The 103,277-nt window shown below is 42.0% G+C and overlaps 1 protein-coding gene across 2 annotated transcripts; it reads left to right on the top strand.

Annotated features, from left to right (window-relative positions):
* The first annotated feature begins 10,790 nt into the window (after positions 1-10,790).
* LOC139208397 (neuropilin-2-like) lies at positions 10,791-102,359 on the top strand. 2 transcript variants are annotated; one of them, XM_070838065.1, is made up of 18 exons: positions 10,791-11,240; positions 22,773-22,953; positions 35,535-35,716; positions 43,545-43,772; positions 46,357-46,512; positions 46,614-46,783; positions 50,481-50,636; positions 58,459-58,603; positions 62,575-62,750; positions 63,316-63,489; positions 64,945-65,089; positions 76,612-76,686; positions 77,933-78,097; positions 82,999-83,267; positions 83,492-83,588; positions 86,859-86,891; positions 98,577-98,639; positions 100,206-102,359. In XM_070838065.1, the coding sequence occupies exons 1-18, from the start codon at positions 11,165-11,167 to the stop codon at positions 100,517-100,519; spliced, it is 2,805 nt and encodes a 934-aa protein (XP_070694166.1). In that variant the 5' UTR covers positions 10,791-11,164; the 3' UTR covers positions 100,520-102,359. The 2 variants fall into 2 exon arrangements, with proteins under 2 accessions (XP_070694166.1, XP_070694165.1); XM_070838064.1 differs by lacking the exons at positions 98,577-98,639; positions 100,206-102,359 and adding an exon at positions 91,734-92,113.
* Positions 102,360-103,277: the final 918 nt, after the last annotated feature.

Here is a 103,277-nt window from a genome sequence, read left to right as displayed (position 1 = left end):
GTCAGGACCCACCTAGGGTCATTTCTTGCTTCTTGTGGTGGGCTCTACAAACACGTCTGTGCACACAAACCTGTGCAGTGATGTAACAGCAGCCAGCACATGGAACCGTCCTGTACCTCTTGAAATTGAAAAAAACTAAGTTTATTAAAGAAATGTAACATGCACAAAATATGAAAAATAATCACAGCAATCAGGCTGGTAGAAACAGCAGTCAACAAAAATACTGTTTATGTTGCAAAATGTGCGACGAGGGATTATATGATTGTAACTCATACCAGTTTCCAGCATAATCAAGTGCCGTGCTGTGTTTTGGCTTCTGATGAACATTATTACTATACTGTGTACCTGTAGCAACACCGCCAACACTAACACACCCTTTTCTCTTTTTTTTCTCCAACTTATTAATTACAATATTTTCAATCTCAACAGCGCCGAGCTCAATATTCCCCTTAATCTCTTTAACCTCTGTGCTTCCTCCTTGATTTTTTTGGGTGCAGATACATCAAAGCCGGGCCACTTCTTCATCCCTCTCTGCTAAACATCCATCCCCATCTCGCTCCCCCTGCCGTCACTCCTTCCCTCCAATCCTAGAAGCATGTTTGCATAAAGGTCAAAATATTTTCCATCCCCTATAGGAGACCGAAATGTCACTTTATATGAGCTTTAGAAAAGCTTGGAAATGAGCTGTGTGAACAGTGCAGGCTCAGTGGGAGTCCTCTGTGTGTGTTTTCCTTCTTCTTTTCCTCCTTCTTCGTCATGGGCTGCTATCGGTCTTAACCCAAACATCATCTTTGCAACTTATAGTTCCCAGGTAAATAGAACAAGCCCAAAACAGTCTTGAATTATGTGTGTTGCATTTCCTTATTGAAACCATACTGTGTGGTAAGCCTGACTGTGTGTGTGTGTGTGTGTGTGTGTGTGTGTGTGTGCCTGTGTGTTTGCTTATGTGTTTGTTTGTGTGTAATTGTGTATTGTTTCCCTTAATAACAAGCTAAGACAACAGCCAGATCACTTCAACGTGTTGACAGTCAACATTAGCATACAGACGCTATTGAGGAAGGGCGACGTGACCTGTTCACATAAATGAACAAATGAATGAGTATAGGAAATAAGGAAGGAGGGGAGCAAGGGAGGAAGGAAAGCGTAGAGTTAGATTGTGTATGAGAAAATAGTGAGGTGTGACAAGTAACCCTGCTTTCAATAAGAAAGAGGTGCGGGGGAGAGTTTGAAAGGGGGGTGTAGAATGTGTGAATGGAGGGGAAAAAGCGCAGTTAACACAAGTGGAAAAGGAGAGAATGAGAAAAACAGACTTTATGCACACACACACACACACACACACACTGAAGCAGTCAGTGTAATCAGCCCTCTAAGGGGTTAGAGGCCATTTTATCAGTGCTGACCCATCATCTTATCAATGATCAGATACCACCCTGTCTGCATTTGGGGGAGTATTTCTTAGAGCGTTTGTGTGTGTGTGTGTGTGATTAAGCCATTACTGATAATCTTATCGGTTCGTGTCAGCTAAGACAACAAGGGATTCCCCCTTCAAAAAACCCCACTGTTACCGTGCCTTCCACAGCCCAGGGGATCCATTCCTCAAACACAGCCAGACACATTCACATGTCTCCCAGAGGCTGTTGTTATTGATACTGTCATTAGACAGAGAAGGATGAGAAGATGCTCTCCATCCTGTCATTGAAAGTATGTGTGTGTGTGTGTGTGTGTGTGTGTGTGTGTGTGTGTGTACTACATACTAGTGCCCAGTGACCCGTATTCTTCTGTACTTCCAGTGTTACAGTTGAGTGACTTGCCTATAAACATTTCTGTCTTTTGTTTCTCTTTAACAATACCACCATACATATGACTGTACTGTCTGCAAATGCAAAGTAGCGGATCGTGAAAACTGTGTGTGTGTGTGTGTGTGTTTCCCATACACTATAAAGTACAGTTATCTCCAATTACTGGAATTCTATTGGCGGTGCCTTAAATAGGGAAGAATGGGATTACTAATGAACTGATCTGAAGTTAGAATAATAAAAGAGTGAAGAAAACAATGGAGGGAAATGAAAGGGGGAGGAGGGGTGGAAATGTGTCAAGGGAGGAGTGTAAAAGGGTTTTCTTTCTCCTCTTTCTCTCCCCCCTTTCACTTCACTGTAAGCTGTCTTGTCTTGTCAGACAGTGACTGATGGTACTAAACACAGTACCTCAGCTGTCACACCAAAACCATATAACTGTAAAATGCCAACTTAAGAGGAGCAGGGAAAACAAATCAGATTGATGCTTTGTCTCACTGCATGAGTATTTCCTGCTAGGATCATAAAAACCTTAAATAACTATAGCTGTTTGCCACTCTATGGTTGGTCACATGCCTAATCAGAATCATCACATCAGCCACTGTGTTTAAAGAGTCAAATTGTACATACTTTTTTTAGATTAGCTGACTTTCAGAGTGGTACAGACAGGCAGTAAGGGAGAAGGGCTTTAATAAGTGGAAAAAGAGATCAACAAGGTTGATGATCAAGCTGCAGAAAATAGAATTTTACATTTGGAGGTGGCATACACGTAGCATGTGAAAACCAGCAGGATCAGTCCAATCCAGTAACGAAAGGCTTCTAACTGCTGCCAACACAGCGGTGATTGGTGCCGTTCAGGAGCTGAAATTGAAAGTAACAGCAGAATGTATATGATGAAAGTAGAAAAGAAATTGAAGTGCACTTGAAGCACTGTCCATTTTCACCCCTCTGCATGCCTGGCCAGTCGCTTCTGAAAGAGGGCATTACTGACTGTTGGAGAGTTACAAAAATGGGCCCCACTTTGAAGGTGTTCATTGCTTTTAGGCAGTGTGAACAAATTGTTTATTTATTTATTTATTGTGTTTTATACTTCATCAGGTTTAAAAAAAAAAATGACCTGTCATAGTGGTCACAAATACCAAAAATGATCTCTCAAGTGTCTCTAAAAGTGCAGTGCAAAAAAAACAGTAGTGACCGTTTTGCATGAAAAACAATTAGTGTAAAAACACAAAATGATATTTTTTGCCACTAGACATACAACTAAAACCATAAAAAAATAATTTAGACTAACTGGCCAATCCTCTCATAGACACTGTTCAGCTAAATTTCTAAATTTCTAAAGCTAAATACTGAGCACCCTTTAATTTCTAAATGTGTCAAAAATACTTGTCAGGGCAAACATCAAATTCAACATTTAGTCCGAAAGATGATTAACACTTAAGTTATGAAGTTTCCATCTGAGAAACACCTTGATATCAATTTGATATCTACTCTAAAAGCACAGTAAGATTTCAGTTAATAGACTGGAGCGGTTACAAAGTCAGTTTGACATCTTTGCAGTGCCCGTCATTCCCCCACTGAGAAACACTAAGCTGCTAACTGCTAACTGCTGCGCTACCGGCTGAGTCAAACATCCAGAGAGGACATCCTTATCTTCAACCGCGCAGAGAGAAAGAGAGAGGAGACGGAGAGAGGGGAGCGAGCGGATAAATGTACAGTGAGAGAGAGAGAGAGCAGTAAATGAGAAAATCAGACGGAGGGAAGACGAGAAAATGGTGTAGGATGGACGAGGCAGGGAGAGAAGACGCGGGTAGAAAGCAGAAAACGTGTAAGAAAAGAAAAAGTAAGAGATGATTAAAGGATAGAGAGAGCAAAAGAGGAAAGCAGACAGACAATATGGAAAGCTGAGCGAGAGAGAGCTGAACAATATAGTTATTAGAGAGAGCAGACATTTTTCACAGCTCTGACAGCCCACTGTGATCCCTGGACACTGCTTGTTTGTATGTGTCTATGTATCAGTGAACGTCTGTGCTTGTGCGTGTGTGTCTGTGGCTGTGTGTATATTTGTCTCTCTATATCACCTCTGTGTCCTTGCTAATAGCTGAGTGGACTCCCTGCAGTCTCAACAGGCTGTACTGTGATTATCACCACTTAGTTGTGCACTCACACAGAAACGCACACACATGCACAGGGACAGAGCAGGATAGACACAAATGTCCACACTAACGCACACACATACACGCCAACCACAGCGGGACAACACACTTAGTTTCCTTCAGAAATGTGCACATATACTGTTAATGTGGAGAGTGCATACAGTACTCGAATATGAATAAGTGTATGTATGACCCAGTCTCCACACTCACAGATTCACAGGCTTTGCGGCGTGTTCGCGTTAAGTCTGTGAGTGCTTGGGGCTGTCCCACTGTCAAATCATCCAGCACAAGGGTTCTCTCGCAGACTTTTTTTTACGCATGCTTTCCTTAAGTCTGCATTTCTGCAGACTTTGCCTGAGGGAATCACCCACTGCTCACAGCGCTGTGATGTTAAACATGGGGTGACCGGGGAAAAGCCCACGCCGTTATTTGACAATATCTCTGTGTCCACTCTGTAATGCAAGAGCCTGGAAGACGTTCACATCAGGCAGTCAGTTCCTTAAGTGCCTTGGCCTTGAAGAAAGTAAAAAACAGAAAATAAAAAGCCCCGAATCCAAAATTGTAGGTAACATGTTGTGATGCCGTCGAGGTAACATGATATGCCACAAAGTGCTGTCCTATTCCTATTTATACCATTTGAGCCCTTGCAGCCTCTCACACTCAAGCACTTACCAGGTGACATCACTGAAGTCCGTGGGGTTTCTGGCTTTAGGCCGCAGGGGGAACTTGGTGACTCGGCCTACATCTCGTACTTGTTAGCTCCATGTGTGCATGTGTGCCTCCTCACACATTCATTTGCTGTATGTGGCTGTGTGTAAATCTTCTCGGATCTGTGTGTCTATATCCATACTGAGCTCTGTGTGTGTGTGTGTGTGTGTGTGTGTGTGTGTGTGTGTGTGTGTGTGTGTGTGTGTGTGTGTGTGTGTCCCTGTAACATGTCTCAGCTCTGCTCCAGCAGTAAATGAGTATGTCAGTGCAGCCCATGTTAACTGTTGACACACTAATTTACAGTGGCTTCCCGTAAGACCTGCTCAGTAATATGGCTTATTGATGAGGCCACAGGGAGTGGGCAGCCTATGTGTGTGTGTGTGTGTGTGTGTGTGTGTGTGTGTGTGTGTGTGCGTGTGTGTGTGTGCGTGTGTGTGTTGCGTGTGTTTGCATTACCGAGTGTTTTCAGTGGTTGTGTACCCACACTGGAGATGAAATATCTGCCGCACTGCAGATAAATATGGTCAGTCCATGGGTGATGTATGCACACATAAATATTTACTCTCTGTGTGCAAATGTGTCTGTTTGTAAGACACTTTGATAGCTGTGCAATGACGAACTGTCCATCTGGAGCACCAGGAGTTTTCCCAGTGGGCCGTTTGACAATTGGGGCCACTGCAATGCAAAATACACATATTTTTAAATAACCCCAGCCCCAGCTTAAAGGTTGGGTATCACATCTCTCAGCCTCTATATCTATCTATCTATCTATCTATCTATCTATCTATCTATCTATCGATCTATCTATCTATCTATCTATCTATCTATCTATCTATCTATCTATCTATCTATCTATCTATCTATCTATCTATCTATTTATCTATCTATCTATCTGTCTGTGTCTGTCTGTCTGTCTAACCGTCTGTCTGTCTGTCCATCCGTCCGTCTGAGATGTTGAATATTTTTGTTTTATATGTGTACAGGGGGTTTGCTGTTATGGAGAATTAGAAGAGAAGAGAACATGATCAGGGAGCTTGGAGAAATCTTGACCAGGAAATTGGATCGTGGTGAAAAATGGGACAAAATACAGCCACTGCAGTGTCCCTGGAGTCTGGAGGTGCCAACAGGTTGACACTACACATACTCTTACACAGGTAAAAGATATCTAATACGCCAAAGTTAACTTCCAACTATGCACTCAGAAATCCTCTAGCTCTCCAACATGCAGACGCATACACAAACACGTAGGCACACACATGCACATATGTGCCGAGGTGAGGAGAGGCTGACGGACGTAGCGTTGCTGGGCCCTCTGAGATCATCACATTCTCCATGTGCCATTAAGCTCAAAGATGGATTGAAGGAGGGGAGGGAAGAAGTAGTAATCAGGAGGAACGGGAGGAATCTCAGTGGGCCGTTAACATTTCAGTGATTACTTTGGGATTACTTGGTAGCACTAACATTAAAGAGACTTGTTGAAGCTAGATCTGATAAGGCTATGTATAAACATACAGTATAGACACAAGAGTAAGAGTAAGTATCCTGATACAGTTCACAGAGGGCAGCGTAATTTAGAAATGTGCTGATGTTATTGTGTCACATTACATATTCATGTTTTTGTCCCTTTACTTTTAATCGTATCTGGCTGCTGAGCCAAAGGTCCATATTATTTACATCATAAATTACAAGAGCCCTTAGAAACTGATATGGTGGTAAACAATGTGAAGGAGACCAGTGACGTTCTGCAAAAACTCTTCACATTTTAGATAGCACAGTTTTTACGTGCAATGTGAGTTCAGCATGGACTTTAGATTTAAAGTTAATATTTCAGTTACTTCAGTAGTAGCAGTAACTGGCCTATGCTGTTTTGGAATTGGGTCAAATAGAGGCTTTTATTGGTTTCTGGTGTGGCCAGGGCTGACTTGATTTTCAGGGAACTATAAAGGAGATTTGCTTTGGGGGGCCCTTTGCAAAAACACTGATATTGCTGATTTAAAAAAAGAGAAGCAAAAGAAAAACAGCTTCATGCGTGGGGGGTCTCAAGGCAGTTGGTCTGCATCGCTTAACTCCCGAAAGTGAATCCACTCTGTCCCCTAGAGGGGCATAAAGTGGCAATGTGTGGAGAGAAGAGAGGAAATGAAAGGAAGGGAAGAAAGAGAGACGAATACAATGAGAGAAGCGCAGATAAACGAGTAAGAAGAGACAAAAAAAAAAGAACATTTGGTTTAAAATAAAGTTGAGTGAACAAGAAAGCATGTGCAGTGCGGCAAAATGAGAGATACATAGCAGAGATAATGCCAAAGGGCAAAAACAAATTTAGGAAGCAATGAAATGAAAGAAATTAATGCACCAAATCGTCAGAAGGAGAGAGAGTGATAGAGGACGCAGTGTGTTTGCAAGGTGTGGACAGGGCCAGTAGTGCTTGTCGACAGGCCAGCAGACAAGTTCTTCCCCTGACGCAGAGCAAGGATCACCTTACCCTCTACTGGCTTCACAGCTCTGTTGCAACACACACACACACACACACACAATCAAAAATGTTTTATAGAGATTTATTTGCGTTTCACTTTTCTCTCCTTTAAATGACTGAAAGCAGAAAAAATTGCAGGCTTAAAGGAAACACAAAAAGCGTTAATTGCTACTATAATAGGTAAAGTGAGGTGTAATGCAAATGTGTTTGCGGGTGCAGTTATTTATTATAAATACATCTACGAGCATCTGCTGGTCCAGATAACGTCTTACATATTTGGCTGTCAAGGCTACGCTCGGGCCGTCTTTGGCCCTGCGCCCTGTCATTCATTTGAGTGAGACCAGTCCAGTGAGGGTGCCGATGCAGGGTCATCATGTGGCTAAACGCTGCAGTGGCCAAGCAAATACATGCAAGCGCATACCTGGTAGACTGGTAGCAACATGAACGTGTGTTTCTGATGTTTACCTCTACCTAATTGACAAAATATAAAACGTTTGCCACCATCGTGACTTTCAAAAGTTGTTAAATCCTTTCTCAGAGTGTTGTATACTGCTATGCAGTGTTTTGGTGGTGATAAATTCTCCAACTCGTGTGTATGTTACTCAACTTACGACTTTGTGCATGCTGTTTCATCACTTTAATGCCAAGTAAAGATATATGACTAGAGTGACATCACTTAAATATAGCTCCCCAAATCCATCTTAACATATGATGCAAGCAGTGTGAAGGTAGTTTTCAGTCGGAGGGGGGGAACACTGGGACACAAGCAGCTTATTCTATTCATTTCTCTAAAATGGATTCTCAGTGATGTCAGTGGTGACTTCTGGGAAATCCAGTATACTGCTTGGCAAGCAGAAAAGGTGTCGTCTATTAGCATATCCTAGTTGCACAACATATTGCAAGTTATACGCAAGAATGCGTGAAGGGAAAGTCCAGCAGGCTCTGATCCATGTGGTGGGCTGGTGTGGAGTCGGAGTGATTCGGAGAGGTTACTGCTTACTTTTCCTGTCCAAAGTCTCCCTACAAACTCGTGGATACTAAGGTTTAAGATACTATTTTGCACTCAGCATGCTCTGATCCAATGTGAAATCAAAACTGGATTACACTATTTTCATTATTTCACTGGACTGAATGGCTCTCTGAGGACTGAAGAACACCACTGCAGAAATGCTGCTCCTAAAATGTTGACAATTTCACGATTATAGGATTTAACCGTATCAGCAGCAATTCGGCGATGTACATCTCGGGTAGATTCCCACCAGAGCCGAAGGTCCTCCTGTTTTCTATAGGTCAAAATAAGACATTTCTACAAACTGCGGCTCAGTGGAATGTTACACTGACGTTAGCATGTGATTTCTCTGCGCTCTCATCACTAGACAGATTCCAGCTGGCCAGGGTGGGTTTAGTTTCAGTGGAAATACACAGGACGAGGGGAGCAAGAGGGGAGAGAAGGACAGGTTACAGAGGTCGTACGACTAGAGGGACCCAAGGAATGACTACTGTGACTGTTTCTCTCTCTCTCTCTTTCACACACCACACACACACACACACACACACCACACACACACACAGACCTGTCATGGAAAAAGAACTTAATACCTTCAGACCTCCAGAGATGCTAGGAAACATCTCAGTGACAGTTTGATGGTGTGTATGTGTGCCTGGGTGTGTGTCACATGTCACTGAACTGAGGCCAGTGATTCACCTGCCTACTGGCCGTTAGAGTAAAAGTAAATCCGACCAGGAAATTAGAACATAACCGATTCTCTGTCAGGACTGCAATCAGTGAAATAAGTAATCATATGTCACTGTTTAAGATCTTGTGTTCTCAGAAAAGTTTGTGTCAGAGAAGTTCAAAGGACTATAAATAACTGTCAGCATCAGCAATCGTGTGATTTTCTTCTCTGCCATAAAATAAGACGAGGTTCAAAAAGGATTTTCTTCCCACGAGATAATTCGGTGCACAACGTGATTTTTAGTGAGCGGTCAATGGTGAGTTCAGCTGTGTCATTATGGCCTGTATGTGTGTGTATGTGTTTGTGTATCTGTGTGTGTATCTGTGTGTGAATGTGTGTTAGGGTGTGTCCTGGGAAGGCAGAGCGAGAGCCAAGATTTGGTTAGTTCTTCAAACCACAGCCTTTGGTGTTCGTACAGGCCAACACCAACGACAAACACACCTCCCGCTGACATCCTCCCTGTATTATGCTGCTGATAGAGGGAGAGAGAGCCAGAGAAGATGTGTGTGTGTGTGTGTGTGTGTGTGTGTGTCAGCATCATACTGCTGTCTTCATCTTCCTCCCTTTGTTTAGATTCTGTTCACCACTGACCCATGTGCCCTTGGTAAACAGCGTTTTGCCTTGGCCTGCAGACGAGTGTGTGCGTGTCTGTGCATGGAGTTGTGTGTGTTTGAATTTTTGCATCTAAGAGCTGAAGCATCATTAGCACAGTGGCTGCTCCATACGACAAGTTCATCTTTAAAATTCTGCTGTTAATCTTTATCTTAACTCATAGTAAGATCATTTTGATCATTGGTTATTAAGTCGATCATCAGATGTCTTTCCATTCTGATTTGTTTATACGTGCACATGGTGAGTGTTTCTGCTGTAAACCAGCACCAGGTTCCTTTTAAAGCTCCCAGAACAGCTACAAAGCTCATAAAGCTGTGATGTGGGCCTCTGCTTTCCCTGTTTTCTGCCTTTCTTCTTTCCACCTCCTTTTATTCTTTTGAATAGTGGAGACGGACAGAACGGTGGAGGAAGAAAGAACAAAGATGGGGAGCAAATAAAAGTGGAAAGGAGGAATTACCTAGATAGAGAAAGGAAGGCAAGCTGAGGGAAACTGGAGAAAGAGATGGAGAAATTTGGTATAAAGGAAGATAGAGATATAGGGAGGTAAGAGAGGGTGAGGCAGGGAGAGAGAGAGGGAGAAGAGGGTGAGAGGGAGATGAAACTGCTCTTTAATCAGTGAGGGGCTCTATGGAGGCGGGCCGAGGTGCCTACTGTAATCCGATACACGGTCGCGCGCACGGCGTGCACGCACACGGAGACAGGGGACTGAGTGAGCAGTCCTGCCTGCTGCCACAAACCCGGCGGAGATCGGAGAGGAAGGAGCGCAGTGCCGGAGCCACCGGGAGAGGGAACGAGAGAGAGGGAGAGAGAGAGAGAGAGAGATAGCCACTGGGCGTCAAGGAGAGAGAGAGAGAGGGAGAGAGAGAGAGGGAGAGCAGGAGCGGGCAGTGAGGTGCGCGTTTCAGCGGAGAAACGCACAGTTTGCAGGAGGAGAGCGGAGAGGCTGCATGTTCATTCTCTCCCGATCAGTTTTACGCACGCACACCGGAGCTGCCTCCTCCAAGAGATCTTGTGTTACCTTTTGGGCAACTACGGACTGTGAATTAAGAGGAAACCCGATGGGAGAGTATTTTTTCCTTTCTTAATCACGCGTGCTTCTCACATGCAAATGCGCAATTGGGAAAGAGAACGAGAGAAAAACATTTTTGGATATTTTATCGAGACGAAGAGGAAACAGTCGTGTTACTTTTCTTAAAGATTTTTGTCGAACTTGTTGGTTGTTGGCTGGTGTTCCCGTTGGTCCCCGTTGGTGCTTTCAGCCAGTGATTTCTACTTTGTTTGACATTTATCATTTTGTGTGTCGACGAGGTTTATATTCCCACGCGCGTTGAGACTGACAGTGCTGCTGTACTGCGCGCACCGCAATGGATTTTGAGGCTTTAAAATGCGTTTAGAGTAGAAGTTTTGGCAGATTAGTGTCCCCCAAAACACAAGCACACGCTGACAAAGCGCGTAAAACGGCGTTTAACCAGCGCGATATTCTTGGAAAGACCGGTGAACGCAACCCCGGCGTTTGTGGTGCAGTTTTGGGCACCACTTGTGTTGCGCCTCAAAGACACAGAGGACAGTGGAAAAGGAGAGGACAGGGACACTTTGGACTGCAGCTTTGTCTCAGAAATACAGAATAAAACCAACCAGTGGAGGAGAAGAGGTGTTTTTTTTTTTTTACTCCACAACCGAAGGAAAAAGATGGATTTATTCATATGGCTTTGTGGATGTTTACTGGCTTTTCTCTGTCCTTCATCAGTCAAAGCAGAGGAAGGAGGTAAGTTTGACACTTTTGCTGCCCGCTCAAATCACACTGTCACACGTAGGTGTTAAATGGAAATTAAACGGATGGAATTTTTTTTTTATTTTCCTAATCCACATCACACGTCTATCAGACGCATTAGAGGTTGGGTGGGCCGCTGAGGAAAACTGGTTAAAAATAAACATTCAAGAGAAACCAAGCTAAACGCGTTTTTTTGCAACCACATTTCCTTCACTGCCTTTTCAAACAATGCTTTCAGAATTACAGAGCCGACGTACAATCACAAGTTCAGTTTTTGCACAACTACAGTAGGAGGGAGATCCCCGCTACTTTATCTCTGCACTGGCCCGCTTGGTCGGCACCAAAGGCGACAAAGTAAAGTGAATAAAGTGAGTTAACACATTGTAAAGAGTGAGAACACAAACAAAAGCAGTTATGTTTTCTTTAAAAAAAAAAAAAAAAAAAGCCTTCATTAATGTCCTGATTGGCTTTGCGTCGGGGTTACTGTTTTCTGCACGCGGAGAACTTTGGATCACGATGATTTTACAGGTGACGTTTTCATCGTCCAACTCCATATATAATAACTGGAGGATGCTGGGATGTTGACTCGGAATCGATATTGATTTTTGTCGCCTTGAAAAACATCTTAACCATATTCTGTTGAATTTAATCTGCTGCGCAATCAATAGCCGTTCTCAGGAGAGCTGTTTAATAAAGAAAAATCACTGTAACGTGCCTGCAATGTTTCTATCGGGACTAATGTGAGCGGCCAGCGGTCTGTGAGGCTGCTCACTGGAGTTTATAGCCACTTTATTGCGCTTGTTTTATCTCTGAAGGTGTCGGTGTGATGTAGTCTCACCACTTTCCCTGAGAGACCTTTACCGGCTGCATGCAACAGGGCTCCCCTGTACAGTTAGTTACAGTCGGTTGTTCGAAGAGGTGGCGGTGAACCAGACCGGGCTTCTGTGTCCGTCTACCGGAGACCTGCACCGGCGCTCCAGACGCGCGGAGGTCCCGTCCGGTCCTGCCTCCAGCGCCCGAGGCTGCGTGGGTCTGTCACGTCCCCGGTCCGTGTGCGCGACGGCGTTTGTGTCTGCGTGAACACCCATCAGCAGTTCGCCTTAGGCTGTGATGAGAGAAACGGCTAAAAATCTGTGATTTACACCCGATTAAAGGTTGCAAAAAAAAAAAAAAGGCTGGCTCGTTTTGACGTAGGGCTTTGAACGGTTTCTGCGCGCTTACAACCAATCTTTACGCACAGAGCGGACGCTTGAAAACTCTTTTTTATGACAAGTATTGTTTGTTGTTAGTTGAAAAACCCCATGTGTGATGACTCTTAAGTTTAGCCATGGATACTGAAATTCGCTGCCAAGTGGCCACAGGTGTGCGCTTATGGGTAACTTGAAGTGTCTCAGCCAGAGCTGAAACGTGACAAGTTGCTTTAAAAACCTCATGAGCTTTAAGAATTTACATTATATTTTACACCTAAGCTCCATTTCCACTAGTGTCTTGGAAAAGACTGACAGCCTAACAGACTGCTGTCCATGCCCATAAAAAAACAGATAACTTGCCAGAATCATTTTCTTAAAATCTCTTCCTGCTTTGAGATTTGTGTGTGTGTGCGTTTGCAAAAGAGTGAACTAAGAAAGTGTAGCTGTGGGGAAGTTGGGTGCATTCTAGGTTTTATTGATTTAGGGCTTATTCAGGAGGCTTTTGTAGATCTCATGACTTGGATTGAGTGGCCTGTCTGCCAAATGTTGCTTGGAGAAAAACAGTGAACAGAGAGCACAGAGGAGGCATTCTTTACATCACATTTCACCTCTGATGTGAGAATATATGTGCTAATAAACGAGCTGCAATGGCTGGAGATTTCCATGTTCAGTAAAATCTGACAAAATCAGTTCAGGTTTAGATTTGTACAAATAATTGACAACTGCTGACACTGTGTGTAGAATCCATAGTATCTCTGAGACTGTCCTATCCAGGCAAATGGCAGCTGGTCGTCTGGATAACAGCTTAAAGGGTCTATGTTTAGTTATGTTTAGGGTTTAACTTCAACACCACAGATTTATCTTCTGCATTGCTTTTTTTGACTATAATATTTCCCCAAGTACATCTAGTTTTAAAGATGACCACGATCTGTTTCCTAAAAGGCACTGACAGGCACCTATTTTGTCATGGTCACTTGTTGATATTCTGTTGGGGCGTCAGACGAACCTTGATTTTTCTGGAGACTCCCTCAAGCTCCCTTTGAGATCTCTCTAGCGCACTGAGAACCACCAGGGCACACACACATACTCAGCAGAAGGCTACGCAGGATGAAGCTTCCTCAGCAGTAAACTTTTACAGATGCCTCTGCACCGTTGTCTCCGGAGAAATGAGCAAGGACAGCATAGTGAGACTAAGAAGTGTGTATATGGAGAGAGGCAGGAAGCACACGGGGAGGAAGTAACAGAGACAGAAACGGGAGGGAAGCTGCAAAAAGAAGCGAACGAAACGGAAGAATGATTTTTAGCCTCGCTGTTTGATCCTGTTTCTTCATTCCGTTTGATCACAGCTGCGCCTGGAAGGGAGATAAACGGACATAATTGGCCACTCAAGACCAGCTGTCTGCCTCTATAGTGTCTCTGCTCAAATATGCTGGATGATGAAACAGACTCACTGTGATGCTCAGTGTGAGAAGTGAGCAAGCAGTAGGTTGACTTGCTCGCAGGTATTCACTAAGGACTGGTTCATGAGACTGGTTTTGATGGCTCCAACAAATCCAATGTGATTTTTAACAGTCTGAAATAAAGAGGAAGAAATTCCTTGCCCTGTTTTTGGAGTGAAAAAGTCAAGAACTCCACCTACACATGGAGAAATAAACCAGCGGAGGCATCGTTTTGAGGTTCACTAATTCTGCAAATGGTCGCATTTCAGTTGTGTTTGCTACAGTAAGACTTTTGCTGGTGTTGAAGTTAACGTGCAGCATGTATCCTTGATTATTAGTTCTTTTCTAGGCTCAAGCTTTAGCCACAAGTCTAACACATGGGTGCTGTGTTGGCGCACCGGGCCAGCTAGTAATAATTAAATGTTACATCGGTGTGGGTCATAATGCTTTGCAAGTTCCAAGTGGCCATCAATAAAGCAAACCATCCATTTCATTTGTTCACACAGTGGGGTTATACCCTGCTTTAGCTCCCTGCATAATGAACTGACACACCGCCACCAACGCAGTCATTCTCTGTAATTACTTTGCTTTAGGAGAGATCAGTTGTTAGCCTGAAATATCATAGATATTGTATTTTATGAATATGATTTTAACTGTAGTCATTCCTTTCACTGTAATTTTGTGTTTCCATGGATATTCACTCATTGCAGATAAAGTTTGGCAAGCCTACTTCAGAAGGGCGAGTGAGTGAGTACATGATCAATATTAGCAGCAAACTGTATTGCAGTTGGCTATAAAAAGAAGGAGCAATTAGTGCCTAAGGCAAACATATATGGATGAGTGGATTTCAGAGTATTTGCCGTATTTTCTCGTCATTTTCCGTGATTGTTTTTTTTCCCTCACACGATTTGCTCTTTATGACTGCTGTATATTGAGCATTTGGAAGTGCAGAAGAGAGAGGGGAGGGATAAACAGAGGTGGGTGTGTGTGTGTGTGTGTGTGTGTGTGTGTGTGGGGGGGGGGGGGGGGGGGGGGGTGAGAGGGGGCATTAGTGAAATAAGAGGAAAGCAGCAGAGTGTGAAGCAGTAGTTGAGTGGAGCCACCTGCAGTAAACCAACCCGGATTTATTCCTCTCCTCTGTCAAGCACAGGAGGGTTTCTGGTCAAGATAAAGCACATTATTAATCTGATTATAATACAGGAAAAAGCGTTTTCTAAATAACAATATTGAGAGGAACTGAGTTACATTATAACTGATGTTCAGCGTCTTCTTTCAGCTGAGAGACGGAGGCCATTTCTCTGAAACCATGGGACAAACTTTAGAAGTTTGGTTCACAAAGAGGTCACGAAATGTATGTAAGAATAGCAGCTAATTCAAACTAAAGCACCTCCTTTACTGTGATGGGTACATTTAAATCTTGTGTAACAACTGGGTATGCTAATCTGTGGCAGGTGACACTTTGCTGGAGACTTTCTTCAAAACTAATTTCATTTTAATTATCCTGCAGAGAAGGGTGTTTTCCACCAGGTTTCAGGATTAAGGGTTATCCTGATTCATCTTGTGATTCAAGACTGCTGTGTTTCTCTTTTCCTTTTTTTTCCTCCTTTTTGAGGCACATCTGAGTAATAAAAACAGGAATGCATTTGAATTGGCTGCACAACATTTGAATGAAAGGAATTTGGGAGTCAAAAGAGGCGACATCATTAGAATAATAGCAGTTTAACGACTGTCCACTGACATCAACAACTTAGTTTGGAGTGAGCGAATAAACATCAAGCTAATTAACCTTGGGCACAGTCTCTCTCCCTCTCTCTCTCCCTCTCTCTCTCTCTCCCTCTCATCTGTAAAAGGGAAAGGACAATTAGTGGGACCAGTAGGATGTTCTAATTACAGTTATCATGTCATTAGTAAACTGCTAGTATTCTAGTGTCTTCACTGGCCATTGGTAATGACTGGAGTAATTAGAGACAATGGCGAAATCAGTATGTGTGTGAGAGACTGTTCTTGTATTTGTACACTTGTGAAGAACAATTGTCCTCAGAGGGACAGGGGGATCATGGAAATCTTTCAAATGAGGACATTTGCCTGCCCTCACTTCTTTTATAAAGCCCTCACATGAAAAGAAAAGTGTTTGTGTGTGAGCTCAGCTTTCTGCGTCCTCGCTGGTCCCTCCAGAGCAGCGCCGTGCGAGGCCACAGGTTGTTTTCCTTTCTCTCTCTCCCTTCACGCTGAATCATCCTGTTGTTTTCCTCTCTTCACGGCACTTCACCTCTCCTTTAATAGCGCACTCTGTCTCTTTCTCCACACATCTCTGTGTCAGTGTTTTCCCTCGCTCCGATTAAGAAACCTCCTTCACCTTCTTTTTTGCTCCACTTTGCACGGTGTGAAATCTTTTTACTCTTTCATCCACCTCTTGTTTTTTCTTCACCCTTGTCTATTCTCTCTGTCAATCCATGCCAATCTATGTTTTCTCATCCTTGTTCTCTCTGCTGGGAAAAGCATAAAGCTCGACACACATCTTAAAAGCTAATGTATGGCATTAACGAGGCTGCCTTTGCTAGGAATTCACCAGTTTTAAAACATTTTAAAATCCAAAGATGCGGCCAGGATTGTGCTCGGATGTAGTAAAGAACAGTATGCAACATTATATTTATCATATGTTTATATGTTTAACATTGTGAATATCTGTGGTCTTGGCTTGTTTTACAGTATCTGAGGCATTTCTTGAGATAGGACTCCATTGAGGATATGCTCAAATCAGTTTTTTCAGGGTGCCTTGAAGCTACTGCACCAGCACCTAGGGGTTACTTCACTTATCTATATAGAGCTGATTGGCCGAGCATACACACTCTTTTGCAGCAACTGAAAACTGAACGGACAGAATTGTAAACTCCATACAAACAGGTACAGGTGGTGTCATCCGAGGCATCTTCATGTTTAGCACAGCATTTGACCCCATGTTCAAAGGTGTGATTAAAGGTAATCTCGAATAGGAATGCATAAACACAACGTCAGCTGAAGTTAATGGAACCAGATAGTAACATGGGGCCCTTCTGCTCTACAGGGCGTCGAAATCAGATAGTAATACAGGGGCCCATTAAAGGCTCATGTGATTATAGTTATAGTGAGAGATTCAGCCATGTCCAGCCATGGGAACATAAGACTATGCCAAACCAATTAACTTAACGAAAGACTCTTCGTCTTTAGTCATTATATGAACCATCTTCTGTTACGCAGTTCTTTTTGTCCCCCTCTTCTCCTCCTCACACTGTTCTCCTTCATTTATCTTTGAGTCAGTCATTGCTGCTCGCTCTCTCTGCTATTGATCTTGCAGCCCCTCAGATCAGGTGGTGTCTTTGCTCCTGAGTTGAGAAGCTTGTTCTCGTGTCAGTTCTTTTTCTGTATCACACACATCCTTCTTTTTTTTTTTTTTTTACCAGTCCTTGTCTTTCTTCTTTCTATTTTTCCCTTCACTCCTTTTACTCCGCAGATCCTTTGTAGTCCTCCACCATCCTTCTCTCTATTTTACACACATACAAACACACACTCTTTTTTTCTCTCTGTAGTTTTCCACTGTGGCTTAATGCAGGGCACCTGGAGAAAAGCACAACCCCACCTGTTTGTGGGTGTGTGTGTGTGTGTGTGTGTGTGTGTGTGTGTGTGTGTGGGTTGTGTTTTCTGTCCAGTGGGCTTTTCTGAGCTGCTGACTTTCTCTTCTCAGATGATGAGAGACAGATGTTCTGGCATTACTCTCTCTTTCTTTCTTTCATCCTGCTCTGCCTCCTTCTCCCTTTCTTTCTCTCTCTGCTCTCTTTCTGACCATTCCTGAGGGTTCCCAGGTTTCAGTGACTAAAAGCTTCTTGGTTGTGATCCAAAGAAGACATTTCAGCTTGTTATTTTCAGTGTTCCTTATATTCCCAAAGTCACACAAAAGCTTTTAACTACAAATGTATCTGTATTTCTACCGTTTAAAGGTCAGGCAGCAATGCTTGAACAAGGTCATTCTACTGAAAATACATTGTAAACTGTAACAAATGCATAGAAATCTGTGGGGAAATTGGAATTTTTCCCTCAGGCTTTGATGCAGATGGTCAGAGTACTGAGTTCTGTTATTTCAAGGACCTGTTTCCAACAAATTCACAGCAATGAGAATGTGAGACATGTCGTGCTGTTTTGCCTATTAGGGCCAGAATTGGTGGATAATAATTTGATCTGCCAAATAACCCAAAGCATTTTATTTACAATTACTAATTCTTTCATTACAAGCTCTAGCCAGTTGAAATGAATGTGGACTTTGGTCCAACACATTAGCAGAGATCTTGTAGACAAGCAAATCGATTGTGACATGCTGAAAAGTGTTTCTTTAGAGCCAAATTCGACTCTCTACTCAGAGGGAAAATGAATCTGTGAGACAGCTTAGAAACAAGGTCAGAAAATTTGCATTTGGGGCCAACAAACAAGGATCTAGTTCAACTTCAGCTAGTGTGTTTTTCTACATGTTCAGGACTTTGTGCCATAGTGTGTGTGCCCCTCTGCACGCATGTTGTTGTGAATGCATTTCTGTACAAGTTTTTTATTACATTTCTGAATGGTTGCATCTGTGTGTGTGTGTGTGTGTGTTTGTTGAGGTATCTGCATATGGGGAAAAGTTGCTGAATAGGTACAATCAGAATGCAATACTAAATGTGGCAGAGAGCCATAAATAATGCAGTGACCTGTCTTATATCCCTGCTTGACTGCTTAGCACCGTTTACTGCTGCTTATTGTGTGAGTGTGTGCGTGTGCATGTGTGTGCGTGTGCGTGTGTGTGTGTGTGTGTGTGCGCGTGTGTGGTCTTAACTCAGTGATGTCTGAGCTAGAGGGGAATAAGTGATATTCAGCAGTTTGTGTTTGTGCATTTGTTGTGAATATCTGGTCTGAACAGAAGCTCTCCCTGAAGATCGCACATGCTGATGTGGTTGAGAGCTGTCTTGTTTGAAGTCTGGGGTCAAGAGGAGGGAAGTGTTTGTGTCCTTTGTGAGGGACAGACAAACGGAGACAAAGAAAATAGTATTTCCACATGATGAGTTCGGTATGATGCTCCTCTAAAGGATGCTTATAGTGTATTACAATTTTGATCTTCTTTCTGCAGCTTTGTGCCATCATTTCATTATTTGGGGATGCAGTCCAATGGGCCAAATTATGTTTGAAGACTCAAAGCAACTGTAATGATTTTTCTTCTTCCTCCTCTCAACACCTACAGTATCAGCTTTTCTGCCTCGCATCTCTTTTGGTCCCCCCGCCCCCCCACCCCCCCGCCCTCTCCCCCAGTCTGCCACTTTACTTGTTTGATCATTTCTGACATGAATTTCAGGCTTTTCCCCAACTCAGCATCTCCTCTGTTCTGACACACACATTCACAGGCATTACACTTTCTTCCCAGCATGCAGGTCAGGGTGCTGTGGTGTGGAATACAAATTAGCGTCGCTATAGATTTACTTTTGGAAACTGTATTTATACAACTTTATGGTAAACAGAGACACAGCTGGCAGTTTGCTGTACTTGGTGAAAGAGAAATGTTTCATTACTCCAGCTTACTGGTCTATCACTGCAGGAACTCCACAGTATAAAGAGTGATGAGCTCAATATCAGCATACTCTTCAATGAGCGTGCATCTATGTGTGTGTCTTTGCACAAACCAAATACACTAAAAATATCAAATTCACTTTACACTCCATTCAAGAGGATGTGATGTCATCCATGCACTCATGATCACAATGTGTGTCACTTCCTGCTCTGTTTGGATGTGATCATCTTTGAATGACTTTGTGTGTGAGTGAGTGAGTGAGTGAGTGAGTTTGTGTGTGTGTGTGTGTGTGTGTGTGTTTGTGTGCATGTTTGGAGATTGATAGACCCTTAAAATAGAGCAGACACAATACTTCATGCACACACAGCGTCTGCCTCTCCATCACACCAGCTTTATTCATCAGACTCCTGGAGGTGCTGTAAGCCAGTGAAGAGGAGAGTAGAGCCGAGGGGTAGTTAGTATGAGTAAAAATGTAGAAAAAACAGACAAAGCAAAGTATGCTATCAACATGCCCCCAAACTTTATCAACAGAAAATACAAACTTAATCCTTCGGACATAATCTCAACAAAAAGCAGACCTAAGCGTAATAAAGGCAGGTTTTATTGAACTGGATTGAGTTTGATCGTATGGATGGATGTTGATTTTATTGTATGTACCCCCTCTACTGCATGTCCACTGGCTGATTGAGGAGATGACTGAATGAAAGATAAAGCAAAGTAAAGAGCAAATGAGTCCTCTGTGAAAAAGAATAAAACCTTTACTGTCGTTTTCAGAGTCTCATCTGGGGACTGAATCTAAAGTAAACATTTGTTCTCCTCTCATTTTGGGACCTATCCCAATAGTAACTAAGCGTGCATTATGAGTCCCAAGCAACAGGTTATTAATCAGTTTAATTTCTCCAACAACCCTCGATGTTTCCCCCTTGTATCGCCTCTGCATAACCCAGATACTTTGTTAGAGACAGTTAGCTAAGCGCTGTGCTAAAAGTAGTGTTTGGCTGATGGTGCTGTGAGATTCCAGAGTGGTTAAACACTAATCCAGGTGGTGCTGAGATGAAATGCGTCTGGCCGGGTTACATAGGCCTTGTAACTCTACTCCTGTATTACTGTATGTCACCAGGGAGATTGGAAACAGATAGGAGGAGATGGACAGGACTAGCTGGCTCACAGCATGACAGAGGAGGGAGAATTGTAGAGAGAGATACTCAGGGGTGACCACAAACTGTTTGCAGACAGTGTGAGGTAGACAGCAGGTATAGATGCCAAGTGTCACTTTGTGTACTGGATCTGACCTCTGCTTTTATCTTCTCACGCTGACCTTTGAGTGTGTGAGTGTATATGCACCTGTATATGCATTGTTCATTGTCGGCCATATTAAAAAAAAGTGAGATTAGATGCTGCATGTTTGTTTTATCTTCCTATTAAAATTTGCTGTAAAGATGGTGTCTGATAAAGTGTTTACGCCTTGTGTGCGTGTGTTAATGTTTGCATGTGTGACTCCTCTCAGAGTAGGTTTACAGTAGCCAGTCTATTTATAGCATTAAAACATGTTATATTCTGCTGAGTAGTTTGACTTGGCTATGTCGCCCCACTCAGCACAGTGGCAATAAATAAAACGTCACAGCACAGCGGGCTAGACGGTGGCACAGACCAAGAAGTTACATGACTTCTTCACACTGACTTACTCAGGTTTTTTTGTTTGTTTGTTTGTTTTTGTTTATGACAAAGGTACCTTGAGGCATTTAGGCCTGATTGAAACAAAAAATGAAGACAGTCAGAAGCTTCATTGTGAGTTTGCTTTTTTCTGCCATATACAGGAAATTATCTAAGGGTTTGCTCATTCTTCCCAGCAAGCAGCTGACATTCACAGATGCTGTTTTTATTAACCTAGTCCACCGTGGCCATCATTTTGCCCAAAATATTTGTTGAAAATTCATCTGCTTTGGTCCAAATGTACAGTGTAATCATGGTTTTGTGCAGAAATAATTCCCTGGATACAGGAACAGTTCCTTTAAAATAATAGTCTACTTAACAAACACCAAGCACTTGTTTTTAGTTTTCTGCCTTAACCAAGACTACGTTTAAGACACTTTATTGTCTAGTAATTTGTCTGCAAACACTGAAAGACTTTATGTTATTATATTGGCGGAGTGATACTGGCGATGTTTAATGAGCAACCTCATAACCTCGGTTCTTGAGTCTCTCCTGGCAGACTGTGGCTCATACTGAGCCATTGTGTTGGAAGTGTTTGGACTTAACAAAGATGGTACTCTTTATATCCACCATGATGGTTTAACATAAGTTTTGCGACAATGAGGAAGTTCAGCTCATGTAGAAAGTCTGCACAGTCCATCAAACAGGGCAGACAGCATGGGGTACAATAGATGCCATAGATGTAATACAGTAGAGTTGTGTGTGTTATGCCGCTGGGTGTCACAGATATACGTGAGTTACCCATCAGTGTCAGTGTACATCTGCAGCAGTGAACGGGTGCCATTGTTCATGACACAACGCAGACGTATAACGGCTGACAAGTGGATCCGCGCTCTGACAGTAACTGTGGCATCTGGAGGTCTCGATCACTCTGTGTGTGTGTGTGTCAGTCTTCATGGGCCAGAATGGAGTCTTTGTGTGTCATGATGCTGAGTTGACCTTTGACAGCACATCCACGTAGACGCACGCACACACACACTTCTTTGTTTCTCATATCCTGTCTCTGCAAACACAACTCTTATCTCATCAGTTTTGCCCCTTTTCCCCCTGTGTAAAATCATGCTTAATGAACAAATATGTAAAACATTTATTTGAATGCATTTGTAAAGATTATTGACGTCCTCATGGCCAGTTGTGATAAGGAAGCATCGCTGACCCTGGTGCTACTCTGGTCTAGACTTATATCCGCTGTATATATTCCAGTATACACGCTCATTTTGGAGGTTTATCAGATCTGTCGTTTTTTTTATAGTGTCTTGCAATAAAATATTCTTTGGCTTTCAGTAGTAATTTATTTCTTCACCTTTCCTCTGACAGCTGCCTCAAAAGTCTGCCCTTTTATTTCTCCTTTCTCTTGTCTCAGCATTTTTTAAATCAGATTCGGAAACACTAATCAATGACCTTCTCCCAATGTGTATTAACCTATGGAAAAAGATTAAGCATGCAATGATTTTATAAACACTTTCAGTACTTCCATACGTTACACAGGGTCATACAGATGACCAAAGCCACATAAAATATAAACATATGTCTGCATCCACTTGACTTTCTCAAACTTGTATATAAATGATTTCCCTCTCTAATACCGCCCTCTGCTTATCCCCCTCTCCTCATCCAGCGTCTGAGCCATGTGGTGGCTATTTAGATGCCAGCGATGCCGGCTACATCACCACCCCCGGCTACCCACTGGAGTACCCACCTCACCAGAACTGTCGCTGGGTCATCACAGCCCCTGAGCCTTCTCAACGCATCGTTCTCAACTTCAACCCACACTTTGAGATAGAGAAACTGGACTGCAGGTAATGGATGGATGGATGGATGGATTTCAAAGACATGGGATGGCCGTCAAACAAAGAGATTTGGAGAATTAAAGAGTTAATGAAGAGGGGTGAAGATTTTGATTGCATGTGAAGTTAGATTGCAACTAAGAACCGATGGAAAGTGTGAGGAGTGTTGACTACAGCGCGGTGGAAAAAACTTCTAAGTTCCTCTCACTGTCTCTTTGGAGTTTCTGCCTCCACCAGCCTGTCTCTGTGTGAGAGTTGTTGGGTGTATTTGGTGAACTTCAGCCCACTCTCCTCCTGTTTCTCTGGCTGTAGCTAGCCCATAAAAATCACTTTGGGACCTCCCTTGGTCCTTTGTCTCTAATTATCAAAGTCTAATTACAACACATTTACTCCTCCAAAATGCTTTTCACACTTGTGAAGAATTAACGGAGATGAGAGGATTTAGTGTCCATCATTGTTTTTGGGTGTTTGGCTTTGGTCACATGGTGAGACTGAATGAGAGGCAGGCAGTTCTGGAGCGTGAAATAAAAATACAGCACACAGAGACAAAGGCAGACAGGCATGCTGGGAAATTAGGGAAAAATGCTAGCAGGGAAGCAATATACTGGTTAAGAAGCGAACGCATATTTCATAAAGTTTAAAAAACAGTAATGAAATGGCAATTATACTGAAAAGATGCACTAAAAATAAAATAATATGATTACAAGTTGAATATCTGTATGATTAAACCAATTAAATAAGTTAAACAAAAAAAACTACTGGATGACACAAAAAAAATTAAAAAAAAGTTGGAAAGATGCTGAAACAAGAAAACTGCTAGTTATGTGAGCAGAAGACACATAAATACAAAAACATATAACTGCTTGTACTGATGTGCTTTTCTAAAATGCAGGGTCACAGATACAAACCCACTGACACAGGCAAAAGGGCAGAAAGATACAGAACACACACACACACACACGCACACACACTTACTCTTTTCCCCCCTCTCCCATTATGTCTCTGTTCCGGTGCTTTCCCACCCAGTTATTAACATTTCAGCCATATCAATTATGGATAGGTGAATTTCCCCACTCAGATGTACCAAAATCATTCAGACATTTCTTTGTTGGAATTGAAGCATCAATATTTCACCGGCGGGCTGTTTGTTGAAAGGCTGAAAGGTTGAAGGCCTGCTGTGCTCTGCTCTGTTTTGCTTTATTTTTGCACTGTGCTGTGGAAATGAAAAACATACCTCTCTGTCTGTCTCCCCATCCTCGTCATTTTTCAGTTTTACTCTGCAAGTCTTATCCCCTGATCAGCTTGATGCATCCAACGCTTTCTCTCTCTTCATGTCTACCCCACCGTTCCCCTCTTCTCCCCCTCATCTTTCTCCCACTGCCTTGCTTTCCCAGGTCTCTCTGAATTTCTTACATCCATTTAAAGTCCAGTAGTTTCCCAGGAGGAGAAACTGTGGTTGAACCGCTACAAACAACAAGCTCTGATTTATTCATCATGGTGTACCCATAAAGCATGTGTGTATTTGTGGTTGCTCTATATTTTAAGATTTTTGCTGTGCGTCTAAACAATTTCTGAGTTCCAGTTTTCCTCTGGTGATGACAAACTGTATTTTTTAGAAGTGATTGTTGAATCGTGCCAATAAGAGTGAGATATTTGCAGTGTTGGTGGTAACATCTCAAGTCTAATAGGCTGTTATTTACAGGTGTCCTACTGTGCAGAGCTATTTAAGTCTACAGGCGTCCAACGCCTGGAGCGTGTGTGCCTGTGTTTGTGTGTGTGTGCAGGGGTAGGCTGAAATTGAGCTGTTAGGTTCAGAGGGCACACAGGCCAAGGAGAAGACGCAGAGTCTGTGTGTGTGTGTGTGTGTGTGTGTGTGTGTGTGTGTCTGTCTGTCTGTCTCTGTTTCAGTCTCCATCTCCGTTTCTGGCTGTCACACTTCTTTCTTGAACTTTTACCCCTCTTCTTTCTTTTTTCTGTCTCTAATTGTTATATTTGACATTTTTCAGATTTGTCATAATATGGTCATAAGAACATTATCCATATGTTTCTTTTTTCAAGCTTGTAGATTACAGCTTTGAGAAACAGAAAACTGCTGTTCATCCTCAGTGTAAGGAGAGGGGAAAAGATACAGACACACACACACACACACACAATCATCTTATTGAGACAAAGCAGCCATCTATGTTTGTAGACAAAGACTACATTATGAACAGGCAGTACGGTTCCTCTCTGTCTATCTTTGCCATATTAAAAAAACCTCAAACCTTGTCTCTCGTAAAAAACCATTACCGACACACTCACACACACACAAACTGCACTATTATGAATCTGCACGGTCCAACAAGGCTTGTTTTATTATGTCACTACGTTGAAGCAATCTAATCTATTATGATCCTGATTGCAATTTAAGATGGTAATCTGTAATCCATAATGCATCACATTTTGTCAAGCACTCTGCTGGCTCTGCAGGCAAAATCGATGGGGAGGTGGTCAGACAGAGAGAGATGTTTTCATTAAGATTCATATACAGTGGCAATCTAAGCGCCACGAGAGGGCTGGAGGAAGGGAGACAGATGATCAGGGAGACTGAAAGATGCCTGTGCCCCTACTAAGACTAGTGCAGCCATGGCCAATCATGACTCACCACGACTTCCCTATTTTTCCATCACATGACCGGCACCGTGGTACCACGTTAATCTGTAACTGGTGACAGGTTTCACTTATCAACATCTAGTAGTGCTCGTGTTGGATCAAAACCACATGATGGACTTAATTTTTTGCATCCACCACTATCTGCGGTGACGGTTATTTGAAGATCTTAGGTGTGCAGCTGTTAAAGAGATGTCGACTTAATTGAATCTGAAAGGGTCTTCTGTTTGGCGTGACTTTTAGTTAACACTCCTTAGCAACAAGTTCAGCTCTCGGACAGATTTCCATAAATGTATTGGAAAGACAAGCTACTTAATTTCCTTGTATCTGTATTCGTGGAACAGAGGATAGCACGTCTTTCAAATGATGAATATTTATGATGCGAATTCATCTGACAGAAAGCAATATTAAATTTTCATTGTGGTAGTTAGTTAAATAGTGACGGTCAAAGAACTGCAAAAGAAAAAAAAAAAAAATCCCCTTTTCGCCGTTGGAGGCAGCGGTTGGTTGTCTACTTCACATTTTCCTCTTAGCTCACTGCACTGTCTCTGGAAGCAAGCTCTCTATTTGGAAAGAAGGTGTGCATGCGCGCGCACACACACACACACACACACACAGCTGCTTAGGGAAAAGTGCAGCGTCAGGGTCCGTTGAGGCCAGGCTCAAATCATTCTGACAGCTACCTCCTCTCTCTCTCTCCTCTCCCCTTTCCTCCTCCCTCTCTCCCTCTCCTCTCCCCTGCATTTATCTCACCCTTCCTCACCTCTCCCGCCCCCTCACCACTGCCCAATGGACCCCATCTATCATCTTTCATCTGCTCTTGCACCTTCCTCTGTCCCACCTTCTTTTCCCTTCACCTCCCCGTGTGCATCTTACTTCATCACCTCCCCTTTCCTCATGTCCGCCCCCCTCTCTCCTTCCTCCCAGTTCCTCTCCCTCTTTCTTTCCCTTCCGTCCTTCTCATCTCCTCACCATCATCCTTCTGCAGCTTGCCAATCTTTTGTAGGCCAAATCATTATTCAACGTTGCATATGAGAAAACACAGGCAGCAGGCCAAATGCCACATTCTCCTCTCCTTTTCTCTCTGCCTTTTTTCTCTTATTTTCTCATCTCCAGCTTCTTCCTTTGTCTCTCTCTTTGCATCTGTTCTTCTCTCTTTATCATTCATAGACTTTTCCTCAGCCTATATCTGTCTTCATCCTCTTTTATCCTTCCGTCTGCATCTATCCATCACTTAAATCCCCTCTCTATATGTCTGTCTCTTATTCTCATCCTCTCCTCATTCTCCAGCCTCTCCAGTCCTCCTTTACATCATATCACACCCAAGTCAGATGCTATCTGTAATATTGATATGAGAGGAACACACACACACATGCAGACAAACACATATACACACACACACACACACACACACACACACACGTACAGTATAAGGCTCACATACACTTGCATAAACAAGAAGTGCAATGATTTTTGGGCTCTTGGATAAACTTATAAACAGTGAAAGCACCACAAGCAGACAGGCACGTAGGCTGTTTCACGGTTATGTGACTTACACAATAAGTGTGGAGTAAAGCAGTGAGTTAAGAAGTGATTTATATGACAGAGAAGCTGCAGTCAACGATAATGGTTTCACTAATGATTTAGACCTTGTCTTTGTACTGTGTATCAATCAATCATTTAACTTCATGCTGGCTAAGTCCATCTTCTCTTCTCTTCTCTTCACTTCTCTTCTCTTCTCTTCTCTTCTCTTCTCACAGTAACCCATCTTTGCACAGGACTCAAGTGTAACAACTATTTTAATATGAACCTTGTAAAACATACTCTGCCTGTACAATACTTGCATAGTGATAGGACTTGTAGAATATTTGATCAAATGCACACGTACAGACATACCTGACCGGCAGGCAAAGGTCCTGGGGACAGGACCAAAAGAAAAGGAAAAGGTAGAGTGATGTGATGTGACACTGGCCTTAGGGCAGAGGGGGAAAAAAGAGAAAGTACGGGGGAGAGATGAAGAGACTCTATGACAGAGAGAGGAACAGCATTTGGAGTGACAGTGGATGTTCAGTTACCAGCTGTGGGCATTTAGCAGCTGCCTGCATGTTTGAATTAATATCACAGTGACTCTACCAGCAGGAGAGTCATGCGTCCAGACAAGCATCCTAGCACAAAGCTGAAAGAGCATGTCATTAAATAGCTACAGAGGCAGGAGCCAAGAGAACACCTTGTGATCCAGAAGTGTGGGGCAAGACAGCTTGAGTTATATTTACCTGCTCTTGATAAATTAAAATTAAAGGCAGCAATGACTCTAGATGCCTGAATGCAAACTATGCTTTTACCCGTTTTAATTGTTACCATGACCGCATTGCCTAATTTATTGCAGGGATAGGCGTGTAGCTGCTTTTAGGGAATGTAAATCAGACAGCAGCGAGCTACATGTGATCTCTTTCAACAGCAATTTCAGCCTGCTGGTCAGCAATAAGAAATGTTAGGCTTTCCTCCACTTTGGGGGTTGATAGTTTAGTCAAGCAGGCGTCTTGTTTTTTTCCCAATTCAACAGCAGAGAAATAGCAGCAGCGATGTGGAGTCTTTTGTCCAAAATCCTGAGATATGCCCCGTGCATGAGTGCATGAACTCCAGACAGCTCAAACCTGTTGTAAGTTTTAAAAAAGCACCTCCCAACGCTTACAACATGTCCAGTATAACCAAGACCTCACACCGTTTATCAAGCATAATAGACGCTCAATAGTTCACTCAGTGAGAAGTAAATGGAGATTTCTGACACTTACTGATAACTGTGGGATTCCTGGTAGAAAGTAATGTACACCCCATGGACACTACTTTTTTTGTTTCATTGGGGTTTCGTTTCAAACTGTGTGGTGGATACATTTACACAGTCACTCTGAGTTTGGACACAGTCCTGTGGATCTCAAATGTGAAGACTTGTTAATCTACAAGTTGGCGACTTTCGGAAATCCTCTCTGTCTGACACTGTTGTGGAAAATCAAAGGAATCAGCCGGACACCAACTTCAGCAGCCTCTGGGAATTTTATTAAATACAACACAGCTTCACAAGCTCTTCAATGTTCAGTTCCAATTCAATTCCAAAGTTCTGATCAACTTCAGGGGCTTTTATACTTTAATACTGCGTCACTTACTCAATGTGTGTGTATTGGTGTGTGTATGATTATTCTGGTGAGTTGTTTGTGACATCCTGCTTTTCACTTTGTGTGTGTGTAGTACTCCAGTAACTTGCGTGCATATCTCTCTGCTACTGCAGAGTGTGTGTGTGTGTTATTTACCTCACCGTGCCAGGTATTGTTATGGATGTTCTCATGAATCTCCAGGACAGGACAGTCAGACATCCTGTGCAATGTGTGTGTTCTGTTATCAAACTTTAACATATTTTTCCTCCTACAACACACACACACACACACACACACACAGGTAATAATGATAATATTAGTGGTCTGATTTACAGACACTCCCTGTGGCCCTGAAGGTATACCTGATCAATGTCTGTTACTGTTGCATGTGTGTGTGTGTGTGTATGTGTATGTGTGTACATGTGAGTGTGTGTGTATTTGAAGGACTGACCCTGATCAATGTGTGTTAAAGCCATAATGAGGAATCGATTGGTTGTCCCGGAGACTACTGCCAGACATACGCGCACACACACACACACACACACACACACACACACACACACACACACACACACACACACACACACACACACACACAGACATAAACACACATGCACACACACTGTCCATCTGTCTGCAGTAATAGGCCTATTACTTGATAACAGTGAGGTCAGTCATCCTCCTCACTCTCTATTAATTGCTTCAGTGACAGACTGACTATGGCTGCATTTTCACAGGTATATGAATTTCATCATTTATGTAGAGGGTGAATGTGTGGGTCACACACATAAACTTGAGCTCACATTAAATTAAAGCATGCAACTTTAGTGTTGCGGGGCACCCAATGTCCACAGGTTCATGCAAACAAAACACGTTACTATGATTAACTTACTCTGAGTAGCATTGGGCATGAATGAGTCCCTGCTAACCAGTTATCTAGACTGAGGCAGGAGCTATGGTGGCTGTGGACATGGACTCTTGCTTCAACAAGTTTTGTATCAGGTGCCCAGTAATGCTTCTAATTGAATCAGAATTGAATGGTCTCCTGTATTAATGAAGTAGTGGGTTTACTACTGGGTACTGGGTTTTCTTACCTTAGATGTGGAGTTTTAGTAGTCTGTGAACATTAGGAACATAGGAATGCCTTTCAGGCTCTGTGTGGTTGCATATGAATGTGTAGTGTTTGAAAGCTTTTGTCTCCTGGGATTCATGAAAATAAGAAGTAGGAGTTGGTAAGAAACATCAGTAGCAGCTTCTGAACCAGAGCATGACATACCTTGAGGGAATCACCAGTGCCGCTGTGGACAGAGTCCAGTTTTACTTCCCTATGAACCACCTTAAAATAAACCTTAGACCTTTAGTTGAATAGCGCTGAATCATTCACATGACTGAGTGATTCAACACATACACATAAACACACACATATATATATGTTGGCATAGCTGACTGTTTCAGTTCCTCTAAAAATGTTTGTATGGGGCCACAGATGATTTCACTTCTCTTTCAGAGAAATCTGCACTGTTGCCCATAAATGTTTTTTTTTTACCTCTTCTCATGAAATGATTGACAATGTGATTTATTCTTGATAAATAATGTGTATATCTTCTCAACTTTATTGATCAAACTCTTTCAAACATATCACAGTGAAACTTAAACGACAATTAACCTTTGCAAACTGTGTATTCAGGCTTTGACAAAATTGGGGGGATTGAACAATTATTCCAACTTTATGGGCAACAGTGTACTTGAAAAGATGGCAAAGTTGAAAACAATCAAATAAAATAAAAACACAACACCAAAAAAACAGAATAAAAACGTAATAATGGAAACCTCTCTATTTGTTAGAAAAAATAATACATTTTGTATAACCATTAGCCTCAAATTCCAGTGTCCTACCAAGTTTGTATTCAGTTCAGTTTGATTTAGTTTAGTTCAAATTATGGTTAGACTGTCATCATGTTTGCCGCACAAACATAGAACAAAAAAGACAACAAAGCCCATACAAGAAATTTAAATGTGGACAAATGAACAATTAATGACATATTGAAGTTTGAATGGATTTTCATCCTCTTCGTTCAACACAGTGTCACTTTAAGTCTGGCCTGCTTTCAGCTGTGTGTCCATGTGTGTCTGTGGCGCAGACGCTCCGTCTACTGCTCAGGGCACCCCTGATGTTTGAAAGAAATGTGCAGGTGTAAGAAGACAACTCCTGACCTACAGAGAGCTAGAGAGAATGTGCGAAAGGCAATTAAGACCAAGGCAGAAGGGAGGGGTAGGAGGGAGGAGGGGTGGAAGTGCATCTGTACACAAACCTTTTCCTCGGTTCACGTCAGACAGGCTTTGGAGAGCTTTCTCGCTCGTGAAACACTCCTACCCCCAAAACACACACACACACACACACTCACGCACACACACGCGCGCACACACACACACACACAAGCACACTTGACTCTCATAATGTCACATTTTAGTCAGTTTTAAGTCCACTTCAGCAGCTCCATCTGTGTTTACAATGCATCATGAATGCTGGACCTTCTTAACAGCCGTAACCTCGCTTGTTTGTTTTTCTTCATTTCCTCCATGTAAGCAAGGAAAATAAATCCTGTACGCTGCTTGTTAACAAGAGAATTTTAGGGCAAAGTAGGGGGAGAAACTAATTCAGACGTCATGTAATTCCCTATGGCAAATCTCAGAAAATCACTGATTGGCTTCAGTGAAATATATTTGGGGGAAAGACGGGAGAGAGAGGGAGAGACAGATGATAACAGTTAGAAGCTGTGCACCTCCTACACAGAGACAGATTGGAGGAAACCTCAAACCCTTCTATAGATCCATCTGAGTGCATGGCCACAGGCTCTGTGTGTGCATCACTGTGTTAATGTGTGAGACAGAAAGCTGGTGTGTTTTCTCAGGTCTCTTGCGTACGTGTGTGTGCTGACTTAGAAGTAGCTGCATATGTCTTCCTGCTTTCTTCTGAAGGCACAGAGCTGTAGGGAGGGAGGAATGGATGGAGGGGCACCTGTCTCTGTCTGTCTGAGGGGAGGAGCTGGCAGGGTGAATGCAGTGTCGTGTTCTCTCTCTGATTGCGTCCACACTGAATTTAAAATCTTTTTTTCTCTCTGTCTCGGTGCCACTATTTTGTGAGACGGTTTTGCGATCTTAAAACAGTGACATTGGAGCAGCAGTTTCTGTTTCAGGTTTTATTTGCCATGATCAAAAGTCTGTATACTCACCCAGCAGTCACAAAAGCAAAAAACTAAATTGTGAGTTTAAAATAAAGTCAAGGTGATGGAGAGCAGATCGGGACAAGATGGATATAAGCAGCTTAGATGCAACAGAATAACTGGGCTGTCTGCCCCACTCCTCACTACACGGTAGCTGTTATTGATCCTCAACAGAAATATGACTAAGAACAGGAGATTTTACCATTTTCCTATTGCTCACCTTTAAAGGTGCAGTGTGCAAGTACTATCCTCCATTTGTCACAGCACAAAATAGTCTTCCTCCTCTTTCTTCTTCTTAGTCTTCTAACTAGTGCATTCGCACCACCAAATTCAAGCTGCCACTTCAGTATAAAAACAAAAGGACCCTCTTTGTCCGTTCTAGGCTACTGTAGATGTTGGTGTGCATGATGGGAGAACATGGAGGACCCTGTCCTTATGTAGACATAAAGGGATCATTCAAATGTAACAAAAACCCAATAAGTCTCAGGTGATTATACACTTTCTAAATCCTGCACACTGTACATTTAAGAATACAACCTGAAAATGTTAGTGTATCTATCTATCTTGCTCTCATCTTTCCTATCACTGTTGTTAATGAAGTGTAGATATTCACAAATTGTAATATCCCCTCTCTCTCTCTATCTCTCTATCCTGTGTCACACCCATGTTGGCTTTTGGCCACTGTTTATGTGCTTGACAGCACATTAGTGAAGCTAGAGAGGAAAAGGGGATGGAGAGAGAAAAGGGAAAAATCAAAGAATGATAGAAAACCAGAAAACATTGAGAAGTGAAACACTGAGAAATAATTAGGGAAACAGTGAGCCAGCAAGACAGAGAAAAAGAGATCTTGTCTGGATACGAGTTGCCTCTAAACAAAGTTGTCGTTACAGACAAGAGGAGGCGGAAACTGTCACCGGGATGAGGCGTTCTCTTGGGAAAATATGACAGGGACTGTGACATATACACACATACACACACACAGTGCAGTGACAGCTTGCATCATCACTGTGGTGTTAGTTCCACGCAAAGCAGACACTAAGCATGATGGGAGAGTGGGAGGTGTCTGACCCTCGTTATGTCAGGAGCTTGCTCACCTGTTGGAAAAGTACAGAACACACGCAGACGCAAATTGCATATGCACTGCATGCACACACACACACACACACACAGTGAATGGCAAAGACAAAAACATGCTCTTTTGTGGGTCTATACACACATTACACTGTGTATGCGCAGCAAAATTCTTATCCGTATACTTCTGATTAGCTGAATCCAGTCTGATCGCCATTGGTTTCTTTATGTCCTATCATTGCAAGAGGTGTGCATGTGTACAGTATATGTGTGCTTGTGTGTATTACTGTGCTGTATTGGGGACAAAAAGTTTCCCAGTCAAACCATTGGAATTCCAAATTTCTTATGACATGCAAGTAGTGTTTATGGGTAGAGTTAGGGTAAGTCTCCATAAAATTAATGTAAGTCAATGTAATGTCCTCCGAAGTGGAAACACAGGGCTCGTTCACTGTGTGTGTGGCCACAGTGTGTGTGTTTTTAATTCCAGGTTCAGGAATGGTAGTCCATATAACTCTGAATGCATGCTAACAAATAGTGAAAAGATTAACACCCTTTTTATATTTATGTATCTTTAATGTGTTTGAACAGCAGTAATAAAGAATGATTTGTGATCCCATGGTACTTGTCCTCATGTGTTGGGTTGCTGGTAGGCCTTCTTTTGCAGACTTGTGGTATTTTTGAAAAGTCAATTAATAGAAAAGACCAGATACTTTGGGTTCTTTTGAGGTTAAGGCTCGTTTAAATGATTACTTGAGTCACTGAAATGTAGAAAGCTCAATATTAGAGCAATTAACAGCACTGTAGTCAGAACCAATCCATATGACAGATGAAGATATGCAAATAGGGTTCAGCCATGGTTTTGCTTTACTGTGCGAAAATCCCTGATTAAAGTTGAATAAAACTTGAGGTCCTCTTTCATGGCAAGTTGCTCAAAGGAATTTCTCTCCAGGAGGCTATTTTAGAGCCAGGCAGGTGCGTCTTTGGTATCCAGACACAGAGGCAACGTTCCTGCTGTGGGTCTGGAGACAGGTTCTAACATTTGTGGTCAGAAAACATGAAAGAAATGGGAATAAAAATAGATTTCAAGTCAGAACCTTCCCCTTATGGATTGAAAGAAGCCCAAGGAAACCTTTCTGCTCATGTGTAATGTTAAGCAAACATATGTGCATGTCTAATTTTTGGTAAAGTCTGATTTTCATGCGCATATATTAAGAACAAGTTGTTAATATTCCCATTAACTTGTGTCTTGTAGTCTTGTAGTCTTTGTGCATTGAGACATTATCCGTCTATTCCTTCATTTATTACCAACAGGATTAGTAATAATTCAGCCCAGTCCCCCTATAATAGTCATCAGTGTGAGATTTTTCTGATGACGTAAAAAACAGGGGAATACTGGAGCTAAATCCACTGTAAAAAACAGAAAGTGTGATTTTTTGCCTGAGGACTGAAGGGTCAGGCCTCAGGCCACGTTACAACCATTATTGAATGAGACTTCGGCAAAATGTAAACTAGAGTCATTTGTTCCACATAAATCCCTTTCAGGGAACAAAGGCTGTAGGGTTCACCTACAGTTTGAAAAGCCTGACCATAACGTACGCTCTCACACTCGATTTCGACCGTAGTATAACGTATAGCATGAGACGTGTGAGGTGCATTTTCTGGTTTTATGTACAATGCAACACTTGTGTGGTTGTCATTTCTCATGAAAGAATTACACTATATTGCTTAAAACGCTTGGAATTTATTCCGTGTTTATTAACAGTGGAAATGGTTTATATTTATCATGTCTGTTCAGATTGGTCACATGTACACAGTACACATGTAACACCTCTGTTTTCTCAAGCAATCTGAAAGGCAGCACATCATTTTACATTTACACTGCCTTTGTTTGTATTATAATAGTTATAATCCATAAAATGGTGTTCTGTAGACCATGAAGCCCGTAGCAGTTTGAGTATATAATCACTCGATTACAGTGCAGTTACAGAATTTCAAAAAGGTTTCTCTTGCTATTTTGCCTCATGCAGGTGGTTCTTTTCCTCCTCCACCGTCTGTGAACTGCCAGCGTCTTCTGCTGCATTCATTTGAATTGCAATGACAACCATGCTTCTGCTGATAGTAACTGCTTTCAGAAGTCCCTCTAGCCACCGAGAGATGCAAATAGTTTGCTCATTGCTTCAGTTTCATAGCCAAATCCATTGCAATGCCTGCCAATTGAATAAAACCAATAAAAAAAAGAGTAACAGCATCAGAGTCAAAGCAGCTTGGAAGAATTCATCAATTTCCTCTTCCTCAAATTAAAGTCTCCTCTTCCCTCCTCCACAGAACACCTCATCTGTACATTAGTTAAATGTCTGTACCTCAAGCGTTTACAGACATAAGATGCAAATCTCAGGGCTGTGTTAAAAATCAGGGTAGAAATTGAGTTGAATATAATGAATCACTGTATATATGTATATAGTAGAGGAGATATTTCATAACATTTATTTGTCTTCTGCAGGTATGACTACGTAGAGATCCATGATGGAAACTCAGAGTCGGCTGACCTACTGGGGAAGCACTGCAGCAACATCGCCCCTGCACCGATCATATCATCAGGACCCTCACTCCACATAAAGTTCGTATCGGACTACGCCCACCAGGGGGCGGGCTTCTCTCTGCGCTACGAAATCTTCAAAACCGGTAAATGGATGCTACTGTTGCTTTGTATGTTCTTGCACTTAGTCCAAAACATTATTTATGATACAAGTTGACGGACACGGTGATAGTAACAGGCATAGTTTAAAATGGGGAGATCCCATGTTCTCCAGGTTGTTCCGATATGTGACTCTGTTGTATGGCTTTGAAAAGTTTTCCTCTTTTGATGAAGTGATATTCTTCCAAAGTTCCCAAAACCCATAAGAGGGACATTATCTCTGTAAATGAACCCTCACAAAAAAGGTCAAAAAATTGACCTGGACTTCAGAAGGATTGCACCTTTACAAATAGGCTATTAGCAACTGTATTACAAGCTACTCATAGAGGACTCAACATGCTTCATTAGGTGACCAAGCCTCGTTTATCTCCCCGGTGTCATGGGAGACTGAGAGAAACAGACGAGAGACACAGCAGAGGACCCTTGAGAGCCCCTTAGACTGTCCAGGCGAAACATCGCTCCCCTTCATGGCACTTTGTGTGTGTGTGTGTGTGTCTTTGTGTATATATATATATGTGTGTGTGTGTGTGTGTGTGTGTGTGTGTGCCTGACATGGCTCCCCTTCACGCTGCCATGGGTCAGCCAAAGCGAGACCAATTGAGATCAAGGGCGAGTAAGACAGAGGGGCGCATAGTGTCAGCCCCACAGCCATCTTGTCCCGTTCCCCCTGAAAGCATTCCCCACATGCCTGCTTAATTGAGTCCTGAGCCATGTTCCCTTGAGACACCCGCACACACGCACACACACACGCACACACACACACACACAGAAGAAACCTCAACAGGCTGGTGCCAGCAAGTGAGAAACACCGACAACCACACATGTTGTGTTAGTAACCTCAGCCCTCTGTGTGTGTGTGTGTGTGTGTGTGTCTTTTGCGCTTGACACAGTCCACCTGGGCTGTGGACATTAAAACAACAAGGGTGTCAGTGTTCACACCCCAGCACCCCAGGGAGAGCACTACAGATAGAGAGAGAGAGATTTGTGAATCAATGAATTGATTTTGGATTTGTGACAATCTAAAGCCTGCAAAACATAAAACATTGAACACGATTACAGTAGTTTCATGGGAAGCATTCAGATGAAGAGCACTGTTTTCTTTTCATAGAGCTCTGTCCTCACAGTTGTCATCACAGGAAAACTACTTAGTGAGAAGTATTTCATTCTGAATGTTCAGTTCACACAATTTCAGTTCATTACATTAAAAATAAACATTTTGTTATGTTAAATGTTTTTAGGAAATAAGCAAAGCACTATTTCTCTTTTTCAGTTTTCAGCTGGTTTTGAAAAGGTTTCATAAATCAAAGGCTGTCACAGTTTTCTCTACCTAAAGGAGACCATGTGGCCCTTCAACTTCCCCAATCTAATAAATCATAAATCATTATCATACCTTTAGTGGCAGGATGACATCATTTGTGACATAGATATAATAAAAATAAAACAAAACAAAACAAACAATCAAATATGTTTTTAGGCTTTAAGGGCTTTGGCCAAGTCCTCTCTCTTCTCAGTCCTACCACCTGCTTGAATGTAAACCAATGTTGTCTCGGGGGGCCATTGGCTGAAACAAATCATTCTGTCGTTTTGTCCTGTTTGACAGTCTCTGTTTAGAGGGAATCCTACCCAGATATCTATCAGCTACATACATACAAGACCTCTGTTAAGAACAGCTGCTTCGATCGATTGACTATGTAATAGCATACACAAGACTTCCTCTAGTTTGTCTGTGTCATTTTGTGTGTGTGTGTGTGTGTGTGTGTTTGTGTGTTGGTGCATGTGTTTGTGTCCAGCCTTCTTTGGCAGTAATGATGCAGCCATTTGGAACATTCAAGCTGTTGCCATACTGCTAACAAGATCTTGTTATCCTGGAAGGTGCAGCAGACCGTCTGGTTGCGTGGGTGACTAGATGTGTGTCACAGTGTATATGTGTGTGTGTGTGTGTGTGTGTGTGTGTGTGTGTGTGTGTGTGTGTGTGTGTGTGTGTGTGTGCTTACGTGTGTGTTACACCTGCCCTAAAGCCTCACGGTGAACTGTCTCAATATGTATCTATCTGTGCTACCCCTGCACATTCTGCTCTGTTCAACCTAAAAGAAAGAAAAGTTTCTCCACTCGTTACCTTCGTGTGTTTCCACTGCCTCCACTTGATAGAAAATGTACTCTCACTGCCAGACACAGAAAGTATGTGGGGGAAAAACAATGATGGAGGCACTCACGGTGAAGAGGTGTTATGCACAGCTGTAGTTTTTGTAATATTTTCATTTGAAAACCCCTCTTTTGAATTCCATAATTACAACTATGATCTATTTAACTATTTATCTATCTGTCGGAAAATTTAGATTTTCTGCTCTTTCTTTCTGAATAGTGTTTGAATAATAGAATTGTATGATCACGTTGTAGGACTTAATCAACTCATCTCATTTGGCTTTTCGTCTCATTTTTCTCTTTAATATTTTCTCTTTTAATCTCTGTTACTGGAAGCTGTTGCAAGACGACCTTTGTTGGGCTGAGAGCATTTTCTGGGACAGGAAAAACCTTTGTATTGGGGCCTGTAAATCAAATTATTTTGTGAATCTTTTAGATGGAAAACAAGAAGTCCTTATAATTCTAAAGTTGTTCAGTCGTTCAATCTGTTTCACTGTCCTGTGTTGCCAGCGTTGATAATGCTTTTTCTTTTCTCCTCTCGATTCCTTCATTCTTTTGACTGAATATTTAGGGGTGGTCTCTGCCACAATCCCTTCCTGTTACTGGGGTCTGTGTTTAAGACTAATGAGAAGGTCTGTGTGTGTGTGTGTGTGTGTGTGTGTGTGTGTGTGTGTGTGTGTGTGTGTGTGTGTGTGTGCGTATGTGCGTGTGCGTGTCTGTGTTGGAAGAGATCGTCGCCCTTCTCTCTGGGTGTCCTAATTACTGGACCCCTCAAAGATTAACAGTCTAATCAGTCTGGAAACAGCACACATACATATACAGAAGCTCGCATCTACCATGGAAAACAAAGGCATGCATGTGTTCTGTTCATTTTACAGTCACATTTGCAGAACATGCTCTGTAGTACATGTGCACAGCTTGTAAATACAAGGACTTATAATGCAGTGATGCAAACGTACACATGAACACAGACTCATGCATGCATGCTAGTAACAGAAAATTAAGGGCTTGAACAAACACAAAAGATAATGATTGATAAATAACCATGCCACACTTGTTTTTGTTTACAACTCTGTTACTATGGATACTGTAGTAAAACTCCAGCCAATAGGAACACAGCCACCATAATGTGGCGACCAATCATAGTTCACTGTCTAGGTCGTGTGCCCCCAGCTGTTATTGTGACCCAGAACTCACCAGACACACACACACACACACACACACACACACACACAAGAATTCATTGATGCAGGCTGGACGGTTACTCATAAATGCAGGGCAGCTTGCATGTCTGCACGCAAATCTTAATTCCTTTCCATTCGCACGTTACTTATATTTGTCTCTTAGAAGGACATTTCATCGACTTACATTAAATCCCAGCAAACTCATTATAATCTTAGCCCTAATCACTACATGTGATTATTCTCAACCTAACCTTCCTCAAAAACAAATCTTAACCTTGATTTCCATGGTCTATCTTGCGGTGACCAGCTTTTGATCTAAATGAGAAGCGAGTCCCCATAGTGCCACTGTGTGAACAGATTTCTATGAGTAACACAAGTAGACACACACACACACGCACACACACATACACTCAGACGCCCACACACTCCTCAGGCAGTGTAATGTGGAAGCTATCGTGACAATCCTTCCAATAACTGCTGTTGTTTACATTCTACCAAACGCCTTTAGGCACTTCCTCTCTGCCCCTGCACATCAAGTCAGTTTATTACACTGCAGAACCAATCACATTGCTCGCTCCACCCTCCTCTGGCTTTCATTGAGGAAAGTGGATCCAGATCTGACCCAGTGAAGAGCGAAAGGTGCTCTGCGGTAGAGCTAATGTAACAAAGACAAGAGGTATGATTTCCTTCAGAATGCAAAAAGAAAAAGACCTGAAACCTAAACCTGAAATACAAATTCAATCATTTCGCTGGTCTGAATTGCCTTGCCTTTTTGAAACATCTCCACTCAAATAGTGGCTTTCCTTATTTGCTGTTTGTAGTACTGAAGACTTGTTTTTCACTCTGCCACCATTTTGAATGGGAATAATGTGACAGGTGAATGGAGACATTTTTAACATTGGTTTCTTTGTAAGTGTATACAGAAGTGTTTTGAGTTATCGGCAAACTAAAAGAGTTCCAACATGCCTCAATTTTATCAACATGTCACACTCAAAAATAAATCAAAATATTTTCCCGAATTACACCATCAAAGTAATGCTGGGTTGGCACTTGTAGCGAATTGCATTGGGATATCTAAAGGGATGATTGTCTTGCGACAGTCTGATTTCATATGGCAGCAGTAATTTCCTGAACAGGGACTTTGGAGGCAAATGGCTGCTGTGACTCAGTGACAGAGACTGAAATGTAATGTCAGAGGAGTTTCAGCCTCCAACTTAAATGACACTGAGGTAGAATCTAACCGTACATATGGGAAACCCAAGCTGTGGTTTTGTAGGAGCTGTGTGTGGGCCTGCGGTGTGTGTGTCTGTCAGTGTGTGTGTGATAAGTCTCCTCTGCATGTGTACTGTGTGTGTCTGTGTGTGTGTGTGTGTGTCTGTGTGTGTCAGGAAGGAATAATTGTGGGTTCAATCCAAGTAATAGCCCATTGGCAAGAATGTACATGTCTGAATGCCAACTTACCAATTACACACATAAACACGCACACACAGACGCACACGCACACACAGACACACACACACACACACACACACACACACACACATTAATATAGGAAATATACAGTACGTTCGCGACTTAGATGAATGAAAGTGTTTGCATGCCAGCTTGCCATACAAGCACACACACACACACACACACTGACAGACCGTGTCTTGTCTCCCAGAGATCAGTGAGCCATACGCACAAGCGCCAAATCTACCCAGCAACACACACAGACACACACACACACTTCCTATAACCTTACCCCTTAGTGAAAATGTGTTTCTTTCACACTTATCCAATTCAAACAGATGGGAAGTGAGGAGAAAAGAATAGGAAATGAGACAGTGGGAGGGGATGGAAGAGAGTGATGGAGCTGCGGAAGATGAAAAGATGCATGGGAAGCTGGTGAAGAAAGAACAGCAGGATAGAAGAGAATAAAAAAGATCAGAAGAGAAAAGGAAGGAAAAGGAAAGGAGTTAAATGGGACAAAGAGAAGTCATAGGGAACCGTTGTAGATAGATTTAGTACAGAGAGCATTAAAAGCTTTTTTTCCAAGTGTACTTGATAAAAAGAAGCAAAGACAAGGTGGAGACAGGCGTTACACTGAGATGTGAAGAGGAGACTGACTGGAGAAAGACAGGAGGAAGGAGGGTACGGATGTTTTTGAAATGTTCATGAACATGAAGTAATGAGAGGGGAATTAAATTGCTGCCGGCAACGGAACTGGTCAGGCGTTCACTCCACACACACACACACTCATACACATACAAGCTCATAGTCACGCAGACCCGTGCTATCCAGCGACTGACTCTGCAGGGGGGCCAGACGCAAGGGGAACCCCGCGAGAGACAGTGTGTGTCAGTGGTGTGTGTGTGTGTGTGTGTGTTTGCTTACAGGGGGTTTGCTTGCTGAGGTCACTGCATGAGGGAGAGGGTCACAATAACAAGCAAATTAGACTGGAAAGTGGGACAAAAAAAAAACAGACAAAAAGGGATATATCAAGAAAAACAGAAAATTCCAGAATAAATGTAAAGGAGGGTGGAGACAGAAAAAACAGCATCAGTATTCCTGGTCACACCCTCAACAGTTTCTTTACTTATGAATGTCACAGACTATAGAAATAAACATCCTGGCTGCTTCTTTACACATCCTAGTGTAACAATCTAGTTTCCATGGTGATCTCCAGTGAAACTAGCCATTTTAGTTGTGGACCAATATCATTACTGACTGCTTTGCTGTTGTGAGTGTAACTACTAAGCTGCCAATGTAGACAGCTGTATTGATTAAAATGAATGCGATTCTGTTCTGTCAGATACACAAGAATGGGGCTGAAACATGTCAGATGGAGACAGGTCATTGCAAGCAGACATAACTGTATATGGATACATGTTGAAATGCACTTTGCATGCCAGAATACACACACACACACACACACACACACACACACACACACACACACACACACACACACACTCTATGCTCTTACTCACTTTCTCTTCATTTACTCGTGCAAGCACGAAAGCACAATAGCGGACACCCAAACAGACTGAAGAGAAATGGGTTACCATAAGAGGCTTAGACAGCGTGTGTGTGTGTGTGTGTGTGTGTGTGTCTGTCTGTCTGGGTGTTTGGTCATACATGGCTGGGTGGGCTGGAATAATGGTCCAGTTGGTGTGACCACATCCACCCCATAATGTGTGTGTGTGTGTGCGTGCGTGTGAGTATTAATAGAGAGGGTATTGCAGTCATTCAGAAATGCAGAGCCCCAGATTACCAAGATCACTGTGTGCATTTGTGTGTGTGCACATATGATGATATCTAAAGCCTGTTGTAACAGCTAAACCACCCAACCATATCAACAGATACTACTGTCTATCTGTCTTTCTTATTCCAATTTGTCTGTACCTCTCACACAGCTTTTTCACTTATATATCTTACATGTTTGTCTCTGTTACCACCTCTCTCATATGTCAGTTTTATGTCACACTGGTTTTCCCTCTTCTTAACTGTCTGTCTTTATTTGTTTACCCATGTCTCACTTGAGCTCCTTGATAGCTTTAATACTCAAAGGGAAACGTCTGTTTTGGGGTAGAAGTTGCCCCTATTCCCAGGGAGCTGCATTTTAGTCACACGACCAGATGCATTTTTCTGCGATGGACACCAAAACATTGGTTTTTCTTTCACTCAGTCTTCCATAGTCTTCCATAGCTCTCTCACTTACCTACCATGCTGTATGTTTGTCTTTATAGATGGCACAGCGTATAAAACGAGCTTTATGTTTTTGAGTCCGGCACATCTTGATCTCTTCATGAAATTACATTGTCTCAGGTTAGGTGTCTACCCACATTAGTCACAAAACACACACACATAAAACTACAGTTACTTATCACGCAAACTGTGTATATTTAGCTGGATATTTTTCCTCTTCATTTTTTTCGACAATCACATTAACTGCATTCAGTTGGCTTCCTAACTCTCCTATAAAAGCAGCACGTCAGAGTATCTGCCCAGAATAATATCATTTGTTTATTTGCTTGCTTGTTTGTAGAGGGACAAGTGTGCAGCATAAACCGATACCACACACCACAACATTTATAGCCTAAGCTAATTTGCAATGCAGGTCCCAAGAATTGCCCTTAAAATACAAAAAACTCAACAACAAACACAAAACAGAGAGTGCAAAACAGAAACTTAACAATAAATCCACACATGAGAAACACAAAACTCAACAAAGGAATACAGACAGAACAATACAGGACTCAATTTTAATACAATAAGACACCAACAAACAAGAAGAACAAGAAGCAAAAGATCATTCATGACTACATGGCTGTTCCATCTATAAAAACTGTGTTTGAAGTATAATCACGGTCTATGGTGTCTTTTTCTAAATAAATTATGTGCTATTTTTGTAGCCATTTTATAGACACAGTGACACAAACTGCTAGAAGTAAATGTTTTCTATGTGATGTATGTATCTTGATGCGTCTGTGTGTCTCCTTCACAGGTTCAGACTGTTCCCGTAACTTCACCAGTCCCACAGGTCTCATCGAGTCCCCGGGCTTCCCAGACAAATACCCTCACAACCTGGAGTGTTCCTTTATCATCATTGTACCCCCCAGCATGGATGTGACCATCGCCTTCCTCACCTTTGACCTGGAGAACGACCCCCTGCCAGGCGGGGAGGGGGACTGCAAGTACGACTGGCTGGAGGTGTGGGACGGGCTCCCAGGAGGTGAGACTCAGATCAGATGTATTGCTTTTGGATCATGATGACCATCTGAAAATGACAATGATGTTGTTGGAGACAATTCTGACGATGTTGATGATGATGGATGGTACTAAACAAGAATTGAGCCATTTAATGAGTCAATACGTACTCTGCCCTGGTGTGTACTCTGCCCTGCCTACACCACTATTGACTGAGGTGGAGTAGCAACTATTTTCGCTGCTATGCGTTGGTAGATGAAAGCTAAGCTTACAGGCAGGATGTTGGCACCTATTGTGGAGAAACAACATAACTTTTCAAGGGGAAAATAAAATAGGAGTTGCTGAGGGGAGGGAAAAAAAGAGGGGAGGTGAGAGGAGGAATGGTAGAGGGCTAGGATATTTCTGGTGAAGAACTGGAAGAGTTTAGAAGAACAAATCTAAAGCACATAGACCTTGGATCTAGTTTCAAGAGATGGAGGAGGTAGAGAGAAAAAGGAGGGCAGTGGAAGGGCAGTGAAAAGTCCTCCACTGCCGGGAAGATTGGAACAAAGGAAGGAGATGGTGAGATGAATAAATCTCTGGTGGGCCCTCAAGAAGAAGACTTGGAGAAAGGAGAAACAGTGGAAAACTCATCACAGCCAGTTGGTTCTCGATGGCAAACAATAATGCCATTTATTGTTTTACAAACTGAGCAGTTTTACTGGAGACATGTTCAATTGATTAGTTCCTAAAATCTTACGAAGCACTTAGAAATCACCCAGCAGAGGATGAACAGTTTCAAAGTGAGAGCAAACAATGGTGCTTTTCTGCTTATGAATAACTTTACTGTAAATATGAATTCAGCCCGAGGAGGAATGAAGAGTCAGAGAGATGGCAAAAAGAGGGCAGTTAAGAGGATGTAAAAAAAAAGCCACCACATCTTTACTTATATGGAGAAGTAGGGGGAGGTTAAACAAAGTTGAAAGTAGAAAATGAAGATGAAGAGAAAGGCAAAAAAAAAAGACAGAGGTGGAAGAAAAAGAGAGGATGAAAGGCTCCTCTCCATCCGAGTAATGCAGAGAGACTACAAGAAGGATAGCAGGATAAAAGGAGAGGAAGGAAAGTGAAATGAAGTGGGAGGAGGTTGAAAGGGAAGGAAATATACAGCATGAGAATCAGGAGTGAAGGACTTAGTTTCACCCTTTGCAGGAGAGTCGAGTCCTAAGAAGGAAGAGAGGGCAAGAAAAAAGACAATGAGGGAAATAGGATGGCTACGTGTGTTTCTTATAAGTTTAGAAGATGTTGCAAGAAGGCAGGAGAGGAAAAATGTATTCAAAGAAAAGGGAGAAGAGGATCAGATGATCAGATGATCAGACAGCCAAAGAACTAAGTTCTAACTTAATTAGAGTGAGAGTGTGAAATCAGTTAAGCAACATAGAAAAGAAACTACAGTATGAAGTGTTTGTGGTTGCTTTATATTTATGTGTGTTTATGAATCTGCTTCTGTTTTGAGAAAGCGGCAACTCAACTGCTCGCTCTCCCAAAAGAGAGGTCCCTTATGCTCATACCACATTATGAAGCTATTAAAGGGGGCAATGACATTGGTACCACAGTGTGTCTGTGTGTCGCCACATATGTGCTTACAGGGGTCAGGCAAGGGACAAACATGCACTCTGTTAACTTTATACACTGCTAAAATTGTATTCATGATCACAGAGGGAGAAAGAGATATTAAATATTAAATAAAAAAAAAATCACATTTGTTTGACGAAAGCTGTACGCAAAGACTGGTCATTTATTTATAGAGAAAAGATCTTTGTGGATTTGAGATTATCTTCTCCTCTCTTTTCTTTTTTCTTTTTCCTCGCCACCATCAAGAAAAGAGTTATCACTGTAATTTGCTCAAGAGCCCTATTTCAAATATCCACCCATTCCAAAAGGGAAGAAAAAAATCAATAACACTGATCGATTGGAGGCTATTTTCTCGTCTTCCTCCTCCTCCTCCTCCTCCTCCTCCTCCACAAGGCTCCTCGTGTGTGTATCTGTACAGTAAGTGTGAGAGAGGAGTCAGGGAGTAGCTGGATGAATCTACTATCTGTGCTCCCCACACACACACACACACACACACACACACACCCTAGGGCTCCAAATCACACTCATCTGTTGATGTTGACGTGTACTAGTTGTGGTATCAGAGAAGAAGACAGTAGAGGAATCATTTAGATCCTTGGATTTACACACACACACACACACACACACACACACACGTAGCACAAATCATGTCAAATCCACAGACAGAGTAACTGAAGACAGGAGAGAAGTGAGGTGGACAGGAGGGTGTAGTGATGAAGCAGGGGAGAGATAATGGAAGCTATTAGATAAATGGTTTAATAATATGAACTCCTATTTAAATGTGCTTGCACAAAAATCATTTGGATGGGTAGGAGTGGTGGCATTGGTATTGGTCGTGGTATCGTAATTTTTTCACAACAGTACCCACAGTTAGAGCATTGTGTCACAGGTCAAACAAGTAATGTTTGAGCTGTTGGCATGGTTAACCCTGTACTACAGACTGACGGCTAACCCTGTACTACAGATTGACGGATAACCCTGAACTCCCTCTTCTCTAGTGGGCCCTCTGATTGGTCGATACTGTGGGACCAGGGTGCCTCCTGAGATCCAATCATCTACTGGGATTCTCTCTCTGTCCTTCCACACTGACATGGCTGTGGCCAAAGATGGCTTCTCCGCTCGATACAACATGACACACAAGGAAGTCAGTGAGAGTAAGTTTAAGCCAATTCTTTGTTATTCTATTATAACAAACTGTAAAATAGCTGCAGAACTGGTCAAAATCTTTTCCCTTTCTCCTCTCATCCTTTTGTAGCCTTCCACTGCAGTAATGCGTTTGGTTTGGAGTCAGGGAAGATCACAGATGACCAGATCACTGCCTCGTCAAGTTTCTACGATGAACACTGGCTGCCTCGCCAGGCCCGACTCAATTACAATGACAACGCATGGACGCCCAACGAAGACAGCAACAGGGAGTACATACAGGTACGAGTGTGTCCTCAGCTGGAGTGTAGAAACTTGGAGCTGTGGTGCAAACAACGTAGGATTCAAGGGTTCATCAAACTTTCTTTTGCCACATCACAGCTTTATATACTCATTAATTAATGACACTTACAACTGCTCAAATGTTCTATGGCCACACAAGTAGTGGGACCGGTACACTGAAGGATGAACAGACGTACATGTAAGTCATTTAGCATGAGCTGAACTCCTGAACACCTACTGCTCAAAAGTTGAGGTTCACCAACCACATCACTCAGAAATTACATTTACATGCAAATATGTTGTGAAGGAAACGCAATGCTGACCAGATTTCATTTTCAAGTGCAACATCGAAATCTTATTTTTATTAAAGTTTTGAGTTTTTTCTCACAAATCCGAGATCCTAATCCTGAAATACAGAATCTTATTCATGTTTACTCTGCCTGAACTAAAAACAGATTGCATTCTTATTTTAATGGCATCTTTTTTCTTTGTGTTGACATGTCACACATAATAACTCCACCACAGCTATATTTGTATCAGTGTATGTGTGTGTGTGTGGGAGAGAGAGAGTATGTGAGAGAGAGAGAGCGAGTGGGAGGTGTAGTGATATCAAGGTTTAGCAGCTAGATGCCAGGGTAAGGCATTGTTTCCTGTGCTCTGTCACTGTGACAACTTTGTGCCATCCCTGTGCCTGAGCCTGAGTTATGAGGCTGTCTGGGTGAGAGGGGAAAGGAGGGAGTGTGAGGTTCACTTACCCCTCAGACAGAAGTGAACTCAAACAAAGCTAGCAAAGCACCCATCGGTGAGAAGCCTTTTGTGAACAACAGATTATCTTGTTGGGTGTCACCTGTCTGCAGCCTTGCAAAGAATGCCCACAGGTAGATAGCAGATAGAGCTGCTTGATTCTCAGTTTTCCTGGCTAAGATCTCGCCGTCACACCACAAAAAACGTAACATTTAGTCTCGCTTTGCGCAGAAAGCACATTACACACTCTTCAAAGCCTGTGATTAGATAGCCCAAGATGTGCTGAAAAGGTTTGTTCCGTTATCAGTCGAGTAGCCAGTGAGGGATCAGTGTTTTTGCTCAAAGAGACAAGAACCAGACAAACACTTCATCTATTAATCTTTCGGAACGACACCAGCACAGATAACCACCGACAGATGTGTAATAGAAGTACTTCTGATTGTCAAAGCTCGACTGTGGGCCAAACTCCGAGCCAGCAAACACAGGAAGGGACTGTGGCCAAGAGGCACCGTGACGCCAAGGTCCTGTCAGTCTCACTCTTCCTTCCTGTCTCACCTGAACTGTAGCTGTCAACTCGTTCACTCCGGCTCACTCTCAAAATTACCTGACATTAAAGAACATGAATCATTTGAGAGTCTTTGTTTTATGATGATGACATACAGATCGCCCCATAATCTACCCACCCATGGAAATAGCCCTGGTTTGGTTGTTATTGTGTGTGGCACATCAGATCTTTGGATAAAAGTGGCTTGACTGTGGACTGGAAATGAAACTTCTGCTTCCCTCACGTTGTCTCTCTCTGGTCGCTGGTGTTGTGGTCAGGTCGCCGCGTTCCACAGAGGCTCTCAGCTGTTCCCCTACGTTAACACCTACCAGAGAGCAAGGCCCCCGCATGTGTGTGTGTCCTTGTGTGTACATATCCACACGTGTCTGTGTGTACGTGTGTGTGTGCGTGTGCAACCTCCAGTATTGACAAGCAGCTGTCATAAATGCCAACATGCCTCTCCTACTTGCATCTCGCACCCCAAGGTCTCTTATAACTGAGTGTGTACATGGGTGTTCATGTGTGTGTGTGTGTGTGTGTGTGTGAGTGTGTGTTTGTTGATATGTGTGCCCATGCAGCTCAGGTATGTGTGTGTTGCTGTGTTGGCTCAGGAGCCACGTCTAAATCTCCTCTCTATGGCACTTTGTCTTATGTAGATTATGGGTTTGTTCTATTCTATTCTATTCTACTCTGGTCTGGTATAGTGAGGTGTGGTGCAGATTGATGATGTGAGCTCTGGTGGCTACGTTATTCTAACAGCTTTGTGATTGATGAGAGGCCTTCTCTGGGAAGACTCACTTAGCATCTCTCTCTCTCTCTCTCTCTCTCTTATTCCCTTTCTTCTCATCTGTTCCTCCGGTCGGTTCTGGACTATTGATTAGTTGTCTTGGTGGATCTCTGTCTGGCCCTAAGCATGCAGGCGTGCGCGCGCGTGTGTGTGTGTGTCCATGTGTCCGTGTGTGTCCGTGTGTGTGTGTGGGTTGGAAGCAATCTAAAACACCTGTCTCTCTGACAGATAACAAACGCAGCATTTTACCTCCCCTGGTGTTTTGTACTATACCCCAGTGGGACACACAGCACACACTCTCTCACACAAACACAACAAGTTCTGATTAATCTACAGGTTTCAACAGGTCCACTGGAGGAGAATAAATGTTATAACCTACAGTGGAACCTTTCTCATCTTCTGCTCTTAAATTTATTTGTCTGCAGCCTCTTTTAATCTGCATTCCCCTCTCTCTTCCATATAAAACCTAACTTTGTAATGTAGAGGCATGGATCTCCAATCACTGTCCAGACATAGAGAACTAATGTGCTTAAAAATGTGAGATAACCACATTAAGCAGCTGCAGTAATCCAACGAAATCATGTTAAAACCCAGATGAAACTTATTAACACTTATTAATGAACCACTTTAGCTTTTCAGTGCTATAGAGCTAATTATTATTCAAATTATTTTACAAATAATTGCAAAAAGTTACATAAAATGAACACTTTGTCTTGATATGTTAATATATCTAACCTTAGTTTTCTTTTCAAACCTGCAGTCCTCAACATTTGGACCTTTTAAGCACAGCAGCTCTTGTTTGGATTGTGCTCCTCCTTTCCAGCATTAAAATATATTCCCAAAACATCCTAATCCCTTGTTTCTTTATGTCCCTTACAAATTGAGAGACTCTATGAAAATGTGTTACTCTCTATTGTGATTCAGAGAGCTCCATTGTTCTGCTTAATCTGCTCATTTCGGGCACCGTGGAGCAAAACAAATGTGTATCTACTTGAGGGACCTTGAAATGAAGGAGATTGAAGCTCACGGTGGTGTCCACGTATAATGCAACACAGCTAGCAGCATGCCAGACACGTAGCGTAGCATCCACAATCAGGATGGGGAGGTGATTATGGCTATTGTATGGGAGGAAATTAAAATGAGCCCCGGGTCATTACAATCGATCTGCTGTGAGAGAGACACAGAGAGGAGAGAGAGAAGGAGATGAGAGGGGAGAGGAAAGGAGGGTGGTGAAGGTGAGGGATGGATGCTGATAAGTTCAGGTGTACATTTATGTTTCTTTAATCAGTTTAATGTTTTAGGAGCTTCAGCATGAGGGCATTTTGTCTGCTGTATGACTTTTTGGCAACGATTGGAGAGGATTTGGTTTAGACGAGGGAAGGTTAGGGAATTAAGTTGGGATTTTTTCCAGTTTTACCATTTTATTAACAGTTTTGGTTGCTTGATTTAGTTTTTTCCATCAGTACTGCTACCACGGGGTTATTTCTTTCCGGGTTTTTACACACCAGACGCTCTTCCAGAGACCAGCTGATCGACCAGCTGATCGACCAGTTCTCGCATTCTTTAATGTTTTGTTAAAGATGTTTTTAATCTTTATTAAAATGTCCTATCTCTTCCAACAGGTGGACCTCCATACTTTGAAGGTGCTTACAGGTATCGCCACCCAGGGCGCCATTTCAAAGGAAACTCAAAAGTCTTACCATGTCACCACCTTCAAGCTGGAGGTCAGCACCAATGGGGAGGACTGGATGGTCTACAGACATGGCAAGAATCATAAGGTAGGCACAGACTCATGCACAGACGCATACACAGCATATGCACAAACGCACATATTCCTGGACTGCAAAGTAGTCAGGGCGACTAAAGAAAGTCTGGGCGCTCTTAGGTGACACGCATGCCTCGACATGCACACACATGGAGAGAGCAATAATATGAGATGGAATGTATGCAGCAAGACTTGACCACAAGCCCCAAATTCGACCGACGTCTGCAATTACAGCCGTTCAGTTGGCTTCGTTAAAGGTTTTACAACCAAGCCAGACTCGGTGCACGTCTCCAAGCTCCAAGTGATACCTTACATCACTGAATGCAGCTATACTTACACAGCACAGTCTGCTGTTCACATCCCATCTGGTTTCTGTTACTTACTGGTCAGAGTTCTGCCTAATGTCGACCTGGTTGGACCGGTTTCCAAGCTGTTTCTCTCTGAGGTGTTAAAGCATGATGAATTATCAGTGAGCGCGCTGCAGTCGGGGAATGCCTGGTAGAAATGGAGCAAGCTGTGCGGAGGGTCTTTAAAATGGTTGCAAATGCAATTAAAGCAAAGGAGCGTTCCAGTGGTTGTGGCTGTTTTTTCCATCACAGCTGGTCTCCCCCTGCTGTAGTGGCCACATGTGTTTGTCCTGCGGTCTATCGCCACATCTAGCTTTGTGCTACAAACCCTTATTCCTTCATGAACACTAATACATGCACACGCTCTCACGGATACATACGTACAAATGCTGCTTCTGCTGTGAGAGGGAAACGGGAGATGCAGTCTAACCATCTGGGGTTGCTCTGTGGACTGCAGATCCCATAAGGCTTATAGCTCCCAGAGAAGTGATTGATGGTTAAAACACAGGCGGTTTTGGAGGAAATAAATAAATAAATTGACGGATGATAGAGGAAGGAGGACAGGGAAGTGAATGTAAAGCAGGAATCAGGTTTGTAGCTACTATGCTTTGTGGATGGTTAAGTTAAATAGGAAAATGTCAATCAATCAGTTCACCATTCAGTCAGCTGTTCAGTCAAATATTCTGTTGACACCATTTTATGAAACAATAAATATCCAATATGCAAAACGGATTAATGTAGCTGTTTTGGGGTTGGTTGTTGGTGTCACCACCCATAATCCCCCTTGATTCCCCCATAACCCTGGAAAGCTGCTTCAGAGCTGGATGCCCAGGGAGACACTGAGGGGTGTGTGTACTTGTGCATATCAATGTGTGTATGTGTAGGTTTTCTGGAGGAGGAGGAGTTTAGGATTAACCAGCAGCAGCTTCTGGTAAAGAAACACCCCCCCGTGTCATCCAAATACACTCGCACACACTCATGCGCACGCTCATGCAGAACCTCAAACCCTCTGGTAAGGGTCTTTTGAGCCAATCCGCCCCCCTGGCGAGTCAGTCTGCGCAGTAATCTGATGGTTCAGCTCAGGCTCGTCAGTCATTCGACCCACTGCTGGTTGTCACCATGAAAGAGGAAACAGAAAGCAGAAAGTGCTAAAAAAAAAAAGATGAAGAGAGTGACGGCCGTTTATCTGATGATGGAATGATGTCTGTCCTTCTTGGCTGATACACCTCAGTCGGCCAGTCAGCATTGGCCTCGCTGTCCCTACAGCCTCGGTCACCTTTTGGGGTGTAAGTGAGAGTGAGAGTGTGTGTTTTATGTTAGAAAGATGTTTCAACAAATCAACAGTGATGGCCAAGAGGATCTTTTGGCAGAATGTTTTATAATTTGCGTGTAATATGCTTTGTCTGCTCTCCCAGGATGAGTCAAGGAGATTGTTTTTATAATACAAAACAGATCATACTAGCATCCGTTGTAAGGATGTAATGTTTTCTTCTTATTCAGGACTTTCACAACAGACTTATGAATTAATTGCTTTACTTTGAGACGAGAAGTAGCCTTTCTAGAAATACAAGGGATGCACAGAAGTGCCCCAACGGCGTTCTGTTTAACTCGTTAAACCTGCGCTGAACTGTCCATTTGTTAATCCATCTCTCGCTTGACATTTTCATTCGTTCACCCCTTCACTGGGTCTCTCAAAATCTCTTCATCCATCAAACACTCCCTCCTGGTCTGCACACTTAGTCACTTCACATCTTCATTCACCTTATCCTTCCACTCCTGCGCTCGTTCCCATCTTTCCTCTTTTGTCTCCCTCGACACTCCATCATTCACTCTCTCTCTCTCTCTCTCCCCTTACGTTTCTGAGAAAGTCATCATGATTTCGACAGGCAAGTTTATGCTGCTCGAACAAATGACTTTTTGTGCTTGGCTACAGTAATGGTTTAGTGTGTGTGTGTGTGTATGTGTGTGTGTTAATCTGATGAATTATTGAATTAGTTTTTTGTGAGCAAGAGGCATTAAAGGAGGACAAAAATTAATGGGAGCCACATGGATGGAAAGAAAAGTATGAGCGTAGCACACTGTCTGCGCTCATGAGAACACACGCTGGTGCACAACACAATTATGTATCCACACACACACACACACTCACGCTTGAATGTAGACAAAAGTATATTTTCAATCTCATTTTTGTTGTATGTTGGCATTTATCTCAGATGAGTAGCTCTTGATAAAGCAGCCACTGCACACACAGATGCACGCTCTGGTTTTAAACATCTGGAAAGCGGCCCATAGGGGCGGCGCCACTGTCACACGACATCATGATGATTTGTGTGATCTGTAATGTACTTGATAATGTCATTAAAGGCCTGTCGTGAACCAGATGGGACATATGGAATACATGTTAAGTTGCAGAAACGTTTGGAGAGAAGGCAAAGAGATATTCGTACAGCATTTGTTCCTACATCGTACTGACAGGCTCACAAATGACAGATACTGACATGCACCAGAGAAAGAGGGGAAACAAGCAGAAAGATTGGCAAACTATAAGGCACGCAGGGAATACTGGGAGAACAAGATTATATTAGAAATCATTATTGCAGAACCAATATGCTGTGCTGTTTCTTTATTGGAAAAAAAGTTGTGATTTTTAGCCAATTTAATTTCAAGTTTTCTTTGTTTTCTTTTTTTATCTATAAATGTTTCTGTATTCCCCTGTTTGTGTTTTTGCTGTGCTGCAGCCGGTTTTCACATCCCCTCTTGATGATCACGTCATGTCAGATCATTGGACCGCTCATTCGAACTTGCAAAATACTGACACTATCAGTATAAATTATTCTATGATTAAGTCCACAGAATTGGCTTTGGGCCTGGTTATGGGAGGTTGCCCACATAACAAGAGAAAAGCAGTAATTTTCGGTGACCTGAGGTCTCAAGTCGAGAAATTATGTCTCTGTTTGAGTCATCATCTGGAGGAGACCTTCTACTGGTAGAGGTACATTTAAGCTCTACGTGGTACGAATGTCATTACGTAGCCCTCCTGAATTGCTGCGGCAGAGCCGTCCGCGGCCATTACAACACTGGGTCTCGGCCAAGACCAAAACCTCCTATTCCCACCTTAATCTGTGGGAGGGAAGATGGATGTAGAAAGAGGGATGGAGGAGGGAGACGTGGGTGGAATGAGAAGAAGGGAGAGGGATCGTGATGAGAGGAAAGTGCAGGAAAGTTGAAAAAATTAGCAAAGAAAGAAAGATATACAGAAAGAGAGGAAGAAAAACACAAGCAAAAGGTCAACCAGTGAAGCATTGAACTGATTGAGAGAAGAAAGACTGAGCTGTGCAGAGAGAGGAAGAGAGGTGGGAACCGAAGGGAGAAAGAAGGTTCATAGGGGAACAAGTGAGTGAAGGAAAGAGGCAGGAGGGGGGAAAGAAGTGTTCACAGGGGAACCACGGAGCAAAAGAAAGAGGGATGGACAGATGAACGGAGGCATGGAGGAGAGGAGGAATAATGAGAATAGCAGACAAGGGTGTTGACCACAAATCCCCCTGGATAGATCTGAGGTCTCGGCAACACAGCCTGGAAGGATGTCAGGAGAGGGGAAATTAAATAAAATGACGGCGAGTTCTGGGATTAGGGTGGGGCGAGCGGAGGTGAGGGAAAGGAAAGGGGGGAGGGTCAGGTCAAAGGAGAGAGGGGGAGAGAAGAGTTTGTGACAAATGAAGAAAAAAAAGCTGAGAGAAAAAGGGAGGAAAGGGACAGAGGAGGATATTATAAGGGCGCCATGTGTCGTTTGGTTTGTGAGATTTGTCGACTGTACTGTCACACTTGTGAGGACTCAGCTGTCAAAGGCAGGTTACCTCCCCGAAGTCTGTGTGTGTGTGTGTGTGTGTTTTTGTCCTGGTGTGATGAAATTAGAGGAGATGGGGGGTGTTTTACTATTTTATAACTCTATCTACACACACACACAACACACACAGCACAGACATTTGAATAATTCAGCATGTCTGTGCTGGTCCTCACTGGCTGTCTCACAGTGGACCTGCAGGCACACACACACACACAAACCCACACACCTGTTCTTTTCTTTCTCATGAGCTGAACATTTTCCCCGTCATGCTCTTATTCTACTCTGTAGTTGCATGTTGGATTTGGTTTTTCGCCTTTTGACTACAAACTAGAAGCAGCTATACGATAGGTGTCCTTCTGCCCTGCACACTATTGTTATTCAGCGGAGTAGGTGTGTGTAAATGAAGGAGAAAACAGTATTCACTCCATGTCTGTCACCTTTGACTTTCGCTGAGAGATGAAAGAACCATGTGAATCGGGAAGATTTCACTTGGAGTCGTTTCTTATAGTAGCGGTGAAAACAACATTTCTACTTGTTTGGTTTTTCCTGTGTGTGTGTGTGTGTGTGTCTGTATGTGTTTCCTCCAGGTTTGTTAATGGTCAGATGTTTCCACCTGTGTTAAGGGATGAGGCAAGATGACACCAGGAGCACTGGGGTGAACAGATACTTAACTTCACACCTCCTCTTTCTCTCTTTCTTTTTCTCTTTCTCTTTCTCTCTCTCTCTCCCTCTCTTTCTTTCTCTCTCTCAGACACAGACCATAACCTGAGCTGGGTTGCGGGTGTAGTCCATTAGCTGATTGTTGCAGAAGCCTTTTAGAAAGAGACTGTTAAGAGTGAATTTGAGAGTTTAAGACCTCAGAGATGCTGCATATCCCCTTACACCTACCAGCTGTGGGTTCTCCCTGCAGAGCCAGAACCTGGAGGGGAGGCTTCTGTTTACAATAATATATAGTAAAAAACAAGTTTGTTAATAACACTACTAAAAACACACCATAGAGTCGACAAGATAAAGTCACACAGCACTGTAAAATACGCAGAGCAACATATTAAAATTTGGACAGTGGGGTCAGTTTAGCATTGATTCAGAATATTTAAGAGACTATTTCTTGACAGTTAGCATTAAGATAATCAGCGTCTGTGGTGGAGCGCGCTGACGGTGATCATTCCTGGTATTTTCCTCATATGTTTTCAGCCTGCTGCTGAAGGGATTTCAGTTTGGTGAGAGATTTTAAACATCACTTGTAACAGCAGAGGCTGAAATAGAGTTGCAGCTCTGCTTGGTGATACTGAACAAAGCAGGTTATAGCACATATACAGTGAATACAGTATACATGCTCATATGTACATGTACATAAACACACATACATTACAAGTGTGTGTATGTGTGTGTGTGTGTGTGTGTGTGTGTGTGTCTGCACACACATTTGCTGAGGAAATGTTTCAGTGGGTACCGAGGGAAATCAGAAAGCACCCACCAGCCCCCAACTCCTTAGAGTGAGACTTCATAATTACACTTTAACACACTGACACTTCAAGACACCAGCGCGTGCACACACACACACACACACACACACACACTTGTAATTACAGTGCACTACCACAATCCCATTAAGTCTTTTGGGGCCTTTCGGCATTTTTCCATCATTTAACTTGTCACAGTTTCTGGTATTAAGGCCATTGTAAGGGCATGAGATCACTGGGTCTGACTTTGTATCGTACACCCAGTGGGTCATGGGTTCAATTCCCAGCTGGCCCAGTAGCCTGCTCCTGTTCCTGCAAGTCAGAAGCCCCTTTCATCCATATTTTGTCAACCCTGACGGGGTCCTGCTGTTTAATGGATTGGGAACAGGAGAAAAATAGTGAATTCACACAAACACACACACACACACACACACACACACACACGGACACACACACTCCTAAAACAAAGCGAACATCTATAAATGAGTACCCAAGCAAGTAATTGCAAGGCCTTTGGCTCTGTTGAATGAGGTTTACTACTCCCTGTAACAAACACACTATGTTGTGTTGTCAGTACTGATGTAACATAATAGAAAGAGTGTTAGAGTCACAGAGGGAAAACAGCCTTTGAGGTTCTCTAATGAAACAACAGGATAGATTTTTTTTTCCTTAAAGTTACAGCAGTATATCATCATGGCAGCGAGAGAGAGGGGTAGAAAGAGATGACAAAAGGAGAGACAGATAGGAGGAGAGAAAGTGAAATGATTCCTCTGATTCCTGTGGTGAGCCCAACAGTGATGGCAGTCATAGACAGACAGACAGACAGAGAGAGAGAGAGAGAGAGAGAGAGAGAGAGAGAGAGAGAGAGAGAGAGAGACATGGCACTCTGTCAGAAAGACAGAGATATAGAGTCTTGGTGTCAAGAGACAAAAAGAGTGCTTCTGGCCATGTGCGCTTGCATTCAGTTTCCTTTTTATCTGTATTTCTGTGTGTTTTCAGAGGAAATCATTGTGTGTGTGTGTGTGTGTGTGTGTATGTGTGTGTGTGTTGTGGGAGCTCGGAGGGCACTTTGTAAGGCAGTGGAAAGACAGTGTGTGTTCTGTGGTGTGTGTGAGTGAGACCTGTTGTGTCTGGAAGCAGTGTGTTTGTAAATATCATGTAGTGTGTGCGTGTGTGTGTGTGTCTGTGCATTGAGGGAGGACAGTCCATGTTTTTCTTTGCTCTCTGTGCGTGAAGGAGTAAAGATTATGTTTTCCTGTGCACGTGTGTTTCTGTGTGTGTGTGTGTGTGTGTGTGTGTGTGTGTGTGGTTAAGTCAAGAGGACGTGAGAAGAGGATGCTCTCCCACATACTTACACCCTTGATTTATTACACACAGAATGCCCTCAGACCCCGTGTGTGTGTGTGTGTGTGTGTGTTTGAAAACCTTTGCACTCACTTCTTCCTTTGTGAACAGAAACAATACATCCAGTGTGTGTGTTTACGTATGTATGCACATAGAGGAGAAGGACTGGTCTGTTTAAAACTCGTGTTAATTGATGTCCTGATTCAGGTGAACGATAAAACTGTCCAGGGTGCACCATAGATATTGTTGCTATGGATACCTGTTGTATTAGTTAAAACTCTTATTAAGACCATTAAGTTATGTGTGAGTTGTCCATGCTACAGCAAAGTATTGGGCAAATTAAAATGTTGATATCATTAAGGTGCTAGATGAAAAGTAAAGGGATTTCCATGGGGAGACCTAAATGCTTGTACTAAATTTCATAGCAATCAATCCATTGTCAAGACATTTCACTGAAAACCACAAATGTGAGCCTCATGATGGCGCTAGAAGTTGGGGAACTTTTCCTTCAGCGGATCACCAAAGCCAATTGCACAACGTCTGGGAATTCCAACCTACTTATATACACAGTCTTACATACATACATTGAAGCAAATTGACCCCGACTTTGACGATATCAGTGTGTCCTGTGATCTGTGCCAGCGCAGGCTCCTGTGTTGTCATAAAGTGTCCTTAAGAGGCCCCTGAGAATGAGCTCCTGTGTGTCGCTCACTCTGCCCTCTGCCCTTCCTGTACAGTGTAATAAGGGAAAGACAGCAGAATATTACTGCAGCCATTAATGTGGTATATTCAATTCTGTCTGTTCCTCTCTCTCTCTCTCTCTCTCTCTCTCTTTAGGTTTTCCATGCCAATGCTGACGCCACAGAGGTGGTTCTCAATCGGATCCCACAGCCGGTCCTGGCCCGCTTCGTACGAATCAGACCACAGACGTGGAGGAACGGCATTGCACTGCGTTTCGAGCTTTACGGCTGTCAGATTACGGGTAAGGAAAGATGAAGCGTCCTCTGCTGTCAAGTTTCTCAGACTTTTTCTGGCCCATGTCCTCAGGGGGCTCACTCTTGTGAAAACACGATAGTGGTCTTGCCGAATTTCATACCAGTGATATACTGGCTTTTACAGCAGGTCAGGAGGTGGGTCAAAGCAAAAATAACTCCATTAGAAAACATTTCCCGGAAAAGGACAGGGAAATGTGAAAGGGTATTTTTTTCTCTTCATTTATATAACCTAATGATAAATAATTCAATAATTTGTCCATCCATCAATCCATCTACTGCTTCTATTCATACTTTCCTCTGCTTTATCTCACCAATTTCGCTTTCTTTCACGTGCTCTACACACCCACTCTCACTTTTGCCCTTGCTCTTTCATATACATATGCTCCCTCCCTCTCTTTCTCCCACACACACACACACACACACTCACACACTCATGGACAGAAACACACTCAGTCCTAATAGAATAATACTAGAGTGTGATGTGTGGGTGATAACATCAGAGAGTAACAGGCTCTCAGCTTTCATCTGCAGCCCTGGCAAACAAACATGATTCCAACCAGCATAATCAGCTCAATACTATAAATAGATAAAACTTAATTAGACTGTCTGTGTTTGTGTGTGTCTGCGTGTCATAGAAATGGTAAGAGAGAGAGGGTTTCAATCCATATGAGTGTGTGTGTGTGTGCGTGTGTGTGTGTGTGTGTGTGTGTGTGTGGGGTTGTGCTTGTGTGTGTGTGTCCCAGCTCTACTGTATCATTATTAGGTTAGAGCCTCTCTCTGCTGCCATCGTAGTGGCCATTGAGAGGGACAGATATGCTCTTATCTAGGAGGGCTATTTCAGCACCCACACAAATCACAATCACACCAAAACAATATGATACTGCTTGTGTGTGTGCGTGTGTGTGTGTGTGTGTGTGTGTGTGTGTGTGTGTGTGTGTTAGAGAGAGAGAAAGAGAAGGGGAGAGAGAGAGAGATATAATGACAAAACAGTGACATATATCAGGTATCTTTGCCTGTGTTCCTGTCTTCCAATTTTTTTTGTCTTTTTTTAACACCTAAAATTGAGTTATATATCATGCTATACTTTTCTCAGTATACTCTCAGAGGTGAGAGCCCATTCAACACATCTTTTGGCCATTTCTATTTCCCTGTGTACTGCCCGTCTGTGCCGCCTTGTAATGTCTGCAATCCATCACGGGCCTGAAGAAAACACTGACTTTTTATGCAAAGTCTTGACAGTTTCAGTCTCGTTGGCCTTTTGCTGAGAGGGATGACAGGGTTTGTTACTTTAGAGCTTAGCGGGGAGGGAAAACACACTGCTCTGCCACAGTTTCAGTAAGATATGTCTATAACCTGCAGAAAAAAAACTTTATAACCAAACATAGCCACTAATAGCTCTGCGGTATCTTTTCTTTTTCTTTCCCTGCACAAAGACATATTGACAAACACACACCCGAGCACACTGCCAGGGGGAATGTGATAATGCCCTGCACAGGCCTATAAAGGCAGACATAAAGCAGTCAGTCAGTGACACGTCATTAACTTAAATCACACTTTTATGTCTCTCTCTCTACTTTTTTCTCACTTTCTACCTATCCCTCTTCAATGTCGCTCTGTTTTTCTGCCGTCTCATTCCACTTCTCCCTCTGTCCTTCTATTGCCTTAGCTGACAGCTTCCATTCCCACTTTTCTCTCGATGTCTCTCATTTTCTCCTCTCTATCCCTTCCCTTAAATCATCCCGGTCTCTGCCTCATTCAACCCTTCATTCCTCCATCCCTCCTTCTCTCCTTCCTTAATCTCATTTTACTTTAGCCCTGCAGCACCTATCAATCATTTATTTTTTTGCACTTTTATCATTTTTCTCACCAGGCTTTGTGTAGTGTGCGTGTTTGCAAAACCAGACGTGTGTATGTATGTGTGTGCAGCCGCATGCATGTGTATAAGCTGAGTGGAGCCTCAGTGGTATACTTTTTAAGCTTTTGTAAGACCCTGTTATCAGGAAAAGCACAGTGGGAGTGTGTGCGCGCCCATGTGTGGGCTACACATCAGAGCATGTGCGAGTGGAGTGGTGCTTCAACCTGTGTGAGAGACCTTGACTGTTCAACTTCTATGTGGTCATGCGCATCTCTATGTATATTTTGTGTGTGTGTGTGTTAGAGAGCGAGGGAGAGAGAGAGCGTTTCAAGGGCTCTCATGCTGGTGTTTGATATCTAACTCTTTCTGCTACTGTGATCCCCAGAGATGATATTCTTCATCGACTCCCGCTGCACCTCTGTCTTAAAAAACCCTGCTGTTGATATAGATAGATGCAAAAATAAGAAACATAGAATGAATAATCCAATAATAGAATTTTCTTCTGGCTAATCAGTTTTCATGTCTGTGAGAGAGGGCTTGTGGGAGCTCATCCAGCACTGCTTAGCTGCTGTTGTTTATTGTTGATCCATTATTTACCATAGTGAGGCACGGTTGCAAACGTCACAGCATTAAACATTCATCTCCATGTGGACCCAAGGAATGTCACCATCAATCACCGTCACCCTTCACTGTCAATCTGCTTTCTCTCTCTCTTTCTTTTCACTAGCATCTCTCCTTATCTCCCCCACCCCTTCCTCTCTTTACAGTCCATCTTTCTGTTTGACCTTTTATCGCCTCGTATCTCCTCGTCCTTTAACTCCTCTTCCTCACCTTTTATCCTGCATCTTCTTCTTCCCCTCATTCCTCTTTTCCTCCCTCGCATCCGCATTGTTTTTCGTCTCTTCTTTTATCCCATCATTTTCCCTTCTGCCTTCATTTTCAAATAGAAATGGTCACTTAATTTCGTTCCCCTTGTTTTTTGGTCATTATTCATGGCAAAAATTCTGATGCTCGTTAGACTAAAACGTGTTTGTCAGTATAATAATAAAAAAAAACAGTATCCCTTTGATCTGCAACATGCTTTCATTTAGTTCTTCCATTCGGGAGTTTTCTGGCTCAATTCCCCATGAAGAATCCCCCTTTGGTATCTTGGTTAAAGTTGTGCATCAACTTTGCAGCAGCAGGAAGGAAAATTAATGAAATGGGTTGATGGAAAGCGGCGGAGTGCAACACACCAGTCGATGTTTTAACAATTCATGTCACAATCACACAAGAGTTTTGCTCTATGATGAGATCAAACAGTCACACCAAATTATTCCTGACCTGAAAGTCACATTCATTCATGATGAGTTTTTGAATTGTAAGTTTAGCAATGCAGCAACCTCATTTAACCAGACTGGATTTAGAGAATAGAAAAAAATATTTTGGACTGTATCCTCACATTTAGTTAAAATCCAATAGTCTTTAATGGGTAATAATAACAGCATGTACATGCCTGTTCATTTCAAATGATTCCTATTTTTATCAACTCTGACCAGAGCAGTTTTTCCTTCTTGGCAGCTTTTAATTTCATTTCACGATTTCATTTCACAGACTTGAGATCTAAAATCCATCACAGCAAGCATTTTGTTAACTTTTTTGTCGATTTCATTTGTTATGGTGAGGTAATGCAGTTGCATGCTTAGAGTATGTATGAACCACAGCGTACCACCCACAATGCTATTTTCACAATATCATTATATAATATTATTTTGCATCATTTTATCCTGCGAGTTTGTTTTCAGGCAACAACTGATGTTTTTTGGCAGCTGATTGTTAAACATTGGATGCTGTAATGATCTTTGACACAATAAGAGAGAGCAAAGCAAGGTTTTCCAAACTCTTGTTTCAACTATATTGCTATGCAATGATAACATCATTTGAAATAAAAAGAAATGTAAATGTATCAGCATTCCCATTGTGAGCTGATTTTAATCCCAATATGACGTGAAATCACCTTTCCTTCCCGCAACTTAAGAAAGCAATGAGAAAGTTTATATCATGCAATAGAAAAGGCCCGGCAGTAACATATTCTTACTCATTCTGTGTCTGCCTCCTGTTCAGATGCGCCCTGCTCAGAGCTGCAGGGCATGCTGTCTGGGTTGTTGCCCGACTCTCAGATCTCTGCGTCGTCCATGAGAGACATCCACGGCTCCATGGGGGCAGCCAGGCTGGTGGCCAGTCGGTCAGGCTGGTTTCCCAACCCGACACAACCCATAGCTGGAGAAGAGTGGCTTCAGGTATGTCGCCGTGTCCTCATGTTTTTACCCTGCAGTATAGGTTCTACAGAACCAGAACTAAGAGAGACTGTTACTGCCTTGGAGGTAATGATGGGAGTTGATTTTATTGATACCAATCCCATCATCAATTCTACTTATTGAATCTAAGCTTGCATTACATGTTAAAGTAAATGACTTTCTTTTTACAATCTTTTTCTTAAAAGGATGTAACTTGTGAAAACTAAAATGAGGCTGTGCTTTTGAACGTTTCTTAGTCTACGGCATGACTACTTAGCGTTGCCAAGTTTGCAGCAGCACAGACAAATTGTTTTGCATTGTACAACTGTCAGAAAAACACATAATCAATAAAAGGCATTGATAGGCTTGGAGGCATACGTTTCCAATGAATGGGACAATTTGGGACAGGTTTTCAATTCTCATCCTTACAAGAAACAAAAGCTGTAGCAGAGGATGTTGCAGCTGCTGAACCTAAAGCCTGGCACCTTGTTAAAATCGGTTATGTCGACTATAGGGGAAGTCAGAGTTGCCGGCTAACAATAAATTGTTATGCTTGTCCATCTTGCAGGTGGACCTCGGGGTGCCCAAGATGGTGCGTGGCATTATTACCCAGGGTGCAAGAGGCCTGGAGGGCAGCACCAGTGCTGAGAACAGAGCATTTGTCAGGAAGTACAAACTGGCGCACAGCTTGACTGGCAAAGACTGGACTTACATCACTGACAGCAAGACTGGGTTTGCTAAGGTAAAGGAGGGGAACACACACACACACACACACACACATAATAATCTCTGTCTCTGACACATACATATGTACTCTCCTCTCTCTGATTGTCACTGTCAGTTCTCCCTCATTTGTAGTTTATTTATAGCTGTCTTTCAACGCAATCCCTCTTCGCTCTCCCCCTGTCTCCCTCTCCTTTTCTCTCTGCCCTGTCTCTCCCTTTCAGCTTTGTCATTTTCAACAACAAAACCAATTTTATTACAGTCTCAGCTCTGATAATAATTCAATTTAATCACCTCACTCCTCATTCTCCCCGCTACTGTCTTTGCCTCTCTCTAAGTCCTTTCTGTACTCTCTCTCCCTGCTTTTCTCTGTGTCTCATTCACTCATCCTCCGTTTGTCTCTCATGGGTGTTAATTAAAAATGTCTTTCCTGCATCACCACTCAACACTGCTGGCAGTCTAAAGCACTGTGAGACAGGGCACTTTAAACTCTGGTCTCCTTTCTGAGACTCTGTCTTAAAACGCTTTAATAGTACTACTGAGTGCCTGGCTTTTTCTCCTGATGCTAAAATCCTGTTCTCTCTCATCTGCCTGTCTTTTCAAATGAGCAACCTGGGAAATTCATCATACATTTTTTTTTAATTCCAGAAATGAGGAAGACAGTGGATACGATTCAATTAATGAAACCAATATTACAAGTTTCACAGCCCACATTTTGAGAGGATTTGTGCAGTCCAGTCAGTTTTCAGCTTGTAATAAACCTTGTGTTATTGCCAGAGGCTCCTGCAAGCTGCCTCAAAAAATTACTCGAAAATCAAAGGAAAAGCAGCCTCTGTTGTTATTTTTATGACACGTGTCATAGTGCACTTGGAAACAATGCTGATTAGGAGTGTTATATGACTTCGGAGAGACAGACTCACCACCGGTTGTTGTTTTTCAATGATATACGAATGGTGAAGTAGTGAAATGTCAAATTGAGCTGCGTTTGCATCGTTTAAGTCTTTCCCCATTCTTTCAGCTTCTTCATCTTCAATACTGTCTTCAGTACGGAACAATGTGTCAGCGCACCCACTCTAACAGATGTCACATATATAAAAAAAAAAACATAGAGTAAAAGCTCATCACTCATCCTTGTTTATCTTAGACATGTCTCAGACAACTTTGGCTTTAAGATACTCTAGGACAGGCAATGATACTTGTAACACAGTTTCCTTTAAATCCGCACTGGGAAGACCCAGTAGGATCTTACTTTGCTGAGCTACAGTCAAAAAAACAGCTGTCACCAGTGGAGCAGGCTACGGGACCTTTGCCATATTTTCCTGTTGAGTGCACAAAGTGAACTTAGGAATGTCAAAGTTGGCATCCTTTATACTGAAGAGGAAATGTTTTATCCTTACTTTTTCCTTTCCTCTTTAATAACTCTCTAAACACTAATAACATTACTATCAACATGCCTTCGCCTCCCTCTGCCTAGATTTTCGAGGGGAACGGCCACTACGATACTCCAGAGGTGCGGCGGTTCGATGAGATAGTGGCCCAGTATATCAGAGTCTTTCCGGAGAGGTGGTCGCCTGCTGGGATCGGCATGAGGATGGAAGTCCTCGGCTGTGACCTGCCTGGTAAGAGCACACACATGCACTTGTAAGATAACAGGAGGCGACGCATTTTCCCAAACAGAAGCATACACACACCTACACAGAGCTTGTGCGTTTGGACACACACATGCAAATGCACACAGATAAATACACAAGCACACTAATTCACAGTGCCAGACCTGTGAACACCCTGTGTTTATGGCCCATGCATTAAATACCACACAACCTTAACAAATTATCCAGCAACTGTGATCGAGCGCAGCCTTTCCCATATCATACATGTGTCATCTTAATTATTATGATACTAGTGCGTATGTGTATATCGCATGATCCATAAACATCATTACAAACAGACATTAGTGACTTAAATGTGCTGTGATGCAAATCGCGCTGTTAATCTCTTTGACATCTGTAATTAGTGTGCATTTGTATGCATGGTCGGATGTGTGTATAAGAGGATGTGTGCGGCTTTATATATATGATATATGTGTGTACTTGAATGCATGTGTGCATATATTTTCTTCTGTGCATTCTCCACAGTGGTGGAAGTTAATCATCTTGCTCTATAGGAGGTATTGCAGCATGTCTGGACAGGGATTAGCATGTCTAGGTCATGGGACTTTTACTAATAACGGCCAGCTGTGTAGTTGTACTGTATTGTATTCACAGCCTATTATGTTAATAACATGTTGCCAGTGTGTCACGAAGGATTAGGTGCTCTACATGGTCTGCTGAATTCCAGTATTCATAATCAATCCAGGATCTATTCAGTGCATTAAAAAAAATCTGCTTTGCCTTCTCAGTGTGTTCCATTTGATATGTATTTTATTTAGAGTAATGGTTTAGTGCATAGAGTGATGAATGGAGACCATTGGTCAATATGTTTATTTATTGGGCTGTAAGTACCATTTATTACAATATGTTACCTGAGCTTGTTAGCTGTGGCAAGCAAATTACTCTCAGCTGCAAAATAACTTCAATAATAAAGCAGGCCTTTGTACAAATCTCCTTACATTTAATACTTAACTTGGGCAATAATGATTTGCTCCATAAATTAGGCAGCAATATATAATCTATAGCTGATATTTTGCCATCCTGAGTCCAAATGAAGTCTGACTAATAATGCACCTAAAATCAGTAACTGTACTCTCAAGTGTTTTCTTAACCAAACCACACTTAACTGCTAATGGTCTGTTCAAAATGCTACTGTTACGGTGTTATGGACAACCTCCTCTCCTCTCCTCTCCTCTCCTCTCCTCTCCTCTCCTCTCCTCCTTTGTGTGCCATCAGATCTTACTGCTTAGGTCAAGTTTTGACATGTGAGAGATAAAGACAAAAACAGGAAATGACACGTACCTGTTCTCAGTGGACACAAAGTGGGCTGTTGGCTGCAGCTGATGGCCTGCTGCTAGAACTTTTCTGTGCATTTGTGTGTGTGTGTGTGTGTGTGCATGTGCGTCTATGAGAGAGAGCGAGAGAGAGAGAGAGAGAGAGCCAAAGGGAACAATACATCCCAGATGTGTCAGGACTAGCTATGAGGTTGGTGATGATTGGGGAGAACAGGGACATCCTCTATTGTTAACACAGGTTTTACCAGGTTACCTTGACTATATTGAAAATAAAATTAAGGCATAGTGCAGATATTGATGAAAGATGTGGGTTAAATCAAGAGTGGGATTTAACTTTGTGGTGTAAGTGTGTGCTGTGGGTACAATTGCAATAACATGGGGGATTATCTATTATGTCTATCTATTATCTAAGTCTAATAGAAAGATGAAGCACTCAGTGGAAAGACTGAGAGTCAACATGTTTCATCCATTATCAGTCAGTGTGAAATTATTATGCATTTGAAAAGAGAACAGGAATACTGTATTATATGCAATTATAGACCATTTACTTTTACATCTATGCTTCAGTTTTTTTTTCCAATTAAACTTTGTGGTTTCAACTTTGTGGTAGCTCTAATTTAACTACTCATCCAGTTTCTCCCTGGCGGAAACTTCCCTGTTTTTCATTTTGAGCTTTAGAGGACCGGTAGTAACCACAGTAAAAAATATGCTCATGCTGATATAAAAACCCTCAGGCGCAACAAAGTAACAGGAAAGCTCTGACATAAAAAACATTTGGGCTTTTTACTGGACGGTTTATCTAACTTGCACAAGGTATATATCATAAATGGCAGCAAAAGATTTCTTTCTAATGGAGACAGAGTGTCCTAATATGGCCAATCGTGCTGACTGCAACCTATGCAATTGCAGGAGCAATGCTTTATCCTGCCTATCCACATTGCTTGTTATTGCGCCTAATGACATCATGCACATCATATCTGCAGCCATCATCTCCATGATCACAGTGCGGATCAACCTCTTGGCTATTGCAGTTTCAGTGATTGTCTGCCGGTCTGGCTGTCTATGTCTGCATGCCAGATGTTTGCCTTCTGGATGTAATCCGTGCATTAGACATGATAACAGTTCATTCCCACTTTATATGAACACCAGAGCTACTGCTCCTGCTACTGTGCCATCCTAAATACCACACACTAAGATAATACTGCATCCTAGTGGCTTAGAGCAAGTTGATTTTGTTCAATTTTGCTCTGTCTGGTTTTTAATTGTCTCCACACTGAAAAACACATGATCTCACCAGTCATGCAGTCACAAACATTTTGTTAGTGCTATTAATGAAAACAATAAAGCAGAAAAGTACATCTGACCAAAGACAAACAAGACTGAGTTTCTCTTCACGCTTGTGTGTGTGTGTGTGTATGTGTGTGTGTGTGTGTGTGTGTGTGCCTGCAAGTGTTGAGTTGTAACGGGAGATAAAATATTCAACAGAGTGCATCAGTTTCAGTCCACTGAACACAGCTGTTTACACATAAGTCACAAGCACACAAAGACTCACACACTCCCAGCTCTGGCGGACCTCTACTATAAAATCAGACCTAGAGGTAAGATATAAAGTCATACAGGGAAAGGCCTCAAAGCACCTCTCCATCTTCGTTCAGATTAAATCCTCTGGGTTTGTCTTCCTTCCGCCAACTAATACTTTCCATAAATAGGCAGCGATCAAAATATTTCGAGCCCTGAATTTTCTTTTCATCAAGCCTGATATCCATGAGGTTACTCCGCATTAAAAAAGACACCCTTCCTCCCTCTAACATTTTGGATTGCAGGCGTTTCCTTTTTTCAGCATGAATTTGAGCCACAACCCCGCCTGTCTGCTCAGGATGTAATGGAGTGAATTAATGAATTTATGAATAAATAAAAGGAGACATGAGTGGTGGAAGGCCATCGCAATGTTACTGACACACTCACAAACATATACACCCACACACACACGCACACATACAGACAGAGGCCAGCCGGCAGTGGATGCAGCCGGCATCAGAAGGGCCTTTCTATTATTCAGTAGTTGGTTTCTGATCTCTGCTTCCTGTTGACATAAATAACAAACCTTGACTGGTGCAAAATGTTTGACATCATGAAACTGATTGATATAACGCAATTAACTTTCATGTTCATCAATTTAAATTACTGATCTACTGTCATCCACCATTTGCTGAAAACAGGAAGGCATGCAGGTGTATGCAGAACATTGTTTTGCTTCACAGGCTTGTTTATTCATTGTTCAAAAGTAGTCAATCGCAAACCTCATATCTGCAAAACATCAGCTTTAACAAACTCACAAACAATTTGCTTTTCCATTACTACCCCTGTATTATTTTACAGTGATATGCATTGACCCGCTTTTAGCGCTGTAAAACAATTTCCTCTCATCGGAGAGACAATCCCAGCACCCAGTTACAATGAAGAAATCTGAAAATTTCAGATACAGGGTTCTTAGGGGGCACACAGTAATGTAATTTAGCATTTCATTACTGTGCCAAACCCTCGGTGCGAAAACAGAATAGTATTGCAGGGCTCATTTTGATCATTCACGCTAGCTACAGAGGCAACATGTAATTTAGGTCTTGTAACCCCGACTATTGGATGTGAAGTGAGAGCTGCCAAGTTGCCAGTTTTGTTCATGTTTTAAATGACTGAGCTATCAGAACATCTGCTATGCTCTCATCTCTTTTATTCCACACCTAGCTGTTGGCAGGCAGGCAGGCACATATGTACATACACACACACACACACACACACACACACACACACACCACCTGTTTGGCAAAAGACAAAGGCTTGTTCTTAGTTGTGTAAATAATACATGTTTAGCTTCTCATCTCCATTGAAAACTGCACTGAAAAACACAGAGAGAAAATGGCTCTGTGTCCGGTGTCTCACAGTGGTTAATAACAGCTTTGTCTTCGATCATCTGCTCTTTGGATCGTGGATCTTCCCTCGTCACAAAACCTTAAGATAGACAGAAATTATGCTTCTTGTCTCTTCGTTCCAACAAAACCACAATGATTAGCCCAACAGGGGCGCTGCGTTTGGTAGACCACGCCGTTAATGCCTGATGTTTGTTTCAGTTGCCTTTCGCTAAACGATTTGGCGTGTGAAGTTGAACCACTTATAACAGTAAGGTTGGCCCTGTGGCAGTGTGTCATTTCGAGGGGAAGCACCTCAGCAACTACTCTCAAGGGGTCTTTGAACTGTGGCCAGAATCAGTAAAGAGATGGCTGTAAATAACAAATCCCAGTGTGAATGTAGATTTTTATGAATAAGAAGCAGTTTGTGGGTGCAACATTACAAAGGGTCCAATTTTCAGTTAGGGAGCCTTATTTTAATGGCTAAAATAATAGTTGATAGTATAGAATATAGTACAAAAAAGTGTGTCACGAGTGAGGATTGAATCAGAATCATCAAAAGCAGCAAAAAAAATTGTAAGGATCATTAATTACTGATTAGTTAATCATTAGTTACTCTATCAGTGCAGCCCCAGTAGTTAGTTAAGTAATCCCTCATTACTTCATGAATTCTTCCACATCATTCCACATTAGTTAGTAAGTTATCAGGATGCTGTAGCACTTTACTTGGGGTTCTCTAGCAATTCGTCATTATCTACTGTATAGTCCTCGATTCAGAGGTTAATTACCTCTAATTAACTAGTTATTCATTATCAGGTCACTCCTACTTTGTTCCTCACATGTTCCTTAATAAGTACTGCAGTCATGTGTACCGTAAAGTGTTACCCAATAATAGAGAGTTTAAAACTTACAACGCTGTAATACGCAGGCTGAATGATAGCCAAGAACCCTCACTGTGTCTGTATTTCACATGTTGACGATGTTGGACCTGGAAAATGCACACAAACGCAAACACACACACAGACATAAACACACACACACACACACACTCGTCCATAGTTACAGTGGTAAGCCAGGAGGGAATGTTGTTTGGAGTTCTTGTTCTAGAACATTCTAGAGGTGTTCCGGTGTTCCAGGGTTCCAGCCAATCGTTCAAGTTTAGCCAACTCTCTGTGTGTGTGAGTGAGTGAGTGTGTGTGTGTGTGTGTGTGTGTGTGTGTGCGTGCGTGTGCTTGTGTGTGTTTTACAGGTCCAACATTGGTGATCGCTTTCACATGTGAGCCGTGGCTCCAGTCCAGATTCTTTCATGTGATTGGTGGGATGTGTCCTTACTTACACCCACTCATCTCCTCCTTCTCCTCCTGTCTTCTCTCACTCCTCTTCCCCCGTCTCACCGCAGAGATTACAAAAACACTACATTTACCAATACTGATGACAACCAGATTGCAAACAGTTTTAGACTGGTGATAGGTAGTTCTAAAGGTATTCAAAGAGCAAACATTGGGTAGACATATTATTAAATCATGATAATTAAATATTGTTTCATTTTTACTTTACATTGTAGCTACAGTTCTATGAAAATGAATTGAAAGAAACCTTAAATTGCTGCGTGTTAACTTGCTTTAATAATAAAAAGATACAAGCAGCTGCAGCTGATTCCGTTGCTTCTGCCCATAAAATTACAGACCTGACCCTGCTCTTTTACTGTATATCAACAGGTATAAACACATCAGTTGGAATGGAAAATGATGTTAGAGAGGGAGGTACAGTGTGCAAATACTACATCCTCTGTAGTGCCTGCTTCGTCTCACCCCTTTGAATCTCTTCCCATCAGAAGAATTTAATCACCGCTGTCTCCTGCCAAGGCTCCTGTAACACCCTCCACCACACAGATACACACAATCCATCTGTCCTGCGTCTTCACCTTCTTTTCTCCCCTGACCTCATTACCCTCATGGATTTGTTTCCTCCTCCTCTTGCTGCTCTCGCTTGTCTCACATTGTTTCTGCAGACCCCATTCATCCCCAACCCACGTCTTTCAAATCTAAGGCAAAAAAAAAACCTAATGCCAGTTTTACATTTGCACAATTTCCAAACACATGGGTATAGAAATGGAAACTGACACTGTTCTCAAAATCTTCAGCTATCACACCTTGGAATGCTCAGGATTGGGTGCATGTGTGTTGATATGTGTCAATAGTGCAATATGTGCAAAATAGCAGTATTTCCCAGATATGCGTGCAGCAATCCATCCATCCATCTATCCATCCATCCATCCATCTATCCATCCATCCATCCAATCCATCCATCTTTTGTCAAAGTTTTGATAGCTTATGCTAAAACTCAACTGCAGGGTCACAGATCCACTGTTGGTTCTTACTGTCACTTACCTTCAAGTGTGGAAAAAGTGACCTGGGATTTAAAATTTGTTGGGTAGTCCACCAGACAAGATTCCAAACACAGGAGGAGAACCTGCAATCACTCTCAAGTTGAGTCTTGTGCTGTAAAACACAGACTAGCAGCAGACAATAAGTATTGTTGACTATAACAGGGACAAAATAGGTTTATATTGTTAGTGATGTTCAGAGAAACATACACTATGTATTACAGCCCTTAAATCTACCTGTACCTGAATATGGCCAAAACATAGTGATTGGGACTCGGGTGTAGTTAAAACCGTATTCTTGTTAACATATTGCTGTCTGGTGATCTAGAAAGCTGTCTTTCTTTTCTCCAGAGCAGTTAATGGCATACTTAGCTTAATGGTTTTTGCAACACTTAAGACCATTTCCTTTGTAGCCGACTACTGTTCACTGATGTAGTCAGCCATTCATTGCCAGCAGCTTCTTTTTATCATCTGAGTTGTTGTCGTACTTAGCTTCACACTTAAGGCTACAATTACAATCCCATACCTCGTGGTGCTTTGTTGCACAATCGGCTAATGAGCTATTCACTGTCTGTAGTTCCCTGACATAAAGAGATTCGTTGCTTCTAGTGTCTCCACTGTGTACTGAATGGCTGGGCTTTTTTAAGACACACTTTAAACTCTATTATTGGTGGTTTTTTAACTACAGTCATGTGCTTGGCCTTATACAGAAACTCTCCTTCCCCATCTACCAGGCACTAAAACTTGTGGTCCAGTGCAGCACTTACCGTAAAACCAGATATCATTGGTAGCTTTCTGTACAATGGGCTAATTAGGCATTTAGCCTCGAAAGAGTTTCCCGCTGCAAAGAACTCATTTCCCACCCACTCATCTGCAGAAGAGTGAGTCATAATTAGTCCGGCACTTTAAGCTACATACAAATCAAACCTGCACTCTCGGTTTTTAAGCACACTGGTCTGATTTGCCATTCAGATCACTGGCAATGATTTTCATCCAAAAACACTCACAATGTTTTCCACCATCATTCTTGGTAGTGCCACAACTCAATTTTCGCTTACTAGTTTCCAAGTTTCCTCTCACTAAGAACTAATTTTCTACTCCTTTCAAATAGCATTTTAGCATTGCATATAAACATGTGGTATGGTTCTCCAAATTTGGATGTAATCATTTGTAGCCATTATGTTTCTAGCTAGTGTATCTTGCTATACACAGTGCTGTGCTGTACAGAGCTGCTGGATTCAGTTTTAAGTTGTTAAGGAGCTTTTATAGTAAGTCCCAGGTGGGGTACACCCTGGACTGGTCACCAGTCAGTTGCAAGGCTGTCACATAGAGACAGACACACATTCACACTGTGGGCAGAAGCCGGTAGTACGGTAGTAGAAAGCCCACAGCACGGGGAGAACATGCAAACTTCAAATATGCAAACTCAAACCTGGAACCTTGTCGCTGTGAGGGAACAGTGCTAACCACCATGCAGTGCTAACCACTGCAAGGTTAGCACAGGTTAGCCAGTGATAAGGGCTAATAGTCGATAACTATAAGTGGAGATCGCTGTTATAGAGAACACACACACGCACACACACACACACACACGGTCTGCTATTCTGTCAGTCAGTCAATCACATTGTCGTTAAGTGAAGGAAACCACCCACACGCACATGCACCATGTCACCAATAATTTGAGTAGGGCCAACATTCTGTCTCTTCCTCAGACACACACACACACACACACACACTCACACTCACATACTGTGTCAGTAGTCATTATTTAGGCTGACAGAGGTAGATTTATACCCAGAGCTCTTTCCATAATTGAACAGTTTTCGTCTCTCTGTTTCCGCCTCACCCTGCTCAGTCAGCAGCTTTACAATGAGCCCTGGGGCCTCTGAAAGTGTGTGTGCCTGTGTGTGTGTGTGTGTGTGTGTGTGTGTGGTTAACCGAACTGAACACCTTTTCAGTTTCTCAGTTTGAGGAGTGCGTTTGTATGAGAGAAAGACAGACAGCGACAGTGACGGAGAGTCGTGGCAGGTTTTTCTTAGTGGGTGGTGTTCTGGATGACCCATGAGCAAAATAAGATGTAAGGATTGGTCTCTCTTTTCCATCCCTGTTTAAAGACTCGTTTAAAACATGATCGACTGTGTTATCATCCTAAACACACTACATGTTTCTCTCAATCAAAATTAGTTCAGCTAATTAAAGAAAAGCTTCCTGTAAAAAAAAAAGTTGGAAATTACAACTTTGTTGCATAACAACTACAGTAACAGAACTGAAAGTGAATTTAATTATAAGGCAGTTCATTTGAATTATTTCACTGACCTTTACAGTAGCTACAGAGAGGGCCCTGATGGATGGAAAGAGGAAGGGGGAGGAGGATGATGAAGTGGTTGAGGAAAGGGAGAAATAACAGGAGAGCAGATGACAGGCAGAATTGCAAAATTAGATTAGATGAGTGGAGAGGAGACGGAGTTAAAAATGGGAGGTTGACAGGAGCTGTGTGTGGTCACTAATTAGGAAAATGGTGGTGAGAGGTGGAAAGGGTTGTGTCCCCTTCTCCATGTCTCTCTCCCTATCCCTATGTGTCTCTGTAGCTCTCTCTCCCTCTCTCATCTCCATTCCTCCCTAGCTCCCCTCCATATGGGGGGCTAATTACAGTGGTAAAGGGCACCAAATTAAAACAGCTTAATGTCAGCAGCTGGGAGCTACTTATCCGATAGTAATATCTAATTCTGTGTGTGTGTGTGTGTATGGGTGTGTGTGTTGAGATGGCAATATGAGGCCACTCTGTTTGGTTTTACATAATAATCCTGCATACTTTTACTGTGAGCAGACTGTGTTAACATCTCAGTAAAGTTATGCACACATACAACACACATTAGAAGAAGGGATGAACCGAGATGCTGCAGTGAACTCAGAGTGATTAGCAAAGGTTAAGAGTACACACTGAACTAGACACACACACACACACATACAGATCACCAGGAGAGTCATGGAAACATCTAAAGCAACCAAACAAGCAGTAAATCAACAGTGGTCTCAGATATACTGGGCTGGTGGCTAGAACCAACATAAAACATCACCAGACAGAGTTACAGAGCGCTGAAAGGTTGAGGGGGGAGCGACAGATCGTAGGAAAAGAGCAACAGATCACAATCTTAACAAAGAGAGAGGAAGATCTGACAAAAGCAGACAAAAGCACAAGGACGAGTGGAAATCAAAATATGCCTCCAGGAGAGATGACAGAAAGAGAGCGAAAGAAAGACTTATGGAGAAGAAAATTGCGGTTGTGGTAAAAGAGAAACAACACTGGATAGGGTTTCACTTCTACCGGAAAGCCAGAGAAAAAAGACAGATCGACTTCTAGTGTGTGTGTGTGTCAGAGAGAGCATGTGTGTGTGTGTGTGTGTGTGTGTGTGTGTGTGTGTGTGTGTGTGTGTGTGTGTGTGTGTGTTTGTTTGTAGGGAAGAGCTTTTGGTGGTGGTGTTGATGGTGGTTTTGTAAAGCAGAACTGAAAATGGTCAGATTTATTGTGACAAGATGGAAAGATGGGAGGGATCTGCACAGCAGAATGATGAAGAAGGACAGAAAAAAACAAAGACAGGCCATTGAATGAATGGCAGAAAATCAGAGAGAGGAGGAAGTCATTTCTAAGAATAATTTGGTGAGAGGTTTGTGGTGTCAGCCTTGTGCCACACAAGCCATCTTCTGTTCCCTTACGTCAACACATAGACTTACTGTGTGTGTGTGTGTGTGTGTGTGTGTGTGTGAGAGAGAGAGAGAGAGAGAGAGAGAGAGCTGGTAGAGCATTCAGGGTCGTTTAAGGAATCCTAACCAAGAGTAGAAAACTGCTTATTAAGACCAGAAGGTCTTGGGGTTACACTGACATACCCTACTGCTGACGTGTGTGCGCCTCTGTTTGATCTATCATATACTGGTCGCATGCTGCTGTGCACCAAGGTCAGTCTGAGTGCAGCATCTATCATCATAGCATTGTGGGTGGGTGCATGTCTGTGTGTGTGTGTGTGTGTGTGTGTGTGTGCATATGCCAACCTGCAGCGGTTAAAATGAGTGGTCTGGCACAGTGTTCAGCTGAGTGCCAGCTCACTGCCTCGGCTCACTCTGTCACTGCCTGGATCATGACAAACGTCAGCCTTAATGCACAGTCCTGGAAAACAACAGTGAAGTGTGTACAAACATCATTAGTTACAGTATCATAGCTAAATCTTGCTTTGCTCAACCGTCACCACTGCTGGGTTCAAGTCTGGCTGTTTACCAGTGTGCAGTGAAGCAGCTGTACAACTAATTGTGAGTATTTAAAAAGAATAGCTTAGATTTGGTTATTGTAAGTCAAGAATTGTCTATATTTATTAGACATCTCGAGTGTGTTAGAAGTTAAACATAACTAAAGCTGATTATATCATGCTCTTCTCTAATTGTGGCCCAGGGGCCAATGGCGACTCTTGGAAGCATTTCGTGTGGCCCCCGAACGTGACATGTGACATGTAACATGTAACATGTGGCATGTTTTAATCATCTTCTGTCCATTTCAATACTTTAACTTTCAGCAGCCTGCATTATAAAACACCTCTACTACATAATAACACACCCTAACAAGCATCTGTCAGGTTAGGAATGACAAGTTGGAGAAGGCTACTGGTTGCATGGCAACTAGTAGCACCTGGTGTCTCGGGAATCATTGTCAGTCATCAATGCTAGTGCTGTTAGCTAAAGTTAGCAATGGAGATGGAGCCAGACAGCTCACTATACATCCCTATCCTATGCTACACATTCATATCCTATCCCTTACTTGATATCTTCTGTTATGTCATCTAGTTCTATTGTATTCTATTCTATTCTACTCTACTCTAGTCTAGTCTATTCTAACCTTAAGTGTCGTTTTCCTGTTGACAGAAACCACCACTGTGCCTGACACTGTGACCCCCACCCTGCCCAGAGAAGAGCAGACAACTGCTGCAACGAGACCTGGTAAATAGACACACACACACACATATACACAAGTAATGCAAGCACTCTCACATACAGTATCTCGACACTCACTCGTGCAGACTTCTTGCAAGCCACACATGCATAAATGTTGCCTCTGTCTCTCGTCCACACACACTAGCGCTCTTAAGGTCAAACTAATGATGTCATCAAGCACCAAGGGGCCTCTGGGCTTTGAAGTCTGTTAGATTCAAGAGTCCCGCAGGAAGCTCTGTGAAAATAAGCTCTCACAGCTACAGGATCTCACCTACTCACACATAGGCACACACACACACACACACACACACACACACACACACACACACACACACATTGGGAACATGATTTCACAGCTACAGGTCAGAGACTGTCAGGCAAGTAGCCTCACTGGGGTAAATGTACAGTGAAGATGTAGTTTGTTGATCCATTTTGTTGCTATGGGGACTGAACTTGCTCGTCTTTCTCTGGTCTTTACTGTCATGTAATTGCTTTGATTTCTCATTGTCTTTCAAAGCACAAAACAAGGTTATGGGTTAAAGGGGAGACACTACAGGTGTATAAGGTCAAACTAGTAGATATTCCTCAGCACCTTTTTACGTTAAGACCATTATTTTTTTGTATTACAATTTTTAGGAGATGTCATCTTTGATATGCAAATCTGATCAATTAAATCAAATTCTTGTTTCACTTCGTTGAAAGATTAGATTTTTTTTTTTGTTTTTACAGAGGAAGATTTGAATATCTTTTTATCACTCCATGAATCAGAAAATACCAGCCAGAAAAAAAAATTCACCATGTTTTCAGGAATAAAATCTTATATAAATGAGACTATGAATGATATGAATATACCCCTCTTCAGAATACCTTTAGAATATAGATAGGAATAAAAGTGGAAACTTTACTGTATGTTAGCGCAACTGAAAATGTGAGGCTCAGAATGTGAGAAAAAAGAGCAGCTTTTAAAGATGTGAATTTTGGGAGTCTACAAACACAAATAGACAGTGTCATAAAATAAAAACCTAAATTTGTAGTGTGGATGTTTTCTTTTTGGAAGCAAAATAGCCCAAATAATAGGTTAGTCTCAAAATTTACCAGTGCATGAAAAAATGCCTCTAATGTCTTGCTGTTTCTGCAGTCTGAGCAGGCTGACAACCAAAGGTGGTGACTTGATAGTTAGATTTATTTACTGCAAGTAAAAACAGATCAAATGTCTTTTTTCTAACTATAATGTCTCCTTCACGACCCACAGCCACCACTCCGTCCCTGTCGGCTGTGTGTGACTTTGAGCAGAGCTTGTGCGGCTGGTCTGCTGATCCCCAGTCAGGCGTGAGCTGGTCCCTGCACACAGCCAGCAGCAGCTCAACCGGACACGGCACACATGGAACAAGACAGGATTTGGCACTGGGATCAGACAGTGAGTACTGATTTGTTGATAATCAACAACACATTTCAATTACAAGGGACTCTCCACCGATATTCCTCATTAAGCCTGTAAGACTTTCAATTTCAAGTTTTAAATTTTACTTTCAATTTAAATACAAAACACTGACAACAATCAATTATGCTACAGCAATTTAGCGAAGCTTATACCAAGTTCTTGTAGGTTGTGTCTGATCTTTTTTGTTGCTGTTTAGTACAATTGTGTATTGCACTATATTGTATATTATATATACGTGGACGTGGCCACCGTGACATCACCCACTGGGTTGTGCACCGTCAATCTGAAGCCTTGAGTTTGGCTTTATGGCCATCGGCATCTTAGTCAGAAGTGACGTTCACAAAGTCCGCCTCTGATAGGTTAGTGTTGTGATAGTGCTGCTCTAAAGCATGCCCTGCTTTATTGTGTATTTTAATCCAAATGGGACCATAATTTACTAAATGAACATCATGCTGTATTGATGAAGACTTGAAAGTAGCAACTGAGTCCATAAACTCATTAGGAAAATGTTCACTGAGGTAATAAAACAAGAGAAAAATAGGGTCATTTTCTCATAGACTTCCATACATTTGAACCTCGTGGAGCCAGTGGCGTTGCCCCCTGCTGGCCATTAGAAAGAATGCAGGTTTAAGGCACCTCAGCATTGGGCTCACTTTACAGACCTGGAAGCTACGTCCACTTCTTAAGTCAGTCTGTGGTAAATATAAAATAATAATAGATAATATAATAGTATGTTTTTCTATAAGGAAACTAGTTAGAGGCTTTGCCTTCATTTTACTGCATATATACTTAAGTAAGAATACTAATTACTCTGATCTTGAACTGGTTGTACATCATCATCATCAAGCTTTCACACAGACATACTATAGCCTACAAACGTCCCGACTCTAACCTACAACAGTACTATTGATCTTTTAAAATCCACTGAGTGAGACCAAGACAATTTCTGGGCAGGTTTTTCTCCTCTTATCAAACACTCAAACTTTCTGAAAACTTTGTCGAACCGCTTTCCATTCTCATCAGTCTGGGTTTTCTTCATTTCAAGGCATTTCTCATTGTTTAAACACAGGAAAGAAAACATCGTCATGTTGAGATGTCCTCAGCATAAAGGCTTCTGTAGCTCATTAAGAGCAAAGTGGTTGTCCCGTGGTGGAATATTACAGATCCCAGTGCTGGGAGGAACCACTGACAGCAACTATGATGCAAGGATTTCACTCTGATCTACTAAAAGTGTGCACAACGACTTAATTGGAGTTTTGAAGAAAACGTTTCTTTTAACAATTGAACTCTCCTTAACCTAGTTCTATACTTTTTTGTGTCTTTTGTTTTCTTTTCTACTTTTCCATCCTCTTTTTTTTTACTCCACAACTTTCTTTATCTCTTCTTGCAGTTTTACTCCTTCCCCATATGTTCTTCTTTCTTTGTCCCCTCCTATTCTTTTCCTTTATTTAATCTTGCTCTCAGTCCTCATCATTTCATTTCTTCCTGTCACCCTTGCCACCCTTCTTTCACTCCATCCTTCCTCTTTCAGTTCTAACTCACACTGCAGTGTTTAATTCCTGTATTCTTATATCACTTTCCACATCCAGCTCTTTCACTCCATCACGTTGATCACCTCTTTCTATCCTCGCTGACGTCTCTCCCATTTCCCTCGGTGGTACTTGCCTTTTTCCACATCTGTCCACCTTTAATAAGACAGCAGGAGGATCACCAAGACTGTTTTATCCATCACACACACACACACACACACTCACTGTCTCACATACCTCTCCACATCTCTCTCACACACATACGCACTCACACACACACACTTACTGTACTTACACACCCATAAGGCACACACACACATTGCCCAGAGCAGTCAGATAAGTCAGATGATGACTTTGACAGAAGTGCTGCCTTAGCTCTCCAGCTCCCCCTGAGGCTCCACATACACGCATACACACACACACACACACACACTTACACAACTCACTCAAGGTGGGACTGTCCGTGCATTAAACACTCAGGGTGTGTGGGTTTGTTTCCCACACACATACACATGACCTTAACATCCACCAAGGTTTTCTCTGTATCTGTTAAAGCCATCCACTTTATGGTTGACTGAGCAGCTCCTTCATAAACAGACAGAGGCGTGACATAAGGCAAGGCTCTACATTACACCAGGCTGCTGCGTGTGATGTGTATGCGTGTGGGTACGTGCCTGCGAACACGTTCGTGTACGTAAGTGTGTGCCGTTAAGAGTGTGTGTCTGTGCGAGTGTGCGTAATTGACATAGCAGCGTCCCTGTCTCAGTGTTAGACAGCAACATGACATTAAGTCTTGTTCTACAGCAACATTAGTGCGGCACCCTGTCTGGAAGCTGTCTCAATATGCAAATCAAATCCCCAATGCTTGTCAGTGAAAGCCCTTTTAGGGTTTTAAAAGAGAAAATCCGACCTGAACAGAGCTCATAAGTTATTCTTTTGATCTCAGATAGGGCAAGATTGAAATTCTACATCCTGTGGAGATTTTCATTGAAAGAAACCCTTCATACTGCTCGTTGTTGGAGGTGGATTAGTTATTGATAAAGACACAAAACAGGAATAAGAGAGGGCTGAGAAACTGACGTCATGATATCACTTTCTAAGTCACTTGAAGTTGTTTAGATGTGATGTGAAAAGGTGTCACACATAAATTACATTTATTTACTACTAATTTGTACAAAAAAGTTGGGGAAAGATCATGATTCTTATATATATTAATTCCAAACCACAACCGTTCCCTAAACTGAACCAAAGTGTTAAGGTTGAAGTGTTTTAGTAGTTGAAACCAAACCACACACGGGACTCAAGATGCAAACCTCAGCTTCTGATGTCAAGGTCTTGTGCAGTGAACCTCATGATCCAGCCAGCAATTATGTTTCCTTCAAAATGTATTTATTCAAACATATTAGTAGAATATAAACATCATTTATAGGAGACAGTGATTTTGAGGTTTTGAGGCAGGATGCATTTTCAAAATATGATTGAAATGCAGCTTGACCATGAAGGCAGCTCAGTTTGAGTAGATACTGTTGCTCCCCTCAAACTACTAGATGCTATTTACTTTTTACACATTTTTTTGTGGTGATTAGGAATGTATGGAATCAGTGTGACCCAAAAAAAGGCCCAGTCATACTCTGTTAAATGCAGCCATGAACTGCCCCTGCCCTGTTTCTTTGCCCATGCTAATCCTTTCCTTTGCAGATGTAAAGTGTATCTCTGCATTTAAAGTGAGAGAAAATTCACACCCATAGACTCTGCACATATCTACACAAATGCAAAATGATGAATTCACAAACAAGGCGCTTGCAAACACACACACACACGCACAAAATGACTGACAGATGAACTCACACACACACACACACACACAAACAGATATAAACATAAATGAACCAACACTCACGCAAACAGACACCAACACACACACATACACACATTTCCCTCCCTCCCTCCCTCAGAGCCAATTCTGCATCCCTGCCTATCCCTCCCATGGAGAGTTGTTAATTAATTCCCTCCCTTTGTACGTTCGCCAAGATCAAACGCAGGGAGACAGAAAAACACTGCAACTTTCACTAACTGTACTTAATGAGCAACGGTAATTTAAGTCCCCTTTTTCATTGCCTCCAAGTGAAGAAACAGAGTTACCTCAACCCAAATCCATTATTCATTAGGTGTGATGTGCTGCAAAATGTTTTTTTCTGTCTAAGCTGAGGGAGGGAAAACAGAGGTGAAGATAGATAGATAGATAGATAGATAGATAGATAGATAGATAGATAGATAGATAGATAGATAGATAGATAGATAGATAGATAGATAGATAGATAGATAGATAGATAGATAGATAGATAGTCTCTTTTCTCCCTTTCTCCTTTTGCTCCTGTTTCACACTGTGTCTGTCGATAAAAAGACTATTTGCAGCTCCAGCGAAGCTTTTACTCTCCGACCATAATACACAAACTAGACAAACAGCCAAACACAGCAGCAAGCTAATGATTATGGTCTTGTTTGGGGTGGAGAAAATACTAAAACACTGCCTCTCTCTCTCTCTCTCTCTCTCTCTCTCTTTCTCTCTCTCTCTCTATGTCCCTCTCTCTCGTGTCATGTTTGCTCACTCTTTCACTCACTTACCCCTTCCTTCCCTCCCTTTTCCTCCTTTGCTCTGTCTTTAAGCTGAGAGGACAGAAAGGAAGTGAATTAGATGAAAAAACCTGATAGAGTGAGTGTGTGTGTAGAGGAGGCATGCGCACACACACACACACACACACACACACATACAGATACACTACACACACATTGTGACTGTAGTGGTATGATGGCTGTGCTGACTAAGTAGCAAAAACTGAGAGAGCAACAGAACGGGGTGTCAGCATTCAGAATGATTAGGGCTGTTTAGCAGGGATGTGTGTGTGTGTGTGTGTGTGTGTGTGTGTATGTATCTGCGTTTGTGTGTTCATTTGTATCCATGGCCATTAGCCGCCATGATAAAATGGCAGTCTCATTTGCCGTTAAGCCTCATACCACAGAATGATGGTGGTAATGCCTTAAACTCTAAGCAAGCACTTGCATGTCTATATCAGAATGTACGCTGGGCCTGTTCCACCCGCAAGCAGTAAATCTGCTTTCTGCAGCAGCTCCGTCACAAACTCTAAAATTCATTCAAATGGAATTTATTAAATCAATAAAATGCAAATAGCACAGAGGAAAAAAAGAGTAAATATGTGGCTTCATTTTTACAACCCTGTGCTAAAAGGAGTGGTTGTTACAACTCATCAATCTAAAATACATCGCTGATCTCACAGTGATACAATCATTTAGCGTCTGACAACCTCTCTGTCTCTTTTTTTCCGCCAGATTTCTCAGGGAACTACCTCCACCTGGATGCGGGCTCCCACACCCAGCGCAAGCGAGCCCGGCTGCTGAGCCCCGAGGTGGGTCCGGAGCAAGGCCCGCTCTGCCTCCTCTTCTACTACCAGCTCCAGGGGGAGGCGCAGGGGAGCCTGAGGGTCCTGCTGAGGGACAGCGACCAGGAGGAGACGCTGCTATGGGCCCTAAAAGGGGACCAAGGGTCTCACTGGAGGGAGGGCCGCATCATCCTGCCCCAAAGCCCAATGGAGTATCAGGTAAGTGCAGTGACTGCAGGGATTCACTAGTCTGTGCCATCACTGATCTTTGCTGCCATGATCATTTTCAACAACATATGATAGACAAACATTTATTATATTTATATTTATTGTTATTATAGTTTTAGCTCCTCAGGACCCACTGGAGGTTTGTCCACTGTTTTACTGACCACTGCACCCAAAGAAAGACTACTGCAATATCTTTCTCTTCTTCCATCATCTAGGTGGTGTTCGAGGGTTTTTTCGATCACCCGACGAGAGGCCACATCAGAATAGATAACATCCACATGAGCAACAGCATCGAGCTGGAGCAGTGTACACGTAAGTCCCATGAGCTGTCTGTCAGTACGTGTCAGTATGTCAGTACGGGCTTTATTCAGTCAGCCCGTCCATCTAACCATCTATCTGTCTCATTCTCTCACTCCTCCACATCAGTCCGTTTAAGCTATGTTTTCACCAGAGACCGACTGAGAGAGAGAGGGAAGGGGAAAAAAAATTATAATGTTTCTCACTCATAGATACACACACACATACACACAAAACAGAAAAAAAAAAAAAACTATATAAAAAAGAAAGTAGGCCACAAACGGCCTTTGGGCATGGATTCTAATCTATCTTTCATATCTCCCTCTCTCCATCTCCTTCAGTCTTTTCCGATACCCCCCACCCCAATGTTGTATGACTCTTCTCGTTCTTTCTCTCCGTCTCTTTCTCTCATTCTCTGTTTTCCTCTTGACTAGTCCTCTATTCAGTCTGGGTCATCACTGGGCCATAGAGCACCGAACAAAATGTGTGTGTCTGTGCATGATTGCATGAGAGAGTAGCTTGAGAGACTTGAGAGATTTGTTTGTCTGTCTCTCCCACTCACACAAACACACACACACACACACACACACACACACACACATATAGATACAAGCTAGCCGTTGAGACTATTATTAATAATTATTGGCTTCAATTATGGATTCTTTGTTATAACCGTAACAGAAAAATGCAGACACACAGACTAGACACAGGATTAACTCTTAAATCCTTTACATTTCCTTGTTTGACAAAAATCACCCAACATACCCTCTCAACCCCCCAACACACACACACACACACACACACACACACACACACACGCACACACACACATTGTTTTTTTCTCCATGGGAAGTAAAGAGAACATTGTTATCATTGAATGTAGCGAAGCAGCACTTCACTCGGGAGAGCAGGACACTTATAGTTAGCCTGAGCACACATATTAGTACACACACACACACACACTTGTACACTCGGCTTCCCAGTGGCTGCTTCTCTTTCAACTTCTTTTTAATTGAGCCTAGTGTTAGAATATCTCCTGTGTTTTTAGTTTTTTGCATAGATATTGACACATAGATGAATGTAGTTAGAATAATGGTGTTTTTTCTCACTTTTGGAATGACTGTGTCAATGGCCAGAACTGATGAGTGAATATTTAATGTTTGGCACACCATTATCTTTGCATTTTAACTTTGTACTAACTTTGCATTTTTAATGTTGCAACTCTGTCTTGGTATTTTTCCTGGGATGTTCTCTTTACATATTTTTCTTTTTGTTCCATAACCCACTCCCTCTTTCCTCCATCTTATCCTTTTTTTTTTCTTTTGTCCTCTCAAAATACTGCTGCATCAACCTTACTTGTGCTGCCATTCTCTCTTATTTTCCCTGCTTTTCTCTCTTTTTTCCCCCAATTTCTTGCTCCCTCTCGCTTTCATAATAGATGTCACATCCTCCGGCAAATAATAAACAGCCGTAAATTTCAGTCCCTGTTCCCATGACCCTTTAGCTTACCTCCACCCTTCCTTCCCATCTCTCTATTTCCGTTCCCTTCACCCTTCCATCACTCTTTTCACTCCCGTCTTTCTTCCAACCCCTTTCTTTCTTCTTCTCTACCCAACATGTCTGCTGCTACTAACACCTTGTTTCTCACCCTGAGTTAGAGAGGACTCACAGGAAGTAGAGACATGGAATGACAAAGCAAAAAGATGAAATTGAGAGCAAGTTAGAAATGACAGACATACAAAGAGAGAGAGATATACAAGGAGGGCGCGCTTCCTCTTTTCCAACCCTGTCAGCCTACTCTGTTGTTGTATTTTCTTTATTTTCTCTCTGTTTTTTGAATTACTGTCATCCAGAAAGATTTATGGGCCTTTAGGCTCTTATGCCATCTCGGAACTCAACAAATCTTTATTGATTTTCTCAAAAACAAGTAACAAGTGCCTTAGCAAAAAGTGCAGCGTCCTGCACTTTTGCAATTCAGCTGCATTAAAATGCATTTCTGTTAACCACATTCAGATACATAGTTGTACCATGCCAATTTAATCATGACAGTATACCACAGTACACTTAAACTGAGCAAACCCAAAAGAAGATATACTTGTTATTGCATTTCATATTGTTAAGGGCTATTTTAGAATGGAATAAATCAAAATCATGTCTTGACAAATAGTTATATATCATGGTCATATTTTATCCTCATGATTTATGTCATTCTCTATGGGAAGACACTTAAATGATAAGGTATTTTTAAGCCTGGGCCTTCTTTTTACATATTTTGGGTTCAAAATAACTGGTAGGTACAAAAACTTTTGGAATTGGTCCAGTTGATTGTGTCTGCCAGCAGAATGTGCAGTGAACGGGCTGCAATGGTTGTAATGTAATCCTTCAGGGCAATTTCACCCATCAAAGTATGTCCACTAAAAGCGCTTGTTTTTGCCACTGACAGGTTCAGATTGTTTTTCGAACTGTTTCACAACATTATGCAAACAAACCCTAATGAGACAAACCTTTAAAATCCTTATAGTTTAACCAAAAACACTATTCAAACCCACCAAACTCCATTAACAAAACAATGTAATTTTACCTCACAGAACATGGGAATGGCTGGTCTACTGCCCCATGATCAGTTAGTTTGTTTGTGTGTTTGCATCCTACACAAATATTATATTGGATCTGAACTAACCCTTTAAAACACCAAAGTCACACAAACACACAAACAAACTATTTGATTGAGACAGGAGTATACCAGCAACTCCTGTCTAAAATTACTGTTTCTGTCAATGGAATCTGGTGGCTTTGAACTAAGCGCTACAACAGCTATTCCTGGTTAAACAAAACAGGTCCATCTATGTTGGGATCCTTTCTGCAATGTTGGCAGACACAGAATAACAATCTGAGCCTGTCTGTGGCAAATACAAGCACTCTTAGTGGACGTACTACAATCTGGCGCAATTGCCCCGAATGCCACTGTAGCTTGTTTGCAGCCTGTTCTCTGCTGCCAGCTGAGGCAAACTACAGGACTAATTCCAAAGGTTTGTAAAATTTAGGGCCTAGGTTTAACTATGTTAATTATCATAGTCACAACATTACAAGTATAGCAATAAGTCCAAAAAAAACTACCCTACAAGCCAACATTAGCCATCTGAACTTCAGTCACCAAATGATATTAATGTCACTGTGGTTCAATCACTCCTCTTGTAAAAGCAGCACTTACCCCTTCATCGCTTTATCATACATATCAGTTACTAACCATCATCAATAACATTCCTTTTTTTCTCTCTTTTCCAGAGCCGTTCCCCGCCTTGACTCCTGGCATAACTAGTAAGTTCTACTTCCTGTTCCATCTTTACGTCCTGTGCCAAATGTCCGTGCTTTCTGCTTGTTGCTCCGCTCAGCTCTCTTACCACGCTGGTTATATTCAGCCAGACAGATGCAAACCACACTGATTCTGACAGTGAAAATTCCACCCATGAGCCTTTACATCATTTCCAAGCAAATCTATGGTTTCTTACATGTATAGCACTTTGTATCATTTATCCACATGACTAGGCATTTCAGAATTTTAACACTTCAGGGTATATACATCGTGTGGACCACATTTAGGGAAATTATGGTGACAACATTGCAACCTAATGGAATGGATCCACTGCATTGTTCCAGCATGACTCCCTGCATGCTGGGCTGATACTCTGGGTTATGTAGTTTGGTATGTCCCTCTGTGAGAACATTACATTTTTAACTGCACAAACAAATAGCAGCACATGATAATTTACCACAGCGGCAACACTGGCAGTAGCAACGTGTGCAATTGTAACAGAGTCAGGGTGTATGTTTTACTCCACAGCCTGACTAATGGTGTGGGCCATGTTTTGTGTGATCTGCAGAGAATATGTAGCAGAGTTGTTAAGTATCAGTGCATGTGTGTACTTATGGTGTGCACAGACCCACAGTGGATTGCTGAAACATTTTCTGTCTCCTCTATGTTCAATAACTTAAAAGGTGACATAGGAGAGGAGGTTAAAATCATGAGTTCAGACAAAGTTAGACCGTCTCCATCTGGTTTTCAATTAAATTAAGAGACCTAAGCAGAAGTTGCCTGTCCTGTCCTTAACTTTTACTCAGTTCGCTCACTACTTTCTAATTGTAGAGAACAGCGCACTCTCATCCATCCCTCCATCCTTATTTGCTGTCACCACGTAAAACTTTCTCTCTGCATTCAACACCATACAAGGAGCCTCTCTTCTTCTGTCTCTACACTTTCTTGTTCCCTTGTTCTGCCCTTTTCTATATTTTGCTCCTCCCTCCTCTTTGCTTCTCTGCTTTCATCTCAACTATTCTTTTTCATTCCCCTCCTTGCCTTTATTTTCAGTTTTTCTTCCACTCCTCTCCACTCCACTCCACTCCTCTCCACATTTCTCACACTATTACTCTGCTCAGCAAGCTGCTGATCCCACCTGAATGAAATGCAGAGCTGATCACCATCCAAGTTCCCCTTTCTCTTTTTCCTTTTTCGTTTTTTCTCCTTCATCCTCAAATGGGCCGGCCTGAAAGCAGATAATAGGGCTTACGCAGATTATGCTACTGGATCCCTTGTTTTCTGGGTCTGGGTTGGGATCTCAGTGTTGGCTGCAGGACTGCTTTTGTTTAGAGACCCATGAAGTATGAACCCTACTTGGGCCCCAGTGACACTGAATTTCTTCAAAGTTGGACAGTATATTATGAAAATATACTGCATCTGAGTATATCAAGGCTTTTATGATTTGTAGATGTCTTTTATACTTGGTAATTAGTGTCCATCTTTAATATGTATGATTTAGGCCATGTTTAAACTGGAACACACATCTATTTCTTTACTAAGTTTTTATTACTGTAGATGCTCATGACTCACGTTTTTGAATCAAGGCAAAAGCACAAGATTAGTTTTCCAGCCATTCAGTCTGCATCTATTTTACTGATGCTGTATGCTTAATTTAGTCAGTTCACTGTGTGTGTGTGTGTGTGTGTGTGTGTGTTCCTAGAGTGTGAATAGATCAAAAACATTCTTTGAATGCTGTCAGATACTTGAGCGGCACTTGGTTTTGTTCACCACAATTCAATATACCATTTCCAAAAATAGTAAAAGCCAAAAGCCACACTCAGAAAATTCCCGTCACCTGACTCGTAGTATTTGACCTAATGTTTGTAGGTTTCTTAGATGATTGGATCATGAGCAAATATCATATGACTCCCAGCAAGATAACAGTGTCAGTTCTAACATACGTAGGTTTTCATGAGATGGAGCCCCGGACAGAAGGATTCAATTTCTCCTTTGGGATGCCTGTTGAAAAGTGAGATAATATCTTGGGTGAACAGATGTGGTACATATTTGTCATCTATCTAGCATATTGGTTGGTCTTGATGTTAAATATTGGTTAGTGTATAAAGAGTTAATGTATATGCTATGTTTGTGGACAGCAGGGTTCTTTGATTTCAGTCATACATATGAAGCTATAAACAGAACATTAATCCGAAGATCATTTAAAGTTAAGGCATTTGATTGAATAACGATAGCCCTAGTAAGGAAGTGTGAGAAGGAATACAATGACTGACATGGTCCTAACAGAGAGAAGAAGAAGCTGATCATCAGGGATTTAATTGTGATCTTCTTCTATCTGTAAAATGACAATGTGTCCTGGGGAGAAAAACAAAGAAAAATATATTAAATCAAATAAATTGGACATTACAGGGAAACTTTGGAAATGAGGAGATAAAACTTAAAATGTTAGTTATAGTTCAGGCATCAGGCATACTTATTGCCTGATAACATGATCCTTAACGGTTCAAGAGCAGTTTCATTGTGGTGTGACGTGAACCAGTGTGCCACACTGTTGGGGTTTTGTTTCCTTGGAAACCAAAGAGGCATTTGGCTTGTGGCAAGAGAGGGTTGGCTGCACACTGACCGATCATACCCTACAGACCCACACACACACACACACACACACACATATCCACACATTCAGAAAAGAGGCTCATTCTGGCTTCATAAGTAACACATTCAGATGAAGCACGATGGTTGATGTGTTAAGTGTAAAAACCTGGAATGAGAAAGTAATTCAGTGACTCAGAAACTCATTTCAGTAACAAAAGTTCCTTGAAAGCGACACGTCTTAGCGCTCTCTTTAGGAATGGTGCTCTTGAGAAACTTTCCCCTTTTTTCCTGTAGAAAAAAAAAAGCAAACTAACGGTCAATTTTTGCAGCCCTAGAAATCATCTGTGTCTTAATCCACTGGTGGGAAGGCTCTTTGCGGGCTGCTTAGAGCGCAGCTTTACAATCAAAGCTAGTTTTAAACCCTTAAAGAGTACGTCTGAACTGTAAAAAAAGACTAAATTAAGCTCACTGATTTCCTTGAGGTTCTGTGTCTTTCCGTGCACCTCTTTCCTCCATCCTTTCATTATTTCTCTCTTCGCTCTCGTCTCCATCCAGTTCTCTCTCGCCCAGCTCTGTTTCCTCTTTCTTTCTTTCTTTCTTTCGTTCATTCTCTCCCTCTTTTTCTGTTCTTTTTCTCTGCCTCTCTTTTTTCCACAACCTATCTCTCAGCGGGTTTCTTTCACAGTGAGTTGACAGAGTATTGAAGTTTCAGACAAACCCTCTAATGCAGGATTAAAGATATCATGGCAGGATTAGCTCTCTCCCCTCTCTCCCCTCTCTCCCCTCTCTCCCCCTCCTCCATCCTCACCTTCTACCAGCCCTCTCTATTTCACTCCATTCTTTCCTCTGTTCTTAATGCCTTCTCTCTTATTCTTTCTCTACGCCTGTAATTTCTCTCTGATTTCCTCTCCATCTCTTTCTCCCTCCTCTCGACTCTCCCTCAATACAATCTTGCCCTGATGAAAGCAGCTGCATCGTCGCAAATACAACTGCTTACCACCCTATGTCCAAATCAGACAGCCACTGCATAATCAAGGCTTTGCATTCTCTGATCGAATATGAACGCATGGCATGAGCCTTTGCGTGTCAATTTGCAGCTAATGCTTGTGAAGTTTGCATCAACCAGAAATAATGTGAGTAAAGTCAGCACTCATAAAGTCATATGTGCACCAGGATGGAGGCTCAATTAATTGACTTGGAGTATGAAATTAGATGTTTAAATATTGGGAATGTGAGCTAAATCTGGAAGCTGACAGTCCAGTCTGTTTTTTTGCCTGCTGTTGATCTTATAAATCATGTTTAGTTGAATACCAGCAAGGCACTTTAATTTCAGCCCATTGCTGCAGTAATTGACCATTCACTGAGTCCCACCAGCCTTAATTACTGTTACTGGGCCTATCAAGCTTTCCGTTCTCAAACGGCATGTATGCGATGTAAATTACTTTCTTATACTTTTATAAGAAACTACTTACTACTTGTACTTTTTTGGTACAATAGTTCCTTGATTTCAGACAGAGGCCGACAAAAGCAGGCCTCTCATTTCTAGCCAGCTGTCATCCGTTTTGCCTGCTGAAATAGCTTATAGTTTGTCAGCTGTTGTTAGATAGCTAATTAAGCTAATGTTAGCTCCATGAGTTGATTGCTGAGTTGGCGGCTGATTTCTCAATATTTCCAGTGGACTCTGCAAAAGGGGCTTTAAACATGCACTTGATGGCTACATGATGGCTGTGATATTTTGCTAAAAATGACAGCTGCATCCTGATTTTAACTATGATAAGGAAGTATTTAAAGATAGACTTGTTTCACTCTAACATAACCCTTTCTGGCTGCTAGACTTTAATAGCCTTTTTGATTGTATTTAGGTAGCTACATAATGTGGCCATGGAAATAAGGCTTGCTGCTGTATGTAGTAAGCTAGTTAGCTGGACATGCTAATGATTGCATCTTGCAACAGAGGAGATAAACATGCTGTTTATTCCATTCCTTACACTATTGATTTTGTGTTTTTGGTTTTGGAAGGGCTAAACAACTCTTTAAAAGCGTACTATTGGTTTTCTTATGATTGAGCATGTGGTGGAAACCAAAGCTTGACAGACCTGCCTTTACAGCTGTTAAGCTTGACAATCGCTGTCTGTTGGAGGAGTTTAGCGAATGGTCAATTAGATGATTGAAAGGTTTTAACTCTCCAAAGCAGTCTGCATGTCTGCCTCCCTCGTCCATAGTGCCAACCAGTAATGTGTCCTCCTGCCCTCCAGGGGGTGCCATGTCTGGGATGGAGCCCACAGTAGACACAGTGGCGGTGCAGCCTGTCCCTGCCTACTGGTACTATGTGTTGGCGGGAGGTGGTGCCCTCTTGCTGCTGATCACTGTAACCGTGGTGGTGATACTGTGCTGCCATCGGTACCACTGGGCGACCAAGAAGACCAGCGGTAGTCATCATCAGTCAGTGATGTACCACAACAGCCAGCATCCAAATCAGCACGGCCACCAAACCTGCTACCAGAACCAAAACCTCAGCTATAATCTGATCCACAGCCCCAACCAAAACCACCTGTACCCCGGTACTGGCCAGAGTCTTGAACCCATGCTCACCATCAGACTGGAGAAAGATGACAGCTATGATTCCCAGTGTTGAAAACAACTGGACTACATGTGAATGATATCATTTTATTGGTATGCTTTGTTCAAATGAAGTGATCAAAGGGTGTGATAAAATCAACAGCAGTATTTAGCAAAATTGCCTCTCTTCAATGATGAGAAACCACATGGAAGAGACACTGCAGTTCCTGCTGCTGATGATTGATCTAATTAATTGTTCAGGATGCACCTTTACGAGATGTCCTTGTTGCCTGGAGCTGGCAGGATGAACTCCTGACATTAAACATCCCTCACTGGGGAGAGTAGATGAAAGATGACTTCTGGCTGATGAGGGCCTGATAACAGCGTGAGAGTGCAACTTTTTTTGATGTAAGAGCATACTGGCTTCTATAGCTGCACCCCAACCTGAAAAAATATGATCAGAATAGCAAGTATAATCACAGGTTTGGCTATCTAACAGACTGGAAAAAACTCAGTTTACAATGTCAGTGTTGTAACAGTGTATTTTCCTCTTCTATAAGGATATGTCTGCCCTGCTCTGATCTGCAGTTTGGACAATGTCTGCCTACAAATACACTCTCCTGCAGAGAAGGGATTTACACACAGGTACAGGGAGATAGAAGTCACAATGTGAGCTGCATAGAGAGAGGGCCATTTCTATGGGTCTGAATGAAGCTGCTGTTTATTTGTCCTGTAGCCTTTGAGAGACTGAGAGTGACAGAGGCGGATTAAGAGCAGAGAGGGAAGGGGCATAAGAAGAATTAGTGCTGCCTGTCCAGCCGTGACAGATAGACAGCTCCACATCCACCGTAGCTCCTTTGGTCCGTGAACTGGGAAGGAATCAGAGTTGTGCTGTTGTCTGTCTGGTTTACAGGAGCGAAAGATAGAATGTGACAGCTTACAATGCATCCTGCAGACCTAGAAACAAACACCCTCCCTGCATCAAAACACACAAAGGCTCTTAAGTCTCAAACGTATGCACGGACACTTCAGAACTTTTCACTAAACCCTGAGTGCATTTTTCATTACATCCTGATATGCCTTTTAAGAAGTGTGCTTTAAAACTATTACCTCTTCACCTTCAGAACGAGGTAGTGCCTCAGTGTCAAATTAGAGTATGAATGAACTCTATACAGTTTTTCTTTTTGCCTGGATCACATGGATAATCCAATGCTTGTGTCGGTTAATGTTCAAATTAAACATCTTTGTATGTCCTGCAGACATTAGACTGGGCGAATGTATTGTATCTTAAACTGCACTCGTACTTTTCTTTGAAGTCTGTGCAAGTTAAAGTCTTCATGTCTGCTAAATGTTTTCATTTGTTGTCCTACTGTAGATGACAAATGTATAATTTGTGAAATTCAGAATGTTTTACATATTAGCCCTGTAAGCTGAAAATGAGGCCCACTTGGTGACAAAATTGTCAGTTTTGCTTCTGTTCAACAGGTGAGACCAAACAAGCTGTGAGAGAGAGCTTTTTACTTATGAGGCCTTTTAGAAAACCTCTGATCGAGGATCATTGATCAGTTCCTTTGATCATTTCATTCACTGTGATCTGTTAAATAACACTGATTCCAGTGCAGCACTATTGTCACACCACTCACACAACTTTCTTAGTGTTTTCTTAATCAGCTGTTAAACTGTATGTGTTGCATTACATTTAAACAACAACTCTAGTATATTTTGGGTCCAAAATGACTAGTAGGTACAAAAGTTTTGGAACTGGTCTAACAGATCACCTCACAGATGAGAATGGATACTCATTGGGCTAAAACAGCAGACGCTCTCTAAAAGCGCTTGTTTTTTTTCCACTGACAGGCTCAGATTGTTATTCAAAGTGTCTGACAACATTACAGAAAGGATCCCTACAGAGGCAGACCTATAAGATCTGTATAGTCTAACGAGAAACAGCCGTTGAATTCAAACCAACCAAACTCCATTGACAAAGAATTAAATTTTATCTTGCAGAACACTGGAGAGGCTGTTCTGCCGCGTCATGATCAGTTAGTTTGTTTGTGTTATTGCGTGTTACACAAGTATTTTTTTGGCTCCAAACTAACCATTTAAAGCACCAAAGTCATACTATAATACAACCACACTAACTGATCGAGACAACAGTATACCTGCCGCTCTTGTTTAAAATTACAGTTTTTATCAATGGAGACTGGCGGCTTTGACCAATCACTATATTGGCTATTTCTAATATTGAATAAAATAAAAGTGCTTTTTTTTGTATTGATTGTATAGATTGTTATTCGGTGTGTGACAGCATTACAGAAAAGATCCCAACAGAAGTAATTCCAAACCTTTTTGTACCTGCCAGTCATGACGAATCCAAAATATGTAAAACAGGTCCCAGATTTAAAAATAAGGGAGTTAATCTTTAACCAGACACGTGTGATGCATTTTTCAACTTGGGTTTCACATTGTTTTGTGATGTTGAGAGTAACCTTAGCACTTTTCTGCTTGTTAATAATAATGATAATAATTTATCGAAAGGCTGATGATTTATGACAATTTCTTACATTTACTGTGAATCTTAATATTAAAAATAAGTTGAATAATGTACTTGTTGTGAATTAAATAATATTTCTTTCTTTGTAATCACATGTTCCTGTGGGCCTACATGTGCTTCTTATGTGTTATAGTTATACAGTTTTTATTTTTTTATACTCACTGACGATTGTTTTATGTCAGCCGTCATGTTGACTGTGTTCACTGAGATGATCTTAACAATTTTTCTTGACTTTCATTTGACGCCAAGTCTTCATGTTGAAGCCATTTTGCAACAGCAAATGTTTGTCCCTCCTTTAAAGCTTAAAGCGTAAATCAGATAGGGAACGGAGGCAAGTCAGTGTGTTGTAAGAAAAATATTTAGATGATGTAAAAACAAATATGTGTATGAATTTGCTTGGCTTTGCATTGAGAGGTCCAGTATCAACTTCTGTTCATATCCAGGCCTGTGAAATGGGGTGCACCACTGTGGTACTTATTTTCAGGAAATCTCAGCAGCTCACCATCTTGTCTTGTGCGCTGCCCCCCTCCCCTACATCATTTTGTTCATGCCCAAATCCCCCAGCCTTTTTATCAAAACCTGCTTGTTCCTATTCTACTCCTTCCCTTCATCGCAAATCCTCCCAGTAAAAAACACAGGAGCGAATTTGAGAGACAAAAATGGAGGAGAGCAAAATCTCTCAGAGGAGAAGGGCCCATTAAGCGAGCTCCCTTTCCCTCCAAAGAATGCGCCCAGAGATGGAGGAAGATGAAAGCAGTTTAAAAAAAAAAAAAAAAAAAAAGAACTGCTCTCTATACTTTCTAAAGATAGATTTTTCTCTTACTCCGAGAGGAAGGCTAACAGGGAGGCAGGTTGGGGTTTGGACTGAAGGAGGGAGAGGATTGAAGGAGGAGGGCAGGTTGTTTCAAACACAAAAGCACATGAAAGAAGTCTTTTGGCAGAATAGACAGTGTGCTGGAGACACACATTATAAGCACGGTGCGCGCACACACACACACTCGCCATGTGCCAAACGCAAACCTGTGTTAGCAAAGAACCCACATTTCCAATAAATTCAGTCATTTAAATCATTGTTTCATACGTGCCCAAAAAGTGCGCCTACTCTGCAGCGCTCCGCATTGCCTTGTTTCATCGAACTGTGTCTTGTAAAATGTGGATACATGCTTTAGTCAACAAGTTTTTTTTTTGTTATTTTGTGCCTGCATATCCATCCCCTCCATTCCACTTCAATCGACTTGTGTATGATTTACACATTATATGACTCATTCTAGCAGCCCTGTGCTCTAACCCAATCAATGTGGGTTAGAAATTCAAACAGAGAAATGATATATGGCTGTATTTATGCTGTGCTACCCATGCACTCCCCCCCCTCTCTCTCTCTATCAAACTTTTTGCAAGATTTAGAAATTGTGCTGTCATCCTTCTATGCAGCGCTTTTAAATCAACCATCCCTCACTTCGCTCTCCGTTCTCCATCACAGACTACTTTGAAGCCCTTTAATATTTCTAATTAGTTAATGGAGCTGATTGCATTCATAAAACCCTGCAGTAAGCACTTCTAGCCCTCAGGCCATCTCTATTTTTTTTCTCTCTCTGCATCCTCCTCCTCCTCCTCCTCCTCCTCCTCTGTTTCCTGCAGAAATATTACGAGTGAAAGCACTCTAACAGGTCCTCAGGCCCCCACTGGAACAGCGTATGGTGCCAAAGAGCCTTCCACATCTTTGCCTGAATAAAAAAAAAAGCGCCCTTTTTATTCTTCTCTTCACTAATTGGACAGTGGAGATAAAATGGGGCTACAGGGAGTTATAATCTCCTTTCAGATTCGCGTGATGATTCTTTTCAGGATCGTAGCCTGAGGGCTTTAAGCCAGGATCATTAGAAAGTGTTCAACAGTCGTCCAAAGATTGTCCGAGCATCTCTCGTTTTTTCATCTGGCTATATCTCCGGTAGTGATTTAATGTTTTGTCGAGGCCTGTGGTTATTTCAGTTGACTGTGAGAAAGGAGAATTTAAAGCCTGGAGGGTCTGATGTGAGGCTGTACATTTACACATTCAGAGGACAGAAGAGCAGACTGATTAGACGCCTTCATGTGCGTGTATTAAGACTTACAGGAGGAGAAGAATCTGACTTTACAGTGTGACCACTGGGATCAGCCATGTTTAGATTAGCAGGTATCCGTTGTTTCAGGCTGCCTGCTCTGCACCATAGCTGCATCTTTTTGTATTGAAAAACACGAATGCATTATTTTATTTAGTAGGATGGTTGTTTTAGTAGGATGTTCATAATCTTCAGGCACATGCTGCATGCTTGGAGATGTCTGTCTGATTGGTCAGATACTTTTGATTTTCGTTGATTGATTTTTCGTTTCTCACTTTTCACCGTTAGTTTCACTGATGTGAAAATGACACATTTTGAATTGCGTTGATGTTATTGTTCTTTAATTTCTTGTTCAATTAAGAGAGGGTTGTTTTTTTTTTCATTAATCAGAAAGATGTGGATGTAAATCAGTTGGAAGCAGCAAAGACTGATCTTTGTGAAACATGGCCTTAGCAAGGGGTGAATCTGAATTAGTTTTAATTCAAACTGTGACTAGTTTAGAGTCAAACTGAAGTGTCAAACCGCTCAGACGTTCACCCCTGACTTCAGCCACACCACTGTTGTATTTACCTCTGTGCACTTCCTCTGCCTCAGTGAAGGAAAGCCCTCGACTCTATGATTGTCTTTTTGACTTGTGTTCATTTCACTGTCTTGCACTTGGAGCTAATTAAATATTGAACTACAGAGAAACAAACCAAGCCTATAGAGGTGCTCATACACACAATCAAGTAATTAACAATCAACAACCAAACATCAGAGGATGAATACACTCCATTTAGCAAAGGCTTTGTTGGTTGCTGTAATATTTGAATTGAAAGTCCATTAACTTTTGTTTATTCTCTTAACTGGGTTTGGAAGTTAATTTTGGCTCATGTTAAAACAGTTAAAGACGTGATTGAGTCACCTCATTATTTTCAAGGGATTTACTTCATATTTAATCCATGAGCGAATATGTTTATGTCACACATAGCAGCTCTTATTTTTTTAAAGTTTTAATCTCTTGCTATTATTTACCAACTGAAGGGTATTGGAAGTTTGTAAAGGCAGTTTTAGTGGGTATAAACTGGATGCCACATGTCGAAATTGTCTCCCAGAGAAATGACCTTATCTAACAGAGGAAATGAGGCTCTGTATCTTTTTTCATATCTACTAAATTAGTTTTTCACCTCTTGTCTTTTGAATATCTATTAGGGTTTCACTTCATAATGTGTATTTGGTTCCTTTGCCCCAGCAATAAACGATTATCAGCTTCCCAGATATTGCTCTATTTTTTCTCTGAGGGTTGTAATATCAATTTCCTTGAATAAAACCGAATTGAAGCAGAATTGAGCTTCCAAACCCTTCAAAGCCTTGCACTTCGGCCTGCCTCAGAAATATATTGTGGTATTTTAGCTTGTTGAATTTCATGGTCTTGGAATAAAAAGAAAATATATTGTGGGGAATGTGAAGGTAATAAAAGTGATATTTTTCTAAACGGTTTTGTGTGTCTTTTTTTCGCAGTTCAGTCTCCCCTTCTTTCTCTCCTCCCTATCTTTCTATTCATTCTCTCACTCTTGACTCTGTTCAATGTCTAAGCAAATAAAAAAAAAGAGCAATGATGCTTATCACATAATGAAACTCGCTGGCTTTCTGCAGGTAGTCTCAGTGAAATGTTTAGTAACCCCGGATGTTATTTTCCCTTGATAGACCGAGCACAGAACATAACGGTTTAAAGGAGATCTCTGCCGTGATCTCTTTCCAAAGTTTAAACAAGATCACTCTCTCTTTGAGCTGTTTGTGTAGTTTGATTTCCATCTACAAATGAAGCTTGTGTGCTGGCAATATAAGAGATGGAGTGATGGTATCAACAACTCTAGAGTTGAGATTAATTCTTTCTGTCTTTTTAACAGATCCCAGGCAGATAGATTTCGGAAAAGACCCTGTTTTCAACCGCAAGCCTCCCATCGATAGAGGTGAGGTTCAAAGTCCTCTTCTCGCCTCTCCTCTCCTCTCCTCTTCTCTTTCTCCTCTCCTCTCTTCTCCTCTCCTCTCCCCTCAGCCTGAGGCTATACCGACTGTTTTACAAGTATCACCAGAAGAATAGAGAAATAGCTCTTTAAGCAGAGGCATGCCTGTGGCTCTTCGTTTTACTCGCTGTTCCACAAGAAAAAAGCCTGTGGCAACAGTGACAGACAGTCTCTGCTGTGTGAGAGAGAGAGAGAGAGAGAGAGAGAGCGTTCAAAAGTGTGTGTCTGCATGTGGCTGTGTGTGTTTCCTCTCCTCCTCTTTCATATTGTGTGGCAGACAAAGTGAGACAGACAGCTTCCTCCTGGGCACCTCGAAAACATCTGTCTGATACAATCACAGTTTACTTCCTCTGTGTGTGTGTGTGTGTGTGTGTGTGTGTGTGTGAGCTGTGAGCTGTGTGCCTACATGCATGTGTTACTATCCCCTGTTTCTCCCAGCCCCTTGACAGATACAAGAAGAGTACTCAGCCTTAACCTCACTAAACAAGTCTGTTTACTGTCTGTTTACTGCTTCTTGTGTGTGTGTGTGTGTGTGTGTGTGTGTGTGCATTTCACTTTGTTCCTCCATAAAACACTCTAAATGCAGTGCTTAATTGCAGATTGGCTTGTTCATGTGTATACATTCATTAAGTGGATTAGCATGATCGCTTATGCCAACTAGATGCTCACACTGTAACACTCACAACACACACAATTCATCTCATTTCATGTTTCCAGGTTTTTGAAGTCAATAATAAAAAAAATAACTGGGTTGTGGTTTAACAGAATTAGCTGGTCTTGATCATATCAGCCACAATGAGGGGCATTTGGACAGACTGTGTGACGTCTCTTATGGTGGCTAATTTAAATAGATATTGTATAGTCAGTTCTGACTTTATGACTTTTCTTAGTGTATGCTAATTATATTCGCTGTTAAGCAAAAGTTACAGTAGACATACTGACCATACGTAGTCATAGTCACTCATATATATAATATAACAATGTTTTTACAGGTTTTAGCTGCAATTAATCATTTATAATATAATTATATAATATTATGCTGTATTATATAATATTTTACAGATCATATTTGAATGCATGCTGAACAATTTTGATGTGTTTTTCTGTTATTCTGGTGGTCGACATTATTTGAACATGAAGTCTATTTTTTGTCTAAATTATGCAGTGATTGCAGTCGTGATCGTGTGAACTTTTTTCACAATCTGCTGCTCACCTGTAGTGGCACAAAATAATAACAACATAACCTTATGCATACTTAGTGTTCAATGTGAAGGAATTCACAACTTCCAAAAGTTAACTGATTCTCATAACTACACAGAAGTTGATGGACACCGATGGTTGTTTGGAATAAAAGGGAAAATACATCTCCATATACATCAATGTAGTTTGTTTGAATATATTAAATTTGTAACAAATAGGCCAAAAAGGCAAAATCCCTGATATCATATGGTTATTTAACTTTTTGTAATTTTGTACAGAAGTTTTTCTGAAGTTTCCCGTTTTTTTCCCCAGGGTGGTCGTCCTCCTTCTCCACTCCCTCCTCTTCTGATGTGGACCCCCCCTCCGTCACTCTGGTGTCAGAGAAAGACAAGGACAACGCCTGGCTTTACACGCTGGACCCCATCCTCCTCACCATCATCGTGATGAGCTCTCTAGGCGTTCTGCTGGGGGCGGTTTGCGCTGGACTGCTCCTGTACTGCACGTGCTCCTACAGTGGGCTTTCCTCACGCTCCTCCACAACGCTGGAGAACTACAACTTTGAGTTGTATGACGGGATCAAGCATAAAGTAAAGATAAACCAGCAGAGATGCTGCTCAGAGGCATGAAGAGAAGGAGATCACTGGAGAATGATGGGGAAAGACGTCCCGTGATGCCCCGCTAAAGTCATTTTGTTCTCGGTTTGGACAAAGAAAACACGAATACGAAGCACTATCTGTTATTTCAATCCCCAGTGTCCCCTACCTAATATCCTGCTCTGATGTCTAAAGGGGTCAGTTTCAGCCCGGAGTTTCCCCACCTAGTTGCATACCAGTGGGAACATGTGACCTTAATCTCCCCTACATGCTATGAGGCCTAAACTGGGGGAACACTTGACCCCAGTCCCCCCTACCTACAGTACCATATCTCCTCCGCCTGCAGGAGAGAGCCTGTTCAATTCTAAAAGCCTGTGAATGAATGAAGGAATGAATAAATGAATATGAATGACAGATCTACCATAGAATATAACCCACCAGCCACTGGAATGAAGCTCAAAAGGAGATGGACTACAACACCCATGACAATCTGGACATTTGGATCACAAATGACAAGACAGTCTGGGGTGTTTGGTTGATATGTCGGTAATAGGATTCTTAATGAAGAAGAGAATCTCATTAACATGCGTCCATGAGTGGTTCTTTGAAAAGGGGCAATGTCAAATTTGTCCTCATTAGCTTGAATTTGAATGTGGCCAATGGAGACGGCATGCAGAAATCAAAAGTTCCAGTTTCTGACTGTTGGTGAAGACTTCAGCACCAGTGGACCATTTAATGTGTGTACTTTTGACTGAAATCAACACATATCAAGCGAATGCTTATCCCCCTAAAGAAGTTTAAAAGATATCAAACCACACAACTGAAATGAATCTAGATTTCTAATGGAGAAGAAGGAAAAGAGGATTTAAAAAAGGACAACTTCTTTTTGTTTGTTTCTGAAAGTTTTAGATATGAGTTGTGGGAGTTTCAGATGTCCATTAGCCTGCCTCGCTCGCTCCTTTGTCTGCCCTCGGTCTGCGCTTTGTGAAACCAGTGGCATAGAAGAGTAATGGTGACTGTTTTTGTTTTGTTTTAGACTTGTGTCTACTTGGAAAAAAAGGTAAAGAAAAGCCAGCTTCAGTTCGTAGCCGCCCTGTAGAGCTCTTACGCCATTTTTAGACTTTCTTTAGCATTGTGTTGGACTCCATGGTCTTAACTGTTACTTTAGTCCTTTTCTGTTTTGGCACATGTTCATTACAGATTATCAGTCTTTTACAAAGAGTAAGGGTGAGGTGAAGGAAGATGGAAGACAGAAAATCAGAGGTTTATCTAAATCTAACATGCTGTTATGGAGTCGTGCTTTAGATTCAGTATTCTAGGGTTTGTCTTTGGTATATATCTATATTTTTTTGCTTTTCAGACTGTATGACACCCAAATGATGGACAGACACTGTGTGAACAAAATGTCAGTGATTGTTTTATTGCAACCTATGGATTGCCAAAGAGCTGTGCTTGTGCACAGGGGGTCTGACCAAGCGTCAGGAAAGGCTGGGTGGAGAACGGACTGAGAGAAAATAAGGATGATTCCTGCCAGCCACTTATCCAGCGCTCTTAGCGTCGCCCCCTGAAGGAAGGACACTTAAAAATTGAAGGAGAAGGAATGACTACAGGAGGAGAAATCGTGGAAATCGTACCGTCAACTTTCTTGGACACACAATCGAGCCTTAAGCTATCTACAGTATACGCTGTATCGGAGGACAGCCATCGAGGAGGGCCAGTGCTGCTGGAGAGACTGATGAACAGGAGGACACACACACACACACACACACACACACACACACACACAGAAAGATAGACAGGAAGAAAGAGAGGGAGAAAGAGGACAAAATGGCGGCTTTTCTTACATGCATGTTTGTGTGTGAACATCATAACTAAAACTAGTGAGGTTTATACTCAGACTATAAAAAGCCTGCTGAGGATACTGGACCTACATTTTTTGCGAGTATTATTTGCCGCTTCTCCCAAGAATTACGCTCATATTCCATCATTTTGCTTCAACTAAATACATTTTGGTGTTAACTTAAAGGCACCTTGTGGAGTTTTTGACCACTAGAGGCACAATGGAGCAATGTCTTTCCAAGTGGGTTCCCATTTTGTGTGTATCTCGTGCACGCACACAAGCCTGGCCCCATAGCATGCTAAGATCGAAAGCTAGCAAACATGGTTGTTAACAATGCAGGATTTTAAATTATTGGGAAAAAAGACTTGGAAATGAAAATGTTTCATGTTAGACCCCAAAGATACACGCAGTGAGTTTTAGTGGAAACACAGAACTTAATAAGTCTGCAAGGAAACTCCCCAGGGTACCATTGAAAACCTCCCAGAATGCTTTTCTAAGTTAACATATCATCAAAATGCTCATCTTAATCATATCTGCATCTTTCTTCATATGTTTTTCCTACAATATACCCTTCACCGTTATGATTAGACATCTGAAAGCAATTTTTAAAGTTTGGAAAAAGCTTGTAGTTGAACGATAAGTTAGCACCAAACAAACAAGCTCAAACTTCTGTTCAAGCTGTGGTTGGGAACATTTGATTAACTTGTCAGCACAATCAATCAAAGCCAATGAAAGATTCATGTGGAAAGGGTCACCCAAACAACTGGAGCAGGGCTAGTAGGCAGGTGATTCTCTGCGTGTGAACATATCCAGTGAGATAGCCGGCTGACAGATGGAGAGGACGGACAGCCAGCAAGGCAAACAAAATGAAACATAAAAGAGTCTGTCAGTGGGACAGGTGGAAGGGAAGAGAGAGACAAACAAAGAGACAACAAAATAAAAGACAGACCA

The sequence above is a fragment of the Pempheris klunzingeri genome, chromosome 10 (genome assembly GCF_042242105.1).
Source record: "Pempheris klunzingeri isolate RE-2024b chromosome 10, fPemKlu1.hap1, whole genome shotgun sequence".
Taxonomy (NCBI): domain Eukaryota; kingdom Metazoa; phylum Chordata; class Actinopteri; order Acropomatiformes; family Pempheridae; genus Pempheris; species Pempheris klunzingeri.
This window is presented reverse-complemented; position numbering and strand designations above follow the sequence as displayed.

Bases quoted from the DNA above. Each gene is read 5' to 3' on its own strand.
- LOC139208397 (XM_070838064.1), top strand. From the start codon at position 11,165: ATGGATTTATTCATATGGCTTTGTGGATGTTTACTGGCTTTTCTCTGT. The intron at 65,090-76,611 runs GTAAGAGCACAC...TCCTGTTGACAG, and splicing joins CCTCGGCTGTGACCTGCCTG to AAACCACCACTGTGCCTGAC. The intron at 83,268-83,491 runs GTAAGTGCAGTG...TCCATCATCTAG, and splicing joins AAAGCCCAATGGAGTATCAG to GTGGTGTTCGAGGGTTTTTT.